Source organism: Antechinus flavipes, chromosome 3 (genome assembly GCF_016432865.1).
Source record: "Antechinus flavipes isolate AdamAnt ecotype Samford, QLD, Australia chromosome 3, AdamAnt_v2, whole genome shotgun sequence".
Classification (NCBI taxonomy): domain Eukaryota; kingdom Metazoa; phylum Chordata; class Mammalia; order Dasyuromorphia; family Dasyuridae; genus Antechinus; species Antechinus flavipes.
In genome coordinates this window covers 579,157,170-579,301,348 of record NC_067400.1, presented here as the reverse complement: position 1 = coordinate 579,301,348, position 144,179 = coordinate 579,157,170, and the positions used below count along the sequence as shown (strand labels likewise).

The 144,179-nt window shown below is 39.3% G+C and overlaps 4 protein-coding genes across 5 annotated transcripts; 2 read left to right on the top strand and 2 right to left on the bottom strand.

The window, feature by feature from the left end:
- Nucleotides 1-43,097: 43,097 nt before the first annotated feature.
- Nucleotides 43,098-57,728, top strand: SYF2 (SYF2 pre-mRNA splicing factor). Its single transcript, XM_051988220.1, has 7 exons — nucleotides 43,098-43,190; nucleotides 43,315-43,449; nucleotides 49,635-49,760; nucleotides 51,969-52,086; nucleotides 53,867-53,957; nucleotides 55,683-55,781; nucleotides 57,206-57,728. Exons 1-7 carry the CDS (start codon nucleotides 43,167-43,169, stop codon nucleotides 57,369-57,371), a joined length of 759 nt encoding a protein of 252 aa, XP_051844180.1. The 5' UTR covers nucleotides 43,098-43,166; the 3' UTR covers nucleotides 57,372-57,728.
- A 1,985-nt stretch (nucleotides 57,729-59,713) lies between these two features.
- Nucleotides 59,714-65,173, bottom strand: RSRP1 (arginine and serine rich protein 1). Its single transcript, XM_051988215.1, has 5 exons — nucleotides 65,049-65,173; nucleotides 64,088-64,635; nucleotides 62,338-62,489; nucleotides 60,650-60,733; nucleotides 59,714-60,190 (listed from the first exon to the last, which is right to left on the bottom strand). Exons 2-5 carry the CDS (start codon nucleotides 64,620-64,622, stop codon nucleotides 60,074-60,076), a joined length of 888 nt encoding a protein of 295 aa, XP_051844175.1. The 5' UTR covers nucleotides 64,623-64,635; nucleotides 65,049-65,173; the 3' UTR covers nucleotides 59,714-60,073.
- Nucleotides 65,174-65,346: 173 nt separating this feature from the next.
- On the top strand, nucleotides 65,347-94,072 carry TMEM50A (transmembrane protein 50A). Of its 2 annotated transcripts, none has more exons than XM_051988222.1 (7): nucleotides 65,347-65,502; nucleotides 75,059-75,173; nucleotides 84,733-84,845; nucleotides 86,469-86,536; nucleotides 88,756-88,848; nucleotides 90,484-90,544; nucleotides 93,557-94,072. In XM_051988222.1, the coding sequence occupies exons 2-7, from the start codon at nucleotides 75,081-75,083 to the stop codon at nucleotides 93,600-93,602; spliced, it is 474 nt and encodes a 157-aa protein (XP_051844182.1). In that variant the 5' UTR covers nucleotides 65,347-65,502; nucleotides 75,059-75,080; the 3' UTR covers nucleotides 93,603-94,072. The 2 variants fall into 2 exon arrangements, with proteins under 2 accessions (XP_051844182.1, XP_051844183.1); XM_051988223.1 differs by lacking the exon at nucleotides 65,347-65,502 and adding an exon at nucleotides 68,751-68,837.
- Nucleotides 94,073-95,883: 1,811 nt separating this feature from the next.
- On the bottom strand, nucleotides 95,884-122,318 carry LOC127555687 (RH-like protein). Its single transcript, XM_051988209.1, has 10 exons — nucleotides 122,096-122,318; nucleotides 115,234-115,420; nucleotides 114,232-114,382; nucleotides 112,789-112,936; nucleotides 107,154-107,320; nucleotides 106,847-106,984; nucleotides 105,475-105,608; nucleotides 104,091-104,164; nucleotides 99,626-99,699; nucleotides 95,884-96,209 (listed from the first exon to the last, which is right to left on the bottom strand). Exons 1-10 carry the CDS (start codon nucleotides 122,229-122,231, stop codon nucleotides 96,183-96,185), a joined length of 1,236 nt encoding a protein of 411 aa, XP_051844169.1. The 5' UTR covers nucleotides 122,232-122,318; the 3' UTR covers nucleotides 95,884-96,182.
- Between the last annotated feature and the right edge of the window lie 21,861 nt (nucleotides 122,319-144,179).

The following is a 144,179-nucleotide window of genomic DNA, read 5'->3' as shown; positions in this document are numbered from 1 at the left end:
TGGCCTGGTTGCCTGCTCCTAAGGCAGAAAGTCATTACTTCACAAATGTTCAAAATTCAAAGTCTATTCTAAAGTCAAAACTCCTTTTAAAATCCACAAAAAGTTCTATGAGACCAATCATAAACCAGCAATATCTATAAAGCATTGACATTGTAATGAAAATGATCACTTCCACGTCAGATCCTTGTTCTCCCACTAACAGCCTCTGGAGAAAAATAATTGCCAATTTCTACATTGGCACTCCAAATGTGTTAAAAAAAAAAAAACAACCATAGTTCACAAGCCCCAATCAATAGATTTATGGCTATTTGTTGGCCAGGTGATACAATTAATTCAAAGCAAAGGCATATAATGGAATGGTATTATAGGAAAAAAGTAGCTATATTCCCTTCCTTCTCCTCCCAAAACACATGGGTTATATTCTCCCACCAAATACACATTGTCAGTACAAAAAGTAAACCCAAATAGCTGTGACACATGTGGAAAGGTAACACTGACTTTGTGAAAATATGTGGCTAAAACACACTGACTTCTGCTGGCCCAAATTCCTGTTTGCTGTGTTTACTAGGTGTTTACTACGTATCTATTGCTTACAAGCAGCTGCCCAGACTTGGAGTTGCCATTCATCCTAAGGGGCAGATCATAAGAAGTCAGGATTTAATGTCAGGAAAGTTGGCTTTCCGCTCTGGCTCTGCTGTTCGTTACCTATATGGCCTCGGTCAAGTGATTTGGGCAAGCTGCTTAGGACTAAATTGGAAGTCAGAGGACCATAGGTTAATCATACCTGCCACTACATGGTAGTGCCCCCTTTTTGTGCCATTATTTTTTCAGTTATAAACTGAGGTGATTGGACTACATGATCTCAAAGATCCCTTCCAGCTCAAAATCTATGAATTTCTTTGGTTTCAGTTTCCCATCTACTCACAAGATCATAGTTTTAGAGCAGGAAAGAATCCTTGTGGTCACTGAGCCCACTCCTTTCATTTTACACATGGGAGCTCAGAAAAATTAGATGGCCACAGTCACACAACTAATAAGTATCTGAATCTGGGGAAAACATCACAAACCACTGTATTGTGCAGCCTCTTTGGGGAGGTTTTAAGTGGGTGATTCCGAGAGATCCTTCCACCAAAAATCCTGTAAACTTATCTTACCTGTGATGTAAGATAGCGCTGGATCCTGAGTCCAGAGGTGGAACGACTATTGGAACTAAGTTCCTCCTTTTCCAGGGATTCATCCCAATCAGACAATCTGTTTTCTATACCACACCTGTGCTGTGATGAAAAAAAGCCCTTTTTATACCTAAATATTTCATAAGAAATATATGGCTTTAAAAAAAAAAGAAAAAATATATGACTAAAAATTTTAATACCACAAGAATTAATGGTATTCCAGGGAAGAGACGAGATTAGCTAACGTCTTGAAACTCACGTTATTTGACATTCAATAGTTAGCCTATCATTTCTTTATTCAAAATAATGTAATCTATTCGAAATAATAATATCCATTATTTTGGGGTAACCAATTCAGGCTTTTAAAATCCATTATTTATTCATTCATTCATTTGTTTGTTTATTTAATTATTTGCAATAGGTCCTAGTATGTTGAAAATTCCCCTAAGCCCACAGTGAGCAAACCAACAAGCCTGTGAGACACTACCCCCAGCTAGTGACTGTTCCCAATCACTCTGTCCATAAATCCTCACCCCATCCCTCAGAAAAGGTCATCAAACAAGCAAGCAGGGAAATCCTACAGGATTTACGAGCCTGAGAGTGAGTCCGTTTCCCTGTGTTTAGGGGAAGACAAGGATCAGGTTGCCCAGTGGGGACCGAGTGCTTAGCATCTATAAACCATGCTGGCTCCCACCCTGGGACGTGTCTCAGGCCCATAGCGGGTCATTTACTCTGAGTTAATGGCAGCAGTGATGAAGCAGTCAGTGTTTGAGAGGCCCTTACGGAGTCCTGATGGCCCAGTAATGAGGCTTTAAATCTGTCACTGGAGATTAAATGGGAAGGTGCATCTTTTCATATGTGTTTTGGAGGCTTAACTCCCCCCACCTAGTCATGATGCTTTTTTTTTTCATTTATTTTTTTTTTACCTTAGCAAAAAGAATCCAACCAGCCAGGCTCCAACCACACACATCGAATCCCAACTTGGGGGTGCAGGGAGTGACAGCCGGGACATTTCTCAATTTTTTTTATTGTCTACAGAACAATAGCCTGTTGTGTTCCAAAGCACATAGGCTCATCTTGGATGGGGGCAAACAGGAAAGAATGGGGAAGTTAGTAGTTCTGGTGGCAGCAACAGAAAGCAATCTCTCTCCAGAGACTGAGGAGGAACAGAGCGGGTTTGTAGGGAGTGAGACGAGAGAAGGCAGCACAAAGCACAAAGATGGAGTTATGGACTCAGAATCTCGGGGTTGACAAAGGGCCTTGGGATACAGAATTTTAGAAAACAGATTGTCTGATTGGGATGAATCCCTGGAAAATGAGGAGCGTAGTTCCAATAGTCGTTCCACCTCTGGACTCAGGATCCAGTGCTAGACAGTAGATGGAAACCTTAGAAAACAGAATGTGAGAGTTGGAAGGGAACTTATTTAACAGAATGTCAAAGATGGGAGAGGCTTTAGAACAGGCAGTGGAACCTTAGAACATAAAATACATGGGATAAAAGGAGCTTTGGAATCTAGAATGTCATACTTGGAGCAAGGGCAAAGTACCGAAGAAGGGAGAATGTCTGGGTGAAATAGAATGCTGGAACACAGAAGTTTCAGAACTGAGAGGAATCCTAGCACAATTAATGTTGGGACTGACTGGAAGGGGCCTCAAAGACTCTAGTCCAGCTCCTTCAGTTTACATATATGGAAACTGAGACAGAAAAAGAAATGACAATGACAAGATCAGATGACTTGCTCTCTAACCAGTTGCCTCTCAAATGTATATCAAAATGTTAATAATTTCTTTACAGTCAACTAAGTGGTCCTGTGAACAGAGCATTGGATCTGGAGTCAGGGAGACCTGAATTCAGACTCTTACTCCGTGACTCTCGGCAGGTCATTTTTTTCTCTGTCTGCCTTAATTTCCTCAATTGTAAATGGAAATAACAAAAGCCTTGACCACACAGATGTTATAATGATCAAATGAGATAATATTTTAAAAGCACTCAGTACAGTGACCAACATACAGTAATAATAAATGCTTATTCCTTTAGAGATTGCTAACTCTTCTCGTCCCTTTTCATCCCTCACAAGAAAGTACTTTTGCTTCAAGTCAAGCTCTCTGGGTATAAATCTTGGCCATAGCTGTGAGATCATGAGAAAATTGTTTAATCTCTTGGTCCGTTTTCCTCCTCTGCAAATTGGGGGAAATGCTACTTATTCAGGCCATCCCACAGAGTTTTCTAGTGAGAGAAATGCTTTGCCGTCCAAGGACTGGGTTCAAACTCGGAATGTCATTTCACTTCTCTGGAACTCAGTTTCCCCTGCTAGAAAATGAGGAGCTTGGTTCCAATAGTCACTATGGTACCTTTCACTTCTGGACTTGGGATTCTATGATTATTCTAGAATCTTTCTTTAAGGTTCTTTAAGTCTATGATTCCCCCAACCTCCACTCAAAGGAGTCAGAATAATTTGGTTCCTTCTCCGCCACCAGGCTTAATGGTGGGGGTAGCTAGGGACTTGAAGAGGGCTTAAATTGGAAGGAAATCTCAAAAGTTTTCAGATCCGGTGCCTTTATAGGTCTTTATTCTTGCCTTTTGTGACAGGGAGGGGGATGAGGGAGTCAAGACTAAAAGTGCAGCCGATGAGCACTCCACTGGCACAGCAGAAGGAAAGATTTGGTACCTCTTGGCAGGCTGTGAATGCCCTTTAATTAAGTCACACATCTGGAGCTCTGGGGAGAGACAGAACGAAGGAAACACCCATGACGGCGACCCACCCTCACATCCTCCGCTGCCTCTTGGACCACTGCAGCAGCGCCCTCCGGCCCATCAGGACAAAGGATGCCCGAGTGCTCAGTCCAGTCTCTTCACATCTTTCCCAGGCTGGATCCATGGAGACGGAGACAGGGGCCGAGGAGTAGCAAGCTATAATTCCGTCAAAAAGCTCTGGTGACACTTCAAACCCAGAAAATGTGGCCAGAGTGGTTTGTCACCAGGGCCCCAGAGGAATTGACTCAGAGCACGCTGCTGCCGGTTTCTAAAACATGAGGCAGCAAGGGGCCAGACGGGGAGCGCTCAGCATTCCTGCCTTTGTCTGTCCGGCCCCAAGCCTCGCGGGCCGTTACAGAGAGAGCCTGCCTGATCGGGTCAATTCTGAGGACCCCTCGGGCCACGGAGGAAGAGGCTCATGGCCTGTCAGCTGCCACCAGCGCTGGCAAACGCCACCAGTGCCGCCCCCCTCCATCGCCATCATCGTGGCACTTATGTGGCACCTCCTACCTGCCAGACACGGTGCTTTGCACTTTACTATTATTATCTCATTGGATCCTCACAACAATCCCGGGAGGTAGAGGCTGTCATTATCCCCATTTCACAGATGAGGAACCTGAGGCAGATGGTAGTTATGGGACTTGCCCAGAGTCACACAGCTAGTAACAGAATTTCTGCCCAGACTGCCCGGCTTCCAAGTCTGCTTTTGTCCTTCCACACAAACGTTTTTCAGAGGTGACGCTCCAGACCCCAGGGATTTCTTGGCTTCATTCTTCATGTATTAGCATAAAAATCACTGGATTTGGTGTCGAGGACTTTTGTTCTATGTTGGCTCTGTTATCCCAAGCCTCAGTTTCCCCATCTGTCAAATGGAAAGGGAGAAGTTTGTGAATGGAAAAACAGGATCATGGGTGCATAGATATAAAACCAAAGGGACCGAGAAGCCAAGCTTACCATTTCACAGGTGAAGAAACTGAGGTCTAAGAAGACTAACTGACTTTTGCATGATGACACAGGTAAGTGGGTACCAGAGGTGAGATTTGAACCCATGTCCTTTCCATTCAAGATCCTTTGATTTAGATCAATGTCCTAAGGGAAACTAAGGCCTTGGACTGCTCCAGATTCTGAAGGGTGTGGACAGTGATGTGACACATGGGTCCATTCATCAGTCACTTTGTGATGGGGGTTCCTGAGGCAGTGTCTCAGCTCCCAGTCTTCTGGTGGATCCTTAGTAAATTTTTTCTCTAGGGACTTGATCGTCCATGTGAGAGGAGTGTGTGTGTGTGTGTGTGTGTGTGTGTGTGTGTGTGTGTGTGTATGTGTCTGTCTGTCTGTCTCTGTGTGTGTGAGAGGTGTGTGTGTGTGTGTGTGTGTGTGTGTGTGTGTGTGTGTGCCCATTTATGGGGATGAGCCAAATTGTGCTCGCCCCAGCCCCTACATACCTAAGATCTGTTCTTATAAACAGCTCTCCCCAGACATCCCTGTGATGTGTCGAGAGTAAATGAATCAGAAACAGGCAGGCAAGGCTGCCCTCGAAATACACTTGACTTTAAAAATTATGGGAAAGTGAGCCTTTGGCAAAAGACATCTCAGGTTTGGCCAAACCCAAGGCTTTTGAAAAATCACTTGAGACATTGCACCAAAGCCTGAGAGCTGCCAGCCGGGCCCAGCCCTGATCATTATGGATTATTTGCAGCTTGTATCTTTCAGATGCAATTTTCTGACATCCACTCACTAAACACTTCTGATCCAACCTGACGCTGTCCAGATTTATCCAGCTGTTCTCCCCACCCCCAAACCGCCACCGCACCCAGCCCTCCGAGCTCAACAACCTGACAAGGCCTTTGGAGGAAGCCATTCGGCACGATAGTGCGGGCCAGGGCATTCCAACCAGTTCACGGGGCCCCCCGGCCCCTGACCTGCCATCCGCCAGCCTTCTGAAACGGCCCTGGCAGCAATAGCCCAAGTCAAGCCAGCATCCTCCAGGTCCATTTCAACTACGGTGACAAGCAGGAAGGGCCTTGCCAACCTGGTGAGCACCTTTAAGTCCAGGGGGCCCAGGGAGGCAGGAGACCTGCTCAAAAAGGAGAACAAATGAGAAAGTGTTTGCTAAGTATTTAACACAGTATATGGCACACAGCAGGCTTTTAATAAATGCTTATTCCCTTCCCCCTCCCAACTTCCACTGTCAAATATACCATGTGATCATCTAGTCCACTTGCTCCTCATTTCAGAGAGGGAAACTGAAGCACAGGGATGTTCAGACTTACACAAAATCCACAAATAACAAGAGGAGAGGATTTGAACTCAGATCATCTGCTTCCAGAGTCATGGAGTTCTTTTCACTGTACTAACACTGTCTGGATTAAACAAAGTAGAAGGAATTTGATAAAGAGGTCTTTTTTATCTTTTTTTTTCCTTTAAATCAAACTTTATTGGAAACCATTATATCATAGGAACCTACCATTATGGCCTTTAGAAGAAAATGTAAATGATTAGAAGTAAAAGTAGCCAAGAAAAAGAATTCTCTTTTAGGTTGCAAGATGGTAATGGTTTAATAAAATTTCAAAAAATATATACAGAAAGATTACATGTTGAGCAAAGTAATAGCTTTACTTAAAAAACCAAATGGTTTAATGTAAATTGACATAAAATTTCACAAATTTTCACAAATTTTTCTTTTTGTTCTTTTAAAAAGAAACATTTTTATTGGTCAACACACAACCCCAAAATAAGTGTTTTTACAACTCAGATGAACGTGTTACGCCACCTAAGTCACATATTGAACTGTTTGACTCAAGGTCTATCTATGAAGTAATATATCCAAGGTGCAGGAATTCCTTCCATCCCAGAGATTTCTACCTGTTTTTTCTCACTACATAAATCCTGGAGACACAGAAGCATTGTAAATTTTGGTCATACAGATTTGTGCCCAGGCCTCCCTGATTCTTATCTCAACATTAAATCCAGTCAAGTCAACCAGACTTTATTAAGTGTCTAATTTATTAAATTTATTAAGACTTTATTAAGTTAAGTTTTTCGACTTAACAGGTGTCGGGCACTGTGTTAAGTACAAGGGATACAAAGACAAAAAGATGATTCCTGCCCTCAAAGAATACACTGTGATGCTTCTTGGCTACCTTATGTTTTTTCCTTTGGGTAGGGAAAAGGTGGTGGTCCAGTAGGTCTTGGCAAGTTGGGCAGGACTCTGAGAGGATCAATGACCTTCTAATAGTCACACGTCGACCAGAGGTAGAAATTGAACCCAGGTATTCCTAAAACCCAGCCAAGACCAACTCTCTTTCCACCATGATATACCTCTTCTCTCCCTGAAGCAGCTAGGTGGATAGAGTGCTGCAGCTGGAGTCAAGAAAACTTGAACTCAAATATGGTCTCACACACTTATTAGCTGTATGACTCTGGATCAGTTAAGCTTTGTCTGCCTCAGTTTCCCCAAATGTGAAATAAGAATAGTAATAGTACCTACCTATCAAGGTTGTGAGGATAGAAATGAGAGAGCTAACAATAGTGAACATTTATATTTGTAAAGTGATTAGCATATAGTGGAGACTTCATGTTTTTTGTCCTTTCTTCCTTCCTTCTTTCCTTCCTTCCTTTCATAAAGCCCTAAAAAGTTGAGCTGGAGCGGGCATGTTGTCACACATCTAAAATCTTTGCTACAAGGAAGGCTGAGGGTCAGAAGATATAAACTTCAATAAGGCTACAGCTAATCAGATAGCATCCCAAAGTCTGGTACCAATATGGTGAGCCCCTGAAGGGCGATCTCCAGGTCCCCTAAAAAGGGACAAACTGACCCAGGTCAGAAATGGAACAGGTCAAAGCTCCCATGCCAAAAGGCAGTGGGAAAGTACCCATGAGTGGTTGTACTTCTAGCCTTGGGGAGAGAGAGTCCTATTTTCAAAAAAAATAAATAAATAAAGTTGGCCAACCCCCAGCAAAGTTGCCCTGGGATTTTAAGATTTAGAACAGAAGTAGATGGGATTCAGAGATCCTCCAAGCTAACGCCCTCATTTTGCAGAGGATGAAACCAGAGCCCAGAGATGGCTATCGGGATGCCCAAGATTACTCAAGAAGCAAAAACTTGAGCCAGGATTCAGAGCCAGCTACTTTGGCTTCCAATCCAGGTCTCTTCCCACCTACTCAAGCTGCCAGGTAGGTCATATAGCCTGTATGGGATGCCTCAGCTTCTGTCCCCTAGCTCCCCACACCAGTGGGAGCCCAGAGGTCAATTGCTCCCATTTCCAGAGCTCCGGAGCTGACTACATAGCAGTGGAATGGGGCTGCCCAATGCTGACCAGTTCAAGACTGAAATAAATATTTATTAAATGCCTGCTCTGTGCAGAGCTTTCCTACCTCCTCTTGACGGTCCCTTAAGATATCTTGAGGGTATATCACCCTATTGGGTAACACTACAAGCCCTGGTCCCTTTGGGACCTCCCGCTTCTCCAACTTCTGAAACTATTGAACATCTCCTGGCATATTTCAGGTCCGGGTTCCCTGTGTCTTCCAAGAAGACAATAAACTCATCTAATAAACAAAATTCTGCCTTTTATGGGAAAAGGCCAGAACAGATCCCTAATCCAGTCCCTTCCATCCCAGATAACATTCATTTTTAAATTGTAAAGGACCAAGATCCATACCACCAGCTTTGCTATTTAACCCAGAATACAGAGAATTTCTGACCAGATATGAAGAGGTGACTTAATCGTTAGACTTGTATATTCATGGGGAAGACAAACCCCAAGAAATCTTTGAGGCAACAAGAATGGTTGTCTGCTCTTCAGATTGCATCTAAAATGTTCTATTCTATTGTGCCCCAAAAGTTGACAAATATCATGACAAAATATGACAAATATATTGGAATGAGACCCAGACTTGGAGTTAGAAGACCTGGGTCCCCATCCCAGCTCTGTCATCTGTCGACTGGGTCATTTATGGGAAAATCATTTAAGTTTTCCAGCCTCGGTTTCCTCATCTGTAAAATCAACTGTTCTTAGTTTTATTGAGAGTGTGGATGGAGAAGCATTGTGGAGGAAACAGTGAGTACAGTGAAAAGAATACCATATTCAGAGAAGTTGGCCCAAATTCTGCCTCTGACACTTACCAGTTGTATGGCCCTGGGCAAGGCATTTTACCTCTGTGTCCCATTTTCTTCATCTGTAAAAAAAAAAGTGGGGAGAGGGGTGTTGAGTTGAACTAAATGACCTCTGAGCTCCCTTCCACCTTTAGCCCTATGATCTTAGGTCCTAGGTCTGTTGAATTGTAGCCTCTTGAAGGAAGGGACTGTTTTTTGTATCCTCAGCATTTAAAATTGTACTTAATAAATTTTTGTTGATTAATAGGATCCTATAAATGCTTTGTAGCCATCAAGTGCTATAAAAATGTGAGTTATCATTATAGTTCCCCTCCTCCCCCCATAGACTATTAGATACCAGTGAGTAGAGACTGCTCCGTTTTTGTCTTTCTCTCCTCATCCTCTAAATCAGCAAACAGCAGGCACTCAATAAATGCGTGCTGAATTGGGAAGGGAAAGAGAAAAGCTCTCTTTGGAAATAAGGAAGTGCTTCCCCAACTCCTAATTTCCCTCATCCTCCACTCATTCCATGGCAAAGAACATAGACCATAAGCAGTGAAGAAGCCGGCAGAAAATCTGATCCCTTGCCAAGGAATTCCCAGACAATCCCTTGCCCACCAAAGAGACATTTTCCTTGGCTGCCCCCAATTCGTCCTGTGGCAATGGATTCCGCTCTGGCCCAGGCAGCTTTTTTCTCCCCCTCACCTCCCTGAGACGAATGTCAAGTTCCCATTTCCAGATTCCCTCATGAAAACCCCGAGATGACCGGGCCATCTAAATGCCATTACCTCCGTTCTACAAGGACGCACCTGAGGTTCAGAGAAGGGGAGTAAGATTTGCACCCAGGGTCCCAAACCCCAGTCTGAGGGCTGTTGCCACAAGCCCATGTCATCTCTTGCCCAGAGTGTGATACTAGACCCTGGAGAATGCTTTCAGGACGGGTCTGATAGAATTCTTCCTTCCCAATCCAAAGGAAAGGATCAGCCTAAATTTCAGGCAAAGCTATAACCAGAGAGGGGCATTTGGGGCTTTGTCCCAGAGTGGAAGATTTAGAGAGTGCTGATAGTGCCTTCCTAAAAGTCCTTTCCCATCAATCCAGTTCCACTCCCTATATTCACAGCACGCCCCCTCCAGGGGCTTAGTGTGCCCCAGGTGGGCTGGCAGGAGCCAGGGCAAGCATTATTTGGGCCTTTCCCTGCATCGCAGGGGATGTCAGCACAGCAGGCCATGCTCCCATCTCTATGCCTCCTTTCCTCAGCTGCTGTCCTTTCAGAGGGACAGAAACCTAAGGGGGCCCAAGGCTTGTGGCAGCCCACCCCTCGCCCTTGCCCCCAGCAGCCACAGCCTTCCAGCCTCCCTCCCTCTCTAGCAGAAGCCAATCCTTCATCCAGGTCCAGCTGAGCTGGAGCCTCCTACCTACCCAAGCTGCGGCTGAGGTCAGACCCCTCCTCTACCTCCACTTGCCCTGGATGAAAATCTTGCCAGTAACAGCCCGGGGCCCCCGGGGGGTTTCTTTTATCTCATTTCCTTTGGTTGACAGCAAGTAGCAGGTACATCTGTTCTGAATCTCTCCCTCTCGACTTTGATCCTTCTAACGCGAATGTCTCTCATATGGTTGAGATTCAACTGCCTGGAACGCCAACAATGTAGTCGATGCTGATGTTAAGTGGCCTGCCCAAAGCCTTGAATGCAGGGGTCGACGGAGCAAGAAGAAAAACTACTGGAGCAAAGAACTCATCCAGGAATTGAGTTACTGTTGTGTTTCTGGGGGAGAGACAGCATGATGCTGCTGGCCTGGGGCATCAGACAGACCTGGCTTCAACTTCTACTTCTGATATTTACTGGTTACATGAATATAGGCAAGTCACTTAACTTCTGAGCCTCAGTTTCCCCATCTGTAAAATGGGGCTAATAATAACTATAGAGCCTATACTCAGAAAAATTTGAGGTGAGCCTCAAATGATTCGGGTTTCAAAAGTCTTAGTTGTTTAGTTGTTTTCAGTCACATCTCGCTGTTTATGACCCATCTTTTGGAAAAGAGACAAGAGTGGTTTACAATTTCCTTCTCCAGCTCATTTTACAGATGAGGAAACTGGGGCAGAGTTAAGTGACTTGCCAGGATCACATGTGGTAAATTTGCTATTCCCTTCCTTTGCTATTTGCTGGTAAATTTGCTATTTCCTTCTCTAGGAAGTGACTGAGTCTGGATTAGAATCCAGACCTTTGGATGCTAAAGTCCATGCAGGAAGGATTGTTGTGGCCTCTCACACCAAACTCTGTAAGGAATCATGCCCCTCGGACCCACACTTTAGCAGGATTGACACAATAAAAGGAGGCAAGTCACTTAACCTACTCGTGCCTCAATTTCCTCATCTTTAAAATGTGGAAGTTGGACTAGATGGGCTTCCATCCTTTAGATCTCGGATTCTAACGGTCTACAATTGCTCCCCCATGAAGACCATCAGAACACCCCCAGAAATAGTTTATCAGCAAAGGAAATCTTGAAGCTTTACTGCCATCTCGTGGGCATTTGAGAGGACAGCACATCCAATTTCCAGTGCAGGAAACTGAGGAGTCTGCTATATTTTTTAAATCTTGCAGAAACCCTGAGTCACGTTTCCTATAATGACCAGACTATGCCGCTTTTTAGCCTCCTTCAACCAAAAATGAACTCTTCACAAAAATAGCTTAAATATTTAAAGCTAATAAAACGGCTGCTGGCTAGATCCCTTGGCAGATGTTCTGTAGTCCTGCCACTACAGTCCTGCCTGAAAAGCAGAGACCTTTAACCTCTTCCCAGCAAGCAACTGGCCAAGGAGATGTTTGATGGAGGCTGGTCCCAGAATGTGCTTCGGGAAGAATGGACAAGGCTCTGAGGGCTCAGGGAGGGATGCTCTGGGATAGAAGGCATGGCTAAGAGGAGGGAAACGTATCCATTTCAGAGTTAGGAGGAGATACCTAGAACCACGGCCCTGGCTGCGATCACAAATTCTCACACTGTGCGTCTTAACTTCTCACTAGCTTCCACCACTCCACTGGTCAATTTACAAACACTGATTAAGCACTTCTAATATGCTGAGCACTGTACTAAGCTCAAGGGATGATAATAACATCAATAACAAATTTATTATGTTCCAAGACTATGCTAGGATTCAAGAACAGAAAGGTTAAAAAAAACTTGCCCTCAAGGAGCATACAGTCTAAAGACTATGGGAGAGGGAGAACTGTAATTTATATTCTTGGAGTCAGAAATTCAATTCACTCTCTATTTGATTCAATAAGCATTTGTTTAGTGCTTACTAAGTGCCCAGCACTGTGCTTGACACAAAGAAATCATCCATCACTTCAACAAACTTATATTCTACTGCACAGAATACATATAATTTCAGGGACTAGGAGAAATTCTAATAAGGTAAGGAACGGGTCAAGAAGGACCTCGTACTCTTGGATCCACAGCTGGCAGAGATCAAAAGGCCCTCTATTCTTGTCTTTTTTTTTTTTTTTTTTTAGAACAAATAGAAGGATCAAGACACATGAATAAAGCTAAGGATCCAAGAGATAAGGTGAGGAAGTGAAGAGGGAGAGTGTCTCTGGTGCGAGAAAAAGCCGGACAAAGGCATGAAGGGGGTGAGCAGAAAACTGTGAAAAGCCAGAAGATGAGGGAGAATAAGTGTAGAAAGATAGGTTGCAAGGTTTTTAATGACAAACAAAGGAGTATGTACTTTGTCCTAGAAGCAAGGAAGATGTTGTATTTCTTGAGCAGGGAAGTAACATGAATCTACCTGTTTAGCGCTAAGATGATAGCCTCAGGGTCTATATGTACAGGTTCTATGATTTTGTAGGTACCGCCTCCAGGCAGATAGCACCCCATCTATAAGTCAGAAAATAAGCTTTGGAGAATTGTCAGAGGCTGACTTGTGCATGGCCATACACTGCTAAAGATCATAGTCAAGATTTGACCCCAGGAGTTCCCAGCTACTCCTAGAAGTTCAACCTTCTTGCCCCTGTGCAGCACTGCCACTCAAGGATTTTATTAAAAGAGAGGAATAGGACTTATCTGTGCAAAGCCTTCATAGTGACTATTTGTAGTAGTAAAAAACAAAACAAAAAAAAAACTTCCCTATGTCCAATTATTAGAGAAGGAATGAATGGAGTGTAGTTTAGCATTCTAATGGAATATTATTGTGCCCTAAGGGATGTCAAAGGATCTGGTGGAAAGCCCTCAGAAACTGGAGAGGGACCCCCACTGAGGATTTGTGGAAGAGCAGAGATAAGTGGTGCACAGGATAAGAAATCATTCATTAGTTACTCTTTGTTCCGTTGGGAACTTTGTCCTGTCTATGAAAATCTTGAAGGAAGCAATGACAAATATTTGCAAAGCCCTTCTTTCACAACAATCCTATAAGGCAAGTCCTACATATATGATTTTTCCCTTTAACAGATGAGGACACTATTTTGGAGTGAGGATTTGCCTACCATCAATTGCACAGCAACTATGTATCAAAGACAAGATTGGAACCCCGGTTTCCTGACTCAGAATCCAATGCTCTACTCCCCAAGGCAGGCCATCTCCCAGAGACCTGATGTGGCACCCCTTCCAAATGAAGGAGACAGACCTCGAACTCTAGGCCAGAAAGGCAGCTGTATCACCTCCCCCTCCTCCACGATAGCTGACAATCCAGGCGTTCCTGTTTCACGGGCCCTCTTGGGAATAGGATGCAGCATATGACTTAGTGCCATTAGAAAGCAAATATGACAGCCAGGGTCATTAAGAGACCGGAACGGGGTTTGGAGGCCATTCGTTTATATTTGATCTCCAGATGTGAAGCAGCTGAAAGCTAATTAGCCTGACTTAGATCCTTGAAGGTTCCTTCTTTTCCCCAGATGCTTCAGGCCTGGGGAGTGTGAAAATGTGCTGGGCTGCTCGAGTGTGCTTTGATTGGGAACCCTCGGGAATGGGGCCACACTCCGGAGGAGGAAAGAGCGCCAGCACATGGTGCATCTGGAAAAAAGACTTTTCCGACCCCACAGCGGGAAATTAAGTGGTATCCTTTAATGAGGGAGCCATTTCCACCACCACCCCAAGGAAGCAGGGAACATTGTACAATCCTTGTGTTTCAGAGGACCAGACCGTGATTAACTTCAAACCTCAGTGGTCAGGAGCTACTGAATGTGGATTCTGTGGCTACTAATGAAAAAGCAATTACAATGCATTATGTTGCTGAACTGTTTATGAAGGCAAAGCAAGAAGAAGGCCGAGCAATCATCCAGTGGTGTGAAGAGGACCGATCCTTGGGTCAGGAAAGCTTGAGTTCGAATCCTGAGTTCCTGAGTCTCGGTTTCCTCACCTGGAAAGTGGGAATAATAATATTGTGATATTGACCTCATAATATTGTGATATTGACCTCACAGGATCTGGGGACCACGTATTTAAAGCTAGAAGGCAACTAGAAATTATTTAGTCCAACTCTCATACTTTACAGATGTGTAAATGAAAGTCTAGAGAAGATGAGGTGGCCAACATGGAATAGGGAAGGAAGTCCTGAATTTGAAGGCAGAGACCTGGAATCAATTCCAGGTACTGCTACTAACTATTTACATGACCTGCTTCTGCAAGTCTGTTTCTTCCCTGATAAAAGGAGGAATCTAAGAAAGCTTTATAAAGTGATATAGAACAAAGAAAACGGAACGAAGGGAAGAATATACACAATAACTGTGATAATATACATGCTAACACTGAAAAGCAAGCTATTGAGCTGTGATGAATGTGAGTGAATGATATCCTATGAGACAAATACTACATATATGATTTCCCCCATTTAACAGATCCTGGAGAGCTGAAAAAGACACTAAGAGAAAGTTTTCTTAGTAAAGAGGTGGGGTGCTATGGATGCAGAATGTGATATACACTATCAACCATGGATGCTGTATTTGAGGGTCTTCTTTATTATAAGAAAGCGTTCATGATGGGTGGTGTTAAGAAGAAAGTATTGTTGTCAGTACTTCTATATGTTGCCAACAGAGTCCTGTAGCAAGAAATAGAAAGAGAAATCCCATTTCAAATAAGGTATATAATATAAAATATTTGGGAGTTTATTTGTCAAGATAAACTCATGAACTATATGAACACAATTACAAAACACTTTGCGTACAAATAAAGTTAAATCTAAACAACTGGAAGAATATCAAGGGCTCATGGATAGGCCGAGCTAATATAACAAAAATGACAATTCTACCTAAATTGAGCAATTTATCCCTTGCCATACCAATCAAACTGCTAAGAAATTACTTTATATAACAAGAAAAAAATAACAATATTCATCTAGAAAAACAAAAGGTCAAAAATTTTAAGGGAATTAATGAAAAAAAATGCAAAGGAAGGTAGCTTCGCCATATCAGATCTAAAACTATATTATAAAGTGGCAGTCATCAGAACCATTTGGCACTGCTAAAAACATAAAAGTAATGGATCAGTGAAATATGTTAGTGTCACAAGATATGATAAATAACGAACACAGAAATCTAGTGTTTGATAAAACCCAAGACCAGCTTCTGTGATAAAAAAAACTCACTATTTGACAAAAAATTGCTGGGAAAACAGGAAAATAGCATGGCAGAAACTAGGCACTGACCAACATCTAATACTAATACTAGCATCTTCCTTGCTGGACTGAGTCAACTGCTGAAATTGTTTTTAAATTGAAAGCCTCCCAAAGATTTGGCTATCTTATTTGGTTAGTCAATCAGCTGTTTCCTTTTTGAACTAATTAAAGGATTTCATGCTGGATAAAAGAACACAAGGTACAAAATACTTAGTTTATACATTTCAAATTTCATTATGTTCAAATATTCTCATGCATCTTTAAGTTACAGTAATTGGGGAATAGAACCCACATATACTTATCACTGTGCCATCTCCTTTTTCCTCTATATGTACTCAAAATTCTCCAATGGCTCTGTGATCTCATTGATATGTGTGTGGCTTATAACTAACTCATCCATGTATCATGAGAATACAGTGGAGCACTCCAGCTATCACCTGCCACCCTACCCCCAACTTCTGCCAAATAACCAGCCCATCTTCTCTTCCTATCATACATCTTCCTGATGATACCTGCCTCATGCTCTTTTTCAAAGTCTCTTCCTGGTTACGGGTTACAGTCTGCTCATCTCCATCACTTGACTCCCCATTGCCCTCTGTGTGATATTCATTTTCAATTCTTCAGAGACTGTTGTGTTCTGTGTCTCCTAGCCATACAACAACAACGGTACAATATTGATTTCCCCTATAATAGGTATTAAATGAACTTAGGAGCCTAACTTAGCTATATTATGAAACACAAATAGGTTCATTTTTTTCATTAAGTAATGTCTATAGTACATTAAAACTTCAATATTAATTCAGTCTCCACTAACAGTGTATAATGATGTCTCAACAGAAGTATTATATTCTGAATTAGGGAGGGTGATAATCCTGCTATCCCCATCAGGCCATGCTTGAAGTATTGCTTTCAGTTCTGGGAACCATATTTTTAAAAGGGACATTGACAAACTGGGGCACATCTGGAATAGGATCATAGAATTTCAAGCTGGCAAAGACCTCAGAGAGCAACTAGAACAACCCCTTGAATTTTACAGATGAAGAAATTTAAGCCAAGAAGGAGGATATGGATAAGGGGCAGGGAGCTCAAGACTATGTCAAAAAAGAGCATTTGCTTTTGAGAGAATTTAAAATTGGATCTCCACCTGCTTTTCCAGTCTCGTTTAATATTGCTTCCCATTTCAAATGATCTGCTAGTTGTTCTCTAAAACTGACATTCCCTTCTTCCTCCTCTTTGCCTTTGCCCAAGTGAACCTATGTCTCTAGCATCTTTCAAAGCATAGCCCAGGTGTTTCCTGAAGAGATTTAGAGTGGGGGTAGGATTACTGGCACATAGGAGAAGAATGAGATTTATTCTTCCTGGCTCCAGATGACACAAGCAAAGTCAATTGAGTGAAAGGGACATGGATTTTACCTCAGTAATACAAAGAACATCGAAGAAAGAAGCAGAAGAGAGAAAGAAACAAAGAAAGAAATAAACAAAGGGAGTGAGGGAGGAGGAAAAGAGGGAGGGAGGAGGAAAGAAAAAGAAAGAAAGAAAGAAAGAAAGAAAGAAAGAAAGAAAGAAAGAAAGAAAGAAAGAAAGAAAAAGAAAGAAAGAAAGAAAGAAAGAAAGAAAGAAAGAAAGAAAGAAAGAAAGAAAGAAGGAAGGAAGGAAGAAAGAAAGAAAGAAAGAAAGAAAGAAAGAAAGAAAGAAAGAAAGAAAGAAAGAAAGAAAGAAAGAAAGAAAGAAAGAGTGGTCTGATGTGAACTCCCAAACATTGTAGGTGTTATGATAGAAATGGAAAGACTATATGTTGTAGAGAGAACTCCTCTTTCAGGAGGACTATGACTAGATGGCCTCTAAGGTTCCTGAAATTCAATTCAATTTAACAAGCATTTATTAATCACTGAAAGTGTGCAAGGTCTTGAGCTAGACACTGGGGATACAAAACTAAAATTGAAATAACCTTACCTTCCAAGAGTTTACAGTCTACTGGGAGGAAAGGGACAGGATAAATGTATCCAGGCAAGTATAGAGTATTGTGTGTAAAAGTAAATCCCGATTTCTGAGGGTCAGCATGGGATAATAGAGACTGAGAGAACCTCTAAATGAGGAAGGTCTGGGTTCAACTCTCAGCTCAGGCACATGTCAGATGTATCCTGACAAATCATTCAGACTACCTGAGTACCAGGCACCTTCTGAATGTCTATTGCAGTACAGCTGCACTTTCTGCCAATATACTTTAGGAGAAAAAATTTCCTCACTAGCAATTCCTTACTTTAATGAAAGCACAAGCCCCGGGGGGAGGGAGAGGGAATCATTTCAAGACAAAGAATGGTTATGAATCAGGAAAGGCTTCCTGTAGGAGGAGGCACCTGAGCTATCCTTTGAAAGATGCTGGAGGATCTAGCAAGTAGAAGGGAGAAGAGAGGATATTCTGGACCTGAGGGGCTCACTTGGGCAAAGGCAGGGAGAAAGAAGAAGGGAATGTCGGGTTGGAGAACAGCTAGCAGATGGTTTGAAATGGGAAGTAATATTAAACGAGACTGGAAAAGCAGGTGGAGATCAGATTGTAGGAAGCTTTAAATGCCGGAATGAAGACTTTGTATCTCCTCCTAAAGGCAATGAAGAGGGAGATGACGTAGCCAGATACAGGATTTTGGAATACCAAATTAGCAGCCATATGGAAGAAGGAGGGAAGGGGGAGAAATTGGAAGCAGGAAGATTGCTGAGGAGTGGCTCCAGGCAGGAGGTGATGAAGGCTCAGACTAATGTATAGTTTGTATAAGTCAAGTGATGAGAATTGATTTAAGGGAATGTTGTGGAAGAATTGGCAAGGCTTGAAAACTTCTTGGATATGGGTGTTGAGAAAGGAAAAGGGTTGACTAAGTATGGTGATACGGTCAATAGAAACAGGGAAGTTCGAAGAAGGGATGGATTTTTAGGGGAGTATAACAAGTTCTATTCTGTACATGTTGAGCTTGAAATAAAATATCAAAGTAGACCCAGCCAGTGGGCACTGGACCCATTATACAGGAGTGAGATTTAAAAGAGATTTGAGCTAGATGGACAAGTAGAACAAGGACACCCTGGGTCCGTATGAATACATAGTGAGCTCTGCCTGATTTGAATTCTCCCAAGGATTTTGGAGACTCTCAGGTAGACATCTGCTTACCATATAGTGAAGAAAGCCCAAGTGAACATTCATAAGAACTCTCACCAATCAAAGGAATCCCTTTTTAGCCTCCCCAGCTGTGTTCGGTTGAAGACGAATTGCTACGAGCCTCCAGGTGGTGGAGGGAACTCCAACTCTTTTGACCTTGTTCATTCTTGCTCGTAGGGGAACGAGTGTTGGCTATGGAAGAGACATGTATGCAATCTTGTGAGAACTTGAAAGCTTCAGGAAATGGAATCCATTGCAGATATTGTTGGCTACTGAGCACCAGCACAGCCCTCGGGAGTGACTTACTTACTTACCCCAGCTGTGGATTGACTCGAGCACTATATTCCTATAGGCAGGAGGATGTATAGAATCACTTCCTATATCTCCCCAAGGTTTTCTAAATCTATCCCCTTCATTATTTCTTATAACACAATAGTATTCTATCACAATTAAATACTACAATTTATTTAGCCATTCCCCAACAAGGAGCAAATCTTCATTTTCCAATTCTTTGACACCATAAAAGGAGCTGCTATCAATATTTTTATATAGGTGAATTTTTTTCCTTTTCTTTGATCTCTTTGGAATATAGACCTAGTAGTGGTCTTGCTGGATCAAAGTTTTAAGCACAGTTCGATGGCATTCGGGTATAGTTCCAAATTGTTCTCTAAAATGATTAAACACAAGTTCACAACTCCACCAACGATGCATTAGTGTTCCATAGCCTCACCAGCATTTGTCATTGTCCTTTTCTATCATGTTTTGCATTTCTCTAATTAGTAATTTAGGGCATTTTTTCATGACTATGAGTAGTTTTAATTTCTTCCTCTGAAAATTGCCTCTTTATATCCTTTGGCCATTTGTCAATGGGGAAAATTATCCTTTTGCTAAAGGCTAATTGGTGTTAATTGGTTAAACATACTGAGAATCTAATTATTAGGTCAATCAATAATATATGGGAATTTAAACTGGAAAAAACCCAAACAGATTGGATCTCAAACTGATGCCATTAGAAAGATATTCTCAAATTCTCCAGGGTGTCCCTAGAACTCTGAGCAGGGCAGAATATAACCACTCTGTGGAGATCCAACTTGTCAGTAAGAGTGAGAGTTGGCATAAGGACCCCAAAAGGATTTATGAGCTACATAAATTTGAGAGTTATCTGCCTAGAGATAACTGAACCCCGGGGGAGCCAATGTGACCACCAAAAAAGAGAAAAGAAGAAGATATTGATAACGCCAGGGAGGATCCTATTATTAATATATTGAAATATAAATTTCAATATCGAATTATAATTCAAAAAATGTCATGGGAGCACCCCAAAATGAACTTGATGCAGATTCCCTGTATATTAAAAAGTCTGATCTAAAAATACTTGTATATATGGAATACTATAGCCAAAGAATTCATCCCCAAGTGGCCAATGTACTCATAATAATACTCTGTATTCAACAAGGCTTATCCTCAGTGAGCAGATATAGTATGTGGCCAAGACTGTAGTCCTATAATGTGCTAGTGCTTGTCATCAAGTGGTATTATTTTCAAGGACCCAGTATCACGGGGACCCAGTTCTGAATGGAACTTTAGAAAGGTCTATATATATTACAAGAAGAAAAAAAAAAGATGTTTAGGGTTCTTTTTTTAAATGACTCTAATGTCCCACCATGGTTATTTTGAATGGCTCAATTAGAATGAAGGTCGATTTAAATTAATGAAAAATCACAGTACTAGAATTTTTTAACTCACCATAGTTTTATTTAATTAATTAATTAAAATGAAGGTCAATTTAAATTAATTAAAAATCACAGTAATAGAATCTTTTAACTCACCATAGTTTTTTTAATTGATCAGTTAGGATGAAGGCCAATTTAAATTAATGAAAATTCACAGTAACAGAATTTTAAAACTCATCATAGGTTTGTTAATAGATTAATTAGGATTGCCAATTTAAATTAATGAAAACTCATAGTAACAGAATTTTTAAATTCACCATAGTTTTGTTTAATTGATTAATTAGGATGAAGGCCAAAAATTAATGAAAACTTACAATAGCAGAGTTTTTTAAAACTCATCATAGTTTTGTTTAATCAATTAATTAGGATGAAGGCAATTTAAATTAATGAAAACTCACAGTATCAGAGTTTTTTAAAACTCATCATAGTTTTGTTTAATTGATTAATTAGGATGAAGGCCAATTTAAATTAATGAAAACTCACAGTATCAGAGTTTTTTTAACTCAACATAGTTTTGTTTAATCAATTAATTAGGATGAAGGCCAATTAAAATGAATGAAAACTCACAGTAGCAGTTTTTTTTAATTCACTACAGTTTTTTAATCAATTAATTAGAATGAAGGTCAATTTAAATTAATAAAAAATCACAGTAACAGAATTTCTTTAAACTCACTACAGTTTTTAATGAATTAATGGTCAATTTAAATTAATAAAAAATCAAAGTAATAGAATTTTAAAACCCATCTTCCTAGTGTGATCTAATAGTACCTTCTTTCATACCTTCTATGTGCTAATGAAATGTTATAGCTACCTCTATCTTCTCCAAGCTGCCCCAGCCCTATGTACTTGTACAAGTACAAGTCCTCAAGGCTTTCTTTTTTAGTGAACAGTACTTCCTTCAGGAATAGGAGGGCTGTGAGCTCCAAGGGAGTTGTGCTCAAAGTTGCCACCCTAGCATTGGGGTGTGTGTTGCAAGGAGTTGCTAGAAGAGGGCAGAGAATGGGGAGAACATTGCTCTGTGGGGGCTGGGCCAAAGACAAGAATTAATTCACAATATACCCTTGAAACAAGGGCTGGTAGCCAGGGGCCTGAGGTCTCTGGAGGGGAGAGGGTTAGGGAGATGGAAGGAGTAGGTGGTTCAGATTTGAGCAAAAGATAGTATATGGGGGTGACAGAGATGGGCAGGGGATGCCCTCTCTTGGGCAGGGGAAAGAGGAGGTGGAAAAGTGGCTCTTTTTGGCTTCTCTCTTGGTTCCCTGTCCATTACAGCAGCATACTTCCTCTTCAACTGGAGCAATTCCATTTTTTAAGAGCATGCTATGGGGTCTTTTCCAAACTCTTAATAAATTTTACCTCCTGATATCCTTTTTTTCACCCTCTGGTAAAATAAATAAATGAACAAATGAAAACCCTTAAGGGATGAATCAATATGACTACAGACCACACCAGTCCCTAAAATCTTTATTTTAGAGCAGCTATCTGATGGATCTAATGTAGCAACTGTAGGTTACCCTAGGATTCATTCAGTCTAAGAAGCCTGAAGCTCTCTGCTGGCTCTCCCTTCATCTCTCCTTCTCCACACCGGAAGAACTGAGTACATATAGCCTCACTCGACCCTTTAAAAGGATGTGACCCCCCACCTCTGACAAAGCCAACCACAAATTATAAGCCAAATAGATCTAGAGATAGGAGGGAGTTCAGAGATCGTCAGGTCCAATACCCTGTTTTTCCATTTGAGAAAACTGAGGCTCAGAAAAGTTAAGTGGCTTGCCTAGAATATCCCAACTATTAAATCTCAGAGGCAGAATTTGAACTCCCAGCTTTATCTCCAAGTCTCACAGTTAGTACACTAAGCCCTAGTGTATTAATTGAGTGTATTAACTGTCCAAGTCCTGGACATGGAGTCAGAAAAACCTGGGGTCAGGATGATCTGCATTCGAATCTTACTTCAGATACTAGTTATGGGTCTTTGAGCAAGTCATATATACTTTTTGAACCTCATTTTTTATGTATAAAAGTGCATAATAATAGAATCCATCTCATGGGATTGTTGGGAGATGAAATATGGTTATGTATAGAAAGCCTGCCCTTTCATCACTGTGGCTGTTAATGAGCCACTATTTTCAGGTACCTAAATCCACCAGTTCATCCTTTCTCTCCCATAAATTCTCATTCCACCTTTCCTTCTCTTCTAGCTGGCTGGCTCTTCCATTCTGGAGGATTTCTTTTTTTGTATTTTATTTTCATTATTGCTGTGTTTCCCCTATGACCTGTATAATATGTGCAGGCTCATATTTACTTGAGCCTTGGCCAGCTAGAAACATATTTACTTAACCTGAGCTGATGACATTTATTGGTATTTGACATTTATTGGTATTTGACATTTATTGGTATTTGACATTTATCGGTATTTGACATTTATTGATATTTAGTCTATTAGCTGGATCACTATCTGCTTGATTAAGCCTGAAGGCCTGATTTTCTGTTTCCTAGAAATCAGGAGATTTCAGGGAAACAGAAACCTTCCATTCCAATCTCTTTGGATAGCAACAACCAATTATATGCCTCCTCTTCCCCTTCTCAATGCTCTCTTACTTGTGATATAATCTCTTGTATAAAAGCTGTGTATCTTTACTACTTCTTTAGCCCTCCTACCGCAGGCTTTCTCTTTCTTATCTCAATGGGACGGCTCATCCTCTGGAGGTTTTCAATAAACAACTTTTCTGCTTTTTACTGAATGATTTCTGAGTAATCATTTTGGGTAAGGGTCTTCTACATCCCTCACACCCTGAGCAAGCACTTAATCCTATTTGCCTTAGTTTTCTCCTTTGTAAAACGAGCTAGAGAGGGAAATGGAAAACTACTCCAGCTTTTTTCCAAGAAAATTCCAAAGCTTCCACTTTTTTTGGTGGTGGTGGGGAAGCAATTGGAGTTAAATGACTTTTTTATTTACCTGGATAAATGGTTTCCTTTGATAGCTTCTGTGTGGGTTCATTGTAGAACTGGTATTTGATCAAGCCTTGAATATAGAGCTTGGAATCTTCCCTGCTCTCCCAAATGACAAAGTAATCACAAGTTAACTAGAATCTGTTCATAGCCCCTAGACTAATAATAAAGCTATTTTCTGGGGAGAGCAGAGGGGTAACCTCCAGCCTCAACCTCCTGTTTCCCCTCCTGGCAGGAATGAAAGTCTTCCTTGGAGAAGGGTAAAGAGAGGTTACAAATGTCTGCACTATCTCCCTTTGAGCCACATAAAAAGACAATCTTCATTATATACACGGGGCTCCATTCCTTTTACTAACATTAAAAAAAATCCTTGACCTTGACTCCTAGGTTTAGCTCAACTCCCTGGAACTACCACTGAACTTCCAGAAAAACTAACCACTCTTTTCTCACTGCCCATTTATTCCTAAATGCCCTTTGATCTGGCTTCTGCCCTCTACCACTTTACTGATCTCTCTCCAAGATCACCCTTTTAATTGTCAAATCACAAAATCAAAGACATTCAAAATTAATTGGAATTCAGCAGTCCAACTACCTGAAAAATCAATCAATAAATAAATGTATTTATTAAGAGCTTATAATATGCCAGGAACTGTTTTCCCAGGCACTCTGAAAAACAAAGGTAACAGTGAGAACAATCCCTGCCCCTCAAATGCAGAAAATGCAAAGGAGTTAATTTAGATTTGATGTCCATAAAAGCTTCCTAAAAGGGAAAGTTTGTCCAGAAGAGGGATGGACACCTTAAAAGGGAAATGGGTTCCCCTCACCCCCAACCATCCAGCTAGGAGGTCTTCAAGTAGAGGCTGGATAGCTACTTATTGGAGGTATTATAGAGAAGCTTCCATGTCCATATGTATTGGGTAAGGTGACACTTTCTGTGATTTTGCAGTTCTATTGGGGGGAAAAATTGTACACATGTAACAGTCCTCCCTCTACCTCCCTCCCTCCTCCTCATGACTACCACAGATGTGGAGCCAGATTGCTAGTCACGCCTCTGGAAGGAGTCTGCTCTCAGGGTTCAAAAGCAGGTGACATAAGAAGCAAGCAAATGTGTCTGTGCCCTGGATCCCCATTTTTCCTTCTCCAATATCTTTCTTCACATCACTGAATCATGGATGTGCTAATTAATAACAATGTGACTATAAAAAATCACTTAGCCTTTTAAAGACTCATGTTCCTCACTTCTAAAGGAATTGTACTAGATCAAGGGTTCTTAATTATTTTGGGGATCTTAGACCCTTTTTGGCAGTCTGGTGAAGTCTATATATTCCTCAGAAAAATGGGCTTTTATATATATGTGTGTGTGTGTGTGTGTGTGTGTGTGTGTGTGTGTGTGTGTGTGTATATAGAGAGAGAGAGAGAGAGAGAGAGAGAATTGAATGAATAAAACACTTAAGTACTTATTGTGTGCAAAGCTCTAGGAAAGCAAATTAAAAAAATATATACAGTCCCTGTACTCAAGAAGCTCACATTCTAATGGGGAAGAAACTGTTATGTAAAATTTCATCTGAAAGTTAGAAAGCATTCCCATGATGCAAAGCTGGGACAATGTCTCTTCTTTAATGTCATTATTGATAAAATAATACCAGTTTCTGATGTTGGACAGTTTGATAATGCTAAGGAATTTACTTCCCTTCCGAGTCTTCAGCAGCTGAGATTGTATTTGAATTATAATTGTAGAAAATACTCAATTTTAATTAATATTTAGCAAAATATAAAGATGTTGTGGGTTTTTTTCTCCTTTCTTCTCATGGACCTCCTTAAATCTATCCAGAGGTTTCTGGACCTCAGATTAATATCCCCTGGACTAGAAGACATCAAAAATCCTTCTCAGTTCTGTATCAGTGACCAGAGAATTCAGAACACAGAGCAATTTACTTGAACTTATTGAGGCCCCCTGCTGTTGATTGTTGGTTATAGTCATTTTTCTCCCGGCCAAAGGAAAATGGAGCTAGAGCTGAAAGAAAGGGAGATCAGAGATCATCTAGTTCAAGCTCTTCATTTTATGTTTGAAGAAACTGAGGCTCAAAGAATTGAAGACTGACTATCCAAGGTTACACAGACTGTATCCAAGGTAGCATTTGAACTCAGGTATTCTGTCACCTTTTTTCCATCCTTTAGTTGCCACTCTTTTTGATTCCTGAAGTTATTGGGAATCTTCCTTAATGCGGAACAATTAGAATTTCCCTCACTCTCTCAACTACTGCAGCATCCTCCCCCCAAAAAATCCTCCCACCCACCTTTAGATATCTCATAGAATCAGAACTGTCCGAATGATAAGGAATTTTTTCTCTTTTTGGTTGAGAGCTATGATTTACATCAGTTTGGAGGACTCATGGTATAGGAATTCTCTCCCCTGCTATATAGATCAAGAATTCAGCTATAACCCACAGGGTGAGAAGGGTGTCTGGAGGGCGGCAAAATTCCATAAATCTGTTGCACAGTGAGTATTCAAAGAATTCATCTTCTTGGCTCTAAGACCAACCCAGTCTCTATGAACAGCGTTCCATCTGGAAGGGCCAATCCCATGTACAATGTTCATGCTGGAGGGGCCCTTTGTATGTAAATAATCAATACTAGAGGAGCCTTAAAACTTTGAATGTCAGAGCTAGGTGGGATCTTAGAACACAAAATGTCAGAGTGAGAAGAGACTTTCAAAGTTAGAATATGGGATGTCAAGAGTTGAAAAGGATCCTGGAACAAAGAATGTTACAGATGGAAAGGGCCTTAGAAAATAAAGTGCTGGAACAGACTGCTTGCTGTCTGGGAGATGAAGGGGGGAAAGAGGGAGAAGTTTGGAACACAAGGTTTTGCAAAGGTGAATATTGAAAACTATCTTTGAATCATTTGGAAAAATAAAATACTATTAAGAAAATAAAATGCTAGACCATAAAACATCAGAAATAGAGAAAGTCTTAAATAGAGAATGTTAAGAATGTAGAATTTTAGAATTAGATAGGAATTCATATGGTCTGAACTTGACATCTGAGGAAGCTGCTCCTTTAAGGTCTATTTTTCAAACAGGACTCAAACTCTTGATGATATGGGTACCTACACATATACTTTTTAAAAACTGGGGAACTGAGAACATAAATGACCTTTACAGAATCAAACAGCCAGGAGGACTTGATCCCAGATGATCCTGAGCTCAGACCAGCTCACAACTCTGTACTGTTACCAATAAAGTGAGGATGACTCATTGCATGCTATCTCCTCCATTGGATTGTAAGTTTCTCTAAGGAAAGGACTGTTTTTGCCTCTTTTTGTATCTCCGGTGATTAGCAGAGTGCCTGGTACAGAGCAGGCTCCCAATAATTGTTTTTTTTTTTTTTTCATTTCATTTATTTTATTTTATTTATTTTTTTTTTAAATAACTTTTTATTGACAGAACCCAAGCCAGGGTAATTTTTTACAACATTATCCCTTGCACTCTCTTCTGTTCTGATTTTTCCCCTCCCTCCCTCCACCCCCTCCCCCAGATGGCAAGCAGTCCTTTACATGTTAAATAGGTTACAGTATATCCTAGATACAATATATGTGTGCAGAACCGAATAGTTTTCTTGTTGCACAGGGAGAGTTGGATTCAGAAGGTATAAATAACCCGGGAAGAAAAACAAACATGCAAGCAGTTTATATTCATTTCCCAGTGTTCTTTCTTTGGGTCCAATAACTGTTTATTGATGAATATAGCTTTTACTCTGAAGAACTGACAGGGAGTTGTCTTTTTGTCTTCTCTCTTTCTACTCTATCCCTTCCCCTTTGAAGGATGGGGGGAGTTCAAGTAGTAAGTGTCTGAAAGGGCCCGGAGGCTTTTAAAAGAATCCCCTTTTGAAAGTCTTTTCCACAAAGAGCTATTTCCTTGGATTTTTGAGTTATAATCCTCTTTGTTGTGTGATCTCTGGACTTAGTTTGAAGCCAGGTGACACATAGTAGTAATAATAACAATCATGGATATAACTCTTTATGATTTTCAAAGCGCTTTAACATATATTATTTTGCATTATTTGACAAAAATTGCTGGGAAAATTGGAAATCAGTATGGCAGAAACTAGGCATTGACCCACACTTAACACCGTACACCAAGATAAGGTCATGATCTAGGCATAAAGAATGAGATGATAAATAAATTGGAAGAGCATAGGATAGTTTACCTGTCAGACCTGTGGAAGAGGGAGGAATTTATGACCAAAGAAAAACTAGAGATCACTATTGACCACAACATAGAAAATTTTGATTATATCAAACTGAAAAGTTTTTGTACAAACAAAACAAATACAAATAAGATTAGAAGGGAAAAAATAAGCTGGGAAAACATTTTTACAATCAAAGGTTCTGATAAAGGCCTCATCTCCAAAATATATAGAGAACTGACTCTAATCTATAAGAAATCAAACCATTCTCCAATTGATAAATGGTCAAAGGATATGAACAGACAATTCTCAGACGAAGAAATTGAAACTATTTATAGACATATGAAAATATGCTCCAAATCATTATTAATCAGAGAAATGCAAATTAAGACAACTCTGAGATACCACTACACACCTGTCAGATTGGCTAGAATGACAGGGAAAGATAATGGGGAATGTTGGAGGGGATGTGGGAAAACAGGGAAACTGATACATTGTTGGTGGAATTGTGAACACATTCAGCCATTCTGGAGAGCAATTTGGAACTATGCTCAAAAAGTTATCAAACTGTGCATACTCTTTGATCCAGCAGTGCTACTACTGGGCTTATACCCCAAAGAGATACTAAAGAAGGGAAAGGGACCTGTATGTGCCAAAATGTTTGTGGCAGCCCTGTTTGTAGTGGCTAGAAACTGGAAAATGAATGGATGCCCATCAATTGGAGAATAGCTGGGTAAATTGTGGTATATGAATGTTATGGAATATTATTGTTCTGTAAGGAACGATCAGCAGGATGAATACAGAGAGGACTGGCGAGACTTACATGAACTGATGCTGAGTGAAATGAGCAGGACCAGGAGATCATTATATACCACAACAACGATACTGTTTGAGGATGTATTCTGATGGAAGTGGATCTCTTCGATAAAGAGAGCCTTAATTGATCAAAGATGGACAGAAGCAGCTACACCCAGAGAAAGAACACTGGAAATGAATATAAACTGCTTGCATTTTTGTTTTTCTTCCCAGATTATTTCTACCTTCTGAATTCAATTCTCCCTGTGCAACAAGAAAACTGTTCGGTTCTGAACACATATATTGTATCTAGGATATACTGCAACCTATTCAACATGTAAAGGACTGCTTGTCATCTGGGGGAAGGGGTGGAGGGAGGGAGGGGAAAAATCGGAACAGAAGTGAATGCAAGGGATAATGCTGTAAAAAATTACCCTGGCATGCGTTCTATCAATAAAAAAATTATTAAAAAAAACATATATTATTTCATTTGATTGTCACAGAAACCTCATGGGGAAGGTGCTGTGCAATAATATCCCAATGAAGAAGTGAATTATAATTGTCTGATCAATTATAATATATTGTGCAATTGTATAATCACCCATAGGTGACTGCCCTAGAGCTACACAGCTAGTAAATATTGATGTAGGATTCCCACTATCCCTCCCAGCTGTTAAAATAAGAGATGCTCCAAGGGATGTGAATCCTGAACCTAGATTTAAATTCTGCTGCTCTATTACCAGAGTACCACAAGGGGGCGTCCAAACAGCTGAACTTCTACTTGCTCCCATTGCTCCACTGAGTCTTGCAGGTTATTTAATTCTAGTTCCCTTCATTATTTTCTCCCTAAACTCTTGGTTTTCTGACACTTTTCCTTTGTTCACTTCCTGTCACAGAAGCCCCTGCTCCCTTTTTCTCAAAGGGATGTTTTCAGATAATTATCTGACCCTGGTACACACAGAATGGTCCTAAGATTAGTAGGGACACAAAAGGGACTTTGGTGTTTCAGTCTGGACAAACCCCCCAGTGATGACTGACAGATCTCAGTCCCACCTTTCTTCTTAATCATCCATCAAAATGTATTACAGGGAATATTTTAGCCGAAAATGGAGCCATCCTATTCTTTCACCCTCGATTGTCTCTGTCAGGAGATGTCCTTGCAAAGCGTGCTATTGGAGGTGGGGGGGGGAAAGTCGTGTAGAGCCAGGAGTGGTGGCCCATGGGTGTTCTCTGCACTGAAGGGGGGGTCTCTTGAGCTAGGGAGATCTGGGCAGCAGTAGGGCCAAAGTATATTGGGTGTCCACACTCATTCTGTCATCAATATGATGAGCTTACAGGAGCAGAGGCCACTGGGCTGCCTAAAGACAGGGTCAGTCTTTGATCTGCTTGGTTATCCCAATCTGGTTTGCTTCAATAATCTTTAGAAAACCTAGTGGACCTCTGAACCAGGCTAAATTGGAAAAAGCAAGCGGAATAGAGCTTCCAAGATAATAAGTATTGGCCTGTGAGTGGCCACTGCACTTCCAGCCTAGAGATGGGAAGAACCAGTCTCCACTAATAAGAAAAGGAAGGAAGGAAGGAAGGAAGGAAGGAAGGAAGGAAGGAAGGAAGGAAGGAAGGAAGGAAGGAAGGAAGGAAGGAAAGGAGGGAGAGAAGGAGGGAAGGAGGGAAGGGAGGGAAGGAGGGAAGGAAGAGAAGGAAGGAAGGAGGGAGGAAAGGGAGGCAGGGAAAGAAGAAAGAAAAGGAGAAAAGAAGAAACAAACAAAAAGACAGAGACAGGGAAGGGAAGGAAATTGACACCTGGAAGAATTTTCTTTTCCTCAGGTAACTGTGTGTCACTAGAATATTAGCTTTTATATGGTCTTTTAAAGCAGAATTGTCAAATAGGTAGAGAGCACATCACATTCCCAAGTGTGGCCCCCAAAAATTTAATTATAATTGGAAAAGATTTATCAAACTGAATAAATATACAATAGAATTTAGATATTAACATGAGGTTTTTTTTCTAAATTAGTAAGTAGCCTACAAAGACCTTTATGAACAATTATGGTACAGTAACCTCCATTTCTAATTGAATTTGACATGACTATTTCATTGGTTTTTTTTAATTAAAGCTTTTCATTTTCAAAATATATACATGGATAATTTTTGACATTCCTCCCTACAAAGCCCAGTGTCTACTTTTTTCCCTCCTTCTCCCCACCACCTTCCCCGATTGGTAAGTGATCCAATATATGTTAAACATGTGAAATTCCTCTATACATATTCCCACATTTATCATGCTGAACAAAAAAGATCAGATCAAAAAAGGAAAAATGAGAGGAAAAGAGCAAAATGCAAGCAAACAACAACAAAAAAGTGAAAATACTATGTTGTGATCCACATTCAGTTCCACTGTCCTCTCTCTGGGTGCAGATGCTCTCTCCATCACACCACTATTGAAACTGGTCTGAATCACCAGAAAAGAGCCACGTCCATCAGAATTGATCATTGTATAATCTTGTTTTTGCCTTATATAATGATCTCCTGGTCCTGCTCATTTCACTCAGCATCAGTTCATGTAAGTCTCTCCAGGCCTCTCTGAAATCATCCTGCTAGTCATTTCTTACTGAACAATAATATTCCATAACTTACTCAACCATTCTCCCACTGATGGGCATCCACTCAGTTTCCAGTTTCTAGTCACTGCAAAAAAGCCCACCACAAACATTTTTGCACATACAAAATGTTTCCCTTCTTTAAGATCTCTTTAGGATACAAGCCCAGTAGTAGCACTGCTAGATGAAAGGATATAGACAGTTTTATAGCCCTTTGGGCATAATTCCAAACTGCTCTCCAGAATGGTTGGATCCGTTCATAACTCCACCAACAATGTATCAGTGTCCCAGTTTTCCCACATCCTCTCCAACATTTGTCATTATCTTTTCCTGTCATCTTAGCCAATCTGAGAAGTATATAGTGGTACCTCAGAGTTGTCTTAATTTGCATTTCTCTGATCAATAATGATTTAGAGCAACTTTTCATATGATTAGAAATGTTTTTAATTACTTTATATGAAAATTGATATTACTATTTTAAAGCAATTAATTATCTTAGTGATCAGTGAAGTTCTGGATATCATAGTTTAGAAAGCACATTGATGTTCCATTAGATCAGCAGTTCCTTAAAGTCAGGAATTGTCTTTTTGTATCTCCAGCCCCTTAGCACAATGCCTTAAACATGTAATAAATGCTTAATAAATGCATATTGACTAATATGGCATGTTTTTTAAAAGTCCTTGACTCAGGAGGGGAAGGGAAAGAATGATAAACAGACTGGGTTCAATATTGAACTCAATTTAGGGTTTTCTTGGCAAAGCTACTGGAATGTCTTGCTATTTTTTTTCTCCAATTCACTTTACAGATGAGGAAACTGAGGCAAACACAGTGAAGTGATTTACCCAGGGTCACACTGTTAGTGTCTGAAGCTGGATTGAACTCATGTCTATACTGTTGGAGTAGAGACACAATTGTTCTGAAAAGGATATGAAAGTCTTAGTGAACCAGAAACTCAATATGAATCAGCAGGGGGGGGGGGCATCCAAAAATGTTGCTACATTAAGAGAGGTAGGGCTTCCAAAGACAATACCCTCACACCCTATTCTGCTCTCATCAAGCTTCATCTGGAATATTATGTTTAGTTATCAGTGCTTTGGCTTAATAAGGATCTTAATAAGCTAAGTGAAGGTCCAGAAAAGAAAGGCCACAATGGTGAAAATCCATGTCATATGAGGGTTGGTTGAAGGAAGTGGGTATGTTTAGCTTACAGAGGGGACACTAGGGATGAGGTTGGGTTTGTAGATCAAAGTTGACTTCAAGCAGGAAGAAGCTTTGTGTTTGGACAAGAAGGCAGAACCAAGAGCAAGTTGGAAAGAAGGCAACTGAGACTTAGGTTTGCAGTTCCAATTGTTCAGTGATAAAGAGAGCCACCCTACACCCAAGAGAGGACTGTGAGAACTGAGTGTGGTTCACCACATAGAATTTTCACTCTTTTGTTGTTGTTTGCTTTCATTTTGCTTTCTTTCTCAGTTTTTTCCTTCTTGATCCAATTTTTCTTGTGCAACAAGATAACTATAACTATGTGTGTATATATATATATATACATACATATATATGTTGGATTTAACATATATTCTAATATATTTAACATGTATTGGACTACCTATCGTCTAGGAGAGGGGGTGGGGGAAGGGAGGGAAAATTTGGAACAGAAGGTTTTGCAAGAATCAATGTTGAAAAATTACCCATGCATATGTTTTGTAAATAAAAAGCTTTAATAAAATATAAAAGACTTAAGTTTGGCATGAGGAATAATTTCCTACCAAGAAGAGTTGTGTACCAGATGGATGGTACCTTAAAAGAATGTGGGATCCCCATCCTGGAGATCTTCAAGCCCAGGTTGGATCACCCTTGCCCAGTATATTACAGTAGGGATTCTTTTCATGATTGAATTAGAAGCAATGATTGTTGAACTTTGTTCCAACACAGAAAGGAATTTCTATGGGCCTGTGATTCTCTTTAAATTTGTTCTGCTAATCTCCAGGGATCAGAACCAGGAGAAATGGATAGAAGCCTCAGAAACACAAATCTAGCCTTCAAGTCTCCCAACAATCATAATTATCCAAAAATAAAATGGGCTTTTTTGGGAGAATGAGTCTCATTAGACTTCATTAGAGATCTTCAAACTAAGACCTGGATGACTGTTAAAAGGAAAATTCTTTGTTCAGGCTTTCCCCCTGATTAACAAGGAAAAGTTGGGAGGGCAATAATTTAAAAAACACCAAGGCAGAAAAACAAAGCATTGGTCACTGAGGATCAGCCCCAGGAATTCAAACAGACTGAGCCTCCACAGCTGTGGATCGTAGCATCTGAAGGAGTTGCAGAGTAGTCTTTGCTGACACAGGTGTTGCGGAGTGCGAATGAGATCAATTGGAGGCAGAGGAAAGAGGTCAGACAAAGCAAAGGCCTCTCAGGAGAGAGGTCAGAGAACATTAACTGCCCCTCAGTCTCCTTGTACCATCTCTCACAAGAGGAGATCCATTCTGCAGGTCTAGGTTGGATCTCCAGCAGCCACTGGCAGGTGGCTCCCATGTATACCAACAAATTCCGATAAATATACATTATAAAGGGGATGGGTTATCACATCCCTGATGCACCCCAGTTAGGCTAGCAGGCAACTCTAAAGATAATTGGATGGGCTAGTGTTATCTCAGAGACAGATTACAATCCAGGCGAGGGCCATCTCCATTCGTCTTTACCTATATCTGTCCACTGATGGCTCTGAAGGAGAAAGTGAGATAAGCGACCTTGTGTAGTTCTTCCTCCCTTAAATCCAATTCATTTGCATGTCATGACATCACACCTCCATGATGTCATGGTCCTCTTCAATAATGAGGGACAAATAACAACCACAACTACAATAGTAATCCAGGAAGATCCAGATTTCTAAGCTTATTTCTAAAAAAGGATCAAAGCAACATATAGCTGCTCTTTCCTCCATGAGTCTTAACACATCCTGCACCCACACTGAGGGGAGCTGTCGCCCCATCTGTAAGGGGAATGGGAAATCATGGGTTCATCCACATTCACTTGGCAGTAGTAGTTGAATTCCACATAATAATTAAATATAACCATATGATCATATATTTCAAGTCAACCAAGATTTATGAAGCGTTTACTATGTAGGAGGCACTTTGCTTAGTCCTAGGATACAGAGGAAGGACAGACTTCAGCTGGAACTTGAAGGAGGCCAAGAGTTGGAGGTGGGGGGGGGAGAGAGAGAGAGAGAGAGAGAGAGAGAGAGAGAGAGAGAGAGAGAGAGAGAGAGAGAGAGTATGTGTATGTGTCTAGAGGCAGAAGATGTGGTGGGGGAAGAATGGAGCTGGAATGGATCTTGGAAGTCACCATTCATACCCTCATTTTATAGCAGACTATTTTCTGTAAGGCTAAATAACTTGCCCAAAGTTACCTAAGTAATTATAGGCAGGATTTAAATGAGGTTCTAGAACCAGTGTTCTTTGCCCTATTAAATGAGCAGACTTTTACAATGGATAGTTTCTTTTCTACTTTCCTTTGCCCACAACTTTAATCTTGATATTTTTCTTTATTCCTCTTTTCCCCTGTAAATAAAAACTTTTGAAAACACACACTGGTTCTTATATGTAGCAATCAAAGGGAAGAAAGGAAAGAAGCTATGGATATTGGTCATCTATGGATTGTAGGCATTTATTAAATACCACTATATGCCAGGCGCTGTCCCAAGTGCTGAAGATATAAAGATTCCAAAAGCAAAATGAACTTCCTTGGAAAGGAATGAGCTCTCCCTCATTAGGGACATACAAAAGCTAGAGTGCCACAGTATATCTCAAGTCAAACCAATAAGCATTTATTAAGTGCCTTTTATATGCCAGGCCTGTACTAAGTTCTAGCAACACAAAAGAAGGAAAAAACAAAAAACAAAAAAACAACAACAACAAAAAAAAAAGTCTTACTTGCCCTCATGGAGTTTACATTCTAATGGGGAGACCACATGCAGACAACCATGTATGACCAATTTCTGAATTTAGGGAGACAACCATAGGGACCAAGAGAGCTAGAGACTCAGTATCACCTTCTAGGGGTCAGAGATCAGCAAATTTTAGAATATACTAAGAAAAGAAAGATTAGCTGATATTTGCCTAGGGCTTTAAAGTATACAAATTGTCCCACTCCTCATCTCATTTAATTCTCACCATAAGTTTGTGACGTAAGCACTGTACTATCCATTTTACAGATGAAGAACCTATAGCTCAGATTGGTTATTGGATCTGCCCAGGGTCATGGAGCTAAGTAAATGTCAAAGGCAATATTGGAACCCAGGTCTTCCCCAGCTGGTTCCAAGTCAAGTATCTGGCCACCAGGCCACCTCTGACACTCAGACTAAGAGCCAGCTACCTCCCCCCTGTTTCTCCTCCGTTTTGATATTTAGGTGCTGAATTCCGAGAAAAGTATTATGATCAGCAAGGATTATGCCTTATCTGAGAACACAACGTTCATATACATTGAGCTTGTAAAAAAAAATACAGGGCTCTCTCATAGGGAATCACTGACTAAGTGGAAAGCTAAGGTCTATTTTTTTTTCTTGTCAATATTCATCTATTGACTCCTCTGCTGTCTGCTTGTATCATTTCTCAGAAACTAGATTTTGAATCTAACTCTTTTTGAGTGGAGAAGAATTCCAGAGAGGGTCTTGAATTAATCCTGCCCTAACTGATAAGCACCAACTATTCCCACTGGGACAAGCCCGTGGAACTGTAATGTATCATGCAGCTGCGGATGCCTGATTGACTGCTATCCAGGGGCAACTTGAGTCTTGAATCCTCTAATAGGCTTAAAAGCTATAGAACTTAGTTCTCTTCAGAGGATCAAACTGACAAGTATAAAGACAGATGCTGTACTAAGAATATTTACCAAAAGAAAGCTGAAAAAGACTTCTATTGGCACATGCTGCATTGAAATCTTACTTCACGGTAGCAAGATTAAAATCTGGGGACCAAGTGGAAAATGAGCCCTTGCCTTTTGGGGTGAGGGTGGGGGGAAGATACTCCTGAATAAAAGAAAGGACTGTTTGAAAAGGATTCAAACAGAGAGGAAACATTATAGGCAAGAACAAAATCAATGCAATTAAAATTAGAAGGAAAACAGTTAACTGGAAAAAAAATCTTTGAGGTAAATTTCTCTGATAAAAATCTGATATTCAAAATACATTGGAAATTAATGCATATATATATGCAAGGGTGATTCTCAATTAACAAAATATCCAAAGGATATGAATAGGCAATTTTCAAAAGAAGAAAAGCAAACTATGGGTGACCATTTTAAAAAATGTACCATTGCCTAAACTCAATCATTGAAATAAAAATTAAAGCAGTTACGAGATTCTGCCTCACACCTATCAGATTGAAAAAAGATGACAAGAAGGAGAGGATGAAAAAAATTTAAAAATTAAAAAGGGGAAGGAGAGAGGTTGTTTAGAAGAGAGGGTCTATGGGAGGATAGACATTGTTAATGAAGCACTAATTTGATCCAACCATTATGGAAAGTAATTTGGAACAATTCCCAAAAAAGTTATTAAACTATTTATGTCCTTTGACCCATGATACCACCATTAAGCATGTACTCTAAAGAAGTCAAAGACAGGAAAAAAACCCATATATAAAGAAATTTAAGGCAGAACTTTTTGTTATAGTAGTAAAAACCAAAACAAAGTAGGTGTTCACTAATTAGGAAATAGCTGAACAAATTACAGATTTTTTCCCATCACAAATTTTGTTTTCAATAAAAATTAGATAATAATAATAGCTGATTTCCAAGTGATGCAGTGGATAGAGCACTGGTCCCAGAGTCAGGAAGAGCCAAATTTGAATTTGACCTCAGCTTACTAGCTCTGTGACCTTGAGCAAGTCATGTAGCCCTGTTTGCCTTAATAAAATGGCTGTGAAAGGAAATGACAAACCACTCCAGTATCTTTACCAAGAAAACCCTAAAGTCATGAATAAACATGACTGAATAGCAACAACAATAAAATAGCTAGTATTTAAATAGCACTTTAAAATTTACCAAAAAAATTATACACACACACATATATATATACATACAGATATGTATATCCATAATATACACACAACTAGAAAGTGTCTGAGACAACATTTGAATTCTTGGTTCTAGACAATTAAAAAATTCACCTAACAATGACAATCCGGGAATATTCACCGGAAAGTTTCAAGCTGACCCAAAGTGACCAAATATATCCTTTCCCAAAGAAAAATAGAAGCAAAGACCAAATGAATTCACCACACATCAGACAGAAAATAAAGGAGCGTGAAAGGGCACTTCTTCCTCTGCCAGGCAATTCTCTTGGGCAAGAAGTAATGAGCCTGAAGGAATTAGGCTTGATTCAATCTGTCTAATCCAACAAGTATTTATTATTGCTGCAACAAAAAATCCAGGGAAGATGGTGAAACAATGGATTTAAAGCCAGAAACTCTAAAATTCAAACCTCAGCTCTGCCCTCTATGACCTGTACAAGCAAGGTCACTTGACCTCTCTGGGTCTCAGTTTCCTCATCTGTAAAATGAGGAGATTGGGCTAAATGACCTCTTCCAGCTCCATATTTATGATACAATGAGAAGCTTCCTATATTGAAAGCTATCCAAAGAAGAAATGAGCTATCTTATGGAGCAGCAAAGTTCCTTTGAGTCATGTCTTCGGTTAGAGTCTGAATGTCCACTTTTCCAAGATAGTGTAGACCCTGAACTAAATGACTTCCAAGGTTCTTTCCACTCAGGAGATTCTTTGATTCCACAAAAGCTCTTTGAATTGTTCAACCCCTAGAAAACCATGTATCATAAACCTTCTATTTGACCAAAGCCTTTATGGAGGATGTGGTCCTTGGGTAGGAAAGAACAAAGTATTCACCAGGGTTTTTTGCTGATACTGTTGCAAGAGCTTCAAATGTTACCTTGAAAACCCATTGTACACAATGCTCCCAACATTAGAAGGCCAAAAGGGGACCACCCAGTCCAAAGCATAATATATGGTTTACAAGTTCAAGGAGGAGCAAAAAGAGAGAGAATCTGTAGTTAAGAGAGAACTGGATTTAGATCTCACTCCTGACACTTAGCCATTGTGTGCTCATGAATGGGCAAAGCACATAATCCTTCTGAACCTTGGCTTATTCACTAGAAAATATGAGAGGGGGGCAGCTAAACTGGGTCTGGCATCAGGAAGACCTGAATTCAAATCCACCTTCAGACAGTTACAAGTTTTATGATCCCTGATCTTAGTTTTCTCATCTGTTAAATGTGGATAATAACAGTACCTCTCTCCCAGGGTTGTTCTGGGAATCAAATGAAATAATCACAAAGGGTTTAGCACAGTGTCTGACACACTATATAAGCATTTGCGATGATGATGATGATGATGATGATGATGATTACTGAAAGAGATGCCAAAGGAAAGACCCACCTATCCATCTTGGTCACTTTCCCAAAACTTCTTATCCCAAGAAAATAAATTTAGATCATAAGAGTAAATATTTAGAGGCAGAAGGGAGGGAACTGAGGCATTAAATGTTAAATAACTTGGTCACAGTCACACAGCTGGTGAGTATCTCAGGAAGGATCTGAAATCAGATTTTTCTGATTTTGAGTTCAGCCAGCTACTCTAGGCCAAAGAAGGGTCGTGAGCAAAGTCTAAAATCATCTGTAAAATAAATAGTAATGGCTAGCATTTAGATAGTGATGTAATGTTTGCAAAGCATTGTAGGTTATTTCATTTAATCCTCACATAACCCTTTGAGGTAGATGGTATTATTATACCCCATTTAATAGTGGTGGTGGGAGTGGTGGTGATGATGATGATGATGATGGTGAAGAGAAGGACAAAAAGGAGGAGCAAGAGGAAGAGGAAAAGGAGGGAGGAAGAAGAGGAGGGAGAGGAAGAAAAGGAGATGGGAGGAGAAAGAGGAAAAGTACTTTTAGCTGGAAATGATCTGATTAAGCTATTTACAGCAAAGTGTGAATTACTGATAACCTAATGCGTTAACTCTTACAAGAGTATTGCATCACTTTTTCCCTTCTTGTATTAATCAATTTGAGTTTGCATGTAGAAATATTCTCTTAGGGATTAAATGTTCATAAAACACTTTGCATGTTTGTACTGAGGAGAAAAGTGGGAATATTAAAAAAAAAACAAACAGCTCTTAAAATACCAGGTCCTTATAGAATATAGATGAGCCAGTATTATATATAATGATTTAAAAGCTAGACTTAGTGGTTGGAAGAACAGGATCCAAATACGATCTCTGATACTTCCTGACAATGTGATCATGAAGAAATCATTTAACTTGTCTCAATTTCAATTATTTCTTCTTTTTTAAAAAAAGGAATAATAATACTTGTCATATCTACTCAATACAGTTGACATGAGGCTTAATGAGATAATATATACAAGTGGCTTTGCAAATTTTAAATAGTTATATAAATCTTTATTATATTAGCTCAATAATCATATTACAAAAAAAGGCACATTCAAGATTCCAAGAATCTTTTTTGTATAATTTTGTTTGACCCGCAAAAAGAATTCTATGAGCTAAATGTAACAGATATTAATCCCATTTTATTTATTTTTTCTTAATTATTTTTAATCAAAGCCTTTTATTTTCAAAATATATACATGCATAATTTTCCAACATTTAATCTTATAAAACCTTGTGTTCTGTGGTGTTCTTTTCTTTTGTATAATATGATAGTTCTCTGAGGGAGAGCAGGTTTCTCGGAGAGGTTTTCTGGAGGCAGCCTTAATTTCGGTTCAGAGTAATAATCACTCCAAATGCAGCCAGCTGATAAAATCCAAACGTTTATTTTCTCCTTCAAAGTCTCGATTCTTTCCTTGGGCCCAGGTAGCTTTCTTAGAGGCCTCTCTCCTCTTCTCCAACTGACTCTCCCCTCAATCTCCAGCCTCCAGCCCCAACTTCCTGCTTTCCCTACAGGCAGGAAGAAAAGTCTCCCTTGAAGATGGTAGGAGAAGAAGGACAGGCAGGATCTTAAGTTCCTAGCTTCTTCTTCTGTTTCTTTTCCTGACTCCAGATTACTAATGATGGCTGACAAAGGAAAAGTGGGGTACACAGAGATAGCCCCTCTTCACCTGCTGGAAGAACAACAGATTGCTCCCTGAGTCCCAAGAGGCTTAAAACACAGGAACCTTTCTATATCATTCTTTTATATCCTAAGGACAAAGAAGAGAATTGAGAGTCTACTCAATTTCCTACTAAAGAAAGATTTAGCATTGACAAGAATCAGAAAAGTCTAGAATTGTCACTTGCCATACAGTAAAGAAACTCCACAGTCCAAACCTTTCTATCACACTGTTGAACCTAACAGGTAGCCCGAGATCCAAACAAAAAGCTCAGGAAAGTCAACATGTGCTATTTCCAACATGTGCATATAATTCCAAGAGGAATGATGTCACAGGCTTTACATAATGTTACTGATCATGTTTGGGCAAGAATCACAACTGTTATTGACTTGCACTTGGGAACTTGTGATGAAGGAAGTGATCACATTTATTATACTTCTATCTCTCACTTGAGAGGAAAGCTGAAAGAAACCTTTTATTCATGCTCTGAGATAGAAAGCACATGCCTGGCAGCAGTCCACTGAACTTTCACATGGGTCTCCTGTGTATGTTCCTAGGACTGAGTTTTCATTGTAATACTGTGTTTTCTATTTTTGTCTTTCCATTTTTTTCTATGACTAAACTGAAAAGTTTTTGAAGGCAGAATTTTGTCTTCTGTAAATCTTTGCACTACTCACATCATCTTAAAAAATGTTAGTTGAATAAAATTAACTTTAAAAAATTTCAGTCATCAATAAGAGTAGACTAAATCGAGGGAGCATAAAATTATGAAATGTGGAAAGAGTTTGGGGTTTGAGTTCAGGAAGACCTAGATCCAAATCTTGTTTGACTTATTTACTAGGAAACTATAGGCAATATTATATCCTCAGTGACTATAAAATGAGGGGTTTCAATTAGATGAACCCTATGGTCCCTTCCAACTCTTCTATGTTCTATACATCTTCCAGCTCTGACATAATTCTAGAGCTTCTTCCGGCGCTAACATTAGATGTTGTAACAATCTGTCCTAGTTGATGAGTGCCTTGAATGGCCCTCTCTGTCAAGGATGGAACCATATCATTTTATATTCTCTGCTTAAAGTTGCTTGGTTATTGTCCTTCATTCTAGAAGACTCAAATATCACATGGCTGATGAGCCCCATACAAGTGTTACAGATCAGGCACAAATAATTTCTATGAACATTTGAGGTGGATTTTTAAATTTTGTGCATCTCACATTTCTTTTGAACTGTTGCAATTTGCTCATGAAGCACAGCAGCTTCTCTGATGGAAACATACCATGCTAGGCAGTCTTGTGCCAGTGTCTCCAATGTTGTGCTATCAATTCTAAAGTTCTTAAGAGAGAGAGACCTTGAGGGTGTCCTTATATCATTTTTTCCTAACCACTGCTTGAATGCTTGCCCTGTGTGAGTTCTCCATAGAATAGTCTTCTGATAAGTGTACATTTGGCATTCAAACAACATGACCAGTCCAACCGAGTTGTGCCCTCTGCAGTAGAGTTTGGATGCTTGGCAGTTTAGTTGGAGAAATGACCTCAGTGTCTGATTATCTTCTCTTGCCAGAATCTTCCTGAGACAATTCAGATGGAAGCGACTCAGTTTCCTGGCATGGTGCAGAAAGTAGACCCGGCTGTATCTGATCTCCTCCAAACTTCCTCTCAGACCAACAGCAGACTAAGCCTCTCACCTGGTGTTGGAGTGACAGAACCCACGAATATCTGGAGTATAACAAATTTTCAGAAGAAGATACTTTGGAAGAAGTTCAGGAAAGATCTGTTGTGCTGTGGTAGGGGAGGGCTCTTTTAGTCATTGCTAGCAAGATTCTTGTCAGAATCCTCCTTAATAGACTGATCCTTCATCTGGAAGACAGTCATCTACCTGAGAGCCAGGAGAGAGCCTCCTAACTGGCTTCTAGAAGGAGGAGAGGAATAGTTGATACGGTGCTTATTGTCCAATAATTCCAGGAAACATGTCAGAAGACCGAAGTCTGTACATATTTCTGGATCTGACCGAGGGGTTTGATAGTGTCGGTCACAAGAACTTATGGAAAATTGTGTCAGGATTTTGTTGCCCGGAGAAGTCCATCAGTATTGTATGTCAGTTTCACATGCCATGCTTTCTGGGTCCTGGAAGACAGAGTGATGCTCTCGTGCCTTCCCAGTCACCAGTGGGATGAAACAGGAGGGAGAGCTTGCTCCCATGCTTTTTAGCTTCAGGTTTTCAGTCATGTTGTCAAACCCTAGGACGAACACGGCAACAAGGTCGGCAGCTGCTCTTGATGGTAAATTCTTCAATTTGAAAAGACAAAATTAAATTAAATTAACATTAAAGCGAAAGGAGCTTTGGTGCATGATTATTTTATTTGCAGATGATCGTGCACTGAATACAGCCTCGGAAGCTGAGACGTAACAAAGTATGGATCGGCTCTACGGCTTGTGCTGCTATCTTTGGCTCTGCCCATAGATGTTCCCTTTAGCTATTGTATTCTGAGCACATTCTAATCTTCCCACTTCTGGGATTAAGCGCCTACTATGTGTCAGGCACTGTGTTACAATGATACCAAAAAAAAAAAAAAAAAGATACAAAAAAGTAAAAAAAAAAAAATTCCTATTCTCAAGGAATTTATAATCGAATGAAAGAGACAATTTACGAATCACAATGATTGCTTAAGTAATGTTTTTAAAAATTAAAAATGTTCTGAGATCCCGTACAGCTCTGACATTCTGCGATTAGTTTTTGTTAGCTGGTTTTGGCTTTTGTTTTTTTTTTTTCTAACATACTTCATCTTTCCCTCACAATCCGCTGCAAACCACCTACTCTGCAGGAACCTTTCCGCTCGTTAATTACTTCTGCGCCTGCGCAAAGTTCTCTACTCTTACGTTTGCGTCAGGCGGAGTTTCGAGAGGGAGCGGGCACCCGTCTCAGGAAATACGTCACTGATGGACAAGCCTTAGACCGGATGTTTTAGAAGTCATTTCCTTGTTTTTGCCGGAAGTTATCCGAAGAGCTGGGCGATTCGCCGCGATGGCGTCAGGAGTGGAGACTGAGGTAGTGGGAGTGCTGACCAGGGGCGCTGGGGAAGCTGGAGGCCCGGGGCGGTGGGGAGGCCGTGGGCGTGGGACTCTGGGCCCAGGGAAGCCGGGGCTGGCTGACTGTCCCTTCTGCGTTGCAGACTCGCCCAGAGACTCGCCTGGAGGACGAGGACGAGGAGGAGGAAGAGGAGCGGCCCCTGACCGCGGCCGAGGCGCTGGCTGCCCAGAAGCGAGAAGAGAGACTGAGGAAGTTTCGGGAGCTGCACATGAAAAGAGTAAGTCGGGCCTCGGAGTTGGGGAGAGGGACGGCGGCTTGACCTGCCGCGGAGCCTCTGCGGTCCCGGAGGGTCGAAGCTGGGACGACCTTTTATCCTCTCCGGAGTCGGGGGAAGCTCGAAGACTTAAGTTCTTCCCTCGGCCTCAGTTTTCTCCTCTGCAAAATGGGGTTGCCCATGACACTCAGATCGGGAGGTTGTTCTGAGATATGTGTAAAGCGATACAGGCACGCTCGCTATTATTCATGTTAACAAAGATAATTAAGTGATTAATGGAGAGGCTGCCAGCATGATTATTAAAATCAAGAAGACCTGGCTTCCAATGCTTCTCCTCTCTCCTCCCTTCGCTCCCCAGACTTGCTGTGTCACCCCGGGCAAGGAGCTTAACCTCTCGGAACCTTAGTTTGCTCAGCTGTCAAATGGAGGGGGATGGACTTGTTGGTGTTCAGACCCCAAATCTGTATTCCTATTAAGCATTTAGTAATAACGACCTGAAGTTAGCAAAGCATCATGCATAGGGTGATCCTCCATCCACCCTGGGAGGTCAGGTGCCTATTGGCTCCGATTCACAGATGAAGAAACGGGTTAAAGACATACTTTTATTAAAAACGATTTTTTTAAGCTAAAGGTGGTCGGCTAATTTCTACATTTTGTTTTGTATTTGCCATTTCTTTTTTTTTTTTTTTTTTTTTTGCTGAGGCAATTGGGGCTAAATAACTTGCGCAGAGTCATACAGCTAGGAAGTATTAAGTGTCTGAGAACAGATTTGAACTCAGGTCCTTCTGATTTCAGGGTTGTCACTGGGCCATCTTCCTGCCTCTTCTATTTCTTTTTGCTATATGATTTCTAAAACTATACCGCAGAGCAGTTTAAAAGCAAAATGTCTCTCCTATAGCTCCCTTCCCAGTTGATTTCTGAGTATAAAAGAAGAATCAGAGGACTCAGTTCAAGAAAGTTGTCCTCTTCTCTTTATCCTATCTAATAGAGCACTTAATGATGTTTAACAAATGCATGTGACTGACTTTTAAACAAAGTATCCATTCCTTCATTTTAAATAGTTTTGCTAATAAAGACCCTGCTTTTCTTTGTAAGAAGTGATAAGTATACTCTTTTTATAATAAGTACCTGTAAAATAAGTCTTGTGTAGAAGTAAGTTAGAAATAGATAAAATAGAAATTTTGTATGGGAAGGAGTGGTGCTAGATGCTGGTAAACTAGAAAAAGCGTCCGATGGCACTTGGTAGATGTTTAATTAGATGCTTGATTGGCAGCTGAATTGTGCTTTGAAGAATTTAGAATGTCTGGGAACATCTATAATAAGTTCTTTATTTGATGATAATCATTTACTTTAAAAAGGCCATTTCTTTTAAAAAGGCATTTCTAAATGAAAAAAAAAAAAGTTGAACAGACTTAAATGTAAATACGATATAAGACTTGGGTGTAAATGTATTTTTTTTGCCCAAAACTAAGAGGTAAAGGTGAAGGTGAAGGAAGTGTGTATTCTAGTGGGAGAAGAGAGGGGAGAGGCAGCCTGATCCCCAAGGTTCTGATACTCAAGTTGATTGTATGAGAAGGAGCCTGGAGAGCCAGTGGGCTTGAAAGTAGAATTGGTGGCTTCTTAGAAAGGTAGGCTGAAGCCTGATTGTGAAAAAATTTTGAAGTCTAAGAAATAAAATTGTTTTGTATTCTCAAGGCAGTAGAAGCCTACTAAGTCTTTTTGAGATCTTAGGAAATAGTATGTCAGAGCTGGAAGAGAGCTCACAAAATGGGATGTCAGCTATGGGCCCCTTAGTCCTGGAGAGGAACTTGGGAACGTCAAATATCAGATTTGGAACCTTGGAATAGTGTTTCATAGGTACAAAGGACAACAGAATATAATTCATACTCTCATTTTAAATGAGGAAACTCGAGTCCTTGAGAAAGAGACAGACTTTTTAATTGAGATTATTTTGGCTCAATGGAAGAGCATATGAAAGAAATGTTCCAGATCACACAGTTACATTGTGACAGTACTGTAAGCAGAACTCAGATCTAATGGGAAAAAAAGACACTTCCCCCTCCTTTGTCCATTCAGCTTAATTCACTAAGCATCTCTTAAATGCCTACCAGGTCCAGTCTTGGACTTTGGTCAATACATGTAGTGATACAGGTTGTGATCTCTCTGCAACTTAGGTTTTTAGGGAGCTGCCCAAAGTCCTGCAAAGTTGTGACTGTACCTTGAGCCCAAGGACTGTGTGTGTCAGAAGTAGGATCAGCAGCCAGGTCTTCCTGTCTCTACTGTTTTGGAAACAAATATGACACATCCCTGTTCTCAAAGAGCTTAAACTTAAATATAAACAAACAATTGTTTAACAGGCTAAGTTATTAAGTGGAGCTTCAGTCAGAGAGTCAGCAAGCTTTAGAGAGCCCATGGGACAGTCGTTGAGAGATTTCTGGAGATCCTGGCACCTGTGCTGGGCCTCACAGGAAAGTAATAATTTCACCAGCCAGAGTTTTGGGTGTCTTCTAAGCCTAGCAAATGAAAGGCATAGTAGCAGATGGTGCGGGCATGATCCCAATAGTCTTATTATTGGGCTTTCTCTGTACAGGATCTTTCTAGTCCTCCAGGCAGCTGCCAGAACAGTCATTACCTCTGGGATAAAATAGAATTTTTTTTAACCCTGATGTTTAAGGTCTTTTTCAGTCTGACTCCAATCTGCTTTTCCATTCTTTTACATCATTCAGTTCATACTAGATGTTTGAGCGAATCTGGCTTATTAGCTATTTCTTGAACTTTTTGTTTTTTTATCTGATGCCCCTGTCTATTTAAATTGCACAAAAATAGATCCCTATGCTTCATCTTGACCTCTCAAAATGACTCCTTATTTTTCCTTAAGATTCAGCTCAGGTATTTTATATTAGGAAGGTATTTATAAATACCTTCCTAATCTTTCCATTGATTAATGTACTCTCCCCTCCTCAGATGTCCTTGTATGTATTTACTTTGTATTTGTTTTGTCCACAAAGTAGAATTTAAATTTCTTGATGGCAGAGTATTTGTATTTGTCAGTTTTTAGCATCTAGCACAGTGCTTTTAGGCACATAGGTGAGACTTTCTAACTGAGATTAGTTTGTCTGTAGGGGAGGGCTTGTGAAAGAAGTGTGAATGGGCCCTTGGGGGGTGGGAGGGAGATTATCTGGCAGAGATACTTCTTAAGGAATGGTTTGGTTATCAAATATCCTCTTGGGTCTCTTCTAATTGAGCTTTTGGTGAAATAAGATTTGAAAGATAAGACTGGAGCCCCATCTTAAGAGACATGACTAGTAGCTTATATTTTATTCTGTGAACAGTAGGGATCAAGTGAGCTTTGGGGTTAGATCTCCCCATTAGGAAGATTATTTTTGTATCGGAGTGTAGTACAAATTGCAGGGGGAGAAAGAGAAAGCAGTCCATCTGGGCAGAGGATTAGTGGAACTGAACCCGGGATATATAACTAATGAATAGAAGAGAACAAAAGGCAGAAGTGTTGGGGAAATAGAATCCATAGCACTTAACAACTGATTGAAAGAGGGTGATAAAGAAAAGGGAGGAGCCCAGAAAAACAAGAGCTTATATTTGTCACAATTGAAATTTTACAAGACATTTTCTTTACAATAGTTCCTAAACTAGGTAGTGCAACTGTTTTCTCACTTTCAAATGAAGCTATTGAAGGCCAGTAAAATTCATTGACTTTACTAAGGTTATAGGAATAGTAAGTGACACAGCCCACACTTCGGTTCAAGGCCTTCTGGCTATAAGTGCATTGTTTTTTGGTTTTTCTCAGTGCACTGGACTTGTCTCCAGTAGTGACATCAAAGTTTCGATTTCAGATGATTGAAAGAACAATGGGATTATCACTGATATTAAAAGGAAAGCTGGAGAGAAGAATAAGTACAGAGAAGATCGGGGTCATTTGGGTCATGTTGAGTTGGAGATGCTAGAGATTTGAATATAGAGGCAATCCCATAGGAAGTTGTAAACTCCTACAGAGTTAACTTTCTGTGTTAGAGAATCGTGGATACAGAAACCAACTTGATATAAAAACTTTTTTGGTTGATGGGAAGCAGTAATGGGGAAAGGGGGACTGGGGGATTAGGAAAGGTCTAATGTAGATGACATTTTGAACTGATCTTTGAAGGAAACTAGAAATTCTAAGAAGTTGTGGTCTGGCGGGGATAGCCAGTGCATATGCCCAGGATGGATGAAGCAATACCATGTTTAAAAAACAGTAAGAAAGCTGTTTATTTAAGAGCATGAAAGCAGGGGAGTAGAAAAGATTGGAAAGGTCATTTGATGCTGTCATAAAAGGGCTTTAAGTGCCAGACAGAAGAGTCTTGGGTTATAGCCTAGAGATAATCTGGATGCTGCTGAAATTTACTGAAAAAAGGGGGCTGACATGTCATCCTGTGCTTTGGCACAACAACTGAGTGCTTTGTGAGGGATGACTTAGAGAGGGGAGATCCTGTTTGCAAGGAAACCACTCAGGAGACAAGAGGTAACCATAGTAAACTGTGCCCTCACTTAGAATAGAGAGAAAGGGCTCCTCAGTTTATGAGAGTAATCAGTCATTCATTAAGTGCTGGCGATGGGCCGACACTGTGCTAAGTACTACGATACAGAGAACAACGGTCCATTCTCTACCTTCAAGGAGCTTACATTTTTGTGGAAGATACTAGTAATTAGGGGAATTGGGAAGGACATGATATTTAAGGTGTTGCTTGAGCTGAGCTTTAAAAGAAACCAGTGTATATGGCCACTGGACCCACTTGGCTCCAAAGGGAGAGAGAGGCTAGTGACTCTGCATAGCTTTATCTCACTTCAGTTGAGTTCACCTTCCTGATGTCATGGTCCTCTTGATGAACAAAGGATAAACAGTAACAACAAAATATGTCAAAAGACAAAATCTTGCATTTAGGTATAGGGATAGCACATGGAGTGTTGCATGTGGAACAGCATGTCATTCAGTATGGCTAGGCCTAGATTTCAGGGGAGAAATGCTGTGTAACAAGAATAGAGAAGTAGAAGGGGCCTAGTTTGTCAAGAGAATTAAATGTCAAACGGGGAGATTCAGTTTGATCCTGGGTAATAAGCACCCAACCCACTGAAGTCTATTTAGAAAAGGGACTAAGATAAGAGACTTTCACAGTAGGAAAATCATTTTAGTGGCTTTGTGGGTGATGGAGTTAGGAGAACCTCGAGGCAAGGAGACCAAAGAAAAAGCTTTTGTAGTTATCTAGGAGAAAGAGCATGTTGGTTAGAAGGAGGAGATTGCTGTGGGAGGAGAGGAGGATATACATTTCAGAAATATTTTGGAAATAGCCAACCATCTGCCCAGTCTTATTTCTATTTTCACAACAAAATGAGATTGAAGAATCAAGGATGAAATCAAGATTACTAACAGGAAAGATGGCAGGTCATTGGCTGAATGGCGGGTTATTGAGAGTAATGAGAATATTCACTGAGTTTGAATGTTCCTTTCTCCTACTAATTTTAGTGATCACATTCCATGTGATTAAGAGTGTGCAGTTCTTTCGAGAACTGTTCATATGCTTTGAACATGTCTTATTTTCTACATTTACAAAGCATTTTCCTCTCAAGCATTCTGTAATGTGAAATATACCCATTTTTCAAGTGAAAAAACTGAGATAGACATGAGATAAATTGCCTAGAGACACATAGCTAATATCAAAGTGGAATTCACATAGCTCATCTGATTCTGGTTTCCTAGCTCAGCTTCTTAGTGCTTTTGTGACCTTAAGCAAGTTTCTCTTTTTGTGACTCTTAAGCAAGTCATTCTTTCTGAGCTTGTTTTTTTCATCTGAAATATGAAATGAACAGGATGACCTCTTAAATCCTCTTCCTGTTCTGAATCTCTTTTTTCCACTACATTGATGCTATGTCTATTTCTGTTTTTCTCCCATTTCTTGTGTGTCTAGCCCTTTGTAACCATTTAGTAAATTCATTTGAAAAGATACCTACATCTAAAACTTGCCCTCATCCATCAAGTTTTTACAGTGAATGAGAGACTCTGGGAGAATCTTCAGAGGGGCCCTTGGCCCTGAAACTTTTGGCTCACATAGTTGTGTTTAGTACTGATTTTTTCATCTTCCAGCTATTTATCCAGGCTAGTCTTTTGTGATGGTGACACATTCTCCTCATATTTTTAGAATGAGGCCCGAAAATTAAATCATCAGGAGGTTGTGGAGGAAGATAAAAGGCTCAAGCTGCCAGCCAACTGGGAGGCTAAGAAGGCTCGTTTGGAATGGGAGCTACAGGTTGAAGAAAAGAAGAAGGTAAGTCCTGCTGTCCTTTACTTCAGAGTGGAAGAATGTGGAGCCATGGAAAAGTCTTGGAGTTGAGCCTTGTTACCTCTCTTGACGTAACGAGTCACAACCTCTTTGAGGCTTAGTTTCTTCAGCAGTAAAAGGAGATAGCTCCATCTCCACAGGTGATAGCAGTTCTAAACCTGTGATTCTGTGTGGAATCAGGCTTCTTTTTTCTAAAGCTGATTCTCAAATTTTAAAACATTCATTTCCTACTGTTAAAAAAAAAACAAAAACAACAAAAAACACTGTGAAAATGTGTTGGGATCATTATTTTTTTTTTTTTAATTCAGGTGATTAAGTCATAAGATTTAGAGCTGAAAAGTAATTTAGAGGAAATACCCTCTAACTCTGGTTTTACAGAGAGAATTCATTAGATCCAGGAATGGAAGTGACTTATGCCCAAGACAAAGAAAAACTGGGACCCCAGATCAGGATCATTAGATCATAAGATGTCTAGGTGGGAGAGACTTAGAGTGGAAGAAAGCAGTCACATATTCAGAATCATACTTTAGGAAAATCACTTTGGTGGGTCTGTGGAATGGGGACAGGCTTGAAATTGGGAGGTGATTCTGATTGTTTGAGTAGTAAACTGGAGATGGATGTGAGAAATGGTCAGATAACAAGATCTGGTAAGATATGTGGTATGAAGAAGAGTGAAAAGTCAAAAATGACATGGATGTTATAAAGGTGGGTAACGAAGAATGGAGGTTCTCCAAACAATGAAAGGAAAACTAGAAATAGAGTGGCTTGGGAGATGGGGAGGGAATAAGCTGTGGTTTGGGTGTGTTGAATTTTTAGGTCCTAAAGAACTTTAAAATGTCCAGTAGGCAATTTTTGATGTAGGACTGGAGCTCAGGGGAGACATGAAAAGGTAGTGATTGAACTTCTGGAAAAAATAAGTTTGAATCCCATCACCATCACTCAGTAACTCTGTAATGTTGGCTCACTTCTTAGGGCTTCAGGTGGCTTTTACAGAATGTGGTGGTGATATTTGCCCTATGAAGAGGCAATATAGTATAGTAGCAAGCACACTGGACTCAGGAAAGTCATTTTTTTTTTCAGTTATTTTCAGCTCTTCGTGGTCCCATTTGGGCTTTTCTGGGCAAAAAGTTCTGGAGTGGTTTATGGTTCCCTTTTCCAGCTCATTTTACAGATGAGGAAACTGAGGCAAATATTGTTAATTGATTTACACAGTGTGTGAGTCCAGATTAAAACTCAGGAATGTGAGCCTTCTTGGCTGCAAGCCTTGTGCTCTATCTTTTTAACTAACTGCCCTGGAGTCAGAAAACCCTGAAATAAAGTTTCATGTTAGTTACTTCCTACCTGTATAGGTTACTATATCTCTTGATCTCAATTTTTCATTGTGAAATAAGGAAGTCTTTGAGGTCCCTCCTAGTTCTCAGTCTCTGCTCCTTTGATTTAATATCATGTATGAGGCTTTTTTTTTTTTTAATAACTTTTTATTGATAGAACTCATGCCAGGGTAATTTTTTACAACATTATCCCTTGCATTCACTTCTGTTCCGATTTTTCCCCTCCCTCCTTCCACCTCCTCCCCCAGATGGCAAGCAGTCCTTTACATGTTGAATAAGTTACAGTATATCCTGGATACAATATATGTGTGCAGAACCGAACAGTTTTCTTGTTGTGCAGGGAGAATTGAATTCAGAAGGTATAAATAATCCGGGAAGAAAAACAAAAATGCAAGCAGTTTATATTCATCTCCCTGTGTTCTTTCTTTGGATGTAGCTACTTCTGCCCATCTTTGGTCAATTGAAACTGAATTAGCTCTCTTTATTGAAGAGATCCACTTCCATCAGAATACATCCTCAAACAGTATCGTTGTTGAGGTATATAATGATCTCCTGGTTCTGCTCATTTCACTTAGCATCAGTTCATGTAAGTCTCGCCAGTCCTCTCTGTATTCATCCTGCTGGTCATTCCTTACAGAACAATAATATTCCATAACGTTCATATACCACAATTTACTCAACCATTCTCCAATTGATGGGCATCCATTCATTTTCCAGCTTCTAGCCACTACAAACAGGGCTGCCACAAACATTTTGGCACATACAGGTCGTATGAGGCCTTTTGTAGCTGAAAACATCACACAAAAATACAAATTCAGCTAGGAAATTATTTAAAAAAAAAAAAAAAACTTTGGTCTTTTAGGAATGTGCTGCAAGGGGAGAAGACTATGAACGAGTGAAATTACTGGAGATCAGTGCTGAAGATGCAGAAAGATGGGAAAGAAAGAAGAAGAGGAAGAACCCAGATCTGGGCTTTTCAGGTAAATCCTTTTCATTGACTAGATTTGCTAGGAAAAACATCCAGTGATACTAGTGAGGCATCTCCTCAATGGGCTAGCTCTTCAAAGAGTAAATCAGTAAGAACTTTTACTGTCAAGATAGTAGCTAGATTCTCATCCTGGAGTGCTTTATGCCTGGAAGGTTTATAGTCCATTCATATCCACTGGTCATAGTCTCTTTTAAAGTCTTCCATCAGAGATCTGACCAAGTTGTTCAAGGAAGCTATCAAAGCCCTTCTCATTTTGGGGTTGCCAATGCAGCATGGAAGCTGTCCTTTACTGTCACCATGTAGCCTACCCATTTCTCTTATCAGCCCAACCCTTCCTTCTTCAGGGATGCCATTTCACTACCTTTAATGGGTCACCTTTGGTAAAATGCCACAGCCTGTTTGTTCTCATTATATGTCTCTCCATTTGCCTTTGAATCCCCCACAATTTTGATTTTTTAGATATGGTTGTGTTTTGTGAATTATAGCGAGGTGGGATAAACAGAAGAACATTGCTATTAAAAAAGATGGGTTTTTGTGTGCCCACATACATGTGTAGACAGGTATCTGATTATAAGAAGAATTTGAGATCATTGAAAAGCCTTATTCTAAAATGTAATTCTACCCACTGTCAAAAATGCTAACCTTTATGCAACCAAGAACCATCATCTCCCAGTTTGGATGTGGGCTATTAATAGACAGGTGTTTTTCACTTTATAGCCAAAACTTAGTTAAACCTTCATAAGGACAGGGACTGTGTCCACCATTCTGTCATTTTTCAGATATCTTGTCCAGGAAAGCTTGGGATTTTTGCTTGAGTAGTGATTACTACTAACACATGTACTCTCACCCCCCAAACTAAAGTCATCTTATGGCAGGGAGGTGAGCCTAGTTCTGCATCAGAAGAGTTCTAGTTGTTTGATATTTGCCAATCTGTGAAGGCTTTAGATGTCAGCCTGTGCTGTGAGGAGACTGATTAGCCAGGCCAGCTCCTTTTGCCCTTTCTCTAGTTTTTTGTTTTGTTTTTTTTTTTTTTTTTAAATGAACAGGACTGATAAGAGTTCTTCATCCATAAAAATGTCTACTCCACAGTACTGGTCAAACCAGAATTTTCAGGGTAATCAAATGCAAGGGGTTAAATGTTGGAGTCAGAAAGTCCAAATCTAAGGATGTCCATAGAGTAAGTCAAGGAGACACATTGTGGCTGCAGCAGAATAATGGTTTATCTTGTGTAACTTTTTTGCTGTTTGTAGTATTTTTGAAAACCAAACTAATCTTTCTCCCCAACCACCCCTTTCTTCTCTGGGCCTGGAAGGGAATCTTAGAATCCAGCTAATCAAACTTATATCTGAACCAAAAAACCTCTTTAGTGTACCCGACGCTAGGAGTCATCTAAGAAGTAAATCAAAATGTATTCTGCACATATTATGGGCCAGGCCTGTGCTTGAAATAGCCTTTGCTTGAAGACTTCTAGTAGCAGAGAACTCTACCTTCTCACCTCCCCGAGCAGAAAGCTTTTTTTCTTACATCCAACCAAAGGGCACTTCTCTGCAGCTTTTTTCCACTGCACGTGTTTCTGCCTTCAGAAGCATTATTGGCCACTAAAGCTTTTTTTTTTTTTTTTTTTTAATCAACTGATGAAGCTAAGTTCCTAAGGCTACATGTGGAGGTTACCATGTGTAACTCCATTGATGCTGTTGTTACTTCAGGACCCCAGCAGAGAAATGAATTAATTACTGTCTCCATAACCAAACAATTTCCCTTTTATTTTAAAGACTATGCAGCTGCTCAGTTACGCCAGTATCACCGATTAACCAAGCAGATCAAACCTGATATGGAAGCATATGAAAAACTGAGAGAAAAATAGTAAGTACTAAGATCCAGAATCAATCAGCCTTTGTTTCCTCTCCTAAAATAAACACCCCTAGCACTGTGTATCCCAGAGGATATCCTTAGGTCCCAATGAGGAGGCTTTAGTCTCCATCACCACCTGGAGCAATCATCTAAGTACCATCTGTTTCAGAACTATGTAGTAGAGTGTTTGCATTTTAGATGGAGACTGACAACATGTATGATCTTTGGGAAGATTGTAGTAAAACAAGAAGGCCAACATAGCGGTGAGGAGGATAGAGATTTCAGGCTGGAGAATAGTGTGGACCAAGAAAAGGATCAGATCTGGGACCTGGCTTCAGACATTTCTTTTACTAGCATGAGTGGGTGTGGGTGAAGACCCTTCCCAATAAATTACAGAGCTTCAGGATAAGTGTAGTAAAAAGGAAAGTTTATTAGAAAGGACACTTCCCAAAATACCAACGGTAGCATCAACAGAGGATATTGGGGATGGAGGGAGAGATATTGGGTGTGGGTGTCTGTGTGTTTGTGTTCAGCAAAGCAGATTATGTAGACCTTAATCTCAAACTCCCTCCTACCTTTTCCCCCTTTAACCCATCTGCTGGATCTCAGGAGGTACAATCTATTCTTGGAAATCTACCCCAACACAAAAGCAAAGAAAACAATGTTTCTCATAACATGTCTCACCAGATAATAAGGTGACGACCTCCTTCCCTTCTAGTCTGGAGGTTTCAATTTTTTGTTTTGGTCAGAATGTACTTTTAGCTGTCAAAAACAATTTGATTTACAAGGCAAGATACAGGATATGCTGGACCCTTTGGAGTGAGAGATACTCTCCTGGCATAAACAACTCTTTAATCCTGAGAGGACAGTATCAAATCATTCAGGTGCTATTCTGCTTAATCCCAGAGGCAGATATACTGTTGTTGGCCATGTTTCGAACCTCTGCTCTAGTCCTAAGGGGAATCCCCTCTCCAGTGTACTAACAAGTGGTTATCCAGCCCCTGCTAGAATCTAAACCTTTGGAGATGATTTTGGCCAATCTATGCAGCTTAGTGTCTGTGGAAACATGCCCCTTTCTCTTGTGTTCTTCTGCACCCAAGTGACATGAAGGATGATGCACTGGAGGTCTGAATTCACATCCAGCCTCAGACACTAGCTGTGTGACCTTGGGCAAGTCACTTAACTCTCTGCCTCATAATAATGCTTATCCCCTAATGTTGTTCTGAGGATCAAATGAGATAAGTTTTGTAGTTTAATGTAGTGCCTGATAAGCCTTCAATTCTCTCCTCCACATCTCACAGTATCTGCTCTGATTACCTGCCAGCCAAACATCATTTGTCTGTCTGAGCCATTGTTCAAGTGGTGATTGCATGACCACTTACTTGGGAAGTTGTAGAAGATGTTGATGCTTTAGATAAGAATTGAACTTGATGACTTCAGAGAGGGGCCTTCAAACTGGGATTCTAGGATTTTGTGATCTGGCTTCTAGTTCCCCATTCTCGCACCATCTTGTGACTTTTGTCATACATCCCATTTTCTCACATGTAAAATGAGGAACAGAAGTGGGAACTGTGGGAAAGTTGGGCAAGATGGTCTCTAAAATCCTTTCAAAGTTTAATATTCTTGGGAATTCTATTTAATACTAAGTAGTGTTTAAAACTAAATCATTTTATTCCCATAACTTAGCATTTGTGACAAAATATATGTTCATAATGTTATAATTTTGATTTCTTGCAGTGGAGAAGAATTCTACCCAACATCCAATAGTCTTCTTCATGGAACACATGTACCTTCTACAGAAGAAATTGATAGGATGGTTATAGATCTAGACAAACAGTAAGTACCTAGCACAAACCTCGGGTTTGAGCTGTTCTCATGCAGAATCCCAAAAGTTTCTTACAGTGTCTTAACTTGTTACATCAAAGCATTTCTGATCTCATAGAGGCAGTTATTTATTCCAGTGATGCAAAGCATAATCCTCCTGTACCTTTTCTTCCCATGAAACCATTGTCCTGTAATTGCTGCAGTTTACTTAACGTGCTTAATTTTTATCTCTTGATTTTGCATGTCATATACTAGTCTCCCATATAATAATTTGTACTTGTCATTTCTGTGAAGTGTTATGAACACTTCAGCAGTAGATGAGGTATTATGAAGTTGGATTTCAGTATTTTTTAAAATTAAAAGTTTAGATTTAACTATTGTCATTGAAGGAGTAAGTTCTGAATTGTCATTCCCATTTTTACTTTCCAGTATCACAGTACATTGAGGCTATATCTGAATTGTGGATATATTGATGTATTTGAACTGTGTATTGCTTATTTAATACATATAAGTAGTTGTTGAGAAGTTCTCAGAAGGGATTGGGAATGAAAATTCACCTAAATGAGATATATTCCAGGGCTTCTTGGGTTAAGTGCAGATATTGAGGGCTCTGCCTTTAGGGAGTTTAATGTCTAGTAAAGGAAAAAAATAGAGTGCTGAATATAGGGTTTTTTTTTTTTTTCTCTCTACACTAGGATCAGAATTTGAGGGTTATAGGGTTTGGAGAAGCTAATCCTTTAAATCGGTCAGTATATGCTAGGCACTGTGCTAAGACTGGAGAAAAAAAGAACTACCTGTTCTTAAAGTTCATACAATTGAGTGAGAAGGGTAGAAAAGATACTGTGTGGATGAGGAGGGGGAAGCAGCTCTCAATAAAAAGCTTGAGTTTTGTCAGTGAAATAAGCAGCACAATTTTCATCTGGTATGGTATGGGGTGTGTGAGGAAAGATGACAAGGTTTACAATGGCCACTATCAGCAGGGGATAGGGAATTAAAATGATGCAAAGTTGATGCATTGGGCACAATTTCATGATTTTCTCCAGCTTGCTTTAGCACATAAGTAGAAGCAAAGACAGTACATAGAAGTGATTCAGACCTGAGGTTTGGGAAAGCAAAATGGGGCAGGGAAGGGTGCAGTTCAACTTGGGGGAGGGAAGTAGTCAGTGTAGATAATTAAGCCTGGGAAGGAACTGAGAGGTGGGTTTGTAGGTTATGGTGAGAATGAAGAACAGGTTTGGGGGTCACAAGATAGAGGAGGAGAGGTCAGATTTTTATGGACTTTAAGTCCTAACTCTTCATTTTTTTAAGGTTCAGAAAACTTTCTACATGGGAACATGTTATTTCCTTATGTTTTTCTAAATATATTCTTTACTTTTATTAGTCATTCTCATTTCCAGAAGACCAAAAAGCTTAATTTTTAATACTTTGTTTTTCAGAATTGAGAAACGAGAAAAATACAGTCGGAGACGTCCTTATAACGATGACTCTGATATTGACTACATCAATGAAAGAAATGCCAAATTCAACAAGAAAGCAGAGAGATTCTATGGAAAGTATACAGCTGAAATCAAACAGAATTTGGAAAGAGGAACAGCTGTTTAAACTTCAGGAAATGTTGAATTTAGTTGTAAATTAAGTCTTTGGGTAAATTGCTGCCATCATTGAACTGTACAAATAAAGGATTTCTACTCTTATATCTAATACTCAAATGCATTTTTAAGTTTGTGTATTTTCATACTTCAGAGTACGGCTATTTTAGGAAAAATAGTCTTGGTAAGGAAACTTTTCCCATCTCTGATCGTTACCAGGCTGGGACACCACAGACGAGACTGTATTTCCAGGTGTAAAATGGGAACAATGAAGTAGTCTTACCTATCTCACAGGATTGTTGTGAGGCTAAAATGAGAATGTATTCAAAATGCTTTGTAAACTTCTAAATAAAGTGCTATGTCACAGTCATTTTCTTCTGTGTTGTTATTAGGGATGGAGGCGTCAGCTGCCTCTTTCCTGTTCTTAAATGAATCAGAATTTGAATTATGAGATTTTGAGACTATCTCCTTCTTCTGCCGAATACCTGAACCTCTTCCTGTGCAGCCTTTGCTGCAACACCTAGAAAGGTTATTTTGGCAGAGCACTCATTTGTGCCCTCAGTATGTCTTAAGGCTAAATATGTTGTCTGGGTTTTGTTTACTACTTCCTATTTGTGAATGTATCAATTATAGGAGTTTTAAGGTTGATAAATAAAAATCACTTTCTAAGTAGGATGCATTGGGAAGAACTCTAGGTAAATCATTTATGTCGGCAGAGGTATAAGCCAAGTTGTTGGTTAGTCGTTTTGACTTTTCATGACTCCATTTGGGGTTTTCTTAGCAAAGATACAATGGATTTTGCCACTTCTCCAGCTCCTTTTACAAATGAGGAAGTGACTTGCCCAAGGTCTTACATCTAAAGTAAAATTCGAACCCAAGTCTTCCTGACTCTAATCTATATCATTTAGCTGCCTAAAGCTACATTTTGGCTTCCTTGAAAATAACTATTAAAGTTTCAATTTCCCTCCTCTCCCAACCTCATAGTTGGAATCTACATGTGTTAAAAGTAGTTAAAAAGTAACATGCTAACCTCAGAATTAGGATTAAGTGTAAAGGTCCTAATGTATCCTTTATATCCATATGCACACACAAGAATTATTCCTATTTCTGGAATAAAATAATCTCTTTAAGTGACTGAACATTTTGAAAGGAGGAAAAGCCACAACCAAGACTGAGTTGGAAAGAAAAGTCTCATAAAAGATCTAATAAAAGCATTTAAAATTAAGTGCTTAGTTATTAGCAGAAGGAACTCCATTTCAGTTTTCATAACATGAGCTTGCCCCGACTTGGTCCCAACAATTAACTTTTTACTAACCCCTGCCTTGAATTTTAAAAAGCTTTTTAGGAGCTGTCAATATCCTACTATGTAAAAATTTTATTAAATCCCACTGTGGAAAGCAGGACCCTCACCTTGTCAAGTGCCACACCTCTTGGATAAAATTCAGCAGTTACAATTTGTACAGTAGGGCAATATTGAAATTGATACCAGTAAAATTTAAATATGAAAATATTAAGCCTTTGATATTTATCATACCTCAAAGGGAAAAATTCATTCTCAAAATGATCGAGGGGGAAAAGGGACAGGGCAAAATGTCACTGCTTTTTATATTTGCATTATAATCACAGCATAGACTTGTTTCCCTGGTTGTATGCCTCATATCAAGTAGTAGTGTTTTTTTTAATAAACGAATCAGGAAGTTTGTGACAACTTTCAACTCTTTCCATGGATATATCCAGATTCACTTCACATTCACAGGACAGCGAGATTGACAGAAGCGACACAAATGCTATAGAGGTAAATGGGCCATTATACAAGCATATACAAGTATACAAAAGCCCAGAAGACTGTATACATATGCTCCATGCCTTAAGAGATCTCTGCTCTAAAAAAATAAATCCTTCACAGAATCCTGTGACCACTTTGGGAATTACTCAAGTAAACAGCCAAGTCTCAAAACAGCTTCAAGCATACAAGAAATGATACCCTTCATCATTATTTGCACAATTGGCAAAATGCCTGGCAAGTAAAACAAGGCACTATGAATTAAAATGTAAGCTGTTTCAAATTAATGTTCAATGACTAGGCCTATGTTTTTAATCTCTGCATTATTTGTGAAAAAAGCAAGGCAACTCCAACTTCAAGTCGATCCAGACGACAGATCTGCAAGTACTAACAATTTCTACTTTTATAAGTTTGATTATTCCTTGGGGCTAAAATGTTTTATCAAATATTTAAGAGTTCAGGAAACCTCAAGCAAATATGATTATTTTGAGGAAACATTTGTTTAAGCAGACTCCCCTCCCCCTCATTCATTATTACTTCAATGGTAAAGAGGCAACAAAAGAGGCAGAGACTGGAAAAAACCCCACAAAAATTACACTTTATTAACAAATGAAAATATATACAATATCAACATGTAGCTGTACAGTAACTGAGTTAGCACTGGTTATATTTAACACCACAAAAGTATTTACAAATATTTACACACACAAATAAAAATCCCACCTGTGATTTCTGGTCCATTTTGTGCTCATTTCACTTATCTGGAAAAGAAATCTAAGACAGATTAAAGTACTTAATCTTTTCATGCCAGCATTTCAAACTGTCTTTTACAGCTAAATATAGCTTTTGCTATTCATGAGGAAAGGATGAAATTAGACATCTTAAAATTTGAAAGACAGTGCTGTTTTAGGAGAACTTAAAAGTAAACTATTTTACTCTTTCTTGATAGGAATCCACTGTCCATATGAACTCTGGCTTTTCTCATCATCTTTAGGAAATCTTGCAGTTTCTTTAGTTGTTTTCTGAAGTACTGGATTTGCTACAGAGTTCTGCAAAATGAAAATCAAGTACCAAGTCAATCTTTAAAATTCAGTATGTTTAAGGAGATCCTAGTAAATTCTGAAAATTTTTCCCCTACAAAATAACTTTGAAGTATCAATTCTTATGAGCTACAAATTAATGCCTAATTCTAAAGGTGACACTTATGTAAAATTTCACTTTAAATATTTTTTATATTGCATTTGAAAAGTGGCTGTTAAATTTGTTTGATAAATAATTTGGAAAAAAAACACTCCAATTTAGAAAAAAACAAGAAACAAGGAAACCAACCCACAGTGGGGTACTGACATTTCCAAAGTCACATTGCTAAGGAGAATAGGAAACTGGTTCCTATATGACAGAGCAAGATGATGAACCTAAGTTTTCCAGCTCTTAATCCAATATTCTTTCTACTATCCATGATACTCTTCAAGAAACCAAAACAAAAATCATATACATTATATACTTACACCAAAATGGAAAGGTATGTTTCTTTGCAGGGAAGAACTTTCATTTGAGGTTTTAATTACATCTTCATTGCATCTTTCTGACAGCTAGAAACATGGATAAGAAAAAAAAAATTTTTTTAGACTGAGTCATGCAATTGATAATTATTCTACAAAAGAATTCATCAATATAAGTTTTATCTAGTCAGTAAGATCAGACCCAAACAACAGAATGGTCTGTTGAGTCCTCAACATAAAAAACTAACTCAATGTCAGACTCAAATATGGCAATCTGTGGAAATTAACAAAGGGCTCTTTCTACTTACACCTCACTAAGATATAGGGATCACGATAAATCCAATGAAATCTCAGTTATAAATTCAAATTCACGTGGACGTCTAAAACGCCATACCAGGTTAAGTAAAAACCTCATGCTTAATTTCACTGTTTTCTATCATTCTTCACCAAAAATTAATGAAGTATGAATGTTTTAGTTTTATCATCTGTTAATTTTGCATTAAAAATAGTAAAACTAGTTAAGTCACCAAATATTTAACACTTTTGGCTGTAACAGGTCATTGTCTTAAAGAAAATGAGTTCACCTGGATGGCATTTCACACCTTTACTATATAAACCTATTTAGATATTAAAATTTTGAACAAAAATCTATTTTAAAAAATCAGATATGAGTTAAAGAACTTAAGTATTAGCAGCCTGTAAACACTCTTATTCACTTACATAAAATAATTAGACAATGACCAATGTTTGCATTAAAAAGATCCCCAAATCTAAGTCAAAACTATCCCTATCTTCTTAATCATAAAAGCTAAGGAATGTAAAGTTTTGATATTTATGTAATGGGAAATTAAAGTACATTGCATCTGACTGATTCAAATGCATATATTCTGCACAACTCTGGAGAATGACAATAAACTTATCTGCAAGTGATGCAGGCCTCTTCTTCTGTTATCTCTCAAACATCTGGAATATATTGCATACATTATGAAAGGGACATCTATATAACACAGATGCCTCCCCAAACCACAAAGTGTACTTTTACAATCATCTCTGAAAGGCAAGTTTAGGTATTGTTTCTGATGAGTAGCTAAGTTTGCATCCGTCCAAATTCTAGCATGCAGATATTCTACTATCACAAAACTAAAATTTTCAATTTGTGAAAGTTAACTTTCAAGTAATTTAAACCTCTCTCACAGCAGCTTTAGCCCATGTATCAATTACCAAGAGATTCTCTTCATCAATGTCTGGAGATCACATTCAAGATTTCTATAAGACAGAAATAAAGCAAGTGAACTGTACTGAATGTTGGGAGTACAGAATTTGTGGGAACATAATTTGTTGCAAATGAAAATTAATGAATAGTTTGTATTTATTAATCTAAATCAAGTGTTAAAGGGGAAAAAAATACAACTTTGAGAGTGCATTGACGTGCTTGAGGTACTAGAGTGTTTGAGTCAAGTCCAATAAGCATTCCTTGAAATGTAGAGCACATGGAGTGCGCACTTCCCCCAAAACAAGATCACTACTTTCCCATCAACACTGTTAACTATAAATCTGAGTTCATATTTTCTAAGAAATGTAAACTAAGGCATTTTGAAATTAAGTCACTATGCATATTCCAAATTCATCCTGGAAGTAGTTTGTTTCTGAAGTTTTGTTTAAGTGAAGAAATATAAACACCAGATGATACTTACCTCAAGTTTTGTAGCATCACTCTGTATTTGTTTTCCATAATTTGCATCTTTAGATAGTAAACCAGTTTTGAGACTAGCCGGCAAGTCAATATTGGCTGTTCCTAAAGCTTTGGCTGCATTAGCCTTTGCTATTTCTAAAAGTTCCATCCTATCTGGAAAACAGAAAACAAAACAAAATAATTATTAATACCTAAATGTTAACTTTTCATAAAAAAAAATCATCATATAGAAAATCAAACGTACTTCTTAAAAAATTTTCCTTTTTCTCCTCATTCCTTCAGGTTTACTCTTTTAATAGATGGCACTGTTCCGTGGCATCTTGATTCTTTATGACCTCCCAACTTGGGATTTTCTTAGCAAAAATACTGGAATAGTTTGTCATTTCCTTCTTCCAGCTCATTTTTACAAATGAGCAAAATGAAGCCAACAGGGTCAAGGGACTTGCCCAGGATCATGCAGTTTCTAAGTGTCTGAGGCAGAATTGAACTCAGGAAGATGAGTCTTCTTGTCTCCAACAGCCTATCCACTTCCACACCTAATCATCCCACAGCTAGTTATTAGCCATCCTAGCCACCCCCATTTTACAGAGATGGCAAAAGTATTAAATGACCTGCCCTTTAAATGTGAAGGGTCAAAATTTGAGCCCAAGTCACTTATTTTCAAGAATTTTTGCAGTGTGTTAGAAAACAAGGGGGCCATTTGATTTAATACAAAAATGATGGCTTCTGCCCAGCTGTCAACAATTAAGCCAGAATCACAATTATCTCTAGATAATGTCTCTAGACCATTAATATTTTTCTTGACTGTGCCCTGCTGACTTTGCTGCCCTAAAAATGTAATGTATTCAATAAAGTAAAGAAAGGTAAAAACTTTTAAGTTCCTAGCCACTCTGCAACCTTAAAAGAACTACTGCTGACAGTAGAGTTTGGGGTGTGGTCAAATGATAAGTCATTCTGAGCAACATTCTACAGATGGAACTTACAAAAACTTAAATTAAGGATCTCCTATTTAGGCAAATTCTCTTATTCTAGATAGTTCGGTTTATATAGACATGGCCAAATCTGAGAGCCTTAGTTCATACACATGGAAATTAAATAACTTTCAACACTGCCTCAATATTCTGTAATTTACCACTTCTATTCCAAAGTCGATCTGGGTTCATACACAGCCTCAGACACTTATTTGACCTAAATTTCTCATCTATAAAATGAGAACACATTTAAGAATGATTCGGCCAACTAACTATTGCAGTATCTTTGCAGGAAACTTAAAAAAAACAAAACAAAAAAAAACAAATACGAACTTTTGTCAAAACAAGGGGTCATGCAGAGTCAGGATCGATTTGAACAACAATTCCAAAGATGAATTATGAATATAGAATTCCCTACTGACACAAAAGTATTTTGTTTTTCATTTCCTTTGCAAAAGGGGGGACCAGGGTAGAAGGAGCCATAGAAAAACCCCAAAAAACTCTGTTTTTTTGAGTGTGAAGAGGCAACCTTTCTAAAAATCACATTTGTTGATCTGAATTTAGTTTCATACCGTCACCCAGCCAAGAGAAAAGAGAAACAAAGTAAGAGAAAGGAAACAAAGAGAACCCAGAAGAGAGAAAAGGAAACTTTAACAGGCAACGAGCGAAGGCTGCAAACCATGCCATTGCCCGAAGCACCGAACTTGCTTCTCCCAAACCCACGACATCTCTGGTCCTCACGGACCTTTCAGGGGCTTCGCGCCGCCCTCCCAAACTCACCTTTGTCGCTGAGGCGCAGAGGTGTGTAGCTGCGGCTGCGGCTGCGACTACGACTGCGGGAGCGCCAGCTTGGGTGCGACTCGGGGTAGATCGTACGCCCGAAGCCATAATACCGACGGCCCCGGGAGCCCAGTGCAGGCCGGCGGTAGTGCGAGCGTCCCCGGGAGCGGGACCTGCTGCGGGATCTACCTCGCGACGGTGAGCGGTAGTACCGGCGGTAGGCCCGCGGCGGCAGACGCTCCCGGTACCGTCGGCCGCGCGACCTCGATCGGCTCCGGGAGTAGGAGCGCGAGTAGCGGCGGTACTTGCGCTGGTGACGCCGGCGGGTCTGGGAGCGCGAGCGGTGGCGCCGGGACCGGCTGCGGCTGCGCGAGGCCGACGAGCGCGAAGAATGGCTCGAGACGGCCCGAGAACTCGCAGAGGACGAGCTGCGCGACCTGGACGAGATCCGGCTAGAGCGGCCCGTGCTCGAGCTCGCCGGAGAGTCCTTCCTCTGGGGAGAGCCGGGCCACATATCGTTTACATAACTCGTCATGGTCCTGTCGCTCCTGCAAGGACAGATACCGGAAGCGTCACCCCGCCCTCCCGGAAGAGGAAGTTGCACAAGCGCTCCGGGCCGAGACGGGCCTACCGCAGAGGGGATCATTAGAGACCCCCGCTATCCGAGCCGGAAGCCGCGAGGGGCCGCATTCGACTAACCTGGGTGATTCCCTGGCCTCCACCCACTGTCAATCGCCAATTCCAGAGCGCGCCCCAATCTGCGCACGCTCCTCCCCGCTCCCGGCCCTTCCGACAGACCCCTAAATGCAAGCCTTCAATCCTCCCCCTCCTTCTTCTTAATCCCTGCCGTCCCCGGCAGGCAGCGCACACCCGCGCGATTACTCTCCCTCCCCATCCGCTCTCTATTTCCATCATTCCAGTCTGAGGAAGCCGAGAATCCAGCCTAACAAAAGGAACTTACACAAAACCGACACGTAAAAAAGCGTGAGAGAACTGGAGCCCTTTCGTTTCCTCTTTCCGACAGGAGAAACTCTTAGAGATTCACCTTCCGCTCTCCACCGAGGTCTCCGCTTTCTGAAAGTACCAACGCCCAGCAGTCGCCGAAAGTACCAGAAACTCTCCTGGTCGCGCATGCGCAACGGCCGCAGGCGGGACGAGGGAGGAGCTAGTCTTGTCAAATCCACCTCCGCCTAGCGCAGACATTCCACCGGCAAGCGCATGCGCGTCTCCCTACTCCCACATCCGGGCTTAAGGCCGGGCCCTTAGTTGTTCGATTCCTCTGGCTGGGCAGTGGATGCTCTTGTGAGCGGAGGAATCGTAGTGAGGCTGAGGCTGAGGCGGAGGTCCGGAGACTGACCGACCAGTGTCGGATTGACGGCCGCCAGGTCTGCGTCGCTGCCAAGGGCTGGGGTCCGGTAAGAGCCGGGGCAAGGCCGGGTTGGTGAGACGCCTCCGGAGCCTCCCAACAGCCCGAGAGGCAGGTGTCCGAGGTGTCAGCCTCTTCTAACAGTTGAGGAAACTGAGGCTGGCCAGCACTCACTAATCTGCTAGTGCCAGAGGCGAAATTCGAATGCGGGTCTCCCCGACTGCAGACCGAACCCGGCAACCGCCCCACCCCTCCTCCTCTCCTCGGGGGTAGGCGTTAGTGGAGCCCTAGGGCTCCGGAGGAGAAAGGAGACGGTCCTGGGCCTCCCCGCCCCGCCTCTCAGGACCTGGGTCTGAATTCCCCAAGACCTTCCTGCTGAGCCCCGCCCCTGGGCGGGCTCTGGGCAACCGACTCGGCCGCCCCCCACCCTGGACTCGGGGGCGGGGTGTGGGGGGGGTGGATTAGGATAGTGGCGGAAAGGAAACCGCCCTTCCTAGGGACCGGGGAAAGCACAGAACGTCGAGGGGCGGAGAGGGCTGGACCCCTCACCGTGGCGCTGGGCAACTCTCGCTCCGGCCACCAGATGGATGCGGGAACAGTGGCACCGTGGGGGAGCTGGCAGGACACTTTACAAAGCGTTTGGAGCTAGAAGACAGGAGTCCAGTGACTTTAAACAAAGGGCTGCCTCAATTTCCCCAATTGTACAGTGATTCTGAAATCTTGTCCAGTTCGAATCCTAGAATTCCAGTCCCGGTATCATCCTCCTACCTCTCACCCTCTTTGCAGACAGATGAAGACAAGTTTGTAAAGACTGACTTCAACTAGTCTTTTTTTTTTTTTTTTTTTTTTTTTTTTCAGTTTAAAAATTCCCAGTTTTAATACTCTTGGTATTGCCACTTGAAGGATGTAACCTCCCCGTGCTTTGGTAAATGTTTTTTGAATTGCTGTGGCCAGTTTTTGAAAGGAATGATCTCTGTGCTGATTCTTTTAATAGACATAACATTTCAAAGTTGGTTATACATAGGCAGTGATGGGAGGGAGTCACTGATCTATAGGGCAACATGAAAGGTGGAATGAGGATTTTAGTGAAAGTAACCTTACAATTTTTAAAATTATTTTTTATCGATTTCTTTTTTTTTTTTAATCAACAGAAATTCTTCCAGGTTTCCTCTCTCCCTCCTAGAGAGCTGTTGATCTTTTTACTTTTAATTTTGGTATTTTGGAGCATAACTATATATATGTATATGTAACATACTATGTTAGACTATAGGTTTGAGACAATTGTAAAGAAAAGGGATTGCATTGGAGTTGGGTAGAGGATGAATAGGATTAAAGTAGATTAATTGGGAAGGTTGTTTTTTGTTTTTAAGAAAAATAGCATGAGGTATTCAGAGAATTTGCTTGTGGTGGAGATTACTTAAAAAATTTTATTATGAGATAAGGCTGGAAAAGTATGGTGCAAAGACAAAGAAATATGGTTAGTGGTAAAGAGTTACTGGAGATCTTTGAGCAGAGTAGTGACCAGATCTTTTTGTAAGGAAGCATAGTGTTTACTTTCAGAAGAGTATGTACTTTTTGGAAAAGACTGAACAAAGGTACACAAGTGGATTGTCTAGATGGATAGTGTCTATCCAAAACAGCCAGAATCTTATGAACTGATTTGTAACTTAGCTGAATCATGTTTAGGATTTATAAAGTAAAATGGAGTAGGAATGGTGACAGCACTTTGGAACATAATCAGAGCATCACTCATATGAGATTCCTCCCTCATTTGGGCCCATCTTGCTTTTTTTTAGAGTCTTGTTCAAACTAAGGAGGAAAGGCAAGGTGATATAGTGGGAAGAACGCTATAGCTTTTAAGTCAGGAGACCTGGATTTGAGTACTAGGTCCAGCATTTCTGTTTTGTAACTAGAGAGTCAGTCTCAGCCTCAAATTTACCCATCTCTAAAATGGGAATAATAATGCCCTTCAAAGGGTTATCATAAGGAAAGCACTTCATTATTTAAAAGAAAAAATGTCTAAATGATAAAAATGGGAACCCAGCACTATCGGATGCATGAGAAGCATTCAATCTATGAAAAACATTTTCATAATTTACCATTTTTCATGGATAGCCATAATTGTTGGGTGCTCAACCTCCTATATGAAAACCTGGAATCTCACCAGTAAAACCAGAACAGCTAGTCCAGTATGATTAGCAAGTTGCTGCCTTTCTTCATCTGCTAAGATTGTGTCCCATGAATGGCTGGTACTGAGACCAGTAGAACTTGCTGGCTCATGTCTGGTAGGTCCCACATTATCAGTGTTTGCCTCTGTTGAAATCCAGCTTGTTAAAGTCAGAGATAAGTACAGTAATAAAGTGGTTAATTGTGGTATTCTTCTTCTGTTATATAATATATGAGGGTTCTCTCTGGGAACAGGTTTCTTGGGGAGGTTTTCTGGACGTAGTCTTAGCTTCAGTTCAGATTAATAATCACCCCAAATGTAGCCAGCTGATAAAATGCAAATGTTTATTTTCTCCTTCCAAGTCTTATCTCTTTCCTTGGGCCCGGTTAGTTTCTTAGAGGCCTCTCTCCCTCCTTGGTTCCAAGAGCTCTTGGAGCTTTCTCTGAATCTCCAGTTCTCAATCTCAATCTTGGTTCTGCTCCTCCAAATCCTTCGTTCTGCTTGACTGCAGTCTTTAGTTTGTCAATCTTCTGAACTGAACTCACTTGAGCTTTCTTTGGTTCTGAGAGCTCTCCTTGCTAATCTTTTACCTTTAGCAGCTTCTGCTTCTAGCTCAATTCCGACTGTTGGCAATCTTCCAAACTGAACTGACTTCACTGCCTCAGCTCTTTTTATGCTCTCTCAAAGGTTGACTCCTCCTCCAAGAGTGGGATTATGGGAAGTGTGAATTCACAAAGTTACAAAGCTAACTTTGTGTATCTCCCATACTTGTAAATACTTGTGAATCTTCCAAACTTGTGAACTAATGTGTGTGAGCTAATGTGTGAACTCTCAAAGGTGCAAACCCAAGCACACAAGCATTGCTTTTATCAATTCCATTGAGTTATCACCTTGTTTCAAGTTCTGGCTCATAACATCTCATTGTAGGATCAGATCAATCATACTGAATCATGCTAAATTAGATAATTATTGTATCTATCAATTCTAATGACTTAACACTTTGTAAGGATTCCAACAGTTAATAGTAATCATAGCTTTAACAGATTATCTCACTTGCTGTTTATAACAAGTCTAGGAGGTAGGTACTATTATTATTATTATCCCCATTTTACAGATTAGAAAACTCAAAGCTGAGATGGGTTGAGTGACTTGCCCAAGGCCACATAACTACTACATGTCTGAGTCATCAAGAGTCAACTCAGATCTTCAAACTCCAGGTACAGTGTATTGTCCACTATGCCCCATTTCTAGAAGTGAGTAAAGAAAACAAGAAGCAAAGAATGATGATAGACAGTTAAGTAGAGTGAGTAGAAGGAAACTAAAAATGGAATAGATAGAACTGAGCATAGAAGAAAAGCACTGTGCAAGAGAATATCTAATTTCATAGAGAAAATTTGAAGAAATATAATAGTTAAAATGAAAAAGGTTTGAAGGAACATAATAGCTAAAAATAATCTTTTTTGAAAGAAAATTTCTTCAGTTGCCTGAAATGTGGAACACCATCTCTAGAGTTGAAAGCAACCTCAGAGGTTAAACCCATAGCTGAACAGAAATGCTTCTGCATTTTACCTGACTCATCAGCCCAGCCATTGATGGAAGACTTCCAACAATGTCAAGACAAGGGTCTCATTTCCTCCTAATACAGGCCCTTCCGCTTTAACTCTATTAGGGAATCTTTTCTTACATGAAGCTAAAAGATTTTTTCTCTGCAATTTCTGCTTTTTTCCATTGTCTTATCCTTTGTGGCCAGGAGAACAAATGTATTTTCCATAGGTGCAAAACTTGAAAGCAACTCTTTTGTCCCCCTTAAGCTTCTCTTCCCCAGATCAAACACACACAGTTCCTTCAAATAGTCCTCATGTGACATGGATTTGAGAATCTTCAGCATCCTACTTATTCTACTCTGGACATCTTCTAGCTCAAGAATTCTTCTAGGATCTATGAACTTGTTTTAATATTTTGGTAGCTGGTAAGATTTCAATATAATTGCTTTCCTTCATAATCCAATATGTTTCATTTTATATATTTAAAAACACTATTCAAAGAGGAGGTCAGTAGGTTTCAATAGACTTCCAGAAGGGTACGGAACACACAAAAAAGTTGAGAATCCTTGTTCCAGTTTAAGTCTTTAACTAAAATGTGTGACCCAGAGTCCAGATGTGTTTTGACCCTGGCAGTGGCACTTCTTATTCTCAACATTATCGCTTTTAATGTGACATCAGATCCATGGAGTATTCCACTGGAAATCTTCCAAACTGACAGAGGACCATTAAGGATTTCTTGAGAAAGACTGTTTTTGCTTTTTTCTTATTCCTAACACTAAGTACATGGTAAGATATTATGAAATGCTTGTTGACCGACCCCTACTCTTTGGATTATCACATGGGTCTTTGTATCTTGTCCCCATGATTAGCATGAGATACTGTCAAATGCTTAGCTGGAATCAGAGTAAACTACATTGTTTCCCCTAATCTACTTGTCTTTTAGCCCTGCCATTAAAGGAAAAAGCTTAGTTTCTCTTTTGTGTGTCTGTCTCTATTTCTGTCTATCTCTCTCATATAATTGACACTGCTTTTGACAATATGGAAATCTTATAATCTGATGTTCTGATTCTTAAAATTATCTAAATTCCTTTTGACTCTACAATATTTGTGTTAGAACAGGCTATAAGTCATTTTAAAACTAGTCAAACAGCTGTATAGCTCTAGAATACTGGCCATCAACTTTCAGTAAGTAGCCAATCAGCAGTTAAAACGTTTTAATGTTCTGGCAAGAATCACCTTCATGTTTCATAACTATATCAAAACTATCCTTTAAATGAAAGATATAAGATCATTGATTTAGAGCTAGAAGGGCTCTTGGAGGCATATGTACACACATGAATGAATCTTTTGTTTCTCAAAATTAGAAGTGTTCAAACATTTCCCCAATATTTCTGAGCATCTGTGATTTCAATGATGTGGGTTATCTGCTTCCAGTTCTGCAATTTGCAAGCCATATGTGACTTTCTATCTTGGCCATATTCTCCCATAAATCCTCTGGAGAAAATCTATCTAGTATCCTGAAGCCATTCTCCTAGATCTGTTAATTTTTCTTTCAGTACCAGTACAATAACAATAACAAAGCTGTCTTCTGCTAACCCTAACTCTCTGCTTGATTTTCCAATCATATATTTCCCATGTGATTTTTTTTAGGCCACTTCCTACATGCATGTCGTCATTGAGTAATCTCTTACATAAGTCTATTAATATTCACCATATAGATCCCTATCATATCATGTAGGGATAAGTAGTCACCCCACATTAGCTGGAAGACCACCTATGAAGAAGAAGCCACTATTTCCTAAGATAGTTGTGGTACTTTGAGGTAGGTCTAATCATTAGGAAGTTTTTTCTTTGGTAATAAAAATATTATAAAAACTTTATCAGATCTGTTTCATTTTTTGCCTTTTTGTTATTGTTGTTCTTGAGCTTTTATCTACAGAAATTCTTGGATGAGCTGGCTTAGTTGAGTCATCTGACCACACTGTCTGCATCCTTGTTTTCCCCTCCATCACTCTTGTTTATTTTATAAAGTGATACAATTGTAATCACCCACCATTGTGATCAGCCACCAGTTTCCTCAATAACATTTTGCAGATAAATTTCTGTTCTAATCAGTATTGCCTTTAACTGCTGTGTCTCTTATGTGCTTGACAAAACAGTTCAAACATCTGAGGCATTTTTGGAGTTTCTTAGTCTCCTTGTTAGGGCAATTACTTTACCTCAGTTAAACTTCTGGGGAAATCACTATCAGTGTGTTTTCCTTTTTTTGTCTTTCATAGCTTGTTTGACTAAGTCAGTAGGGCATTATGACTTTGTGTAGTTTTGTGTCATCTTTAATCTTTCTTCCATTATGTGAGATGCAAGGAAATCTTTCCCCCTCAACTCCAATACAATTGCTTAAACATAGCTATGATCTCACTCCCGCATTCAGAAAACTAGGGGATAAAAGACAAATTCTTGCCATTTAAAGCCTTTTACAATCTAAATCCTGCCTGCTCTGCCAGGCTGATTCTACCTTATGCCCTATGCATTTCAGTCAAATTTTCCTGCTTGCTGTTTCCCCTACTTGGGTTTCTCTCCTTCACCTCTCAGAAGTTCTTTTTGTTTCAGATCTCAATTCTCAAGGCTACTTCAAGAAGTCATTCTCTAGTTGTTAATCCTTCTTCTCCCAGTTACTTTGTATTTATTTGTATTTATCCCATATTTACTTATCTATGAACATATTATGTCATCAGCACTTAACATAGACCAGACCTTTTATATAATAAGTATTTCATATTGCGTGTTTATTGAGTTATAGTTGATAGCAAACTGGGAAAGATAGCTGTTAACACACCAGATGTGCTAAGATTCAGAAAGATCATTGCAAGTTAGAACATGGAGTTGGACCTAATAAAATATAACCTAATGGGGATTAAGGCAAAATCTTATATTTAGATTAAAAAATCAATTTCGCAAAAATGAGATATTCTTCAGTAGATAGCTATTCAGATAAAAAGATGAGGGGGAGGAGGTGTTCTAGACTACAAATTGAACACAAGTCAATTTTGTGATATTGCAGCCATGAAAGCTGATGAAATCTTAGCTTCTAATCAGATGAGCCTTGTTTCCAGAATTGGGAGGTAATAGTACTACTACCCTCAGCCTGAGGCAGACCACATGTGGAGCATGAGGCTTGATGCCCAGCGCACACTTCAGGAATGATACTGATCAGCTTGTTCTGAATTTCTCTAGAATGCTCATTACATGGTATTGAATTGCATCAAGCTCCAAGATCTCACAAAGCCTCACAAGAGATATGTAATGGCTTGGCCAACCATACAGAAAGACCAAGTAGATATAGAAGGTCTGTTGCTCAGACTTGAGTATATGTTTAAATGGACATATCCATTTAGACATAGCTTATCCAGTATAACTAACATCTGGGGCACACAAGTATAGAAGAAAAATGAGCTGGGTTCCCAGTGTAAAAGGAGGAGGCAAATATGCTAAATTCCTTTTGGGAAATTGTAGTGCATCCTTACCTAAGTTTCCCATAACATCAAAAATCCATTTTAAAAAATTATTTATTTTTAATACACATTGCTTTATGAATCATGTTGGGAGAGAAAAATCAGAATAAAAGGAAAAAACCATGGGAGAGAAAAACAAAAACAAAAAAGTAAACCTAGGATTTACATTCAATCTCCATAGTTCTTTTTCTGGATGCAGATGGAATTTTCTATCCAAAATGTATTGGGGGTGCCTTGGAAGAAGAACACCACTCCTTCTGAAAAACATGATGAGGTTCACACAGGGAAATGGAACGGCAAAGAATACCAAGAATTTGTATGATTGAGAAGTTGGGCTGATCATATGGCAGGATAGAAGGATAATAGCTGGTCTGTTCCACTGGTACCCTCAAGAATAGACCAAAGGGGACATAACGGAGAGAAATACTCTAGCTCAACTTAGGTGTCAGAGTTTGGAGAGAAAATAGAAAGGGGTCAGGCATTGTATATGCATTGTTGGAAAAACTCCCATATTGATAAACCAGACAGTATCTAGAATAAAGTTACTTGTTCACTAAAGGTCTTAAGTTCAAGCCATATGAGAATCAGTTAAATTATAAATGTTTAGCCAGGAGAAAAATACTTAAGGGAAATGATAAATAATTTTCTTCCAAGTATTTAAAGGAGTGGGTAGAGTTCACCAGATCTAAAATCAGGAAGAGATGGATTAAATCCAGTCTCAGATACTTACTAGCTGTGTGACCCTGAACAAGTCACTTAAACTCTTAAATGCTTCAAGTTTCCTCATCTGTAAAATAAGGGTGATAATAGCACCTACCTGGCAAGGAAGGTTAAGAAAATATTTGTAAAAACACTTTGCAGAGCTATATAACTGTCAGCTGTCATTATCATAATTCTCTTTTCTTCAGAAAACAGAACATGTGTAGAAGCAGAGAAGCAAATTTAGGTTTGAGGTTAGGAAAATTTCTTGAGAAGATTTCTCTGAAGGGGAGTAGGCTGCCTTTTGTAGGAGTATGACAGTCTCTTAGTAAGAGCTGAATGAATAATTGTCCACTATATTCAAAATAATATTTTTGTTCAGATAAGGATTGATCTCGAGGAACCCTAAAATTCTGTAATTCTCTTTCATTTCTTTGTGCTGAACCATATTTTCCAATTTTTTGCCTTGGACTTTCCCACCCATTTTTACACTTTACACTTTTTGGCCTTCACTAAAGGTCTACTCCTATGTCTCATTGTGTTATGGAAGTAGCCCTGGACTCTTTCAAAATTATGCCCATGCATTACAAATTTTGGGAGATTCTATTAAGCTGAAAAAACCTGCAACTCATTATTAATGATGGACAATTCCTATTATAAGAGGACTAACCTAGTGAGAGATGGAGAAGTTCATCATGAAGCTATGAAATAATGATTTAGACACAGTAACTCATGAAACAAAGAACAATTTTAGAAATTCTCTGCAGTCACTTTAAGCAATGTTTTGCTTTGGGAGATTTTATCAAATTGGTACAATATGTGTATTTCTTCATCTCTGTCAGATGTTACTGCCACTGCTGTAGTTATTGCCCATCATGGTTTTTTTGCCTACAGATCAAGCACATTGTAAAACAGGATGACCAAGTATCCCAGGAAAAGCAGTTTTTGATTCCCCTAGATAGAAACAGCCAACTCTTTTTATTTGCCTCTCCAAGGAAAATCCATGAGACAAGACTTGAATTAAACTTCCTTATGTTTTCTGCTTTGTTTTCTAGTGAAGATGTTAATATAGAAGTTTAGCTTCTGCTGTATTCTTTTATATTCTGGTAGCATGTCAACTCATTAGTCATTGCTTTATTAAATTAAACCTGTGTTTATTGGTGGTGTGAAAGGTGTGATCTTTTTTACTTCTTGCCCCTTTTTCGCTATTCTGCCCCTGCAACAGGAGAAGGAAGTTATATAGGACTGCAGAGAATTTTTTAAATTGTTCTTTGTTTCATGAGTTATTGTGTCTAAATCATTATTTCATAGCCATGCTATTCATGATGAACTTCTCCATCTCTCACTAGGTTAGTCCTCTTATAACAGGAACTGTCCATCATTAATAATGAGTTGCAGGTTTTTTCAGCTTAATAAAATCTCCCAAAATTTGTAATGCATGGGCATAATTTTGAAAGAGTCCAGGGCTACTTCCATAACACAATGAGACATAGGAGTAGGCCTTTAGTGAAGGCCAAAACACTGCAGATATTCTCTGTTGTGGGATAAGTAGAGCTAAAAGCATTCATAATTTTGCACCTAATTTCTTCATAATACATTATATACATTTGCCATGAATTGTCACTTTTTCGCTAAGAACATATAAATATAAATATAGTTTAAATGATTGAATGCCTTGTTCAGTTTTTTTCTAGAAACTTGAAAAATGTCTGGATTTCTGGAAAGCCTTCGATGTTCAGAGTGTATTGACTGGGGAGAAAAGCGTAATACTATTGCATCTATTGTAGCTGGACTTCTGGTATGTATATGGCTGTGATTGCCTCCATTTTTTATTCTCTTCATGTGACTTAAATTGCCAAAATTATCTTTGCTTTTGTTAAATCTCTATTTTGCAATACCAGCAATAGTATAATTTACTAACCTCAAAAAATTATTGCTATGTATATTTTTGTATCACCTTTATATAGGGAAGATAAAGAGCCTGTCATTCCCACCTCCAGGGAATTCATATTTACTCTCTTTGGTTAACTTAAGTTTTGCTTGTACTAACCCAAGGAAATCATGGATGAAAAGAAAATCCTTATATACACCAAAATAATCATAACTTCATTTTTTTTTGTCATGGATAAGAATTGGAAATGAAGTAGATACTCATCTTTTGGGAAATAGCTTAACAAATTAATAGTATGTGAATGTAATAGAATAGTAGTATACTTTAAGAAATGGCATTTGATTTTCAGAGAGGCCTGGAGAGACTTACATGAACTGATGCTAAGTGAAATGAACAGAACCAGGAGATCATTATACACTTCAACAACGATACTATATGATGATCAATTCTGATGGAAATGGCTCTCTTCAACAATGAGATGTTCCAAATTAGTTCCAATTATTCAGTAATGAAGAGAACCAGCTACACCCAGCGAAAGAACTATGGGAAATGAGTATGGACCACAACATAGCATTTCAACTCTTTCTGTTATCATTTGCTTGCATTTTTATCTTCCTTCTTGGGTTTTTTTTTTTTTTTTTACCTTCTTTCTAGGTCTGATTTTTCTTGTGCAGCAAGATAACTGTATGAATTTGTATACATATATCGTATTTAACATATACTTTAATATATTTAACATGTATTGGTCTACCTGCCATCTAGGGGAGATGGTGGGGGAAGGAGGGGAAAAGTTGGAACAGAAGGTTTTGCAAAGGTCAGTGTTGAAAATTACCCATGCATATATGTTTTGTAAATAAAAAGTTATAATAAGAAAAAAAAAAAAAGAAATGGCATCTGATGAATATAGAGAAGGCCTAGAAGGATTTACTGAACTGATGTAGATTGAAATAAGTAGAACCAAGTAAAAAACTTACAGATTACAACATAAATGGAAAGAACAATGACACACCAAAAAAAATCTGAAATGAATGTAACAATTTTCACAGTAAAGCTTGAGTTGAGTAAAGAAATAGGAGGAGACACTTCTAGTCTACCTCTCCATGGAGGTGGCAGGTCCGCAGGTTATAAATTGCATATTTTTTGGATTTTTTTAAAAATGTGTTAATTAGTTGTGTTGTTTTTTTTTTTTAAAGAATTACTTATTTGTCATATGGGGTGATACTTTGGAAGTTTTCAAGTGGCAGATACTGGAAATGACAATGGTGTTGTAAAAAAGAAAACATCAATAAAAACATTAAAAAACAAGTTTGTTTGGTTTTTCTTTTTAGTGTTTAGTTTTAAATTTTTTTCCATTTTAATTTTACCAAATATGTGCAAAGATGTTTACAAAACTTTGTGTTGCAAATTTTTTCCCTCCCTCCCTCCCTCACTCCTTCCTACTCCCTCATATAGGCACCAAGTAATCCAATAGAAGTTAAACATATACAATTCTTCTAAACATATTTTGTTTAGTTTTTATTTATTTATTTTAATAAAGCTTTTTACTTATGAAACATATGCATGGGTAATTTTTCAACATTGATCCTTGCAAAACTTTCTGTTCCAAATTTTCCCCTCCTTCCCCCATTACCTTCCCTAGATGACAGTCCAATACATATTAAATGTTATAATATATGTTAAAGCCAATATATGTCTACATAGTTATACAGTTATCTTGCTGCACAAGAAAAATCGAATCAAGAAGGAAAAAAAAAAACTGAGAAAACAAAATTCAAAGCAAACAACAACAAAAAGAGTGAAAATGCTACGTTTGGTCCACACTCAGTTCCCACAGTCCTCTCTCTGGGTGCAGAGCCATTCTCTTCATCACTGAACAAGTAGAATTGGCCTGAATCATCTTATTGTTGAAGAGAGTCATGTCCATCAGAATTGATCATTGTATAATCTTTCTTATTGCCATGTATAATGATCTCCTGGTTCTGCTTATTTCACTCAGCATCAGTTCATGTAAGTTTCTCCAGGCCTTTCTGAAATCATCCTACTGAGAATTTCTTACAGAACAATAATATTCCATAACATTCAGATACCATAATTTATTCAGCCATTCTCCAATTGATGGGCATCCACTCAGTTTACAGTTTCTTGTCACTACAAAGAGGACTGCTACAAACATTTTTGCATGTACAGGTCTCTTTCCTTCCTTTAAGATCTCGCTGCAATATAGGCCCAGTAGAAACACTGCTAGGTGAAAGGGTATGCACAGATTGATAACTTTTTGAGCATAGTTCCAAATTGCTCTCCAGAATGATTGGATCCATTCACAATTCCACCAACAATGTATCAGTGTCCCAGTTTTCCCACATCCTCTCCAACATTTGTCATTATCTTTTCCTGTCATCTTAGCCAATCTGAGAGGTGTGGTACCTCAAAGTTGCCTTAATTTTCATTTCTCTGATCAATAATGATTTGGAACAACTTTTCATATGACTAAAAATAGTTTCAATTTCTTCATCTAAAAATTGTTTATATCCTTTGACCACCTATCAATTGGAGAATGGCTTGAATTCTTATAAATTTGAATTAATTCTCTTTGTATTTTAGAAATAAGGCCTTTATCAGAACCTTTGAATGTAAAATAATTTTCTCAATTTATTGCTTCCCTTCTAATCTTGTCTGCATTAGTTTTGTTTGTATAGAAATCTTTTAACTTAATATAATCAAAATTGTCTATTTTGTGATCAGTAATGATTTTTATTCTTCTTTGGTCACAGGTCTGAGAGGTAAACTATCCTATGTTCTTATAATTTATTTATAATTTCATTCTTTATGCCTAGATCATGAACCCATTTTGACCTTATCTTGGTGTACGGTGTTAAGTGTGGGTCAATGCCTAGTTCGTACCATACTAGTTTCCACTTTTCCCAGCAGTTTTTGTCAAATAGTGAATTCTTATCCCAAAAGCTGGCATCTTTGGCTTTGTCAAACACTAGGTTACTATACTCATTGACTGTTTTGTCCTATTTCACTCATCAAATAGTCTATTTCTTAGCCAATACCAAATGGTTTTGGTGATTGCTGCTTTATAATATAGTTTAGCTCTGTATAGTTTTACAGCTAGGCCACCTTCATTTGAATTTTTTTCATTAGTTCTCTAGAAAGTCTTGACCTTTTATTCTTCCAGATGAATTTTGTTGTTAATTTTTCTAGGTCAGTAAAATAGTTTCTTGGGAGTTTTGATATAGCACTAAATAAATAGATTAATTTAGTATTGTCATCTTTACTATATTTACTCGACCTATCCAAGAGCACTTGATATTTTTCCATTTGTCTAAACATATTTCCATATTTGTCATGCTGCACAAGAAAAATCAGATCAAAAGGTGAAATTTAAAAAAAATAATAACCAAAAAAACCTTAAGTTTTAAAATTTTTACCAGAGTACTTTTAATTCCCAAGAAGGGTTACTTTTCTCAGAGTTTGTGATATGATATGCCACATATTCAATATGGACTTACTTGTTGAATATAGTGTAAGACTCTTCATGATTATTGTGCATGTAGCTTTTGAGCAAATGACTATAAAGAAATGAAAGAAACTATGCCTTCTAAGAAACAAGACTGTGTCACCTGGAGCTGGGTGACTTCACTTTCTCAGCCTTAATGCCTTAGAGAGCTCATTATAGAGTTTCAGAGGGAATTTACAGGACAGAATACTTATTTGTATTGCATATCCCTTAGGGCATGGGTCTCATTCTGCTAGCATTTTGTTGGTGTGCTGTGCTCTGTATGTTTGTTTTAAAGAGTAGCAAAGTTTGACATCTTGAAATGGCAAAATAGGAAGGATGCCTTTCTTATTTTATATAAGGAAACCAGGATTCAAAGAGGAAAAGGGACTTAGATGTCATATTTCCCAGTACCCCAGCAGATATCTGCAAGCTTCTGGTAGGATAGTTATGGGTAGGTTCCATTTTGTTTTAGTATTCTTTGATAGGTATAAGAAATGCTTAGTAAATGATTGCCTGTCCAGTTGGACTGGATTGTTAGCAGCAGATCAGGAACCATAAACCCAGGTCTCCCAACTCCCAGTCCAGTATACTTTGCAATATACTGTGTTGCCTCCCTTCAAAAAACTAAGTTTAGAAATTCTGTAATCTGTTCACTAAATTTATGTAATTAATGAAGAGAATCAGCCTAAATTTCCCAAAGAAATGGTACAAGTAAAACTTACTGGCACTGCAAAATAAATACTGCACTCATAATTTTATATTTTTATCTCTGAAGTAGAATTATTACCGATGGTGAGCTGAAAATACCAAAAATGAAACTGTAATTACAGTAATCAATGAAAAATTACTACTGTATAGCAGCACTAACTATGGATATATCTGAAATCTGACAAATGAGAATGATGAATTTCAGTCTGAAGTGCTTTTTATTTCTGAGCTGTTATCAAATTGTGATTAATCTGAGAGAACAATCCCTGGAACTAACTCAAAAAGGGCTAATTCTAAAGTCTATTTTTTTTTTTTTATTGACTGTAGTACATAGCTAAATGAAGTATATTTATAAATTTTGTATACATTGCTTTATTTATATATGTACACATGTGTGTCTATGTGCATTCTTCAAGATGATGGTGTGGGTTTTCCCTTCACTGGTTTCAGTCATAATTCCTCCATGCCTTGGTATATAGTCTTCATGAGTTACCAAAGGGAAAAAATCACCAACAGATTGCCATCCTGGTGATAAAGCTCTCTGTGCTTGACTAAGTTGACCCTTGTAAACAGATAGCTGCTGTTTCTGAGGCCATATGCATATTGCTAGAATTGACAAGCTCTTGTCCTCTGAGGGCAAGTCTTCAAGAGTTCTGATCACCTCTGTGGTAAGGTGAACCATCAAAGTTGAATAGTTAGTGACTACGTAAAAAAATGTGTAAATGTGTAGTAGAAAAACATCTAGCTACAGATTCCTGAAAATTCTGCTTTGTAACAGTTTAATTTAAATGTTTTTATGGGGAACTTTCTACTTAGATAATAGAAGAAGCTTCATGGGATCCCAAGCTTGTGGAATTTTGAGAATGTGTGTATTGATCTCTCTCTGTCCTTAAAACCAAGTGTTCTTCCTTTTCTCTTTGTTTATACTTCTTAGAATTTCTTTTTTTTTTTTCTCATTATACTTGTAGATTAACTTTTTAAATATGCATTTCTTTATTAATCATGTTGGGAAAGAAAAATCAGAACAAAAGGGGAAAACCACTAGAGAGAGAGAAAAAAAATAAGTGAACATAGCATGTGTTGATTTACATCCAATCTCTATAGTTTTTTTTTCTGAATGCAGATGCCATTTTCTGTCCAAAGTCTATTGAAATTGCTTTGGATCACTGAACCACTCAGAAGAACCAAGTCTTTCATAGTTGATCATTGCACATTTTTGCTGTTATTGTGTAAATATTGTCCTGGTTCTGCTTGTTTTACTCAGCATCAGTTCATGTAAATCTCTCCAGGCCTTTCTAAAATCAGCTTCTTGTTCATTTTTTATACAACAATAATATCCCATTATTTTCATATACTACAACTTGTTGAGCCATTCCCCATGGACATTTCCTTGTTTTCCAGTTCTTTGCCCACCACAAAAAGAGTTGCCACAGATATTTTTGCACATGTGGATTCTTTTCCCTCCTTTATGATTTCCTTGGCATTCAGATCCTGTAATGGCACTGCTGGGTCAAAGGGTCTGCACAGTTTTGTAGCTCTTTGGGCATGGCTCCAGCGTGTTCTTCAGAATGGTTGGATCATTTTACAACTCTACCACTGTTGTTTATACTTGATAGTGTCTAGAGTCAAATTCATCAAAATTAAGTGTTTGATGTATGCTTGAACTGAACACATTATCATAACTGAAACCATCTGTAAGATAAGATTAGGCTAGAGATGAGCCTGAGGTCTGGGCCAGCTCTCTGAGCCACCTTAGAATAGGGAGTGTTTAATGAATAGCCTGTCCTTTAACGTCCTGGAGTCTCAGGTAATTCTCTATAGTTTTAGGAGTTGTGACCTATATCAGTGGAGGAAGTTTCCACACTGAAGTCACGGGGGGTTGGTGTCTTTCAATTAATAAACTCCTGTTTCATTCACTGCTTCATTATGTCATGGTAGCAACCCTAGGTTTTCAAAGGCTTTGCTAGTAGAGTGTGAGCCGTGGTTCTCTGGCCCTGCGAAGCTGATGAGCTTTTTGACAAAGCTTGGAGATGGACCAAGAGCCAGCCCAGCTCTTGCCTCAGAAGAGAACCACATCTCCAGGAGATGGGCTCCCTTGCTGGCGGCAGAACTTCCTTCACCAGTGGAGTCACTGGTCCTTCAAAGTACAGTTAATCCCTATGATTGCCTCCTGAAGTATTGGTGATACTGATGTTATGTGTGGTGTTAAATTTTGGAACATGATACAATATGTCTTACTATTTATGTGTTTCCTGGTTGTTTTTATGTTAGAACTATAGTTAGTTATGTTAGAACTATATTTAGATCTATAATTAGAATTAATGTGAATGATAGAAGCCAAAAATGTTTCTTCAAAACATGGCATGTTAGAAAGAACCTTTAAAGATCTGGTCCTACCTCCCCATTTTAGAGATGAGGAAGCTAACATGTAGAGAAGGGGAGTGACTTACCCATGTTACATAGCAAGTAATTGGTGCAGCTAGGACAGGTGCCCAGGTCTCTGACCCGCAGGCCACTTGTCTGCACACCAGAAGCGAATGCACTCCATGTAGCCATATGAGTCCTAGGTAGATGTGGCAGTTCCTGATTGTTTGTATAAAGGAGCAGCTGACCATATGTAGCCATTAGAGTAGACTGAGATTTGCTCCCAAATCCCTTTAGGGTCTAAGAATAAAAGGAGAAAGGTCAGAAATACTATTCTACAAAAAGAAAGGAACAAGAGGTATACAAGAGGAGATTGGAATAGAAAATACATTTGTTCAAAGATGAAATGAGTGAACACTCTGACTGGGGAACCATCTTTTTTGATTAGTTATGTCCATTCTCTGGAACATCAATTTTTTCTTCTACTTGGCTCCTTCCCTGTTGGACTATTAATATGGTTTTTGCTTTCAAGGCCACTCTCTGATAACCTTCAAGGTTTGCCCAAATGCATCATTGACTTGTTAGAGCTTTGGGGGTGCGGCACTTGGCAGACCCGTGTTCCTTTATGCTGGGGAGGACAGAAGGCGAGCCCAGCCCCCCCAATCAGCTTGATCCTCCTCACACTGCCCACTAGACTGACTTCCCAAGATTGGCAGGATTGTTTGAAAGAATAGAAAGGGGCTGTTCTGTACAGCACTTAGTCTTGTTCCTCGGACATAAAGTATGTCAATTCAGGTATTGCCATATAAGAATTTTCTCTTCCAAAAATATCTCCTGTTTTAATATCCCTTTAAGGATTATAAGAACATAAAACATCCATCACAGAAGTGTCTGCTCTAGATGGTACTCAATGCTCTGGGTCCAAATCCTGTGTCTGCCCCACAGCTGCCCCTTTTCCCTAGTTTTCCTTCTTTCCTCCCTTCTTCCCACCCCTCCCCAGCCCTTTTCAAAGCCCCCTCCTTGGTGAAGTCTGAGATCCTTCAGAAAGACATTAACTTTCTTCCATAGACTTGTGCAGCATCTTATTTTTGTTTTTCATGTCCCATTTTGTGTTGAAGTTATTGTTGACCATGTTGAACATATCCCCTGACGATGTGAGCTCCATAAAATCAGGGGCTGTCCTATCTATACCTGGGACTCTTGTAGTGGCCCAACACTGCTGTGTACCCAACATACATTCAGTAAGTCAAATTTGAATGTTTTGTTGCAGCCTTGTATTTGGGCAGCTCAAAATTTTTCCTGAAGGCTGCAGCAATCAAGCCAGTGGTATGTTGAGTTGTTCCTCACTCCTTTCCCTTCTACATGTTACTGTAATTGTAGCAGATTGTTGCTAAATTTCCAGTAACCTTCAGAGTTTTATTGTTATGCCACTGAAAAATAATTGTTCAGATAGGTTTATTCATAACAATCATGGTCACTTCCCTTAAAACTCTTTAGATGGTTTATTATACTTCTTTTTTAGAGATATGAAAATGGAGGCTCAGAATATTAAGTGACTTGGCCAAGTCACATGAGGCCCAAATTTGAACATTATATATTATGATTTATAATCCAGTATTCTTTCTATTAAGAAAGTCCATTTTAGCACTGAAAATTTACTGTCATTAAGTGTTAAATCAAAGAACCCTTTCTCTGTAAGGAAGCATACTGAGCTGAAATATTTAAGAAATTTCTCAGTTCACTAGAAATGTGTATATTATATTAAAGTAGACAGCAGGCCTCCAAGCTTGTCTAAATTGCTTTTTATATTAAACTTAAAATATTATTTAGAGAGTTGGGTTTTTTTTAGAGCTTAAGTCAAAAAAAAAATCTTCTTTGGACTAGAAGTACAATAGCTACTGTTAGGCCCAAACTGTTGTTGATCAGTAAGAAAGTTCCTTTTCTAATTTGGTCCAATTTGTTCCTCCTCAGGCAACCTATTGGTCACCATTTTTGGGGGGGTTGACCTTGTTGATGAAGATAACTCAGCCGGGGATACTAAGCTTCCTCTCCCCTCTGATTGGAGGACTGGAAGCTGAGCTTACTAAACTCCCCAAAATTTTCTTTTATAGAAGGAACATAACTTTTCTACTCTCTTTCTGTCTGTAGTTCTATTTGTTTTGAACTTTGCGGAATACAATGCCCCCATGCTGGCTAACCCCCAGTGTCCATTCCATCCTCCTTCATTGCTCACCAGTTTCCTTTTGTGAGTTGTCTTCTGCAATTATTGGCTGTAGAGCTTCTCTTTCTTCATGACACTCACTAGCCATGTGACCCTGGACACATCACTTAGTCTCTCAGGAGCCCTCACACTTGCTAAGATTGTGAGCTTCAGAGCAGTGCCAGATCTGTACTGTGCACGGTCATCTCCTCCCCGAGAGCTTTGTACATTGATGAAATCACTTGTGTACTCTAGGGAAAAAAATGCATGTGTGTGTTAAAGGTTTTAATCTCCTTATAGAAATATTTTTTGTGTGATGATGATGACGGTAGCAGCTGGCATTTATAATTCTTTATAGGTTGCTTAAGAGCAAAAATTGTCTTCCTTTTTCTCATTTGTTTTCAGCATTTAACATAGTGTCTGATGCATAATAGACACTTAATAAATGTTTATTGAATTGAATTGATACCAGAGTTGTTATGGACATGTGATTGGCTTTAATCATGCTGTCACTAAGAGCTCTGAAGCTCAAGCAATCCCCCAGCTTTATGCAGTAGCAGGAATTACGAGCATACAGTATCATTCTTGGCTAAAATTTTAAAATATTTAAATAAAGTATTCTATTTTTAGCTTATCAAATTGAAAATGCCTTCATTGGTCACTCAAGATAACATGTTGGTTTTTAATAGTTTTTTACAGGTTGGTGGATCATCATAGATGCAGCTGTTGAGTATCCCTCCATGCAAGACTTTAACCACTCCTATCATGCCTGTGGAGTAATAGCAACTCTTGCTTTCCTCATGTAAGCATCAGTCTCTTAATACTACTGTCAGAATTTAGATTATCAAACATTCTTTAAAGACTTCTGGATTGAATTTTAACCAAAAAAAATATCCAATGTCCCCATACCCACTTACCTCTTGATTCCAAATTTTAAATCATAATTTTTTTTCCATGTGATTATAGACAAATCTAGTTGTACCTTCAACTCAAAGGACCAAGGCAAGTTAGAATCTGTTTGGCTAATGGGCTTACTGCTCAACTAATAGTAATTATTCCATCAAAAAAAATTAAGCATCCTTTAAAAAAATGAGCAAAATATCCAAATGTTATAACTTTTTTTAGAAAGCCCAATAGATTATCTCTAGTACCTAACACTTTGTTTCAGTTATTCTACACTGAAACCATGTTGGAATATATTTTATTAAATGAGAAATTTCACTAGTTCCATATTTATGAGTTTTGTTTTGGTTATGAGGAACATTGTGGCATAGGGGATAGAGTCAAGACCTTCACACTAGGTCCAAAGCCCACCTATACATGTACTGACTATGGAGCTGCTATTTCTTAGTGAGACTTACTAGCCATGTGACCCTGGAAACATCACTTAATCTCTTAGGGGCCCTCAAACTTAGGGCTAAGATTGTAAGCTTCAGAGCAGTGCTCTACTAGCACAGTCATCTCACCAAGAGCTTTGCACATTGATGAAATCATTTGTGTACTCTAGGGAAAAAAAATCATGTTTTTGTTAAAGGTTTTAATATTTCTTTGTAGAAATATTTTTTATATGATGATGATGACAGTAGCAGCTAGCTTTTATAATTCTTTATTTGTTACCTCATTTGAACCTCACAACAACCCTGTGAATCAGGTGCTGTTACAAGATGAAGAAACTTGAGTCTGAGAGTTGCTCTTGGTCACATAGCTAGTAAGTCTAAGATTTACTAGTTCTTAGTAGCTCAGTAGAAGAATGTAGGAAAGCATACCCGTGCCTTGGGCCTCACGGTTTCATTAGGCCATTCTGCCATGTTTCTGATGACCTGCCTCCTTTCTAGTAGGTAACCATGGCATATTTTACTGTCACCATTTAATCTGTTTCACTTGTTAACACTATTAATTACTCCTTGTCTCACCTTCCTAATACACCCTTGAGTCCAGCTGTACCCATAATGGATTAGCTTTCCAATGCAGAAGAACTTACAGGATCCAAAGACTTAGATCAGACCTTAGAAACCAGCTTTCCCAGCTCTCCTGGGCTGACATCAGAGGAAATGGGCTCAGCGCAGTTATTACATTAAGTCATGTGCCTGGAGTACTTACACAGCTTGTCACAGAGCCAGGACTAGATCACTGACAGAAGTGAGGGGGCAGCCTAATGTAGCATCCAGGTCCAATGAGCTGAACTTCTCGAGCCTGACTCGAGAATCCAGACTTGAGATCACTTGCTTCTTCAGCATTCATTAGCAGAGGCAGAATGTATAACAGAAGGCCTGGATCCAGGGGCCAGAGGCCGTTGAACCCTGACACTGTTGCAGGTATTCCTCAACCCTGCAAGGCTTTGGACTAGTCAGTCTGCCCAGGTTTCTTCCAGCTTCAAATACTGTTGTTTTCTAAACCTCCAATCTTTTTATTTTATTTTATTCAGGATTAATGCAGTATCCAACGGACAAGTTCACGGTGATAGTTACAGTGAAGGGTGTTTGGGTCAAACAGGTAAGCAGCCAGTCATCTGGCATTTATTTAAAGCCTTTTGGATTAAAACAAAACCCTGCAAGGCTCAGGGGAAGGTAGAGGGATGAGTAATGTCGAAGGCCTGCCAAAGTGTACAAAATAGGAGGGAAGCTGTGATGTGTGCACAGACAGCTGCTTCTGAATCGAGGGCACCAAGTACACAGGACTCTGCGCTCTGAGAGCCACACAGACACTTGGACCAGGGCTGCTCCAGCTTTTTTCACCACAAGCCCATTTTTGCCTGAGGACCCCAGATATATAGTATAGAAAATAAATATATGAATCAAATATTTACTGACAGTAAATCATAAAGAAATTTATTTTAAAACAATTCTTTGGCATATATGTAATTTTGCCATTAAAGATAAATAAATAAGATGGATGTGCTTGTTTATTTTTACAAAAATAATTAAATCTTGGTGGATTATTAGATACTTTTTACTATTGCCAAATTTCTCGCAATCCCTACATTCAATTATGGAACCCGATATGGAGTCATGACTCACAAAGACCCATAAAGAAACTTTGACTTACAGGACTAGAAAGAAGAGTCAGCAGCTTCCTTAGCCATCACAGGCTGAAGATGTAATCAAAGCTTATTTTAAAAGAGTCATTAATGAGTTTAGGTAAATATTTTCAGAGGATTTAGAAGTTGGGGGGTCAGGAGGCCACAGTTCAGGGTCAGGGTCTGCCCCTGGATGTAATCCCTCCTTTCTGTCTCTGCTGTAGTGAAATAAAGAGATTTGGGGTCAGGGAAAATTCCTGTACTTCCTTCTAGGAGGTTGTGAGCCAACCTCCTGTGCATGTCAACTCAAATTTTCTTTTGTCTCAACTCACAAAATTCTATGTTATTTTTAATTAAATCGTAATAGATAGTTTCTGCCTTTGAATTTCTCAAAATTAATATTACTGTCAGTCTTATTTAATATTTTACATTAAGCTTTAAACAAAGCACTATCTTTGAACTCAAGGAATTCATTCATAGATCTTTTTTTATAAAGATGGTCAACAGCTTTTTGATGATGAAGTGAAATTTTTTAAATCACATAAATTACCTTTAGAAGAAAGGTTTTGCTGAATGTCAAAGGCTAATTATTTAGTGACTGTTGAAAATAGGAAACAAAGGTCCACTTAAAAATACTCTTAAATTTGTACACTTGGGGAAATTTTTCTTCACTCTGGGGCATATTTCAGCCTACAATTCTCACATTTCTACTGCCTCTTGTTAATTGCTATCACAATTAATATGTTGAAATTGGTAATGTAGGAATTTGAAATCTACTTGTATGAATAAAAGGATACTGGATTTTAGGACACAGGTCTAAGTAGGGCCTGAACCTTAGAAGTAATCAGTCTGAACCTAGATTTCATAAATAATGGCTTAACTCACATCTAGGATTTTATACTGTGGGCAGGAAACCAGGAATTAATATATATAACCTATCACTTCTGCTATGCCTTACTGAGCTGTGCTACTCATGGGCACTACTTTTATTAAACACTTGAGCTAATTAAGTCAAGAAACTCATTTATTTCAGAATCCATTTTAGCTAGTCAAATGATTCAATTTATTTCACTTTGTAATAAAGTATAGCAAATATTCATAAATATTATATAAATGTGACTTAAAAGTTGATTGTCCTCATCTGTTATTAAAATTATAATGCAGCATTCCTAAGTGCCAGCCAGCACTGCCCAATTTGAATTCATTTCACTACCCTAAAATAGTGAAAGATGATGGTTTATATATTCCCTCCTTAGTGAATGCAGATTTATTATGGGAGAAGATGAAGGGAAGGCTGTCTGAAAGACAGTTTCATTGCAAAAGAAATTTATATTTTCCCACATTGAATTCTTAAAGGAAATTATCTATTGGCCAGCCTGAAAGAATGCATGAGCCAGTATTTTTTTGTGAAACATTGTTCATACTTGACATTTTATGAGCAAGGTTAGTATGGAGGTGGGGTGAGTTTGGTAAAGATAGATCCAGACCTTGAAAGTAAGTAATGACAGCTGACAGAATTGTGGAATTGAAATCCTAATTCCAGGTTCTTATAGTTTCTGCAGCCATTTTAAATACTTCCTCATAGCACCTAATAGCTGATGGATTTCTTCCCTTCTTTCTCTTTTCTAATGTACATAATTTGTAATCAGATCACAAACAAAATATATAGTTAATATGTTTACAAATTTTCTTAAAGGTGCTCGAATATGGCTGTTAATTGGATTTATGTTGGCCTTTGGATCTCTGATTGCATCTATGTGGATTCTCTTTGGAGGTTATGTCGTTAAAGGTAAAAGAAAACAGATTCCGGTTTATTTAGAAGCAGTATCTAGACTAATATTTTATTATGTTTTGTTTTAATTTAAAAATTGCCGTTAAACTTTTAGGGCTTCAGCATTCTTTTGGGGGTGTTTTGTTTGTAGGTGAAGTTTTGAAAAGACAATTAAGCCCTTTTATCTATAGGATCATTTTCAGTCCTCACATAGTACCAAAAAATCTTCCCCTTCCCCCAGATCCTGCTTCCCTGTCTCCTCTATAATTTCTCACACTCAGCCTCCCTGCAAAATTTCACCCATCACACACACACACACACACACACACACACACACACACACACAACACACACACACACACACACAGCAGTTTGAGCTTCCTTTTGAATTGCTGATAATCTCACAAATTGAAATCCATTCTTGGTCTCCTGATGTATCCCTTTGTATACCAGGGATGCCCCCTAATCATTCATGAAGATTCTTCTCCAAAGGGAGGTCTCAGCAAAACAAAATAAAGATGTGTGTATCTCTTTCTCCCCTTTCCCAGCTCAATTTCTCTTTGATTTTTATGTGGAAACGCCACAGATCTGTTCAAAATCTCAGCCCAGTATTCCTATTATTACCTCTAGAATTCTATTTTTCCAAAAGCCTGAAATGGCAAAGATGTTATTTATTAATATCCTCTTCCATGGGAAAAAAAAAATAGGAGGGGAGGTGGGCTCGAGCAATATTGCCCCAAGGTAGATAGGTATGGGACTTGGGATTTCACTGGTTTCTCTATCCATGCAGGTCAGCAATGATTTAGGAGCTTCCTAAAGTGTAAAGTGTTAAAGTGAAGACTAACCAGGGTCATATAGTCAGCGTGGCTCAAAGGCAGCATTTGAACTCAGGGCTTTCCCAGAACAATTTCCCCTTTTTGAGGTTAGGAACTGTTTCTTTCTTTTTTTTCTTTGCATCCTAGGCACCTTGTACGATGCCTGGCACTATGCCTGTTGACACTCAAATCTTTACAATTGAGTTTAAGCTCAGGATTTGTTTAAATTCCTTTTATCTCATTTTAAATTAAGAAGTCCTTAAATGCTGAGCTCTGAACAGCATATTTCATTTTCTATACCCTACTCCTTATGTCCTCAACTTAGAAAACGTCCAAATATTCACATAAACAGTTTAAAAGCCGGGAAGTATTGTGTGTAAATAACTGGTTTTTTGTTTTGTTTTGTTTTGTTTTGTTTTGTTTGTAAATAACTGTAGACATAAAAGTGTGCTCTGATGAGAGCAGCAGGTCCAGAGCCTAAAGACACTATTTTTTCTGGCCCTTTTACTGTTCCAAACTGAACCCGGACTGGGAACTGACCAGTCCTCCCACTTGTCTCTTTATCAAATGGGATTCCATTCAGATACACTGGAAATTACTCTGCAGGACAGATGGGATAGCTGAACTTTCATGGAGTCATTTTCTCTTTCTTTTCATAAGTATTCCAATTAGGAGATAAATTACTGAAAGCATGTGGGGGAATTTAAACTGAAAAACCAGAACAGATCATGCCACATGATTGCAAGAAACTTGGCATTTCTAATATATCAGAACTTACAAATAATTAAGAATTTAAACTACTAGGAATTTATTGTAAATTATTTTCTTTTTAAATCAGAAAAACCAATAGTGTACCCTGGAATTGCTGTTTTTTTCCAGAATGCATTTATCTTTTTTGGGTAAGTCTGTGTCTTCTGTCTTTTAAAAATGTCTATACTGTGTCACTTGTTATGATTGCTCCCTAAACCTCCTGAGAAAATGAGAGGCCTGTGGGAGGACAGTGTTGTATGCATCCATTCCACTTAATAAAGGTGGCAAGCCTGTCTCAGGCAGCATTTCTATAGCATAAGCTCCTCCAGGACAGCTTTTAGTCTATGCTGTAGCCTCTTCAGCCCCAGGCAGGGCATTTTGGTCCTAGGAGCTTCAGTTGATGCTTGCCGAACTGAGCATATGAATTGTTACTTCATTTACTGAAGGGTAACACTCAGAGTTACCCTTCATGATGGCCTAGGCTTTCATGATTGCATTATGTCATACTGGCTCATCCTGTGAGATTCACTTTTTCCTGTCCACACTGAAAAGGAAATGGGGGTGAGACTTTAACCTGATGCCATCAGAGCCTGCTAGAGGAGCTCTTGAAGCAGCTATCATGGGAAGATCACCTCCCCCACGCTTCCCCAGTTGGAGACCATTGAGCTAGAGAACACTTAAACTCCTTTGATTGAAAGACTGCCAATCACACATAATGAAAGAATAGTTTCTGGGCACATGTTGTGTTTTGGTGTAATGGTAATTTCACTAAGCCCAAAATAGTAGGAAAAATGGGGGAGGGGAGAGCCCTGTTTCTGATAGTTCTTTTGATTGACATACCAGCTAGTGGGAGATAACAACATTTAGTCCTTATAAAATGCCAGGGCTTTTAATAAAAATGTCAGTTTGACTCAATTCAGTCCTGGAGCTCTCTTAAGATGCTAATTGCCCATGTGCCCTCATCATCGAAAATACATTTTTAAAAATTTTTTTTAATACCTTCAATGCAGACTTCATGTTCTAGAACTTTAACAGGGCAAACTTCTGAAGTCACTTTGACACTTATTTAAAATATTAATTGCCTGTTCTGGAATAGCCTGTCTACTAGATGCTCTCCCCTATTTAATTCATGCCCTCAGGCATTGCAGCATTTTTGAGGCAATTTGCCCCTCTCATTAAAAAAGCCTAAGCACCCAGGTTGAGGCAAGATGTAAAAATAGCCTTATGGGGGAACGTTTGAGTGGTTGTGACTTTTATGCCTATGGAAGCTCCAGATCTGAATGGATTTGATTCGTCATTATCATCATCATCATCATCATTATTGACATTCTGACATTTATTTTCATGCATGGTCTCACTTGTTCCTCACCATAGATAGGCCTGGGAGGTAAGTTCTCCAGGTATAGTTGTCCTTCTTGTGTTCTCAAGGAATAAATTTTTTGTGTGAGGGGCAGGATTGGAACCCAGGTCATCTGACTCCAGTCCAGTTCATGCCTACCTATTTGCAAAAGCATCAAGACCAAAATTCTACTCAGTTGACTAATGCTAGGCCTCTTTGAAAAGTGGGCACTCCATGACTGCTAAAAATCTTTGAGAAAAAAAAGCACTAAAAAACACTGTTTGTCAGAGCATGTTAACATAGGCCATTTTGCAAACTACTTCTTAGGAAATTATTTTCCAAACTTTGGAATCCAATAATTTGGATTATTTTCAGCCTTCTTCCCATAACTAGGAAGAGGGGCACTGTGAACTAATCGACAAATATTTGTATTTATTGCTTCTCTTCATTTGAAATTATGGAACAGAGGCTTAAATTAACTCTTTAATTTTGAAGAAAGTGTATTAGGCAGCTGCCATCTGACCTTGGCTCTAATGCTCTTGGCTCCTTACCAAGTGACCAGAGGATGGTGGAAAGAACACTGGGTTTGGATTCAGAGAACTGGGGGCAGCTCTGCCATTGGCCACCCAGGTGTTTCCTTTGGATAAATTGATTAACCTCAGTAGGCCTGAGTTTTCTTAGGTAAAATGAGGAGGTTAAATTCAGTATTCTGGCGGTCCTTTTCCCACTCTTAAAATTTTTGCATCTCTGATGACTCCTAAAGCTTGATTTCTTTTTGAGGAGGAGTCTAGCTGTGGGGGAGGGAGAGGCAAGAAACAGCTGGTGGAGGGGAGAGAACCAAGGGCTACCAGCCTTTCCTTGCTCCTGTCCAAGCCGCAATCTGTGCCAAGGACCTAGCGTCTCCTTATCCCCAGTACACAACTGTGATCCCCAAATGCTAGAAATGGATCAGATCATTTGATCAAATTAGCTAAAAGAGGTGTTGGATTGTTTTCCCATTAGCTGCTGTTGTGCTTGTGAGACTAAGCAGCCTTTGGGAATGAGCTACTAGCTAAGTGAAATGGGAGAATTTGACATTCCTTGGCTTTGCTACCTTCGTATTATTTCATATTGCATGTTATTCTGAAATGTCAAAGAATAAGGTTCAAAAATAACTAGTTATCACAATTTCCAGCTTTCGAGTTTTCCCCATAAAATCATAGACTATTCTCTAACATGTTACTTTCAGAATCACGAGCCAGATTTGGTCTTAGAGTTTATAGCTGATAATTAGAAAAGCCAAGAGCAAATCTTACAGCTCTCAGAGGTGCCTTAATCTCTCACAAAAAGTGCCAGTGTCGTCCACTCCTTGGAAACAATCTTGTCATAACTAAAAGAGAAATGCCCTCCTTAGAAAGCAAGGTGGACACAGAGTCTCCTATGGGCAAGGACCATGTTTCAAACATCTTTGTCGCCCCCCCATACTTGGCATGGGCTTTTGTACATAATAAGCAAGATAATATTATGTTTGTTGAACTGACATAGTCTGAACAGAGGATAACATTAAGTGAAACAGACTTAAAAGTTTAAAAAAAAAGTTAAAAAGGGACATGAATTTGGATTCAGGGAACCAGGGGCAGCTCTGCATTGGCCATTCAGGTGTTTACCTTGGACAAATTATTTAACTTGATAGGCCACAGTTTTCTGCACTCAGATATAAGTGTTACAATCGAGCTTTATTTTAAATATTTGGATTAAAAGTATAGACTCTTTATATCTTGAATATACGGTCCTTCTCCCAGAAACCTTCAAGCACTGAAATGTTTTTTCCTTCTCTTAACAGAGGCCTGGTCTTTAAGTTTGGCCGCACTGAAGATTTATGGCAGTGAAGAGACCTGATTTCCCTCAGAAGCCCTGCTTGGCTTTTATGTTGTGTTTTGTTTTTATAACTCACTTCCAGTCTTTTATAATACTATTTTATAAACTTTGCTGAATATCCTCTTGAATGAAAAGTGACAAGCTGGTTTAAAAAAAAAGTGGTAAAAGTACTGTTGTAAGAAACTCAGAAAGTTACAAAACACTCTAAAATCATGAATGTAGGAGGTTTATATATATGTGTGTGTAACCATATGTATGACATATATATATATTATTCTGTCAAGTATTGATTTCAGTTATGAAGTGTTAATGGAAATTATTTCACCAAAGTGGCTTTGGTCAAGTTATGATGTAACTCGTTTTTAAAAGTAAGTGAAAGAACAATCTAGAGAAATAATTATGGGTGTATATGTACTTGACATGTCTGAAGTCCAAAATTGCAATTAAAAGTGCTTTAAATGATTTAATATATTTATTTAAATGTGGTATCTTATGTGTCTATTATTAAACTAAATATATAAATACTTCCTTGTTTTATATAAAGTTATCTGGTGGTCAGAAGTCTTTCTCACTGTAGTTTGCTTTCATTTATTCAGTTCTCTGAAGGAATTGAATCATTGAAAGTTAGAGCTGGACAAGACTTTACTGTGTAAAATATTAGAAAGGGAAATGTACCCCTATAAGAATGGGAAAGAGCCCCACCCCCAATAATGTTCTAGCCATAATTAGGAGTCTGGATTTCGAGCTGGAAGAGCTCTCAGCATCCATCATGAAATCTGCTCACCTCTTTTTAGATGAGGGAATCGAGGCTCCTGCTGTGCTGCCACCTTCCCCCTTACCCACTCCTCATCCCTACACTCACTAATGCGTGCGCGCGCGCGCACACACACACACACACACACACTCTCTCTCTCTCTCCTTATATTTAATTAGCGAAAACTGTGGGCCAAAGAGGTGCCTAAGCAGGGTTAATAGTGTCCAAGCTGGGCTTCCGGCACCAAGGATATCCCTCTTCCTGCAATACCACGCTGATTTTCAAACTGTTGTTGATTAATTCAAAGGGATTTTTGGTGAAAATAATCATCTCTTGGATTATCTGCCAAGTGTATCTTTATAAAGCTAGGTTCTCTGCATCTCACCCAGGCAGAAGATCCGTGGCAACTCATGTTCCTGCTGTTATCCTAATGATGGGCACAGATGCTTTAAACTGCCCTGTTTTTCCAACCTGGCCTGCCTGCCCCTCCATCAGCACCTAGGCTGGCTGCTGGCCACTCACCATGGCAGTGCTGGACTTAGACTCACAGCTCAGCATTCCCAAACTCTCCCAGTCTGCCCGCTTCGGCCTCCCCTTGCAGCAGGGACCACTGCTGCTCCCCCTTAGGATGACCAAAGAATGGAAAGGGAAGGGGATGGCTACATGGGCTTGGCTCTTCACACTCCTACTTTACCACTTCAATTTTGCAGCCTTTTGAAAAAGTGAAACTAATGCATCTATAAGATCAAAAAGTTGTAAAGCTCTCTGACTCCATGTGTACCCTAGCAGAAAAGGAGGGAGAAAAAGGGTGGGGGGGGGACTGGATCTTAGGAGCTTAATTCAGATGAAACCAATTCTTGTTCAGTATTGGAATTGGATTGTACAATTTTATTTGCTTTTATGAAGACAGAATTGCTCTGATACCAACTGTAATTATCAGCTTTGATTCCAAGTAGCTTTCACAGGCTGATCCTTTTGGGATTCATCTTTAAAATCTAAAATGTTAGAGGTGGAAAAGCCTCCAGAAGATACAACATTCTAGGGAAAGAGATTTTAGAACTGAAAGGGACTTTGAAACATGGAATTTTAGAACTGGAGGGGCCCTCAGAGATCACCTAGTACTCATTTTACAAACAAGGAACACCTGAGACTCGGAGAGAACAGTGATTTGCCCACAGCAATCCAGTGAGTAGATGGCAAGGTCAGTACTAGAACCCAGAATTCCCTCCTAATGGAGTGCGTTGGTTCTCCAGACTGTAAGAAAAGAACCACCTTATTAAGGTAACTTTTTGTGATGCAAATGCATATTTTTCAACGGTGAGTTTTTAATCCTGACCTAATTTGTCTTCCCACCTGTTTATCCTTTTTTTTTTTGAGCGTGTATAGAAAAGACCCTAGAGTATATCACACTAGCAAATAGTTGCATTTACCAAAAGTTCAAATGATATAATGTGGCATTTCACATTGTGTGGAATAGCACATTCTATCATCTTTAATAAAACTAACCAGATTTTTCATAAATTATTGTGGCTTAAACATAGGAGAGCTTTTAGTTTTATTAATATCAAAAACGTGTCCAACCATGTTTCTTCATACGTGTATTAAATAGTTTATAACTCTCAGAAGAAAATAGAACTTGAGAGATAAAGGGGGCCTCAGAGGTGATCCAGTCTTAACTTCCCCATTTTACAAAAGAGGGGATTTGAAGACTAGAATGACTGGTTCAGGATCACACAAGAAGATGGAGGAAAGGTCAAAGCAAATGAAAGGAAGAAGAAATGTAAGGGGGGTTTCTCTGGCTCTCAGCTGGCCTTCCGGAAATTCTTGAATTCATCGCTTAAAATCCAACAGCCAAATGGGGAAACTGTAAAGGAAAGGAAAAAAGTTAATAAGTGTTTTCCTTCTCGTGTATGTACATGATGCTGGCCTTGGGATATACAGTGACCTAAAGGAAGGGCCTTGACCACCAGGGTCTCGGCTTGGGGATGGTGATGGACCGGCTCCCTCCACCCACCCAGAACGGCGACAGGGGCCTCCAGCAGAGAAGGAGCAGAGAGGGAGATTATCCGTGGCAGCCCAGATGGGCCTGGAAGGGGTGCGAGAATACAGAATCAGAGCCCCATGGAGCCTTTGCCCCTCTCCGGCCCAGAGGCCCTGAACTCCCTTGGGCAGGAAGTCATCCTCAGAAGTATGTTTTCAACATGTAAAAGAAAATACATAGGATGACAAAGAAAGCCGACGATAGAAAAAATACAGGTCTCGAAAGAGAAATTTATTTTAACTTTATGAACCTCAGGTTAAGAGCCCTGCTCTAGACTGATCTCATTTACATAATGATCTCACTCTTCACTTTTCAGATGAGGGAACTGAGGGCCCACAGGGGACAGGACCCGGGCAATGGTCAGCCTGGGCAGCCAGCTCGCAGAAAGGCCGGGACGGTTCTCTTGGCCCCGAATGCCCCGCTCTCCTCAGACGGCATTTCCTGGGCGACGGCTTCGTCTCCCGTCGAAGCCATGTTTTGAGAGCTGGCAATTCACAGAAGAGCAACTAGGGCTTGGACACATTCTGTTTTCATACCAGAGTAGGAGCAGCTATTTATATTCCTTAGCAAGAACATTGTTTCCAAATAGACTGCAAATGCATATTCAGAAGCCGCAGAACGTGCTGATTCTTTCATAGAATTTTAAGATGGAATGTTCTGGTCCTGCCTTGTTCTCTCCATCATGGAAAGTCAGCAGGGGGGGAGGGCGGCGGGGGGCGGGGGGGCAACATGATGGAATGGGAAAAAACATTGGCTTTGGGTTCTGAATCTCAGCCACGCTGGAGAAGTTTAGGGAGGTGATCTCTCTAGATCTCATTTTCCTCATCTATAAAAAAGAGGGTTGGAATGCTCATCCCTAAGTGCCTCCTGGTTCTTGCCATCCATCTTTGCCACAGCCTACGAGGACTAGAAAGGTAGGAAGGAGATAAGCTGTAAAGAGCCAGAGAGGATTTTGTATTTGATCCTGGAGGTAAAGGGGAGATTATTGGGGTGCCATGGGAGTGAGACTTTAGGATGGAGTAGACTAGGAAGAGACTTGAGGCAGAGAAACAAGCCAGCAGGCTACTATTGCTTTAAAGAGTTCAGTGTCTGTTCCTTTGTGATCCGGGGCAAGTCCCGTCACTTCTGTCTCAGTTTCCTCACCTGCTAAATGGGGATCCCAATAGTAACTGCCAGAGTTACCGTAAAGATCAAAAGAGTCTATATTTGTAATAAAAGCTCACAGAGTTATAGAATTTGGGAGTTCTCATTATCGGTACAGTCGCCTATCAAAGATCCGCTCTGCTGCGTAATCAGGACAAGGCACGGTGAACTTTTCGTGCTCTTGTCACTGAGGTGTCTCTCACTGTCTTTGGGGGTCTCAGCTCTGCGGCGGGAGGAGCTGGCTGATGGGAGCCACCACCTAAGGCGGCAGCTCGCTGGTTCCGATACAAAGAAAGGAATAAAAGGCTGCCTTCCTCACAGATCCTTCTCTCCCATCCTTCCCTGCTCTCTGCTGCCGTTCCGGGGCTAGCTCCCATCCCTAATTCAAGCCCTTGTCACTCTTCCCTGGGGAACTGGCTCCCCTCATTTTATCACACTTCTCAGACACGGCATTTTTACCAATGTGGGGTTCATGGCAACTCTGCCTCAAGCAGGCCTGTGGGTGCCATTTTCCCAACAGCACGGGCTCGCATTGTGCCTCTGTCACATTTTGATACTTCTCACAATGTTCATTATTATTCTCTCTGCTTTGGGAGTCTGTGATCAGGAATCTTTGTTTTGGGATGTCACAAACTTGCTTCATATAAGTTGTTGAACTTAATGTTGTATGTATGCTGACTGCTCAAAACCTCCCACTGCAGTCTCTCACTCTCTCCTCTCAGGCTTTCCTATTCCCTGAGACACAAGAATATTGAAGTTAGACCAGTTGAGAATCCTACAACGGCCTCTTAAGTCTTCAAATGAAAGGAAGAGGCAATAGAGGTGGCGAATTTCATCTTTGTTTTATTTTTACAAATTGCCACAATCACCCCCAATTCTGAGCAACCCCCATCCTCATTAATCAGAAGACCCTCCACCAACAAAAAGATTATGACTCACTGAAGATTTTAGATTGTAATTAGCATTTTTAGCAATAGGAGTATTTTTAAAATTAGGATATGTTTTTTTCAGGCATAATACAACAGCATATTGAATAGATTATAGTATAATGTAAACAAATTTTTATATGCACTGAGAAAACAAAAAATCTGTGTGACTTGCCTTATTGCAGTTATATACAAGATAAATTGGAGATAATCAACAGAGCAAGGCACTAATGTTCAGGGAGATCAGAGAAACGCTTATTGATTGACTAATAGAAGAAGATACATAAGAGGTTTCACTTGCAAGTCAACACTAGGACAGTGGTGAGATCTTTGTTCATTTTACCCTCACACACACACCGTTTTATTTACTTTTGTAGGCTTCGTAAAAATAGAGACACTTAAAGAGTCCAGGGATAATTAGGTGAAGCACTAGATGGAACAGAAGGCTTGAGGCAAGAAGACCTGATTTCAAATTCAACATCAGACATTTGCCAATTGTGTGACCCCAGGCAAGACACTTCACCCTGTTTGCCTCAGTTTCCTCATATGTGAAATGAGCTGGAAAAGGAAATGGCAAACCACTCCAGCATCCTTGCCAAGAAAACTCCAAATGGAATCAAAAAGTTGGACAGAACTGAAACAATAACAACCAAGGAAGGTCAGAGAGAGAATCTGCTTAGATTATGACTCAAAGAAATGTTTTAAAAATGAAACAAAGAATGTCATAAGAAAATGTTGGGGTTGGAAAAGACCTAGAACAGAGAATGCAAAAAAAAAAAAAAAGAATTTTTCAGGATATAAAATATTAAAGCTGGATGACTCTTAGTAAATAGAATGCTAAAATTGAAATAGTCCATAGAGTGTCAGAGCAAGGAAAAAACTTAGGAAATAGAAAGCAGAACCTTAAACATGAAAGGATGGCTCAGAGACAATACAAGTGGCCCATTGAAAGTAACTGGAATTGGGGCAGCTAGGTAGACAGTGAATGGAGTACCAGCCCTAGAGTCAGGAGGACCTGAGTTTAAATATGACCTCAGACACTAGCAATGTGATCCCGGGCACATCACCTAACCCCAATTATCTTTAAAAAAACAATAAAAGACTAGTCCAAGAGATGGAAAGTCTCACATGTTTGTAACTTTGCAACAGCAGGTTCGCTGAAGGACTTACCTCCCAAAAAGCCTGATCATTGAAGTATTTATCTGTAGATGGTGCCTTCCATAGGTTGAGATTTAAAATTACACCTGTTTAAGAATACACAGAAAAAAAGTTACCCACTGCCTCTGGGTAGTTTTTTACTTATCTTTTCTAGATCAATCAGAATATTGAATTCCCCTAGCTGGCACCTTGGTGGGAAATTCCACTTCCTACTGCCAGATGTCCCAGGAAAAAGCCCTAGCTTTCCGTGGTTGGGGCTAATTGATTCTAAAAAAAGTTGGCAAAGGCAGTCGTCTAAGAGGATTTGAATTACACCAAAAGGACTCTGGAAACCATGTATCTGACACCCTTCCAAGGACAAGATACAAAAAGTTCTTTTTAGAGGATGGACCATTTACAAGTTGACCCATTTAAAAGTCAAGACAAATTTAAATGATGTCACTTTATCCTTAGCTTCTTTCCTGAATCTAGGAGCTAATTGATATAGAGATCCCCAAACCTCCCAACACAGTTATTCTAAATGCCCCTTAGAGACCATCCCCATCTGCCCGACTGGAGTCTTTCCTTTGGGCAGCACTAAAGTACCAAGTCCTTTCCTTGTTGTCCTTCTGGTGGGCCACTTCCTTTCCTAGTTATATGTATATACATTTACTTATCCATCCATTCATTCGTTCATTTGTTTGTTTATTATCTCTGATATCATTTCTCAAATAATAATACACCCTACTTCCATCTGCTATATGTCTTTCCATTGTTCATTAGGCCATACGAGCATAGGATTTAGAGCTAGAAGGAGCCTTCAGAGATCATGAGAGCCTAAGCTTTGGCTTCCTTCAAGGTTTAGCTCAAAGCCCACCGTCCAAGCCTTGCCCAATCTATCTTAAAGTCTCTGTTCTCTCCAAATTGTCACGTCACCTCTTGCTTGTACACAGTTATTTAAATGTCGTGCCCCTCATTAGACTGTAAGTTCTTTAAGAGCAGGGAGTGTTTGGCCCTCATATCCCCAGTGTTTGGTACATAGTAGGTGTTTAATAAATGCTTGGGACTTGATGATCACAGATCTTGAGTTAGAAAGTTACCTTAGAGGCCATCTATATCAGTGGTTTCCATTCATTGGTTCACAGACTTCCAATGATGGCTTAAGAGGTTCACCCTAAAATTCTTTAATGGAGAAAGGAAGCATTTATGAAGCACCTACTAAGTACCAGGCAGTATACCGAGCCCTTTACAAATGTTTTCTCATTTGAACTTCCCAGTAATCCAGGATGTAGGTGCATTTATGAAGCACCTATCAAGTACCAGGCAATATACTGAGCCCTTTACAAATGTTTTCTCATTTGAACTTCCCAATAATCCAGAACGTAGGTGCTATTATTATTCCTATTTTACACATAAGGAAACTGAGACAGATGGAGAGCTTAAATGAGTTGCCCAGGATCACACAGCTAATAATATTCTGGGGCCAGATTGAACCTGGATCTTCCCCAACTCCTGTCCTGCTCTATGTGCCGTACCTCCTAGTTGCTTCCATGTCAATCAGATTGCTCTGTCAAACCTCTCCAGACCCCATCTCCTAGAGCAGTCCTCGGCCTCCAGAGCTTTCAGTAGCCTGAGTTTAAGCCTGGTACAAAGATTCCATTTAAACTTTAGAAGGTTTCTAAGGAGCTTGCTTCCTGCCCTGCCACTCCCACGGCCCTTCAGACACTATCTCCCTCCCTATCCTTAAAAAGTGGCCTTGATTATTTAGAGCTGGAAATCTTTCTAAAGTGTATGTCTCAAGTTTAACAGAGGCCCTTAAACAGAGACATCTTTCCCAGGTGTCTCAGGGACAATGAATATTCCTTATTGTGTGTCCTCCCAGGCAGAAGACCTAAGTTCTCAGTCCCTCAATAAATGTTTACAGAATTGAATTGAATTTCTTTTTTTTTTTCTTTTTGCTGAGGCAATTGGGGTTAAGTGACTTGCCCAGGGTCACAAAACTAGGAAGCAGTAAGTGTCTGAGGCCAGATTTGAACTCAGGTCCTCCTGATTTCAGGGCTGATGCTCTAATCACTGCACCACTAGCTGTCCCAATTGAATTGAATCTCAAAGATCACCTAAATCCAATCTCCTCACTAAAAATGAAGACACTGAAGCTTCAAAATGTCCAGTGACTTGCTTAAGGTCATACCATTCAATAAGTCAAATGAACAAGCATTTATTAATGGTAAGTAACAGAACCAAACAAGAACTCAAGTTCTCTTACTCTCAATCCAATCACTTAATTTCTAATTTCTAGAAGCAACTAGGGGCACAGTGTCTTCAGAGCAATAGCTCTGGAGTCAAAAAACTGGCTTTAAATCCAGCCTCATACACTAGCTATGTGACTCTGGGCAAGTCACCTAGACTCTATTTGCCCCAGTTTCCTCAACTACCAAATGGTGATAATAATTAGTATCTACCTTCCAAAGTTCTTGTTATTGTAAAGGTCAAATGAAATAATATTTTTAAAGCACTTAACAGAGTGCCTAGCACATATTGGGTATGTAGTAAGCTGCTCGTTTCCTTCTCTGATGCCATTTTCTTCCCTTTTAAAGTAGAATAATTCCTGCATTATCAATAAGTAAGCAAAATGTCCCACAAGCCATGGATCTGTGATCTCATCACTGTAGAATTCGCTCTGGGATTACAGATCACGGCCTATCCAGGCCTACCCATTCTGGATAACTCTTGCCCATGTCATCCCATAAATTCAGTACAGATGAGGTTCATCCTCCATATTGGAGGCCCTCTTCATTTTCTCCAGACATCGCAAAGGTACCAGAGGAGACTCTGGATGTCCACCCTCCATCTTGGACAGTTCATCTTGCCTTCCTATCATCCAATTCTTTGATGACTCTTTTAACTCCTATTCTTTGGAGTTCCCCATTGGTTTTCTATAAACCTCCTATGGGTTCTTCCCTTGTCCTCAATGTGTGGTATTCGTGGCTAATTCTCCAAAGATTGCTGCAGTCCATGTTCAATAAGCCAACACCAGGAGGATGCTGATAGTAAAAAGAAGGCCCTTTCTTTCATGGGAAGCTTGGAGACATTAAAGGAATTCTTCAAAGGCCATAGTGAATGTCAGTGCTCTGCTGCTGCGGCTGTTATTCTCTCTCCCCCAGAGTTATATGCTCATGTCATCTATTATTATTCTCTCTCCATTGAAGTCCCAAGCTGATACCAGTTGTTGTTATTTTAATTCTTCTTCTTATTGTTATTAACATCACGCCTCCATTGAAGTTTTATGTTTGTCTCATCACAAGTATCCTTCTTCTCAAAGGAGTTTCAAAGGCTTTACCAACTGAGTATGAGGCCCTGGAAATCAAGTCGGGGAGGTTCCCAACATGGATCTGCAAAGACCGCTTTCTTAGGGCCGGCCCAACTAATTTCCGAGAAGTTCATCCCCAGAAGAATGGATTTGGGATGACATTTTTTGGTCACAGTAGCTCATTGAAGCTAAAACCAATGGGAAAAAATCCCCCATCGATTTTAGATTCAATGAGCTACTATGACTAAAAAAATAAGTGGCAGGAAAGGTTCCATACTGATGGAATCATAGACCATTGAAAGAATCTTTTATTTTTATTCTTATTATTTATTTCTTCCTCCAAAGTCCTTCTCTAATGTGTCTTAGAACTTCAGGGGCCTTCTGCTAGACAGCCAGGAAATATGGCCTGCACTGCTCAAGGCTGGAATATGCTGACAACATGGCAGACGTGGGACTCAGAGAGGTGAGCTCCTCAAAAGGCAGCAGCAAAGTCCCACCCGTCAGGACCCACGCCTCTCCCTCTCCCAGGGCTTGACACGGCAGCAGGCACTTAGTGGGGCTCAGTCTTTTGCTCTGACCAACCCTGTGACCCGGGAGAAGGAAGCTAACAAGCCGTGAGGTCACTGAGCGGAGGCCCCTCTTGGACAGTGGCTCGGGCTCCCAGATGGTGGCTCTGAACCCTCCAGGGTGACTCAGAGAAAGATAACTGCCACGTTGTGAAGGGCATCTGGCTTATGTGCCCAATCGCAGACCCACCTAACAAGTGGCTAGGAGATGAAAACAGTTTCTGGGGGAGCCTAATTGGAGGCGATTTCCCTTCTCCTGTGATTACAGTATCAAATGGACGCTTGGAGTACTTTGTTCTGAGGTGTCCCAAAAGTCTTAGTGCAGTTGTAACCACTGAAGATCATTAAGCTCACAAGTGCACCAAGATTTTGGGACCCTCTGTCTCTGTCTGTCTGTCTCTGTCTTTCTCTGTGTCTCTGTCTTTCTATCTCTCTGTCTCTGTCTCTCTGTCTCTCCCTTTCTCTCTCTCTCTCTCTATACACACACACACACATATAGTATAATAATAAAAGACGATATAAATTAATAATAACATACTGTATACACACACACAAAGACAAAGTAAAATCAAATTGATCTTTTTGAAAATAGAAGAAAGGAGCCAGTGAGAGTCATACTGACCTGTCAGTAAACCTCCTGCCAAACCCATAGCCATGGGCAGGCAGAGATAGCCGACCGAAATTAGGATCTGAAAGCTGACAAGAGACAAAACAGATGGATTCACACTCAGGTTTCAGGCGGCCTCACATTTCCCGCACTGACAAGAGAAACACTGTCTGAGCTGTGGCTCCTGATGTATAAATGTTCAACTAGGATAGGGACTGAGTGTGGGGAAGGAGGGAGCGTCTACCCCGGGAGCCAGCAGGAACCAGGACTTGGGGAGGAGGAGGGAGGGGAACTTCCTATGGGGAAATCACCTGATTTAGTCCTCCTGTTGACAAGCTCCTGTTATAAGGGAGGTGTGTGTGTGTGTGTGTGTGTGTGTGTGTGTGTGTGTGTGGAGTGTGTGTGTGTGGAATGTGTGTGTGAGTGTGTGTGATTGTGTGTGTGAATGTGAGTGTGTATGATTGTGTAAGTGTGTATGATTGTGTGAGTGTGAGTGTGAGTGTGTGAGTATGTGTATGAGTGTGTGATTGTGTGTGAGTGTGTGTGTGTGTGAGTGTGTGTGTGAGTGTGTATCTGTGTGTGTGTCGAGTGTGTGTGATTGTGTGTGTGAGTGTGAGTGTGTGTGAGTATGTGTGTGTGAGTGAGTGTCTGTGTGAGTGTGAGTGTGTGTGTGTGTAAATAAGAACTAGTTCATGACTAGCAAGAGCCTCATCTATTGGCCTTGGATTTAAGGGCCCCAGCTTTGAACCTTGCCCCTACACTTACTGGTTCTGCAACTTCAAAGCCATAGTTTTCTCCTCTTTAAAATGGGTATAATAACTATTACCTCATCTGCTCAGAGGTTCTTATGAAGACATCACTTTAGAGTCCTCAAAGTGCTTTAGAAATGTGATCTGTTGTCATCATTGGTGTTGGAATGAACTTAAATGATTATACAATCACTAGATCATTTGCCTCGTTTTACAGAGGAGAGGGGAAGTCATGTGGCCAGGGTCACCCCGCTATTACATGTCTGGGACAGGATTTGAACTCGGATCTTCTTGATTCCAGGTCTTGTTCTCCCTACACCAACCTGCCTCAGATAGATAAATTCCCTTTCAGTTCCCAAATTTAAGATTCTGTGATACAGTTCTCATTTTCTAGGTCTAGGTTGCTTAATTCCCAAGTGGAACATCCATAGGGAAGGTCTAAAGGCAAGCTTTTTACACTGTGCTTTGTAACCCCACGTGGGCTCTCGTAACCGAATGTGGGAGTCACGAAATGAAGATTTATTACCAGCTAGTGTTTGACGTATATATCTATTTTATATCCTATGTCCCCGGGGTCATGTAACAATTTGGGGGGCAAAAAGAGGTCCTGAGTGGAAAAAGCTGAAGAAGCTTTCTTCTAAAGGACTTACACGACCAAGTCGGTCCAGGCGCTTCGATTAATTATCAGCAGAATGCAGATTAGCCCTCCCAGCAGCCCGGGCAATCCGAAAGTCGAATGAACATCACAGGTGTCATGAAGGCCAATTATCTCATTAAAACATCTCTAGGAAGAGAAAAATTAATGAAGAACAGGTTCCTGGTTCTGAAGGTGGAGGGTCCTGCCTAGTGGATCCTATCTCCTTAGATAGACAGATTCACTTGGATTTAGACTCTACCTAAATTTAGTCTTCTCTGTCTTAGCCCCATCTATCCTGGACACGTGCCAGAGAGGTTTTCTGAGTGCACAGGTAGGATCATGCTATTTATTCCTCTGAACAAACACTTCTCAGGGCTCCCCAGTGAGTACTTTATTAAAGAGGCAGACTCCCAGTGCAAAGGGAAGTGAATAGAACTCGGAAAATGACTACAACAGCAGAAATGGAGCAAACAAAAACTTTCAGGGCTTTAAAATGACAAAGACAAATAATATATCATCTACCTTCTCTAAGAGTGAGAGGGAAAGAATTTGAAACTCATTTTTTAAATGAATGTTTTAAAATTTTACATCTAATTGGGAAATATTTAACAAAATAAATGCAAATCTATTTATACAAATATAAAGATAGTGAATTTTCTTACACATCATGATAAATGTAGAAATATGTTTAGAAGAATTGTACATGTTTACTCTATGTTGGATTACTTGGTGTCTAGGGAAGGAGACAGGAAGAGGGAGGGAGAAAAATTGGAACACAAGATTTTTGCAAGACTGGATGTTGAAAACTATCTTTGCATGGATTTTGAAAAATAAAAAGCTATTATTATTTTTTAAAACAACATATGTAACTACAATATATAAATATAAATACAAACATATTTTAAAAGTATGATAGCTTCAGAGTTCAGAGCAATAGGAAGGGCGCTCCCCAACTATTTGCAGAAGGAGGGACCATGGGTGCTTACTGAGTCAGATTTTTCCCATATATTAGTAGGTTTCATTGAATTATTTCCACCTTTTTTAATTCTTTGTCATAAAGGATGGCTCTCTGGAAAGAGGAAAGGAATGGGGGTATACTGAGAAATGTAGATATCAATAAAATTTATTTAATGTTTTAAAATTTTTTAAGCACCAAAAAATTAAAATGCAAGTTTCTTGCTCTGCTGGTCACAGTCTCTTGACAATCAATAACACCATATTTATCTGTGTGATCTTTAGTGAGGGAATTAACCGCCCTGTGCCTCAGTTTCTCCATATGTCAAAAGGAGTCATTGGTCTCGAAGGTTTCTCTAAGATTCTGGAAACATCAATAATATACTTCTATGAGCAGCCAACCTCAGACCTATAAGTGATTGCACCATTACCGGCAAGAACTTGGCTCCTACAATGGAAATTATGCCAGCAAAAAACCCAAGCACCATGGCAGGCCAAGGGGATTGGATGAGGTTGGTGGCGACTCCCACAGCGACTCCTCCGGCCAGCGTTGCTCTGTGGACGTGTTCCTGTAGAAAAATAGTTCACATTTGGGGAAACTGAGGAATAAAGAAGCCCAAACATCAAACAGCAGAAGCAAGGGTAAAAGCTTGTATCCATTGTACTCATTCATGCTTTCCAAGGCAGCTAGGACTGGGGGGAAGGGTTCTCATGAGGCTTTACAGACTTTTTTCTTACCATACTGATTTTCCCATCAGAGTGAGTTGCAGCTGAAAAGGAGATGGCGACCACAGCACTGACAGCAAGGGCATAATAAGTGTTATATACAGCAGTTTCTTTCTCATAAGGATATTTTATCAGGGCAGAATTGAAGGTAGGCCAGAAGATCCACAGGAAAAGGGTACCTGGGAGATATAGATGGTACTAGGCAGAGAGTGTCTCTAAAAATTTGTTTTTACAGGTTTCTAGGCAGATACGAATATGGAATATAAGGTTCAAGGGATCACAAGACACAAGATATTAAAAATAAGGAGCCTGGAAAAATAGCATACATGGCAACAACTACCCAGATACCATTAGGAAAATTGCCTCCTTTACTTTAAAATTACTTGCTTCCTTCCAGCTCCTAAATCATTTCATGATGAAGCAGGACCTTTTGAAGAATGGACTCTGCTACTCAGCTGGGTAAGCAGTGAGTGAGAGCCCCTCCCCTCCCCATCTTTGTTTTGGGTGGGACAGAATAGTACATATATATAATTTATAAATAATTTATTATCATACGTATGCTGGGGGTATATGAAAAGTTTACTGACAAGTATATGATGAAAAAAATTGGAAACCACTGTGTTAGAACATAAAATGTCAGCACTGGGAAGGATCTTAGGACAAACAATATGAGATCTGGGAGGACCCTTAGAATCCAGGATGTCAGAGCTGGGAGGGCCCTTAGAACCCAGGAGGTCAGAGCTGGGAGGGCCCTTAGAACCCAGGAGGTCAGAGCTGGGAGGGCCCTTAGAACTTAGGATGTCAGAGCTGGGAGAGCCCTTAGAACCCAGGAGGTCAGAGCTGGGAGGGCCCTTAGAACCCAGGAGGTCAGAGCTAGGAGGGCCCTTAGAACTCAGAATGTCAGAGCTGGGAGAGCCCTTAGAACCCAGGAGGTCAGAGCTGGGAGGGGGGGCCTTACAACATGAAATATCAAAGCTGGGAGGGTCCTTAATACATGTAATATCAGAGCTCTGGGGCTTTAGAGTTCAAATGCAGCTACCTTATTTAACAGATGAGAAAAAGCAGAGATGAGATGATGAATCCAAGACCATTCACACAGATTCAGAGCCAGCATCCTAGGCTGAACCTCCTATCTTCTGGCTCTTTTCATTATATTCCCTTTTGCATTTGAATAGTACTTCATATTTGTTGGTTGAAGAATCCTCCAAAGTAGATTTGTCCTACAGGTAGGAGAGAATGACTAATGGCCACAGAGTGTTCCTTCGCAACTAGACATAAATTCTGTAAATGATTTCTCTCTCCGTTTTGTCTCCGTCATGTATATTCCTCTCCCTGAGATTATCCAGCATCTAAACACAATTAAATGGAAGAGATTTGCTCTCTCCTCATCCCCCAGTGGCTCGCTCACCTACCCAAGATCTCTCTAAAGCTGTTATTCCTTCCATAATAAAGGGTATTCTCGGGTGTAGTAAGAAAGACCCCCTTTTGCCATCAACTATTCATGTTATCAGTCCACAGGATGGAGAGCTTAGAAGAAATCATAAAGATATCAAGTCTTAACACTCTAATTTTGGGGATGAACAAAATGAAGCCCAGAAATAGACAATTATTTGATCAAGTTAAGTCAACATGTACCTACTATGTGCTAGGCGATGTGCTAAGTAAACGTTTAGGTTTAGAAAGAAAGGTAGACAATAGTCCCTGCCCTTAAGGAGCTCACAAATCAAAGGGAGAGGACGACAACATACAGACAGCCATGTACATCTACGATAAATATAGGATAGATTGGGGCTAGCCAACAGAGGAAAGGCACTGGCACTAAGGGGAAATCAATGGATTTGGGAGGTCAGATGTAAGCTGGAATTTTAAGGAAGTAGAGGTAAGGATCAGGTACATTCGGGGCACTGGGAACACACAGAGGAAAATATTCAGCATTTAGACAGAGTTTTGTTTGAGGAATTACAAAGAGATCTAGATTAAAAAAAGACCCCAAAATGGCTATGGTTGTTTAGGATAGCATACCTCTCACCTGTCCTGATAAGGATTTTCAAATCCTTTTAATCAGTAACTTGTCTCAATCAATATTATGGAAAGACTCTTGCCCCAATGTTATGGAAAGAGTCTGGCAGTCAAACTCAGAAAACCTGCCTTTTGATTCAATCTCTGCCCATGATTTGTTCATGTGATATATTGGATAACTACCTTATGCTTTATGAGCCCCAGTTTCCTCATCTATAAAATGGGAACGATGATTCCTGCCCTTGCCCACTTCACAATGAGGATCAAATAAAATAGTAAGTGAGAAAGCACAGTTTAAACCATAAAACAGCACAGAGAAGACTGTTACTAATTTTTTTTTCATTGTCTACACCTTTGTTTTGATGGGGCTTAAATAAAACCAGTGCTAGGACAAATTACTATTCTGCTATTATATGTAATGCCCTGCAGATTATCACACAGATGGACAACAAACTTGCTTTTTACAATTGAATTACCTTTAGAATTTAAGCTCATAGTTCATCAACTCTCTGAAAGTATATTTAGGACAATTCCAGGAGCAGACAGGACAACAGAGATCATCCATATATTCACACATACATACATACATATATACCTCATCTTCTTCCCATATTTTCCTATATTTTTTGAAAACTAGATGTGCAGAGTACTAGCATTGGAACCAGGAAGACCTGAATTCAAATCCTGCCTGAGACTAGATGTTTGACTTTGAGCAAACCATCCGACCTCTCTCAATGTTAATAAATAGGAATAATAATAACAATAATACCATTCATCTCCCAAGGTTGTTTTAAGAACCCAGTGTAATGGAATATGTAAAGCATTATAAAAATGCTGTCTCTTCTTATTAGCTATTATTACGCTACCTTCATTTGGAGATTATAAGTTTTTGTTCTGGGGAAATCAATTAAAGCCCTATTTTTAAATTATTGTGAGTCATTCCCTATTCTGCCTGGGCAATTGTGAGCGATAGTTCTATGTGACTACAATACAGTCTGTTGAATCCTATCATTAAATTACTATTATTACGATCTCCAAAATCCCCACTTTCTTTTTGGGCTTTTTACAAATCTACATCCTTCCCTTCTCCAAAACCATTGGCCTCTGGAGCTCTCAGCCCTATTGAGTGCTTAAGGCAGATAAGGCCTAACCTATTTTGAGGGGACCATTTGTGATCAGGAACCTGTGCATGTGGTGCTTTGGCTTCACATCAAAATTAATACAGAGATAACTTGCCCCTTTGCCTGCCTACCTGAGAATGTGCCAAACTGAATCAGAAGAATACCAAAACAAATTGGTCAGACAGGTTATCTGATGGGATTGGCAGCCACTAAGAACAAATTGATTTGTTTTTAAATGCAATAAATGTATATAACCTTTATTCAAATTCCTGTAGAGTAGGGATGACAATGGTCATGAAGTGGTCAGTGATGAGTCCATTTACTTGAACTTGAGCCCCTTATTGGGGCTCACAGATTGAAGAATGTGCATGGAAGCCAACAAATAGTTTTCAGAAGACTTTGACTTCAGCACCTGCACCCCCTGTTTATATGCTCCCCCTTACTGGTCTCGGAGAACACAAATGGAAGCATCTCTACTTGTGGCTATTGTAGTAAGACTTCTTTGTCCATAGGAATCAAACTAAAAGGCCCTGCCCAAGACTCTCTTTCCTGCCCAACCTAGCATAGTTTAATAACAGATTCTCAGAGCTGGAAGGGACCTCAGAGGGAATTTAGTCTAGGCCATATCCTACACAAAGATCCATGTGACAATATGACCCACAAATGTGCATTCAATCTCCACCTGAAGACCTATAGGGATGGGAAGCTCATTCATTTCCTCTCAAGAGATACTCTCCCAATTTTGACAGCTAGACTTTAGAAAGGTTTTCTTCTTGTTGGACTAAAATTTCCCTCTCCTCGGTTTCTTCTCATTATTCCAAGAAAGTAATCTTTGTGAAGGACTGATTCATTTTTTTGTCTTTGTATTCCCAGAGCCTAGCACAACATCTGGCAGGCAGTAGGTGTTTAATAAAGGATTATTGATGAATAGATGGATTGCTTCTAATTAGACCCTCTGGGCCCTGGGCTCTTCCTTAGCTAAAATTCTTATAGGAATTATGGTCTGTCCTACTTCAGCACCTAGAACAGTTCCTGAGTACTTTGTTGTGGTTGTGGTTATGGTGGTTGTGTCATGTCCAACTCTTCCTGGCTCCATTTGAGGTTTTCTTGGCAGAGATACTGGAGTGGTTTGCCATTCTTTCTCCAGCTCATTTTACAGATGGAGAAACTGAGGCAAACAGAGTACTCAGAGGCATCTAGCTATTAAGTGTCTGAAGCAGAATTTGAGTTCGGGTCATCCTGACTCCAGGCCTGGCACTCTATCCACTGTACCTCCAAGTTACCCTGGGTATCTAGTAGAAACTTAATAAATACTTATAGCTCTAGAACAAGAAAATACTTTAGAGACTGTCTAGTTCCAGGCCCTCATTTTCCAGGAAGATAAATGACTTGCCCAATGTTCCACAAGTAGTAAATAACAGTTGAACTTGACTGTTTGAGTCTGAAGACTCAAAAATCCATTGATCTTTCTACTGTACTACATTGCTTCTCAATAACTACTGATTGATTAATTGGACTTTTATCACATGCCACTTTGAATCATTAATTATATCATCAATCACTTAATATTTATTATTTACTATATGTCAGATGCTGTGCTGGGGAATGGGTATAGACAAAAATGGAATATATGTGTGTCTTGTCTCCCCAAATGGATTGTAAATTCCCAAAAGCTCCCCAATGAGTCTTCTGTATCTCCCAGAGGGAAACAGAAACAGAATTGCTCCTGGGACCCAGGCATTCATTACTGCACTCCAATCAATATCATAATGGATGTCATAATTGAACCCTATTTACCAGAACTATACACATAGCCTCCCATATCCATACAGGGGGAAAACTGACCAGCACACATTTATCTGATAAGCTGATCTGATAGCCACCAGAGGGAGTAGGAGTAATACTTGTTGTGGAACCAGGAAGTCACAGGTTCCAATTTTTATTCTGCTGCAACTAATTTGGGTAGATAATTTCACTTCTCTGATACCCATTAATTCATCTGTAAACTGAGATGGGTGTAAACATTCTATGTTATATGAAGTAACTTCTCTATTCTTAGGGCCCCCCAGCTCTGACCTCCTGTATTCTAAAGGCTCTCCCAGCTCTGACCTCCTGGGTTCTAAGGGCCCTCCCAGTTCTGACACTGGTTCCAAGGGCCCTCCCAGCTCTGACTTTCTGTGTTTTAAAATTCCCTTGTGGCATTAAATTATTTTCCAAGGACTCTCCCAAAACTGAAGGCCCATGTGCCAATATTTTTAGATTGCTCCCAGCGCTCGAACACTCATGGTCTTCACTCCTGAGTAAAGCATTAATTGTAGCTAAGGACTTAATTGTTCTCCCTTTCTGAGGAATTTGCACCCTAGAGCTTATACCCACATGGGTTAATGCTAACTGAAAGGAATGACTTGGCTCCACTGATGGTAGAATTTCAGGCACCAAGAGTGAGCTATTTATAGGCAGGATTTCCCCAGGTACTTCCAGTCCCAGGATGCAGGCTTTCTTCTTACCCAGTGTGGTAAACAGACAAGAAGTTGGGGTTCTCCGCTCCTTCTCCTTAGCCGCATTCAGCCTTGGCTGGGGGAGGCACCAGGCCACGGTCATACCAAAGTAAGACCCAAACACGTGGATTTGCATCATGCTCTCATGTTCGTCCATCTGTAATTCAATCCAGGACATGCTTTGAGACCAAGGTTGGTAAACATGCGGCCAATTCTTGTCTTCCCGTGGATTTCTTCTTCCCTCCCCATTCCTGTGGCTCAGCTGTCTAATGCAAGGAATCATTTTCTTAATTGTTTGGATGCCAAGGTTCTCCCATTCAATAAATACTCGAGGAGGTGAAATTTTAGGATAAAGGGCATCTGAAAGAATGGGCTTCTGTGGAAAAAATTACCAGCTGAACATGAAAAGACCAGCATTCCAGCACCAGCTCAAACATCCCTTGTGTGAAATTGGCCAAATTACTTCTCCCTTCTCAGTCAGTTTCCTCATCTGTACAATGGAGCTAATAATCATGCAACTACCTAGCTGACAGAATTGTTGTGAAGAAAACAGTTTGGAAACTGTCTAACTCTAGAACATGACCTATTTTAGCTGTGAGTTAGGTACTAGAACTCTGGCTTTTGAGATTGGAAGACCTCAGTTTAAATCCTTCCTCTGCTATTTACCATTTGCTATTTATCACAGAAACTTTCAGGGCTGGATATAACATTAGAACATAAAATGCTGGAAGAAACCTTAGAACATAGAACTCCAAGGCTGGAAGGAAACTTAGAAAAAAGATTTCAGGACATAGAATATTGGAGCGTAATCCAAAGTCACATTTTACAGATGAGAAAAGTGAAACTCCAAGGAAATGAAGTAGTTTGCTTATGCAAGGTCACATGAGTTGGTGACAGACTGAAATCTAGGTCTTTTAAAGGCCATTTAGGTGTTTGGGGTTTTTTCCCCCCTGCAGCAAAATCAGTCTTGTGATAGATGAGAATGAAGGTATTGGAAATCATTTGTTCCTACCTATAAATCAATTCCCCTAATGGACCAGTACCAACCCTCTAAGGCAAATATTCCAGAGGCCTTATTATCATTCCCATTTTACAGATGGGGAACCTGAGGTTTAGAGAGGTCAAATAATTTGTCTTTAGTCACACGTCTAGGAAGTTTGGGAGGCAGGATCTAATGCCAGGTCTCTACTGACTTCCAGATTCAATGTCAGAAGACCAGATAGACAAGGCAAAGAAAAAAGGTCTTCTTCAATCTAAAGGAAAGGATCTCATCTCTTCTCACCTGGCCCCTCCTCTAAGTCTTCCCCCATGACTAGAGACACTATGGTGGTCTAAGTCAGAGTGCCAAACTCATTGCCCCCCAAACTCTGAAGGGCCAATTAACAAGGTTAAAATGCAATTGGAAATGTCCAGTCCTTTTCAACTCTAATTTTCTGGGATTCAGTGCCATACATTAAGGATGTCCTGGATGAGTTTCTTGGTTCCTTGGAAAGCTGTTACTTCCAGCAAGGTCATTACTATCAGCTGGATCAAGTTGACTTTGCCCAGGACGGCCCCAGATGAGATGAGAACAGACATAGTACTCATGGTACCCAGTATGATCCTGAGGAAAAGAAAGAGTGAGGATTGAGTTTCAGGGCAAGGGTCTGATGGAAGGACACAATAAAATATGAGTGCTCCATCCCAAGAGCCATGGCCTTCCTTTTCTGCCCCTGTGAAGCAATCTATTCTTTGGCAATCAATTCCCCCCACCCATCTATTGATTTTAAAAAGTTCTGAATGTCAGGGATCCCCAACCTTTTTTCAATCCCCAAACCCCTTAACTTTTTGATAAACTTTCCCATATACCCTATTCAACATGAAAGCAAATAGCTTCTAGAATTTTTGACACATATTCACATGAGAAATAAAGTCCATTTGTTTTTCTTCTCCAAGAATATATAAAAAAATGATAACTTCATTAACTGGAAATATTTTCAGAGTTTAAAAAATGTTTTAATATCACAATATGACTATTCACCAAATAGTTTCCCTTGATAATCTTGTGTTATCTCGTAGACCCTCTAGGATCCTAAGATTTTTTTTAAAAAGATGCATTTATTTGATTCAGTTGGGGTTAATTTACTTACCCAGGGTCACACAATTAGTAAGTGCTAAGTGTCTGAGATCACATTTGAATTCGGGTCCTTCTGACTGTATAACTGGTGAGCCATCTAGATACCCCAATGTATTTATAGATTTAAAACTTAAATAAAAAGTAGGAAGAAAAAAAAGACAGAAAAAGGAAAAAAACACAACAATGTTGGATTCTAAGATTTACAGCCAGTACAAAACTTTGTATTCTCAAGTTTAGTCCAATTATAATAATAATTACTTGTATTTTTATATTTTTTTAAAGTTTGCACAGTTTCACAGTGTATCTCATTTGATTCTTACAATAACCCAGATAAGTACCTATGAAAGTCGATGACGATCCTCCCACTGGAGAAAGAGAACAGGAAGCCGTCCAGGATAATGGCCAACTGCACCCCGAGGGCCAGGGTGAAGAGGTTGAAGGCCACGCTGCTCCATGTGTACCTCCTCAAAGAAGCCTTGAGGAAGGCCAGTCCAAGAACCGCCATCACATTGATGTCCTGGAAGGCTGCTCAGGGAAGGTACCAGAGGCCCAGATAGACCAGGCAGAAGAAGGTCAGGGGGGAACCGCATTTCAATGTAAAGGAATGAATCTCCTTTGCTCATCTCTTCTCACTTGCCCCCTCCCCTAATCCTTCCCCCACATCCAAAGTCATTATGGTGATCCAAGTCAGAGGAGCCAAACTCATTGCCCCCAAAACTCTGAAGGGCCAACTGAGCCAGCTTAAAATGCAATTGGAAATGTTTAATAGATAACAAATAGAATAAATAACAAAAAAATAAAATTAATATAATAACAAATTACCAAAACAATAAGATAATGTTAATTTGTGGTTTTCTAAGGCAGTTGATCAGTTTCTTCTTAAGTCTGATTTGGGAGATGGATTGACAAGTTTGAGGGAGAGTCAGGGCAAGCAAGTAATCAATCAACAAGTATGTATTAAGTGTTTACTGTATGTCAAGATATACGCTGAAAGCTAAGGTTACTAAGAAAAAAAGGAAAATATACTCCCTGCTCTCAATTCTAGTAAGGGGAAATGATAGTTTAAGGGGTGGTATAATGGATAGAAAGTCATCTCAAAGCTCCTGTAGCTGGGGAATCAAGCAGAGCCTCCTGCAGAAGGGATCATTTAAGCAGTGTTGAAGGAAGCCAGACAAAAGAAAGAGATGGAGACAGAGATGGAAGCAGAGCATTCCGGGAAAAGGCAAAAAAACAGAAGGAGGAGGGGGAGCACCGGCAAACAGAGCTATGTGCCTGGATTGTAGAGTTCTTGTAGAACCCAAGTTCTCACTCATAGGCGATGTGACCCTGAGCCTTCTTTCTGACCTCCATTTCCCTCAGGTTTGATTGGACCATGAGGGAGAGTTAGAAGAGTAAAGTTCCTAATGGTGAAGATCAAGGTGGTCACTGGAAGAGAGGAAGGAAGGAGTGGAAACAAACGAATTTAGGGCTGACTTAGCTTCTCCCAACAGCGGGCAGCAGTATCCTAGAAACCATTATTTTTCTACGGAGTCTGATGATAAGGTATGGGATGAGGAACAGGAAGTTGAGGGCACAAGCTTAGAAATGAGAAGAGAACTAAACTGAGAAGTGGGTTGGATTTCTCTGGATCTTAGTTCCCTTATCTATAAAATTAAGTTTAATTAAATGGTCTTTTCTACAAGCATTTATTAAATACTTACTAAATGCCAGGCGCTCTAAGTAAGAAGACAAAGCCAAACTAAAAACAGCAAAAAAACAGAATTCACAGGTAAATGACAGCTCTGATATTGTATGCTCTTAGAACCTTAGAACCTTTCCAGCTCAGAAAATTTATGGCTTTAGGTCCCTTCCAGATCTGCCATTCTAAGTTCTAAGCTCCCTCTCTGCTCACTTTCTACATGCTAAAGATCCTCTCAACTCTGGCATTCTGTTTCTTGGGAGGCTTTCTGATTCAGCCATTTTATGTCCTAAGGCCCACTTCTACTTTTAATAATATTCTAAGACTCCTTCAGGCTCCAAGGTCCCTAACCAGATCTAACATTCAATGTTCTATAATTCCTAACAAGTTTTAACTATAATCATATTAGAAATGTGCCCAACTCAGAGGAAGCATGTTATTAATACATCAGCTCCCACTTCTACCCCTGCAGACACTTTTGAGAGTCCCTATTTTGACACTTCTTGCTCAATACAAAAATTTTAAAGGGAAGAAATAACTTTGGAAGGAAGCTTTTTCTTATTTTTATTTAAAGCCATTTATTTAACATTTAAAGTCATTTATTTAAACAACTTAAAATTTAAAAAAAATTTAAAAAACCTAAATTTTATTTTAAATAAAAATAAAAATTTTTAAAGTTTTTATTTAAAAAAAACTTATTTTTAAGTTTAATCTGTTTTATTAACATTTTCTCCATCACTTTCTTAAGTTGACAATCAACAAAATAATAAATCAAACCATGATTTGTAGGTAGGGAAGCTTTTTTCTTACAAGTTTATGTAAATTCCAGGGAATAAGCAAGAGGCAGGCAGACAGGAATAATTCTGGGTAGGACAATAAGAAGGGCGGACTCAATCTGGGGAGGGCTTTATCAGCCTCTGCAGCTGTCCCTGCTCTCAGCTGTTTGGCCTGCAAGGACTCCCCCCATAGCGCTGCCTGACATCACTGTAGATCCAGTTGGGGGGCTGGCCAAAATCAGGAAGGGGGGATGGGAGGAGAGGCCTGCTTGTGTCATCCAAGTTTAGCAGGCCCTATGGTTTCCAAGGCCCTCTATGAACCCCAGAAGGAGAGTTTGTTCCCCTCTCCTCCTTCCAGTGCCTTCTTTAGCATCCCCTCCCCTGTTCCCAAAGTCCTCAGGCCTCCCACCCCCAGCTAACTGGATCCTCTCTGTCTCCTGGTTTGGGCCAAAGACCAGTCCTCTCCTGCCCCTCTGTCTCTTAATTAAACTGGACCTATCCTGGGTCTCTTCCCTCAGAACTGCGCCCTGCTTTCCAAAGAGATAGGCAGCTGGACCAATAATAGGCAGAGCCCCAAGGTGCTCCTGAGTGATAATGGGCGTGGAAGCAACTGCCCCATCAAACAAAAACAGCATGGCTCAAGTAGTCAGGAGACCTGGGATTTTTTCCTAGTTTGGGGGCTTAATTTAGGATGTAAGCTTCCACTTGTCAAATCGGGGCCTCAGTTTCAAAAAATCTCCTCCCAGAGTGGAAAGAGAACTGAATTCAAATCCCACCCCAGCTACTTACTGTGTGATTCTGAGCAAACTTATCTTCTCAGCACTCTGAATAACCATCTAATATGACAAATTACAAGGAAAGTACCCACCAAAATTGAGAGGGAATATACTCATCCAGGGGTTCCCAGCATCAATCTTAATCTTGAATAACATTCATTTAAACTGAGGCTTCCTGATACCAAAATCCTAGCAATAATGGGATTTCCCGGGACAGATGGGGGAAGTAGATGTTAGGAGCAGGGTTAAACCCAGCAGAAAGCTTCCTACTTTGTATGCAAGGATAGTTTGTCTCAACTGTTCTCCCCCTACCTTCCCAAACCTAATAGTTTCTCTTTCTGTGATACCTAGTTCCTCATCCCCTTCCATTCTTCCCTCAGCCCTTTCTAAGTGGGAGGGGAAGAAAAGATTAATTTCTCTGAGAGTGGGGAAAAAACCACACAATACTGAAAGTTCTGCATGATGTTTGTTTGGTTCCCTCCTAGAATTTCCACTAGCCACTAGTTATTCTTGGATTAATCCCTTAACTCTTTGAGCCTTAAATTTCCTGAGCTATTAAATGCATAACTGAAATAGATGACCTCCAAATAGGTGATCATTAAAAAAGATGTTCTCCTTCCTGTTCTGAGCTCTATGTTTTTGGGTGCTTTTCAGTTTTGACATTTTATGTTCTATTTTTAATAAAGGTCAAAGGATCACAAATTTGTAGGTATAAAAGTGTTTAGGACACTATATTGTTACATCCAATATTTTAATTTCTCTCCCAGGCCTAACTTTTTTTTTGGTCTCAGTTCCCTTCTAAACTCTGATATCCAAAATTTTTAAAAGTCCCTTCATTCTATGTTCTAAGGGCTCTTTTAGAACCCTTTTAGAATTGATGGAGTACAGCTTCTGGGGACATGTAGTAGCAACCCTAAGGCCACCTGACCTTGGGAATGATGTAGTTAAAAATGATATATTTCTTCTCCTAATTTCTAGGGGAGATATACCGATGACCCTAAAGTCCCTTGGCCTTGGGAATGCAGTATTTCCACAAATATCACTGGTTGTCAGATAACAATTTGTTGGTCAGTGATAAAAATGTTTCTGAGACAATAATCCTTAAATCCCCCTCTAAGCCATAAAATTAGCATGTAGTGACATGAAGCACCTGGTTTCTCTACCTTTTTCCTGTAAATTTATCTATTCTTTGCTACTGCTTCTTTACTAAATTCTTTTGAAACTTAGCCTGCTTTAATTGACGTTAAAATTAACAATAAACTTTGCCCCTTGACTTGGAGATGGGTCGAAGCCTGCAAATTCTTTTGAAACACCTCACGACACCAGTCTGGAACCCTAACCTTGTTGGAGTCTCCTTTGAACCCCAATAGGATCCCTTCTAATTCTATCCGTATCAATTCTGATATTCTATGTTTTAACTTTCCATATTCCAACATTATATATTCTGGTATAAATGGTTCTAAGGTCTTTTTAACCTCTGACATTCTATGTTCTAAGGCACCTTAGCTCTGGTTGTGTTTTAAGGCCCCTCCCAACCATGACATTTGATATTTTAGCCCTCTAAGTTATAAGGCAACCTCCACCTTTGAAACTCTGTGTTTTAACATTTTATATTATAAAATGTTAGGTGTATTCTATGTTCTAAGGTCCTTTGTGACTTTGACTTTCTATATTCTAAGTCACCTTCCACCTTTAAGGTTGTGTTCTAAGATTCCTCCTCCCATTCCATTCCTAGTCCTGACATTCTGTATTTTAACCTTGTAAGTTATAAGTTCTTTTCCACCTTTGAAATTCGGTGTTTTCACATTGTGTATTGTAAAAGTCTAGTTCTGAGAACCTTTCCAAATCTGATCTTCTATGTTCTGTTATTCTATGATCAAAGGTTCTTTCCAGAGCTGACATTCTTTGTTCTAATGTTCTACTTTCTAACCTTCCACGTTCTAAGGCTTCTACCCATCCAAACACCGTCTAAGGCCAGACACTGCAAGTTCTACAATCTCTTCCACCTCAGATATTCTAGGACTACTCAGAAGCCTTAATTATCCCTAGGCCTCTCAGCCCCTGGGTCCAGGTGCCCTGTCTCTGGCCCTTGGCCAAATGAGCAAAGCATTCTGTGAAAGCGTTCTTTCCCCTCGCACCACCTGCTCAAACACTTTGCATGTCTGCAGCTGAGCCCTGGAAGTGGTGGCTAATTAGGTTTTCCTCCCCACCTCCCCCTTCCAGCGTGACTGAGGTAGCAAATGGGCTCCATCATCAGCTCTGCAGCAATTGAATTAATATCACTTTTGTATAAACATTTAACCAAATTCAGTCTTGGTTTTCTCTCCCCATAGAGTGGAGAATGACTCCTTCGTTATCATAAACAGCTAATAAATGTAGGGAGAAGCCCGAAATTCGTCTCAATAAGGAAAAGTGTAGCCATCTGTCTTTTTACTTTGCTTCTCTTATACTCAGAGGAGTTTTTTTGGCTGGGTAATAACAGTGTGCGTCAGAGAGGCTCAGCTCAGGAGGGGAAAGCTCATTGGGCTGAGACACGAAGGTCAGTCTGGGCTGTTCACGTGGCCGCTTATGGACTGCAATGACGGGCAGCTCATACTCAAATTCTCTGTGCCTCAGTTTCTACTTTTGTAAAATGGGAGTAGGGATAATCACTGCACTTCCCAACGTCAAGAATGTGAGAATCTAATGAAATGCAGAATTTCTTTTTAAATGACTGAACATTAGATGAACACGAAGAATCATTGTTACAACTAGGACTTCTAGGACCTCAAAGTTGGGCTGAAGTCAGAGGATCATCTCATCCAACCAACCAAGCAGTAGGAACAAACAACTATATTATAAGTGTTACCTTCTAGCTCTTACATCCTGTATTTTAAGTATATAAAATATACTTCATTTTCCTCATTTGAGAAAGCACATGACAGCTTCATTATTAATTGTCTTCTTCTCTGGGAAGAATTTGTTCTTAAAAAGAAGGCGAATAGACAGAGAGGTTCTTTTAAGAAAAAAGTGGACCATCATTAAGGCTGAGGGATTTAGGGCAGACATCAAGTAAGATCAACAAGGTAAGAGGGGCATCAGAACAGGGAATATCAGAGCTGGGAGGGCCCTTAGAGCAGAGGATGTCAGAGCTGGGGGGGGGGCCTTAGAACCCAGGAGGTCAGAGCTGGGAGGGCCCTTAGAGCAGAGGATGTCAGAGCTGGGGGGGTCCTTAGAACCCAGGAGATCAGAGGTGGGAGGGCCCTTAGAATCCAGGAGGTCAGAGCTGGGGGGGCCCTTAGAACCCAGGAGGTCAGAGCTGGGAAGGCCCTTAGAACCCAGGAGGTCAGAGGTGGGAGGGCCCTTAGAACCCAGGAGGTCAGAGCTGGGAGGACCCTTAGAACCCAGGAGGTCAGAGGTGGGAGGGCCTTTAGAACCCAGGAGGTCAGAGTTGGAGGGCCCTTTGAACCCAGGATGTCAGAGCTGGGAGGACCCTTAGAACCCAGGAGGTCAAAGCTGGGAGGGTCCTTAGAACCCAGGATATCAGAGCTGGGAGGGCCCTTAGAATACAGACAGGATTAGGATTTAGGATACTTTACTAACTCACTTAATGACTTATGACAAATCTTCCTCTTCCATTTGTAAAATGAGAAGTTTGAAGTAGATGACTCCCAAGGTTCCTTTTAGTTCCAACATTCTATGATCTAAGTTCCTCTATCAGCTCTCTCATTTTCTGTATTCTGTATTCTTTCTATATTCTCAGATACCTCCCAACACGTGTGCTACTTCATAGTTTCCGAGTCCTCAGATAAATTTTAGAGGAAGGGGAGGAGAACTCCATCCCTTGAGATTTTTAAGATTAAAGCAGCCATCCATCCATCCACCCCACTATAAATGGGAAGTGGGGTAAGGTTCATCCAAATGAATACACAGGCTCTAAAGCTGTCCAGGTTTGCCAACAAAAGACAACTCCATAGCTCACAACACTTACCTGGATATCTCTTCAGAAGCTCCAATTTCTTTAAGGGCGTCTCATAAGATGTGAAAAAGAAGAAAACCACAATGAAAGTGGTTTCCAAAATCAGAGTCCATAAAGGAAGGGATATCCTGAGGGACTTTGAGCCCATCCTGCCCTCAGGGAGATCACGGGACAGACCTACGGAACTTGTCTTGGGTATAATTTTTGCTCCTTCTGCTCCTTTCAAAAGGCAATAATTTTGTGGAATAGATAAGGCTTGAGATCTGGGGAAGTCCCAACCTCCCTTAGCTGTTATCTTAGGACAGCAATGGGTCTGTTTCTATTGAGTTAAGATGGCAAACTAGATTGGATGCTAGTGTTTTCAAAGGCCCTTGAAGAGACAGAGTGGCAGTTAAAATGACTTGATGATTGTAGTGGAAGCTATAATGACTTGGAAGAAAGAGAGAAACATAGATTCTTCCAAGCAGCTCTTGAAGAACCTACCAGATGCAAGATCCTGGGCAAGATGGACTTAAAGGGCCAATTTTGATAGTGTTACCTTCTTCTGAAGTGAGATTTCCTGGGATATTAGCTTTGGTCCCCTTTCAGATCCAGTCTCTTTAAGGCTCTGGAGAAGGGTTGATAGGCTTATCTTGACTTAGTGTCTCTTTTAATTTTTTTTTCTATTTTATTGTGAACTTTAAATTCATTAACAAATGTAAATATTTTAGTGTTAAAAAAAAAGAGGATTGCATATGAAACTGAGTTTTTTAATATATAATTTGTATTTAAAGTATGTATTAAAATTTATAGAGGGGCAGCTAGTTGGTATAGTGGATAAAGTACCAGCGCTGAAATCAGGAAGACCTAAGTTCAAATCTGGCCTTAGACACTCAACACTGCCTGGCTGTGTGACCCTGAGCAAGTCACTTAAGTACAATTGCCTCAGCAAAAAAAAAAAAAAAAAATTATAGAGTAATAACAAAATTTCTTTATATGTCTCTGGAATTTATTTTTGCTTGCATATTTTTAAAAGTATTATTTATGCCATTCTCAGTCTTTTCACTCTTTATTTTTCCTTCTTTCTTTCTTCTTGTTTCTTCCTCTCTCTCTCTCTTTTTTTTTTTTTTTTGCTTTTTGCAAAAAGAAGCACTCACTAATTGCCCCCAAATGGAAATCTTTCATTTTGACAAATAAACCTATTTCATAAAAGTTTTAAATAAAATATCATGAAGGCTACAATAATATATTAGAAAGATTATACACCGTGACTAAGATTGGTTCAACATAAGGAAATCTATAAATATAATAAATCATGTTAACAATACATATAATAAAATCACACAAAGCTTTTCACAAAACCCAACTTTAGTTTCTGTAAAACAAACAAACAAAAAAATAGAGGAATAAATAGACCTTTCCTTAATATGGTAAGTAAGTTCTATCTAAAACCAAAAAGCAAATTATTATACAAAATAGAGAAAAGTGGGGCAGCAGTGGATAGAGGGCTGGCCTTGAATTCAGGTGGTCTTGAGTTCAAATTTAGTCTCAGACATTTAATACTTCCAAGCTGTGTTTCCCTTGACAAGTCACTTAACCCCAAATGCCTCAAAAAAAATTATACAGAAAAGTTAGAGGCCTTCCAATGAGATTGAGGTAAAGCAAGGGTGCCCAAGATCACCACTACTATTTAATATAGTCCTAATAAGGGTAGCTGTAAGAAAGAAAGAGAAATGGAGGGAGGTAAAGAGAAAACAATGTCATTGTTTTTTGTGGGTGATAAGATGATTTTCTTAGAAAACTCTAGTCAATTGACAAAGCAAACATTGTGTCATAGTGTTCAATAAAACCAGCTCATGGGTAAGAATTCACTATTTGACAAAAACTATAAGGAAAAGTAGCAGTTTAGCAGAAACTGGGTATACAGCAACATCTTTTACCATAAGCTCCAAATGGATACATAACAAACATAAATTTTGATATCATAAACAAATTAGAAAAGCAAGGAAGAAATTGTTTCCTATCTATGGTTAGAGGAAGAGATCATAACTAAACAAGTAATAAAGATGATTCCAGAAAATCAAATGGACCATTTTGATTATAAACAATTTAAAAGTGTTTGTATAAACAAATATAATCTACTCAATATTAGAAGGGAAACAAGTAAATGAAGGGGGGAATGTTTTGCAGTGTTTCCTTGATAAAGGCCTTACATACAAGATACATAAGAATCAGTCTAGGAGCTATTCTGTAATAGATAAATGATCAAAGGATAACAATTTGTGTTTTTCAAGGGCAGAAATCTAAACTATCAATAAACATACAAAAAGATGTTCCAAATTACTAATAATTGCAGAAATGAAAATTAATACTACTCTAAGATTCCTTCTCAATTCTATCAGTTGGCAAAGATGACAAAAAAAAAGAAAATGAAATGAAAAATGTTGAAGAAGTATAGAGGGCCAGAACTCTGGAGAAGTATACTTGAAACAAGGTGTTAACTCAGTGGAACTGATGAGATGATGGTTCTCTAGTTCACATCTATAATTAGTACTTAGTATGGTGATGGAATGGTTCTCTAGTTTACACATATTCAGAATGGTGCAATGATGTAATTCTAATAGGGTATTTAAGGGCTGAGGACTGGAAAGGAGACACTCCAACTTTGACCATCCTCCTGGTAGCTCTCCTGCCTCTTGCACTCCTCCACTAAGATCAAGGCTGGTCGTGAGGTCCTCCAGAAAGCTAGCCCAGACATTACAAAGAAGCTTTGGAAAATAAGATATATTGGTATGTTCTTAGTAGAGCTAAAAAAATGATCCAGCCATTCTAAAAAACAATTTAAACTATACCCCAAACATTATTAAATTATGCATATCTTTTGGTCCACTGATACCATTTTTAGGCCTATGTCAAAGAGATAAAAGAAAAAAAAAGAAAAGGACACATATGTACAAATACTTCTATCAGTTTTTGTAGTAACAATAACCTGTTGTGGAATGGCTGAACAAATTATGGCATATGAATGTTATGGACTATGTCAAAATGTAAGAAATTGTAAATTGAACAATTTCAGAGGAAAATGGAAGGACCTCTACCGTCTGAGGCAAAGTGATTAGAACATTATTTACATAATGACAGTGATATTATAGAGAAAAACAACTTTGAAAGGTTTTAAAACTCTGATTAATATAATCATAAACCACAAGTCCAGAGGATTTAAGATGAATCATACCACCCACCTTTTACCAACGAGCTGATGGACTCAGCCATAAGAATGAGGTATCTATTTTGGGACATAATTGATGTGGGCATTTGTTCTGCTGGATTACATGTCTTTATTGGGAGGATTTTTGAATTTTTTTGAATTCTTCCTTTGGGGAAAGGGGATGTTTTGAAATGCAAATAAGCACAATGAGGTAAAACATGAATACGTTGGTCATATTAAAAAATATATATGTCTTGTTCTGCTTATTCCAAGAGATAAGAGGCATGCTTCATCATCAGCTTTCTGGAGCAGTGATTGGTCCCTGAATTTCTCAGTTACTAAGCCTTTTAGGATTGCTTTCCTTTACATTATTATGATTATTGTGCAATCTGCTCTCTTGTATCTGCTCATCTCACTCTGCAATAATTCATACACGACTTCCAGATTTCTCTAAATTCATCATGTTCATCATTCCTTATGGCACTATAATAATTCCTACCTTTCTGTATTGTAACTTGCTCAACCATCCCCTGATTTATGTTTCTAATTCTTTGCTACTAGAAACACTAAAAATATTTTTGTACATATGGGCTCTTTCCTTTTTTTTTTTTTTAAAGAGGAAATGGAAGTGGAGAGAAGAAAAAGGGGGATATATGCCTACTAGTAGTTTTGCAAGTTCAAAAGATTTACATGCTTCAATGACTTTTTGGTAATGATTTCAAATTGCTTTCCCGAGTGAGAAAACCAAAAAATTTTAAAGGCCTGATTAAATATCAAAATGGAAATCCTACAAATAGGCAAAGAGATTAACAAAAATGAAAGCAATTGAAAAAACTACATCATTGAATTAATTAAACTAGGAGCTGTTTGTTAAAAACAATAGCAATAAAATAGATAAATCACTAGCCAGCTTAATAAAAAAAAAAAGGCAACTAAATTGCCAGTATTGAAAATGAAAAAGTGAAGTTTACAATAAATGAAGTAATAATGAAGATTTGAAACTTGGCCAATTATATGACAATAAAACTAACAACTGAAATGAAATGGATAAATATTTACAAAGATATAAAATGTTCAGATTAAGAGATGATAGAAAATTTAAACAATTCAATCTCAGAAAAGAAGAAATTAAACAATACATAAAAAACTCAAAAGAAAAAAAATAAGTCTCATAGCAGATGGATTTACAAATGAGTTCTATCAACCATTCAAAGAACAATTAATTCTTATATTACACACACTGTTTGAAAAAATAACAAAAAGAAGAATCTTATTAAATTTCTCCTATGATATAAATATCATACCTAAAGTAGGGAAGATCAGAATGGGGGAGGGGAAGGGAGGGAGGAGAAAAAATGGAATTATAGACCAATATTTTTAATGAACATTTGCTCAAAAATTTCAAATAAAACAATAACTAAAAGGCTACAGCAACATATTACAAAGATTATACACTATGACTAAGATAGATTTATATTAGAAATATGAGTTTGTAATGCAGACAAGATTAGAAGGGAAGCAATAAACAGGGAAGATATTTTATAGTCAAAGGTTCTGATAAAGGCCTCATTTCCAAAATATATAGAGAATTGACACTAATTTATAAGAAATCAAGCCATTCTCCAATTGATAATATGAACAGACAATTTTCAGATGAAGAAATTGAAACTATTTCTAGTCATATGAAAAGATGCTCCAAATAACTATTGATCAAAGAAATGCAAATTAAGACAACTCTGAGATACCACTACACACTTTCAGATTGGCTAAGATGACAGGAAAAGATAATGACAAATGTTGGAGGGGATGTGGAAAAACTGGGACACTGATCCATTTTTGGTGGAATTGTGAACAGATCTAACCATTCTGGAGAGCAATCTGGAACTATGCTCAAAAAGTTATCAAACTGTGCATACTCTTTGATCCAGCAGTGTTACTACTGGACTTATATCCCAAAGAGATACTAAAGAAGGGAAAATGACCCGTATGTGCAAGAATGTTTGTGGCAACCCTTTTTGTAGTGGCCAGAAACTGGAAACTGAGTGCATGCCCATCAATTGGAGAATGGATGAATAAATCATGGTATATGAATGTTATGAAATATTATTATTCTGAAAGAAACAACCAGCAGGAACATTTCAGAAAGACCTGGAGAGACTTACATGAACTGATGCTGAGTGAAATGAGCAGGACCAGATCATTATACACTTCAACAACAATATTATATGAATATGATGAATGTGGCTCTCTTCAACAATGAGATGAACCAAATCAGTTTCATCTGTTCAATAATGAAGAGAACCAGCTACACCCAGTGAAAGAACTCTGGGAAATGAGTGTGGACCACAATGCAGCGCTTCCACTCCTTCTGTTTTTGTCTGCTTGTATTTTTGGTTTCCTTCTGAGATTATTTTTATCTTCTTTCCAAATCTGATTTTTCTTATGCAGCAAGCTAACTATATAAATATGTGTGTGTATATATATATATATATATACATATATATATACATATATTGCATTTAACATATACTTTAACATATTTAACATGTATTGGTCTACCTACCATCTAGGGGAGGGGGTGGGAGAAGGAGGGGAAAAATTGGAACAGAAGGTTTTGCAAGAGTCAATGCTGAAAAATTACCCATGCATATGTCTTATAAATAAAAAGCTATAATAAAAAAATTTTAAAAATTAAAAAAAAGAAATATGAGTTTGGTTTAAGATTAGAAAAACTAGATAATAATTAACCATACTAATAACAAAATCAACAAAAATCATATGATTGTATCAAAAAATGAGAAAAATATTTGAAAAAAGTAACATCCATTTTTGCCTAAAAACCACTAGAAAATATAAGAATGAATGGATCTCTTCTTAATACGGAAAACTGTGTATGCATATATATATATATATCATGGGCATAAACTACCTTCTTCCCCCAATTTTTTCCCTTCAAAATTAGTTTCCATTTATATTGTAAATATTTTCTATGTGAAGGGAAGCTAGGTGGTACAGTGAATAGAGCATCCAGCCTGCAAATAGGAAGACTCAGCTACCTGAGTTTATATATGGCTTCACACACTTACTATGTGATCTTGGGCAATTACTTCCTCTGATTGCCTCGGTTTCCTCACTTGAAAAAAAGCTGGAGAGGGAAATGACAAACCACTCCAGTATCTTTGCCAAGAAAATCTGAAATAGGGTCAAGAAGAGTTGGGCAGGACTGAAACAATCTAATCTATCTTTTATGTACATAATTTTTTCCTATTGAATTCTCCATTAAATTGTGATCTTTTTGAAAGCAGGATACCATAACTGTCACATAATAAAGTCTTTGCTCTGCTATGAGATAAGAATTCAGAGAAACTTGTGAAGATTCATAGGAACAAACTCAGAGAGAAGTTAAGCCAAACCAGGAAAACAATTTGCAGGATTAGTCAAGTTAAGAAGAATTGATTAAGTACTTACAATGTGGCTGTTACTGTGCTAAGATCTGGGAGATACAAATTCAAATGAAAAAGAAAAGCAGTTTCTGCCCTCAAGAAGCTTATATTCGAATGAGAAAATAAAACACATAAAAGCAAGGTAAAAGCAAGTGTGTATGGGGGAGGAAAGGGCATACCCCGAAATAAAGACATTGTAATAAAGTCAGATATTGGAAACATGTCATTGAAAGACCAGAACTCTGATCAATGTGATGGTTAATTATGACTACAGAAGACAGAAAGAAAAGCACTTCTCAATTTTAAAAAATGGTGTCCTACAGGTTAGGAAGAAGGTATGAATGTTTAAATGTGGCAAATGGATAAGATTTTGTTAATTTATTTTGATTCACCATACTCATTGCAAAAGAAAGTAGCTATTAGCTTCTTTAGAATAAGGATTGCTTCATTCTTTGTATTTGTAGCCTAATCTAACACACTATCCGAGACATTACATGTCCTCAATAACTGGTTCTAATTGATTGATTTGGAAGTAAAAGTGAAGTTTTTAAAAAGAGGGTATCAACAAAATATTTCAAAAGAAAAATAGTGCTGCTGGATCTGGAGATAAAACATTTGGATTCAAATCCTAATTTTTTCCTTATTATTAGATACTGTCCCTTCCCTTCCCTTTCCCTTTTTTCCCCTTTCCTCCCTTACTTTCCCTTCCCAAGGTGACTCTGATCTTGAGTTTTCATATCTATAAAACGAGAAAAGTAGATTATATCGTTTTTAAATTCCATTTCTCACTCTAAATCTATGATTTTTTTTGGGGGGGGGGGGACAGCTGTGATTCTGGTATACATGATGGGGATGCAAGTGGGAAAGGAGTAGAGAAAGGACAAGATGCTGTCCATGGTGCTGGTGATGGAGGCAAGCATGAACTCTATTGCTGAAGAGATAAAATTGAAAACCTTTTTTTCTTAGTTCATGTCCGATTCTTTGTGACCCCATTTGGGGGTTTTGTGGCAAAGACACTGGAATAGTTTTCTATTTCTTTCTCCTTAGGACGGATGAGGAAACTGAGGCAATCAGGGGGTTAAGTGACTTGCCCTGCCCTTACAGTATCCAAGGCCAGATTTAAACTAAGGAAGATGAGTCTTCCTAATTCCAATCCCAGTGTTCTATCTACTGTGTTACCTACCTGCTCAGGTAATAAAGGCTTCCTCTTTAACTGCAAAGGTGAGATGACAACTAATTAGATATTTTGAAGAGAGGCTTTGTGTTCATGTTTGGGTTGGTTATATGATTTTTACATAACTACCACCTAATTCAGATCATCATCACTGTTACAATTTTCTTAATTCATCTCTTTTCTCCCTAATTCATGCTGAACGTAGCTACAAAAACCACCTTCCCAAGGCTCAGGCCTGACTGTACCATTAATCTGTCAAAAATCTTCCATAGCTTCCTGTTCCTTTGAGGATCAATTACTAAGTGTTTAGCCTGGCATTTATGGCCCTTTATCATCTGGCTCCAACCTACTTTTTCAACCACATTTTATATTGCTCCCTTCTATATTCAATTTACCACAGTTCTTAGCACATAGTAGGTACTTAATAAATACTTATGCAGTGGCTCACTATTTCTACATTTTAGCCTTTGTTGTTATTTTTTTTAGTCAAGTTTGACTCTTCATGACCCATTTGGATTTTTTGTTGATGAACCACTTGACAAGTTTACCATTTCTTTCTTTAGCTCACTTTAAAGATGAGGAAACTGAGGCAAACAGTGTTAAGTGACTCGCTCAGGGTTATCCAGGTAGTATCTGAAGACATATTTGAACTCATGAAAATGAGTCTTCCTGACTCCAGGCTTAGCATGTAATATTTCCCAGATTTCATTCCACCATATCTGCCTTCCTTTCCAATGCCTCCATACCTTTTATTCCCCAAAATACCCATCCCTCGACTAGATTGTGTCTTTCCACCTCTCTGGCTATTTATGTCCTTTCCCTTGAGGATTCTGCTTTAGCAACACCTCCTCTGTGAAGCCTTCTCTGACCCCTTCCCCAAGCTGAAACTAGCATCTGCCTCCTCACTTTTTCTGGAAATACACCTCTCCTTTGTCTTCACCACACTTTCTTGTATTATACTTTTATAATGTTTCATTTCTCCTCCTACTCCCCTGAACACACCAGATTTTAAGCTTCTACAAAGCAGACCAACTGGTTTTTCATTATTTCATCTTCAGCGCCAACAACAGGTATACAAAAAACTGGGAAAAATCTGGAAAAAAAATTTTTTCTTAGGTCTGGAAGTCTTTATGGGGCAGATTGTCTCTCCTATAGATTTTTGCCTGCATGAGACCCCCCCTTCCTTTCTGGGAATCTACTCAAAACCTTCAGAACCAAAAACTATCATGCCCCCTTCATAATTGGCATCTCTTTGTAACATCAGAAGTAAGAAACTAATCAGATGTGCCAGGGATCTTCTTGCTGCAAAACCCTTAATCTTCACTGAGTTGACTGATGCTCTAGGTTATAAATTGCCCGAGGCTAATCCAATTGGTGGCCTGTCCCCATAGTCACTCCTTCTAATGTAGGGGAAGGATGCCTGGAAAGTTGAACCTGGGATTATGAAGGTCAAGTAACATCACTCTATAGATCCATTTTGGAAGTCCCTTCCCTTTCAGTCATGATGTGTAGGTAATCCCCAGCAAGACTCCATATCTTGAGCATTTTTCCCACTCTTGATTCTGCATTGTCCACAGTCTGCCATCTGGATGTAATTTTTCCTTTCTCATCTTGCCCCCTTTCTTAATGCCCTGGGATGCCTTAAGTCAAGCCACAAGTCTTCCACTGTGCATTATAGTGTATCCATAGTCAAGGTTTTGTGCTTTGTACTGCTGCCCCATCTAATTTTTTGGCTATGTTCCAGCAACACACTAGATCAAAGTAGTCAACTAGCATTTATTAAGCATTACTCTATGCCAGGCACTGTGCTACGTGCTAAGGATATAAATGATTGTTGGATGGATGGATGGATGGATGGATGGTTTGAATAAATGAATGGCTTTCTGACTTTGGGCAAGTTTAACCACTTTAAGTTACAGGTTCTTCCTCTGTAAAATGACAATATCACTTATACTACTTGTCTTTCAAGATTATTATGAGAAAAGTATCTTTCAAAGCTGTAAAAAATGTGAGTGGACTAGAAATGCAAGCTATTAAGATTAAGTATTATTAAATAGTTATTGTTGAATAATTAATATAATAATTGACTTGAAAATAATGCTACAATAGAATCACAAAATCCTGTAACTGAAAGTGATTTCTGAGGCTCTTTTGTCCCACTCTTAACTAAACAGGTGTCTCCTTTACTCTCTCCCCAATAAATAGCTATCTAACCTTTGCTTGTGAAGTGAGAGTGAGTTCATTGCCTCCTCAGTAGTATCTTTGGAATAGCTTGGGTTGTTGTAAAACTTTTCTTCACCTCCCCAATTTCACTCACTGGATTTATACCTAATGAAACTAGTTCTGCACTTTGGAGAGCCAAGCAAAATAAGTTGAAATCCTCTTCTATGTGACAACCCTTCAAACACTTGAAGGGAATCATATTTCCCCTAAGCTTCCTTAGACTTCAACACCATCCTCATTTCTTTTGATCTAGCCTTGTTTCACATGATATCTGAATCTTTCAATATTCTGTTGCTTTCCAATTAATTAATGAGTGAATGAAGAAAAAGGTATTGTTTAAGTGCTTACTATGTGCCAGACACATAGTCTGTGCTAGACTTTGAAGAAATTTTTAAAAGAGAGATACACAGAGAAAGAAAGAGAAAGAGAGACAGAGACAGAGAGAGAGGAGACAGACACACAGAGACACAGAGAGACAGAGACAGAGAGAGACAGAAACAGAAATAAACAGAAAGAAAGAGACATAGAAAGTCAGAGAGAAGAGACAAAGAAAGAGAGACAGTGGTGAGGAAGGAAGGGAAAAAGACACAGAGGGAGGCTGAGAGATATTGGGAGAAAAAGAAACAGAGAAAGAAAGTCAGAGAGACAGAGACAGAAAAAGACAGAGACAAAGACAGAGAGGGAGAGAAAAACAAAGAGACAGAGATAAACAAAGAGAGACAGAGACAGAAAAAGACAGAGACAAAGACAGAGTTAGAGGGAGAGGAAAAACAAAGAGACAGAGATAAGGAAAGAGAGACAGAGACAGAAAAAGAGACAAAGACAGAAAGTGATAGAGATTTAAAAAGACAAAGACAAAGAGACTCAGTTCCTTCCCTTGAGGAGCTTACATAGAGGCAGCTAGGTGGCTCAGTGGATAGAGCCCAGGCAAAGGGGTCCTAGTAAGGCATGAGTTCAAAACCAGTCTCTCATATAGTAACTATAAGACCCTGGGCAACTCAAAGACCCTCTTTTCATCCTAATCTCTCTTCTTTAAAATGGGAATACCATATATCTCCCAAGATTATTGTGAGAATCAGATTAACTAATATTTATAAAGAACTTAGCATAGAATCTGGCATCTGGTAGGTGTTCAATAAATGCTTATTAAATCTGAAAATTCTATCTATCTAATAGTTCTATTAGAATTAACACACATAGAACGGTGGTGACCAAAGAAGGATCTCTTGGTCTGAGGAGTAAAAGAGCAGTTGAACTGGTGTAGATGGTATGCCCTTTTCAAAAGGAATTGTACTCAGTGAACCGAGAAGAACCAGGAATGTATTGTACACAGTAATAGCAACATGACATGGATGACCAACTGCGAATGACTTAGTTTTTCTCAGCAATACAAAGACAATTCCAAAAGACTCATGATGGAAAATGCTACTCACTTCCAGAGAGGAAACTGATGGAATCTGAATACAGATCAACACATACCATTTTCACTTTCTTCTCTGTATGTATTCGTGTATGTAAATGTAATGTAAATTCGTGTAATGTAAATTCAATGAGATGAATTGGGGAGAAAATGAAAAGTTTTGCAACAAAATCTTCAACAGGTCTCAGTTTGATTGAAGCCACACCCATTATAGCAACTGAGGCAAAGCATCTCCTCTTATACTTCATCCAAATAAACAAACAAACAAATGAATAAACAAATGAATGAATGAACGAATAAATAAATAAATAAATAGATGGATACATAAATAAATAAATGGATGGATAACTAAATAAATAAATCTGAGAGGGGAAGATCCTCAGGGTTTCTGGCCAAAGCAGAAATGACTGCTATGTTCATTCAATCTGAGTCAATCAGGACCCAAACAATGACCAAATGGGGCTGGGCCTAAAACCTATTGGTGGCCAATGAGGGGAGGAGTAGAGGGGAAGAGAGAAATTGAGGGAGAAAATTTGGAACTGATACGTTTTTAGAGAATGTTTAAAATTGCCTTTACATATAATTGGGGGGGGGAATCAAGTACTATATTAAAAAAAATAAAGAATTGCTTGATTTGATTATGGTGCTAAGAGTCCAAAGCAGAAAGCTGGGGGAATGTAGGGAATTGGGGGGAGGGGCGGGGATTACACAGTGGCAAATGGTAAAATAGCTTAATGTGAAGGCAAAGTGTGATCTGTATCTAGAAGCAGTCAGTGGGAATGAGAGATGGAAGAGATTCTGTATGTAGTTAGTTTCCATTACCTTCCCAAACCATGGTACTCACAAATTGAACACAAAAGTCCAAATGTGGCCTAACCAGGGAAGAACAAAATGGGACTGTCACCTCCCTAGTGATGGACATTCTGTCTTTTTTTTTTTTAAAGCAATCCAATATTTCTTTAGTTTTTTGCAGCTGGCATGTCACATTGCTGACTCATAATGAGCTTGCAAGTCTCCTAAAAGTCCCAGATCTTTTTCACACAAACCATTATTAGCTAGGCCTCTGCCATTCTGTGACATTATCATCATCATTAATAATAATATTGTCTTACTGTTTCAATAACTCTTATGATCTCACCACTGTGGATATTCCTGCCAGTGATGCAGATGATGCACACCCCATTCATGTCTGCCCTTCTATGAGACTCCAGTCAGTGTTCTTCTATTAATTCTACACAGGGGGTCCACCTACATACCCTGGAGCCTTTGTGAGGTCTCTAGACCGCACAAAGACACCGGTGAAATACCTGGGCCACCAAACTATTCATAATAATGACAAAATGATTATGTGACTTTGATTCACTTTATTTTTTATTTTATTTTTTTTTGTAGCTTATCCATTACAATGATTTTTCTTTTCTTTCTTTATCTTTTCTTTTTTTTATTGAGGCTTCTTATTTACAAAAATATGCATAAGTAATTTTTCAATATTAACTCTTGCAAAGCTTTCTGTTCCAGATTATCCCCTCCTTCCCCCGACCCTGTCCTCTAGATGGCAGATAGTCCAATACATGTTAAATATGTTAAAATATGTGTTAAATCCAATATATATATATACATATTTATACAGTTATCTTGCTGCACAAGAAAAATCAGATCAAGAAGGAAGGAAAAGAAAAACTGAGAAAGAAAACTAAATGGAAGCAAACAACAAAAGAAAGAGTGAGAATGCTATGTTCAACACACTTTAGAAATCTAATTTCATCAGGCTGTGCTGGTGTCCTGACTGATATTGATTGCAGCCTTTTTTTTTTGCTTGGTTAATCATTTCTGAGAGTGAATGTAGTCCCCAAATTAATCATTCTATAGCTAAACTGGAGATGAGCTCCTCCAAACTTAGCTAAGCTGGTCCTTTGAGAATGGATATACTACTGGATATTACTGGGACCAAACTTTAAATTGCTTGAATTCAGTAAGATCTGCTGAAAATTGTCCTCTGATTCTAAGGTCAATTCCATACCACAATAAGGCATCAGAGATCAATTTTTGTGGGACCTGGAAGGTGAGACATTTAGTGGAGGTTCATATGAAAGCCTTCACTTAGATTAAAAAATTAGTAACCCAAAGACACAATTAGAAGGCAACAGGATACTGTGGAAAGAGGGCTGAACAAGAATTGGAGTTCCTGAGTTTAAATCTTGCTCCTGTCATTTACTCTCCATGGGACCTTGCATCAGTCACTTTAACTCCATGGCTCCAAGTTTCCTGATTTATAAGTGGAGGAAGTTGGACAAGACAGTCTCTAATATCCTTTCTGGACTAAATCTGGCCTATAAAAAGTTGTACTTAGACATCCCTGGAAAATTGGAAATTTGGAAATTATGAAGTTAATATAACAAGATAATCCCTAAAATGCTAGACTAGACTGCTCTTGTTACAGAAATCTAGCATAAAGAAGGAAGGATGGGATCCAGCTGTCTTCTGTCTTAATCAGCTGCATAACGTGAAAGGAGCAAAGTTAGCGAATCCACCCCAAATGTTCAGAAGGGCTATTTGGGTCCGACATGTGGCAGAGCATTCTAAGCTAGTATTGATCTGATCATAATGTTATTTTGGGCCTCTTCAAGAACAAAGGGCAGCAACTAACTAATCAGATGCCATGAAGAGTACTGCATCCAGGTTCCCGACCTGGTCCAGCATTTGGTTTATATTTGCTTGATTAGTAATCTGGAGCCTGCCCACGTTTTAGAAATTGGGGGATAGCTAAAGCAAGGCTACTAGGATGGTGGACCCTGAAAATCAGGCTGGCTGAGATTGATGGGAGGATTAAAAATGGTAGATTTAGAGGGGACATGATAACCACCTTCGAATATCTGAAGGGTCATGCTATTGTTTTCTTCTACATGAAAAAGTATAAAATTGGGTGAAGGAGGACCTGGGTTCAGATCATATCTCTAATACCAGCTATGTGACCCTGGATAAGTTATTCTCTCTCTGAACCTTGGTTTCTTTTCCTAAAATAATAGGGATGATGATCCTTGTAATACCTGCTTCACAGAGTTGTTGTGAGGATTAAATGAAATAATGTACCTAAAGCATTTTGCAAATGTTACATAAACACTATCTTTGAGAGATCTGTGTGGGTATGTATGTGGGTGTAATCCAGCTCTCTGATCTCGTTGGGTAAGAAACTCCTAGGAATGAAGTTTCTTTTGCTAATGAAGATAATCGGACCTGTATGTGCCAAAATGTTTGTGGCAGCCCTGTTTGTAGTGGCTAGAAACTGGAAAATGAATGGATGCCCATCAATTGGAGAATGGCTGGATAAATTGTGGTATATGAATGTTATGGAATATTATTGCTCTGTAAGAAATGACCAGCAGGATGAATACAGAGGAGGCTTGGAGAGACCTACATGGACTGATGCTAAGTGAGATGAGCAGAACCAGGAGATCATTATACACTTCGACAACGATATTGTATGAGGATGTATTCTGATGGAAGTTGATTTCTATGACAAAGAGACCTAACTGAGTTTCAATGGATAAATGATGGACAGAAACAGCTACACCCAAAGAAGGAACACTGGGAAATGAATGTGAACTATTTGCATTTTTGATTTTCTTCCCGAGTTATTTTTACCTTCTGAATCCAATTCTCCCTGTGCAGCAGGAGAACTGTTCAGTTCTGCAAATATGTATTGTATCTAGGATATACTGCAACATATTTAACATATATAGGACTGCTTGCCATCTTGGGGGGGGGGAGGTGGAGGGAGGGAGGGAAGGGAAAAATCAAAACATAAGCGAGTGTAAGGGATAATGTTGTAAAAAATTATCCTGGCATGGGTTCTGTCAATATAAAGTTATTATTAAATAAAATAAAATTAAAATTTAAAAAAAAGATAATCATTCTTCTATGACCTACAGTCTTAATGAATTACCTGGGGCACTTTGAAGTTAAATGACTTGGACAAGGTCACATAGGCAGTGTCAAGAGGCCTTAAACTTAGGCCTTCCTAATTCTAAGCCTCGCCTTCTAATATCCAGCTTCTTAAACTGTGGGTCAAGACTCATATGGAGTCTTGTAACTCAATGTGGAGTTGTGAAATTATGATTTATTATCAGTAAATGATGATTGTATACCTGTTTTATATACCTATATATCTCAGATTGCATAAGGGTTGTGAATGGGAAAAGTTTAAGAAGCCCTAGTCTAATATACTAGTCTTCCATTACCATTAATCACCATTATCCTCATTCTGCTTGGCCCCCAGAGAGCAAAATAGGACCAATAGGTGGAAGTTATAGAGAGTCGAATTTTAGATCAACAAAAGTACAAATTTCCTAACAAGTAGAATTTGTTTCCAAAAGGAAGTCTTTGGAAGATCTTTGCATCAGGCAGGAGATAGATCAAGTGACCTCCCTAGTCCCTCTCAGCTCTGACATTCTAGGATCCTATTTTAGATCCTTGGCAACGGATCTTCCTTACTTATCTGTGAAATATTTTCCAACAGGTCACTCACTGTGGTTGGATCCAGAGCACAGAGATCCCGATTTGAAAGCTCTTGCTACAGTTAAGCACATTCACAGTAATCACTCAAGAACTTGAAATTAGTACCATTATTAATTGCATTGAAGTGGGCCTAATAAGTAACCACAAATTGTTGGCCCTTGGAATCAGATTGGAACATTTTGTTCCCAAGTTGACCAAAGGATTGAGTAGTCTTGGGGCTGGACGTGTGGACCACTTCATCAATTTGAATGAGTCAAAATATGGCTGATGTAGTCCATGACTATGTCAACACCTCCCAATGGGTCAGAAGGCAACAAAACTGCTGCTATCAATGTTAAGGGACCAAGCTTTGGGGAGGTACTTTGTGCATGAATACAGCTTAAAATATCTCTGCCTCCTAGTTTCTTCCATCTAAGGATTTTGGACTTGAGTGTTTTAAATAACCTTTATCACTAACCTGGGTCTAGTCGGTTTATACATGTTTGAAAAGTAATTTGAACCCTGGCCCCTTTTATTTGAATCTGGGGGGTTATCTTAATTACCAGCTAGTTTCAGCCTGCTGTGTTGGATTGGATCTCAGTGGAAGGAGCTACAGGATGGTCAAAAGGAGAAGAAAGAAGTGAGAAAGAGGAGTTGGGAATGAGGATTCTTCAGGTTTTACTGACTCTTGGAAAATGTCAGTTAAATCAATACAATTTTATAAAGCACTTGCTTTGTACCAGGCACTGTGCCTTATAAGCACTGGGGATACAAAGAAAAGCAAAAAACAGTTACTGCTCTCGAGGAGCTTACAATCAAATGAGAGTATGACATGCAAACAACTATCTAAAAATAAGATATAGACAGGATAAATTGGAGATAATTAATAAAATGCATTAGCATTAAAGAAGGAAAGTCTTTTAAAATTATTTTTAATTATTTTTATCTCAATAGTATTTTATTTTTCTAGGTATATGTAAAAATAATTTTTGATTTTTGTTTTTGTAAGACAATGTTCTAAATTTTTTTCTCTCCTTCCTTTATCTCTCTCTTCCCCAAAATAGCAAGCAGAGGTTAAATATATGCAATAAGAAGAATCTTGCAGAAGGTAGAATTTTAGCTGGGACTTGAAGGAAGCCAGGGAAGTCAGGAGGAAGAGATGAGATAGGAGAATGTTTATAGATGAGACTTAGAGAGGGGGAAGTAATTTGCTAATGGTTATGCTGTTACATAGCAAAGCTAGGATTCAAGCCAAGTAGAATCTCCTGACCACCCTTACTCCACCCCCAGCTGAATGTCATTTCTACTGTTGAGTAGTGTTTCACTCTGACTTTCAGTGTCTGAATCTTCATGACCTCATTTGGGGTTTTCTTGGCAAAGATACTGGAGTGGTTGGTGAGTTCCTTCTCCAGCTCATTTGACTGACCAGGAAACTGGGGGAAATCGGGCTAAGTGACTTGCCCAAGATCACACAGCTGGAAAATGTCTAAAGTCGGATTTGAACTCAGAAAGATGAGTCTTCCTCACTTGAGTCCAGGTGCTCTATCTGTTGGGCCATCCAGCTGCCCCATCATTTATACTCCTTAGCACAGCTCAGAAAGGGAGTACAGAGAGTGTCTGATGAATTCTATTTCTATCCCTTGCAGGAGTCCAATATGGGTCACTGATTAGGGTTTGGGGGTAAAGGTGATTCTCATCCTGGGGTAAAATAGTCTGGATTCAAATAGGGATCCAAGTCATCCCAAATTAGTATCCAGTGGAGAATCTCTTTTTCCTTCTCTCTCTTCGACCCCTGTCTGTGTCTCTCCATCACTGTGTATCTCTTTCCTTATCTCTCTCTCCTCTCTTTTTCTTTCTCTTTCCCCTCCCTCTCAAATCTCAGTGATTGGGATGAGGAAAAATCTAGGTACAAGAGTAAATTCAAGCTGGGGAGTCAGTCCTGAATCAGAAGGTGGCAACAGGGAGCATTGGCAAGCCAGCTCTTTGTCTGACTCAACCTTCCTCCCCAGAGCTTTGGCTTTTTGTGGTTATTGTGTGTTCCCCACCCCTGCCCTGTGCTGATGTGTCAGCAGAGCCATTGGCTCGCTCCATCTTTCCCTTCAGTGATTCAGCCCTGTCTAGAAAGCCAAAGGTGCAGAGACAACCTAACAGGTCTTTCTAACAGGAGATCTAATAGGTAAAGTATTAAGATATCTATCCACCCAGATTCCAACCCACTGATTGGGAGCTGCACCTTAAAGTTTTTCCATTCCCAGAGACTGCCATTGTAACTGGCATCAAACCCAGTGGAATTTGCCATCTGGTAGGGGCAGATTTTTTGGCCTAGGCCCTCTTCCTGGTTCATGGAAATCTCATGATAAGCTGGTCTGTTTAACCAGCTGGTCAGAGCAGACTGCCTGACTAGGTTGGATTTGTCATTTTGTAAGGCTCTCTGATTTCCAGAGCTGAGTTTGCTCTAAGTTTTACTACATCTATAATTTCTTTGTACTTGATTGCTTGCATGTTGTGTCTTCCATTAAACTGTAAACTCCTTGAGAGCAAGACTAGATTAGGTGGGGTCTCCCCTTTCTGGTATCGCCAACACTTAACCCAGTGCAGGTCTGGCACATAGCCATTAATAAATGCTTGTTGGCTTGACTTGACTGGGCTGTTTTCTTGTGATAAGAAAATACAGTGGAATGAAGATGGCATTTTTCCCTGTCAAAGGACTGGGGCCAAGAAGTACACGGCTTCTTTTCTTTTTTGCTTGTAAGCTGACTTATATCTTTGTGAGTTCAAGCCTTATATATATAAGGTATTTCACAAATGTTTGCTGGATTCAATTTTTAAAGAGCATGCCATTACTAGGGTGTTATGGAACTTGAAGGTAATGATAGGAAAACTTTTTTCCATTTTCTTTTTTTAATTTTAATTTTCAATTTTATTCAATTTAATTTAATTCAATTCAATTTAATATTCAAGTTAAATTTTATTTTCAAAACCTATGTAGAGAAAATTTTCAACATTGACCCTTGCACATTGACCCTTGTGTTTTTTCTCCCTTTCCTCCCACCCTCTCCCTTAGATGCAAGCAATCCAATATATGTTAAACATGTGCAATATATACATATGTATGTATATAAGAATTGCACATGTTTAACATGTATATATATTTCCACAATTATCATGCTACACCAGAAAAATCAGATCAAAAAGGAAAAAAAAAAAGAAAACAATGCAAACAAACAACAGACAGAGAGAATGCTATGATCCACACTCAGTTCCCACAATCCTCTCTCTGGGTGTAAATGACTCTCTTCATCACAAGATCATTGGAACTGGCCTGAATCATCTCATCATTGAAAAGAGCCACGTCCATCAGAATTGATCATCATATAGTCTTGTTGTTGAAATGTACAATGTTCTCCTGGTTCTGCTCACTTCTCTCAGCATCAATGCATGTAAGCCTCTCCAGGCCTCTCTGAAATCATCCTGCTGATCATTTCTTATAGAACAATAATATTCCATAACATTCATATACCATAACTTATATAGCCATTCCCCAATTGATGGGCATCTACTCAGTTTCATTACAAAAAGGCTGCCACATTTTTGAACATGTGGGTCCCTTTCCTCCTTTATGATCTCTTTGGTAGTAGACACACTGTTGGATCTAAGGGTATGCACAATTTGACAGCCCTTTAGGCATAGTTCCATATTGCTCTCCAGAATGGTTGGATCACTTTACAATTCCACCAATAATGTATTAGTATCCCAGTTTTCCTACATCCCCTGCAACATTCATCATCATCTTTTCCTATCATTTTAGCCAAGGATAGGGAAATCTTAACAACCCATATTGGAATTTTTACAATTGATAGGAAAGTAACCAGCTGCCTCCATTGGGAATTGGCTGGGTGGCCAGAGAAGGATTTCAGTTGAAATGCCATACTTCTGACAGGACCGATAATGAACCCTCTTATCCAGGATTCAGTCAGCTTTGTCTGCTTCTCCAAAGTAGGCCATGCTGACCCTCCTCTTTCCTCTCTGTTAATCAAAATTTATAATAGGACTGGGAACTTGGGAGATGAAAGCTCATGTGGTTCCATAACTCATCAATCTTCACCTGGTCCATGGTAACTGTTTCCAAACTGCTCTCCTCCTTCCAATATTACCCATCTGCTATCCATTCTCTACAAAAGATTCCCTATTAATCTTCCTAAAGCACGGTTCAGGCAATGTCACTCACTTTCTCAAGAATCCCCAACAATTCCTTATTTGCCTCTAGAATAAACTATCAGTCCTTTTAGATTGCTCGTTCAGTGTCTTCCAATCCATGATCTTAAGGCCTTATCCTTGTGGCTCCAGTTTACATTTCCAGACTCATTTCACATGATTTTTACTGGCACAAGTGCCATTCCAGCTTGATAGGTCACCTTCCATCTCCTGCCTCCATGTATTTACAGAGGATTGCCCCCCACGCCTACCCCATTTCCCAGACTGATTTTCACTTGAGTTTCTCTACCTTCTGTAAGGCTCAGCTTAGGTTCTGCCTCTGGAGAAAGTTCTCCTTACCCCATTATTTTGGATTTTACTTGGCATATAGTTTGTATTTGCTTATTTGGATATACATTGTGCTTTTTGAATTATGTAACTACCCAGGAGGGTGCCAGCTTCTTGAGGGCAGGGATTTTTCATTCTTGCCTTTATATCACCAGGAGCCAAAAGAGTCTTTTGCAACAGGAAAGTTCCTTAATCAATGCTTGTTGAATTGACTTGACTTAAATGAATCTGCCAGCTTCATTGAGTCGACAGTGCTAGAAAAGCAGGTGAGGCTTGGTTGGTTGCTTTAAGCCCCAACTGGAAAACTCTTAGAGAGATTCCTTTCCCAACTGTAGAGGAAAAGGTAAAAGGTGTTGAGGTTGGGAAGCAGACCCCAAAAGTTTGGGATTACAGACTGGTGTGGTGAAGTGTCTCAAAAGAATTTGCAAGTTTGAACCCATTTCCTAGAAAAGGGGCAAAGTTTTATTGTAATTGTAAAGCCAATTGCAGTGGGCTAAATTCCAAAATAAATTAGCAAGGGACCTAAGAGCATGGCATAGATTTATAGGGCAAAATTGGTCAGAGCTTCATGTTACTTGCTAATTTTGTGGTTTTCAGGCAGGTTTGAGGGGTGGTCATATTTACTTCTGTCCAGGAACTTGGTTATTGCTGACCCACAGATTATCTGACAGTAATGTTTGTAGAATTATTCTAAGGCCAGAAGACTGAAATCACTGACAGATTGTTGGAACAAGAGCACTCTTAGATCAGAGGGCTTAAAATCACTAATATATCTTCCCTAAAATCTAAGGGAAGAAATATATTCCTAGGTCAGAGGACTTTTATGATCATTGACAGATTATCAGAACACTAGCACTCTTAGATCAGAGGGCTTTAGGATTACTAATACATCTTCCCCAAAATCCAAGGGAAGAAGTATCATATTCTCTATTGACAGAGAGAATATCTCTCTCTACAATTATTAACAGATAGGATTGTTATAACAAGAGCACTCTTAGGTCAGAGGGCTTCAAAATCATTGCTCTCTCCCCTAGAATTACATCAAAGGGAGAAGGTGGTGATGTGTCCTGGTTCTATCAGGCGGCTGGAGTTTCACAATGAAAACGCCATATTTTAGGAAAGGCCTTGTTGATAAGAGAACAGATCTAGAGGGTTAGCAAGATGGTGAGAGAAGCGAAGACCAAGAACCCCAGTTGGGGGCATTGTTGAAGGGAGATCCTTCCTGGAGACTGCTTAGCATTGGGATTGCACTTAGCAAGCTCTGGGTTCCAGTCCGGCTTTGGTCAGGTGCTAATTGTGTGATCTTGGGCAAGTCGTTTCCTCCTCTATCTGGTGTCCTCCGTAAAATTAGGGGATTGGATTAGATGCTCTTTCAAGTTCCTTACATGAAAATGTTCTGAGTGATGGAAATTTCAGGCCCTCACAGAGGTGGACCTGACTGGACTGGTAATGCTGTCAGAGCAGCTGGAAGGGAGAAGGGAGGGGACAAGAGTGGTAGGCCCAGGAGTAAAATAAGCCCCAGCCGGCTTCCCCTAACACGGTCAGATAGTCAAACCCGCTCCTCTCCGCAGCATCCCTGCGGGCTTTATGCAGGCAGCGGGGGAGGGGCGCTA

Coding starts and splice junctions, on each gene's coding strand:
- SYF2 (XM_051988220.1), top strand. CDS start 43,167: ATGGCGTCAGGAGTGGAGACTGAG. Junction 43,450..49,634: donor GGGAGCTGCACATGAAAAGA/GTAAGTCGGGCC, acceptor TCATATTTTTAG/AATGAGGCCCGAAAATTAAA. Junction 49,761..51,968: donor AGGTTGAAGAAAAGAAGAAG/GTAAGTCCTGCT, acceptor TTGGTCTTTTAG/GAATGTGCTGCAAGGGGAGA.
- RSRP1 (XM_051988215.1), bottom strand. CDS start 64,622: ATGACGAGTTATGTAAACGATATGTGGCCCGGCTCTCCCCAGAGGAAG. Junction 62,490..64,087: donor TCTGCGCCTCAGCGACAAAG/GTGAGTTTGGGA, acceptor TCTGTTTTCCAG/ATAGGATGGAACTTTTAGAA. Junction 60,734..62,337: donor GTGATGCTACAAAACTTGAG/GTAAGTATCATC, acceptor CCATGTTTCTAG/CTGTCAGAAAGATGCAATGA.
- TMEM50A (XM_051988222.1), top strand. CDS start 75,081: ATGTCTGGATTTCTGGAAAGCCTTCGATGTTCAGAGTGTATTGACTGG. Junction 86,537..88,755: donor AGGGTGTTTGGGTCAAACAG/GTAAGCAGCCAG, acceptor ATTTTCTTAAAG/GTGCTCGAATATGGCTGTTA. Junction 90,545..93,556: donor AATGCATTTATCTTTTTTGG/GTAAGTCTGTGT, acceptor TTCTCTTAACAG/AGGCCTGGTCTTTAAGTTTG.
- LOC127555687 (XM_051988209.1), bottom strand. CDS start 122,231: ATGGGCTCAAAGTCCCTCAGGATATCCCTTCCTTTATGGACTCTGATT. Junction 115,421..122,095: donor GCTTCTGAAGAGATATCCAG/GTAAGTGTTGTG, acceptor TTCCCTGAGCAG/CCTTCCAGGACATCAATGTG. Junction 114,383..115,233: donor ATCGTCATCGACTTTCATAG/GTACTTATCTGG, acceptor TCTTTTCCTCAG/GATCATACTGGGTACCATGA.